This window comes from Thalassophryne amazonica, chromosome 14, assembly GCF_902500255.1.
Source record: "Thalassophryne amazonica chromosome 14, fThaAma1.1, whole genome shotgun sequence".
NCBI lineage: Eukaryota > Metazoa > Chordata > Actinopteri > Batrachoidiformes > Batrachoididae > Thalassophryne > Thalassophryne amazonica.
In genome coordinates, this window is record NC_047116.1 from 88,969,235 (window position 1) to 89,113,413 (window position 144,179).

General features: G+C 41.5%; 4 protein-coding genes across 6 annotated transcripts in view; 2 read left to right on the forward strand and 2 right to left on the reverse strand.

Annotated features, from left to right (window-relative positions):
• LOC117525231 (gap junction beta-2 protein-like) overlaps window positions 1-3,318 on the forward strand; it is a 7,618-nt gene extending 4,300 nt beyond the window's left edge. The window contains exon 2 of one of the 2 annotated variants that reach the window (XM_034187057.1): window positions 2,322-3,318. In XM_034187057.1, the coding sequence (XP_034042948.1) occupies window positions 2,355-3,164 (810 nt within the window). In that variant the 5' untranslated portion in view covers window positions 2,322-2,354 and the 3' untranslated portion in view covers window positions 3,165-3,318. The remainder of the gene's footprint in view (window positions 1-2,321) is intronic. The other variant, XM_034187059.1, reaches the window with a different exon arrangement.
• Window positions 3,319-10,550: 7,232 nt separating this feature from the next.
• Window positions 10,551-20,719, reverse strand: LOC117525262 (gap junction beta-2 protein-like). The gene is made up of 2 exons (XM_034187103.1): window positions 20,583-20,719; window positions 10,551-12,353 (listed from the first exon to the last, which is right to left on the reverse strand). The coding sequence occupies exon 2, from the start codon at window positions 12,318-12,320 to the stop codon at window positions 11,514-11,516; it is 807 nt and encodes a 268-aa protein (XP_034042994.1). The 5' UTR covers window positions 12,321-12,353; window positions 20,583-20,719; the 3' UTR covers window positions 10,551-11,513.
• A 3,060-nt stretch (window positions 20,720-23,779) lies between these two features.
• On the reverse strand, window positions 23,780-117,260 carry cryl1 (crystallin, lambda 1). Of its 2 annotated transcripts, none has more exons than XM_034186267.1 (9): window positions 117,122-117,260; window positions 101,170-101,277; window positions 99,028-99,154; window positions 94,402-94,563; window positions 90,482-90,573; window positions 86,426-86,528; window positions 69,634-69,742; window positions 48,279-48,385; window positions 23,780-24,202 (listed from the first exon to the last, which is right to left on the reverse strand). In XM_034186267.1, the coding sequence occupies exons 1-9, from the start codon at window positions 117,160-117,162 to the stop codon at window positions 24,098-24,100; spliced, it is 954 nt and encodes a 317-aa protein (XP_034042158.1). In that variant the 5' UTR covers window positions 117,163-117,260; the 3' UTR covers window positions 23,780-24,097. The 2 variants fall into 2 exon arrangements, with proteins under 2 accessions (XP_034042158.1, XP_034042157.1); XM_034186266.1 differs by having other exon boundaries at window positions 86,426-86,524; window positions 90,478-90,573.
• Window positions 117,261-142,879: 25,619 nt separating this feature from the next.
• The window catches only part of il17d (interleukin 17d), a 6,728-nt gene continuing 5,428 nt past the window's right edge, over window positions 142,880-144,179 (forward strand). The window contains exon 1 of the mRNA XM_034186450.1: window positions 142,880-143,242. Within this exon, the coding sequence (XP_034042341.1) occupies window positions 142,935-143,242 (308 nt within the window). The 5' untranslated portion in view covers window positions 142,880-142,934. The remainder of the gene's footprint in view (window positions 143,243-144,179) is intronic.

Here is a 144,179-nt window from a genome sequence, read left to right on the forward strand (position 1 = left end):
ACAGCATTAGTGAAGGTTACAAATGATCTTCTTATGGCCTCGGACAGTGGACTCATCTCTGTGCTTGTTCTGTTAGACCTCAGTGCTGCTTTTGATACTGTTGACCATAAAATTTTATTACAGAGATTAGAGCATGCCATAGGTATTAAAGGCACTGCGCTGCGGTGGTTTGAATCATATTTGTCTAATAGATTACAATTTGTTCATGTAAATGGGGAATCTTCTTCACAGACTAAAGTTAATTATGGAGTTCCACAAGGTTCTGTGCTAGGACCAATTTTATTTACTTTATACATGCTTCCCTTAGGCAGTATTATTAGACGGTATTGCTTAAATTTTCATTGTTACGCAGATGATACCCAGCTTTATCTATCCATGAAGCCAGAGGACACACACCAATTAGCTAAACTGCAGGATTGTCTTACAGACATAAAGACATGGATGACCTCTAATTTCCTGCTTTTAAACTCAGATAAAACTGAAGTTATTGTACTTGGCCCCACAAATCTTAGAAACATGGTGTCTAACCAGATCCTTACTCTGGATGGCATTACCCTGACCTCTAGTAATACTGTGAGAAATCTTGGAGTCATTTTTGATCAGGATATGTCATTCAAAGCGCATATTAAACAAATATGTAGGACTGCTTTTTTGCATTTACGCAATATCTCTAAAATCAGAAAGGTCTTGTCTCAGAGTGATGCTGAAAAACTAATTCATGCATTTATTTCCTCTAGGCTGGACTATTGTAATTCATTATTATCAGGTTGTCCTAAAAGTTCCCTAAAAAGCCTTCAGTTAATTCAAAATGCTGCAGCTAGAGTACTGACGGGGACTAGAAGGAGAGAGCATATCTCACCCATATTGGCCTCTCTTCATTGGCTTCCTGTTAATTCTAGAATAGAATTTAAAATTCTTCTTCTTACTTATAAGGTTTTGAATAATCAGGTCCCATCTTATCTTAGGGACCTCGTAGTACCATATCACCCCAATAGAGCGCTTCGCTCTCAGACTGCAGGCTTACTTGTGGTTCCTGGGGTTTGTAAGAGTAGAATGGGAGGCAGAGCCTTCAGCTTTCAGGCTCCTCTCCTGTGGAACCAGCTCCCAATTCAGATCAGGGAGACAGACACCCTCTCTACTTTTAAGATTAGGCTTAAAACTTTCCTTTTTGCTAAAGCTTATAGTTAGGGCTGGATCAGGTGACCCTGAACCATCCCTTAGTTATGCTGCTATAGACGTAGACTGCTGGGGGGTTCCCATGATGCACTGTTTCTTTCTCTTTTTGCTCTGTATGCACCACTCTGCATTTAATCATTAGTGATCGATCTCTGCTCCCCTCCACAGCATGTCTTTTTCTTGGTTCTCTCCCTCAGCCCCAACCAGTCCCAGCAGAAGACTGCCCCTCCCTGAGCCTGGTTCTGCTGGAGGTTTCTTCCTGTTAAAAGGGAGTTTTTCCTTCCCACTGTAGCCAAGTGCTTGCTCACAGGGGGTCGTTTTGACCGTTGGGGTTTTACATAATTATTGTATGGCCTTGCCTTACAATATAAAGCGCCTTGGGGCAACTGTTTGTTGTGATTTGGCGCTATATAAAAAAATTGATTGATTGATTGATTGATTGATTGATCTTATCTTAGGGACCTCATAGTACCATATTACCCCATTAGAGCGCTTCGCTCTCAGACTGCGGGCTTACTTGTAGTTCCTAGGGTTTGTAAGAGTAGAATGGGAGGCAGAGCCTTCAGCTTTCAGGCTCCTCTCCTGTGGAACCAGCTCCCAATTCAGATCAGGGAGACAGATACCCTCTCTACTTTTAAGATTAGGCTTAAAACTTTCCTTTTCGCTAAGGCTTATAGTTAGGGCTGGATCGGATGACCCTGGACCATCCCTTGGTTATGCTGCTTTAGACGTAGATTGTGGGGGGGTTCCCATGATGCACTGTTTCTTTCCCTTTTTGCTCCGTATGCATCACTCTGCATTTAATCATTAGTGATCGATCTCTGCCCCCCTTCACGGCATGTCTTTTTCCTGTTTTTTTCCCTCAGCCCCAACCAGTCTCAGCAGAAGACTGCCCCTCCCTGAGCCTGGTTCTGCTGGAGGTTTCTTCCTGTTAAAAGGGAGTTTTTCCTTCCCACTGTTGCCAAGTGCTTGCTCATAGGGGGTCGTTTTGACCGTTGGGTTTTTTATAATTATTGTATGGCCTTGCCTTACAATATGGAGCGCCTTGGGGCAACTGTTTGTTGTGATTTGGCGCTATATAAGAAAAAAGTTGATTGATTGATTGATTGATTGATTGAAACGCTGTTTTTCTTTTCTCTTTTAAGGCTGATTGATCATCAGATTTCAACGTTGCAACAATGAGTTGGGGGGAGCTGTATGCCCTGCTGGGGGGTGTCAACAGGCACTCTACCAGCCTCGGAAAGATTTGGCTTTCTGTTCTTTTCATCTTCCGCATAACTATCTTGGTTCTGGCTGCAGAAAGTGTCTGGGGGGATGAACAGTCGGACTTCACATGTAACACTCAGCAACCTGGATGCAAGAACGTCTGCTACGACCACTTCTTCCCCGTGTCGCACATCCGCCTGTGGTGCCTGCAGCTGATCTTCGTCTCCACACCGGCCCTGCTGGTGGCCATGCATGTTGCCTACAGGAACCGTGAGGACAAAAGGACCATGTTGGCTTCAAATGACACAGAGAAGGTAACTGATGTAGAGCTGCAGACACTGAAGAAGAGGCGACTGTCCATCATAGGTCTCCTGTGGTGGACCTACACCTGCAGCTTGTTCTTCAGGCTCATTTTTGAAGGTGGTTTCATGTACGCCCTCTATTTTGTCTACGATGGCTTCCAGATGCCCCGACTGGTGAAGTGTGAGCAGTGGCCTTGCCCCAACAAAGTGGATTGCTTCATCTCAAGACCCACAGAGAAAACAGTCTTCACCATCTTCATGGTGTCTTCCTCAGTCATTTGCATGATACTGAACATTGCAGAATTGGCCTATCTCATCACCAAGGCACTCATGAGGTGCTCATCCAGGGAAGAGACAAGGAAGCGCCTCTACTCAAACACAGACTGTCCAATGCAGGACATCACTGTCTTGCACAACAAAACAAATGAAGCGCTGCTGGCATCTGCTGCAGATTCAACCAGCAGAAAGTCTCTGTCCTGAAGGAAACTGTCAGGCCTGGAGTGAGTCTGAGGAGGAGAAAAGTATCGACTTTAAACCCCTTAAAGGTTACTGATGGAGTTTGTTACTTCGACTCAAGCTGTCCACCTACCACAGTCAGGATGCCCCTCCTCCATGATCTTTAAGCATTTATGGGATCATAGGGATAGTTTGTGTTGTGATTGAGCTTGTGGGGTTTACTGGGGGTTTTATTATTGTATTATTGTTCTGTTTTATTCTTGCTTGGATTTTGTGTTAGGGATTTTTTTTTTTTTTGGTGTTGGGTGTTTCCCTCCTGCTTGCCATACCCTGTTCCTTCCTCCACATCTGTCCTGCATTTCCTCCTTATCACTCCCTCTTTATTAGTTGCACCTGATTGCGCAATTGTTGTGCCTGTTTCGAGCGTGTATCATCTGAGTGTCTAGTCCTGTTTTTGCCAACTCGTGTGACCTACCTGCCTGTTTTTGGACCCTGTTCTCTGCCTAATGCTTTGGATACTTTGCTTGTCACGACCAACATTTTTTGTGTTCTGAACCATGCTGAAACGGTCATTAAACCTTGTCCAACCTGTGACTGAATCCTGCAGTTGTGTCCTACCATTTCACACCATTGAGCCTGACAGTTCGCAGAAGAACAGTGGCCATGCTCCATTTTCCTTTATAGGCTCATTTAGTACATTTAGAAAAGTCCTCACACATCATTTTAATTCAATATCAAACAAAACAAACAAACAACAACAACAAAAAAAAAAACAGGCATCTTTATGAAATATTTTTTTTTAAATTGATACAACTTAATTTGTTCTCTAAATATGAATAAATCATATTTACAGATGGATATCTTTAAAACTAACATAAGTGATGAAACAGAGTTCAGCTCTGAAGATGCACTAAAATATACTTTTGTTCACATGATCCAACTTGTGATGAGGCTGTAAAGCCTGGATGAGGAATTCAATGTGACAAATCAGTAAATGCACTTAGAAATATTTTTTCAGAATATGAATTTGTCAATTTGGCGGGGGGGTGGGGGTGTTCAAGATGTGCTTGTAGTGTAGATATTTAGCTTAAATTCAAGGGTTTAACCATTTAGCAATTGCAACCAATTTTATACACAATCCTCAGACAATAAATAATTACAAACTAACTATGAGGATTATTATTTGTACAAACTTTTACAGCCAGGTATGTTTGTTTGTTTATTTATTTATTTTTTTAACTTTTATTTTAAAGAAAGGTCTGTAGATGCATAAATTAACATTCAAGTCCTTGAATATATCTTGGCCTTTGTTTCTGTCAATCAATAAATGAAAACTGTCACCCTGAGGGTGATGGGTATGTTGCCAAATGGTGATGAAGAGAGACGACCACCATGAAGAAGGTCTGACAAGTTCTATAGATGATCACACTGTGTGTCAAGAGAAGATATTCACCAAGTGTCCACTGATGCATTTCAAAAACCATACCGTGAGATAATGTCGTGATTTGACCCAGTCTTTCCATCATAACGTCACTCAGTGACATCATACCTGAGCAGTCATGATATCTTTGGAAAGCACTCTGAAAGGAAATCTAACCTATGTGTATGTCACATCTGACCTTGTGACAAGCCCTGAAGGTCAAGGTTCTTCGCTTTTCGGAGGCAACGGCACTTTTGCAAGGCCAACCACTATAATTACCTGATATTTGGATGCGAAAATTCAATAAAATGCCTTCAGGAATGTTCATTTACTGAGTTTGGTATTTGACCATATTGTGACCTTAATTTTTGACCTTGACCTCAATTTTTTCACATGTCAAAACATGTTTTCTTCAAGTTTCTACATGTGCATTTTGAACATGATCCAAGATGATTTGCATGCTTTTTCCACACTTTTCAATGTCAACATTTTGCTCATTTTTCTCATCATAATGTCACCAAAACACACCATAATACAAAACTGATATTTTTTTGACCTCCAGGCAAACCCTGAAGGTCAAGGTAGATCTCGTGTCCCATGTCAGTCAGTATGTATGTTTGTTTTTTTTAATCATTGCATTTCTTCATATTTAGCTGACTTTGGAGCACACAGTTTACATTGCAGACTCTTGCAAGTTCACATATAGCAGTCTTATGGAGACACATTTCAGTACACAAAAGGGTCAAGGTAAAAGGCCAAGATCAGAGTAATGGCAAACACTAAAATCACCAAATAAGGGTTTCCTGGTTGCAACTTTTGAAATTTTGCCTCCAACTTTGCCACGGATACAGTATGTATATGTCGCAGATATGAATGAGTGAAGCTCTTCAGCATCTCACCATGTCACTGAGGTCCTTCAGACTGTTTTTTGAGCAAATGCTTCAGGGGAGCATTAGCATGGCTAAAACCTTAAAGCTTCAGGGGGAGCTCCACCCCACATAATTACAGCCTTCTTAACCCCCTGCCACTTTAAGCATTTTTTTTAAATGTAGATATAAATTAATATTTAAAGTTTTCAGCTAGTTGACAGTAGAGCACAATATGTACAATACAATACAATGTACAATATGGCCAAATTATTGTATCTCAATATTGTCATATCAGTATGAAATACGATATGACAATGATTTCACACAAAGTGCAGTAACAGTGAAAATTAAACATTCTTCAAACAGTAATAATACCACACTCATTTTGCACTCATCATATGGTTAGGATACTGTGCCCTCCAAAAGTATTGGAACACTTGTAATTTCACACATTTTAATTTGTTTATGCCATTTTAAATACAAAAAATATAAAGACTAAACATTTCTAAAATTATCTTCCTCAAACTCAAACTGAAAGCAAATCTCTAAAACTTGATAAAACCTGTAAATAATAATCAGTTTTATTACCAGTTTTCTTCAGACAAGTCAGGGGATGGAAACATGAACATTTCCAAGTCATGAATATGTCTTGGACACATCAATTATGAAGAAATACTAAACTTTCTTTCATCAAAACATCAAATCTAGGCTTTCATCTCAAATGTACGTTCTGTCAAATTGTAGCTGAACTTTCAGGTCTTCTTTTTAAGAAAATACTCCTTTACACGACTTCATCAGGAAGCTGGATTTTATATTTTTAATTCATTTATATCAAGTTGTAGAGATTTGATTTCAGTTTGAGTTTAAGGAAGATAACTTTAGATTTATTTATCTAAAGTTGTCACTGGTCTGTCACTCAGACAGCAAAATTAAGAGGTTATTTAATCAATAGCTGCTCATTTAAAAATCACTACAAAAACACGTACATTTAAGGCAACCCAAATTAAAGGACAAATGTTGCTTTTAACAACCTGGACCTCATTGCTGGCCTAAAATACGGTCGTCTACTCACCAGTATAAGTTTGGTGTCATTATTAGTGCATGGTTCAAACGACATGCTCACTTTAAATCTGAGGGGTGTGTGCTAATTAAGAACTCTGTAGGTCTGATGTGGAAATTCAGCAAACTTTCATTTGCTTTTCTTTCCTAAAATATCAAAGACAGATTTTTTTTTCAAATATTTACTGCCACCCCCCACCCTGAAAATCCACCTAATGAAAATACTTTTAATATCATCCCAATTCCAGTGAAGTTGGGGCGTTGTGTAAAATGTAAATAAAAACAGAATACAATGATTTGCAAATCCTCTTCAACCTATATTCATTTGAATACACTACTTTCATAAGCGATCGATCTTTACCTTCAGGGTGGATCACACATCTACAGTTCTTCATGAGTGGAAGATTCATTAATGCATGTGTGATTTGTAGATATATGCCATCTATAGCTACAATACATCATCAATGGACATGATATAAACTTTATGCAGATTTGAGGAGTTGTACAGTGATAAGTGTTACATTTTAATGTTTGTTTTCTTTTTTAATGACCTTTTGCTATCTATATGTCAAAGGTCATTTTGATGTTGTATGTGTCTAAGTGGCCTATTTTCTGATAATTGTAGTCTGATAATGTTCTTTCATAGACACTTTTAATCACAGAAAAAGGAAAATTAAGGAATTAATTTAAAAGAAAACTTCAGAAGGTTGAAATGAAAGAACCCCCCCCCCCCCCAATTCAGTACTAAAATTAAATTCATTGTCTTAAACATTTTTCAAAATTTTATAAGAAAGTTGTCTGGATTACTTTTTGATGTGCTCCATTTTATGCCAACAAAGACAGACAAACAAAGGGGTGATCACATGAGGTCCCCTTTAGCTAGAGCTGGGTAGAGATTTTACTTTACAAAAAAATGAGGTGGGGAGTCATGTCGTTGTTGCAAGAACTTGTCACACATTAACATTCAGTCATGACAATGGTTTTGTGTTGAAATGAGGCAGCAAGATAAGGAACTAGCAGCCCTATCTCACCATGCCACAGCCTTGTATGTACTCTAAATAAAGCTATGTAATGACTACAGGACTGGGCCATTTGTAGATATGGTTCTGTACGTCATTCTGAAAAGGTTCTGAGTACAGGAGCACAGCTGTGCCTTCACTAGCAACTCGTCACCTGGTTCAGGTTGAAGGAGCACTGTGGTGTGGTCATGTATGAGCAGATAGTTTGATAGAACTTATCCTCAGCAAAATGCAGAACGCTGAGTCTTTATGAACATAACTGTGTCCATTGATGCTCATAAACATTTTTTGTATTTGTATTCTGTTGAATGGAGACAAACAACAGCAATAAAACTTTGTTGTTCTGATGTAACTAACAGTGAGAATGTTTGATCATCTTCTCCCTCACAAAACATGTGAAGTCGGGATTAAAACCAGAAACCTGTCAAACAGGGGAGCAGGGATACGGCAAAGACTGGGTCAGGATGAAAAAATTACACAAAGTATTGACTTTGAAAAAAAAAATCCACTTATTTTGTTGTCAAATCAAAACCAGTCGCTGTCCTCCTCACCAACCGCTCACCTCTGTCCCAAACACACAAACAACAATATCAGAATTATTATTGTTTCTTTGGTTAAGTCATTAAAAGAAATAATTTCTTTGAATTGATAGAAGAACAGTGTCAATGGAGACAGATGAAATAATTATAAATTTATGAAACTTTAATTACACAGCTGCTCAGTTTCCTTTAAACCCATTTCTTTATTTTAAACCCCACAAAAATGGGCTTTTTTTCTTTCCATCTTTAGAAACTCTGAAAATAAAGAAGTTCTCAGTAACACAAATTAAAGCTTTTATTTTCTTTTATTTTCTCCTATTTTTCATAAAACAGATGAACTAACACAGCACAAACTATGAATCAAAATGTTCTTAAATGCTGAGCTCACTGCTCTGAAGGCAAACCAGCAATCTGAAGAAAACTCACCTGCTTTGAGTTTGTCCTGTAAATATTAACAATTTTCCATAAAATGGAAATAAAAGATTCCTTTCATCCTTGAATTTTGGTGTGAAAAGAGAGGAGTCTCTCCTACAAATTCTAGATAAAAAAAAAGGATCTTAAATCAGTTTGAAAGGTTTGACTGGTTCAGTTCCAGCTGAGAATGAAGATTACACCTGTGTCGTCCCTCCTGCAGTGGGCGTGGCTTTGGGTGGAGCCAAGTACTCAGAAGAAAGACTGGTTGTGATGCATAATTTATTAATAAAAAAACAGTGGTTTCTGAATTAACAAGATAAATTAAAATCCTGCAAGAAGCTCTCATTAGGTTACTCGGGTTTGGGAATATAATTGTATTTGCTTCTTGTATGGTCACTCAGTTTTTGAAAACTGCCGACTCCAGAAGGATTTTACAGTACTGTTTTTATTTAGTGATTGATAGGAACAAAGGCCAAGACATATTCAAGGACTTGAAAATGTTCATTTATCCATCTGTTATTTCTTTAAAAAAAAGTAAAAATAAAATTTGAAAAACCTGGCTGTAAAAGTTTGTACAAACAATAATCCTCATATTTAGTATATTTTAGTATATTTATTTAAATATCTACACTACAAACACATCTTGAGCACCCCCCCCCCCCCCCCCCCATTGGCAAATTCATATTCTGAAGAAATATTTCTAAGTCCATATATTGACTTGTCACATTGAATTCCTCATCCAGGCTTTACGGCCTCATTACAAGTTGGATCATCTTTTTTGCATTTACGCAATATCTCTAAAATCAGAAAGGTCTTGTCTCAGAGTGATGCTGAAAAACTAATTCATGTATTTATTTCCTCTAGGCTGGACTATTGTAATTCATTATTATCAGGTTGTCCTAAAAGTTCCCTAAAAAGCCTTCAGTTAATTCAAAATGCTGCAGCTAGAGTGCTGACGGGGACTAGAAGGAGAGAGCATATCTCACCCATATTGGCCTCTCTTCATTGTCTTCCTGTTAATTCTAGAATAGAATTTAAAATTCTTCTTCTTACTTATAAGGTTTTGAATAATCAGGTCCCATCTTATCTTAGGGACCTCGTAGTACCATATCACCCCAATAGAGCGCTTCGCTCTCAGACTGCAGGCTTACTTGTAGTTCCTAGGGTTTGTAAGAGTAGAATGGGAGGCAGAGCCTTCAGCTTTCAGGCTCCTCTCCTGTGGAACCAGCTCCCAATTCAGATCAGGGAGACAGACACCCTCTCTACTTTTAAGATTAGGCTTAAAACTTTCCTTTTTGCTAAAGCTTATAGTTAGGGCTGGATCAGGTGACCCTGAACCATCCCTTAGTTATGCTGCTATAGACGTAGACTGCTGGGGGGTTCCCATGATGCACTGTTTCTTTCTCTTTTTGCTCTGTATGCACCACTCTGCATTTAATCATTAGTGATCGATCTCTGCTCCCCTCCACAGCATGTCTTTTTCCTGGTTCTCTCCCTCAGCCCCAACCAGTCCCAGCAGAAGACTGCCCCTCCCTGAGCCTGGTTCTGCTGGAGGTTTCTTCCTGTTAAAAGGGAGTTTTTCCTTCCCACTGTAGCCAAGTGCTTGCTCACAGGGGGTCGTTTTGACCGTTGGGGTTTTACATCATTATTGTATGGCCTTGCCTTACAATATAAAGCGCCTTGGGGCAACTGTCTGTTGTGATTTGGCGCTATATAAAAAAAAATTGATTGATTGATGTGAACAAAAGTGTGTATTTTAGTGCATCTTCCCCAAACTGATCAGAGCTGAATTCTGTTTCATCACCTATGTAAGTCTTAAAGACGTCCATCTGTAAATATGATTTATTCATATTTAGAGAACATAATAATCCGTTCAATTTAAAATGAACTTGTATCAAATTAAAAAATGCATTAATTTTTCATGAAGGTGCCTGTTTTTTTTTGTAGGTTTTGTTTTATATCGAATTAAAAATGACATGTGAGGACTTTTTTGAATGTTCTGAATGAGCCTATAAAGGAAAATGGAGCACGGCTACTGGTCTCCTGCAAACTGTCAGACTCAGTGGTGTGAAGTGGTTGGACACAACTGCAGGATTCAGACACAGGTTGGACAAGGTTTAATGACAGTCTGAGCAGGGTTCAGAACACAAAAAGGCTGACTGTTACAAGCAAGTATCTGAAGCATTAGGCAGAGAACAGGATCCAAAAACAGGCAGGTAGGTCAAAAACACAGGTCAGCAAAACAGGACTAAACACTCAGATGATACACGCTCAAAAGAGACACAACAATCTCACAATCAGGTGCAACTAATAAATAGGGAGTGATAAGGAGGAAATGTAGGACAGGTTTGGAGGAAGGATCTGGAACAGGGCGTGGCAAGCAGGAGGGAAACACCCAACACCAAATATCAGACAAAAAAAATCCAAGCAAGAATAAAACAACAGAAAAATAATACAATAAACCCCCCAATAAAGTCCAATCATGGCACAAACTACTCCTATGATCCCGTAAACCAGAGGTCTCAAACTGATTCCAGAAAGGGCCGAGATGGTGCAGGTTTTCCTTACAACCATCCACTCCACCAGGTGATTTCACTGATTAACATTACTTTGGGCAGGTGGAATCAGTTAATCAGTTAAATCACCTGGTGGAGTGGATGGTTGCAAGGAAAACCTGCACCATCTCTGCCCTTTCTGGGATCAGTTTGAGACCTCTGCCGTAAACTCTTAAAGATCAGTGGAGGATGTGACAGGTGGACAGGTTTTGAGTCAAAGTAACAAACTCCATCAGTAACCTTTAGGCCAGTGGTGTCCAAAGTATTCCAGAAAGGGCCACCAGGGTGCAGGTTTTCTTTGCAGTCACTGACTCCGGCAGCTGATTTCACTGATTAACATCACTTTGAGCAGATGGGATGAGTTCATCAGTGAAATCTAGAAAAGAAAACCTGCACCCACCTGGCCCTTTCTGGAATACTTTGGACACCACTGCTTTAAGGGGTTTAAAGTTGACGCTTTTCTCCTCCTCAGACCCACTCCAGGCCTGACGGTTTCCTTCAGGACAGAGATTTTCTGCTGGTTGAATCTGCAGCAGATGCCAACAGCATCTCATTCTTGTTGTGCAGTAGAGTGCAATCCTGCATTGGACAGGTAGCGTTAGAGCAAGGCCGCTTCCTCATATTTGTTGAGGATGACCATCTAATGAGTGCCTTGGTGATGAGATAGCCCAATTCTGCAATGTTCAGTAACATGCAAATGGTCGAGGAAGACACCATGAAGATGGTGAAGACTGTTTTCTCTGTGGGTCTTGAGATGAAGCAATCCACTTTGTTGGGGCAAGGCCACTGCTCACACTTCACCAGTCGGGGCATCTGGAAGCCATCGTAGACAGCATAGAGGGCGTACATGAAACCACCTTCAAAAATGAGCCTGAAGAACAAGCTGCAGGTGTAGGTCCACCACAGGAGACCTGTGATGGACAGTCTCCTCTTCTTCAGTGTCTGCAGCTCTACATCAGTTACCTTCTCTGTGACATTGGAAGCCAACATGGTCCTTTCGTCCTCACGGTTCCTGTAGGCAACATGCATGGCCACCAGCAGGGCTGGTGTGGAGACGAAGATCAGCTGCAGGCACCACAGGCGGATGTGCGACACGGGGAAGAAGTGGTCGTAGCAGACGTTCTTGCATCCAGGTTGCTGAGTGTTACATGTGAAGCCCGACTGTTCATCCCCCCAGACGCTGTCTACAGCCAGAACCAGGATAGTTATGCGGAAAATGAAGAGAACAGAAAGCCAAATCTTTCCGAGGCTGGTAGAGTGCCTGTTGACACCCCCCAGCTGGGCATACAGTGCTCCCCAACTCATTGTTACAAAGATGAGATTGGATGTTCAAACAACCTTAAAGGAGAAAAGAAGACAAAAACAGGGTTTCAAGAAAGAAGACAAAAACAGGGTTTCAAGAGAGTTCAAATCTAGAAAACCCCAACTGACTAAAATTTCAAGGGTCAACATTAACACCAGTACATTTTCGCCTGGTTCGAGTCAATTCAAAAGAACCACAACTCATCAGCGGACCAGCAGATGAAGAGATGTTTTACAAAAAACTACAATGCAGAATTCCACCTGGTCCATTTGCCAAAGTCAGGTTCACCTGAATCCTGGTGAAAACACATAGGAAGACTACAGCAATACCAAATGTCCACCTGTGACTAGAGTGCCTTTATTAGAGAGAGTGGCAACATGACGAGTCGAAAAAAAAAAATCACTCATGTGACTCATGGTGCCATCTTGGGTTCAAAATAGTGTTCGCTGTTAATGTGTCTGCATATCCAGCTATTTTATTTATTTATTCGCTGAAAATGTCGGGTTGTTGTGCATTTGGATGCACAAATAGACACAACAAGGGCTTCAAGATGTATAGATTCCCTTCAAATCCAAACAAAAGAAAAATTTGGGAAAATAAAGTCAGCTGTGTGGGATTGAAGCCGACTTCATCGTCAAAGCTTTGAGATGGAAAATTTATTGTTCAGTCCCATGTACAGAAAAACTCACCTAAACCGTCGTCGTATAAACCAGATATTCGCAGTCACTGGACAAAAAAAGTCCCAAAGTTTTTCTATTGTTTTCCATGTAATAAACATCGTATATAATTGATTCTGTACATCGGATTTTTTGCTCACATCTGATAAAATGTCCTGTCTGATCGTAATGTATTTCCATTAAAACCCTCGCATGTGGGACCAGAGACATTTGAGTGATTAAAGTCTGACCATTTATTTTTTCACACAGTGCTCAGACTCGGACCTGCAGCCTGACATGCACCTGTTAACTCCTCAGACACAGCAAAAGGCTGTGATTTGACACTTTGCTGCTTTCAATTCTTCATCTCTCATCATTTTTTAATAGTTTTTACAGTGCACATGCAGATAACATTTTGATAATGGATCATATACTTTTGGCAAAAAAAAAAAAAAAAAAAAATTCAGAGGAAATTTTGACCCAGTCATTAAATGAGGCGAACGTCCTGATACAGGATTCCCGTAGATGTCCGGCGCCTCCGATCACAATGTATTTCCATTAAAAACTCAGAGCAGTCTGGATGTGCACAGTAACAGAGGTACAAATTAAAGTTCAGCTCTGACACTTGCCGATTTGTGGAAAGAGTCATTTCGATTTGTGGAGAGGAGTCATTTCTTTGATTAAAAGTCTGACAGTTTAGTTTTTCAAACTGCGTTCAGACTGGGACCTGAAGCCTGACGTGCACCTCTTAAATCAGACAAAAGGCTGTGATTTGACACTTTTCTGCTTTTAATCCTTCGTTTCCATATAGTGCACACACTGATAAATGGATCAGAAAAGTCCGCAAATTTACAGCACAAAGTCGGTAAAAGAGGAAAACGTACAGCTTACCTTTGATTTGGAGGTGTTGATTGTAGAAAGAAAAGCTTGTTGAGGGCCAAATTAGTCCAGAATAAAGCATAATCCAGAGATGGAGAACTTTAAACTGTCACACACGTCATTGACACGGAGTTACAGAGCAGCAGCTGCATGAATCAAGCTTTAAATTAATTAAATAAATCATCATAAATTGTAAATTTGATAGCTTTACTATTTTTATATTTATTTTGATAGTAATTGTACCTGGATGTGTTGCTGTATGTGGTTAAATGATTTAAAAATGATGTTGAAAAGGTCCATTCAGAAGTTCAGCGCAGTTGAACCCAAAATGGCGCAATGTTCTGAGTTGACGCCACTCTCTAATCAAGGCACTCTATCTGTGACGAGACCCCATTGCGTCACTGTGTGGCACACGGGGAAACGTTAACACCCCAACCATAGCCAAAACATAGATGAATATTCCCTGATGATGCAGAGGTAAAGCAGATAATTCCACGTGCTGTCAGAGACAAATAACACAGTTGTCACAAAAAACAAAAACATCTTGTTCACCCATCACTAAATGGCATAAGGTCCCTAACTCGTCATGACACAAAGGGGCACTGACCAAGTGTAAAAATGTGAGCAGCTGGGAGTGATTTGGCTCAACTTTCACTCCTGACACCCTTCTGTTTGTAATTCTACATTACATGGAGAAAGGACTGGGATGGTCTCAAAATGGGAACCTTGTGAACGGCTGAGCCTGTTGGGGATCCTTTTATACCCAGTCATGGCACTTGCCTGTTTCCAATTAACGTGTTCACCTGTGGAATGTTCCAAACAGGTGTTCTTTGAGAATTCATCAACTTTCCCAGTGTTTTGTTGCCCCTGTCCCAGGTTTTTTGAAACGTCTTGCAGGCATCCATTTCAAAATGAGCAAATATTTACACAAAAACAATAAAGTTGATCACTTTGAACATTAAATATCTTGTCTTTGTGTTGTATTCAATTGAATATAGGTTGAAGAGGATTTGCAAATCATTGTATTCTGTTTTTATTTACATTTTACACAACGTCCCAACTTCACTGGAATTGGGGTTGTAGATATGGTTCTTTTTAACAAAAATCTGCCCTATACTCGTAAACCAGCCCTCATGAGATATAAGAAAATATAGGGCTGATAAATAATATACTTGTCCTATCAGTTTTACTGCCCTGAAAACTGTGGCAATAAATTATGGCCATACAAATCTTAAAACAGGGCAATATAAAAAAGACATTGAAAATACCAGGCTTTGTATCGCCCTGCTTTTCATCCAATCAGGAGCCCCCATTTCTCACTTTGTCAGACCCGGCACCAGAAAAAAAAAAAAAAAAAAAAATATATATATATATATATATATATATATACGAGGGCTGTCAATAAAGTAGCGGTCCTTTTTATTTTTTTCAAAAACTATATGGATTTCATTCATATGTTTTTACGTCAGACATGCTTGAACCCTCGTGCGCATGCGTGAGTTTTTCCACACCTGTCGGTGATGTCATTCGCCTGTGAGCACTCCTTGTGGGAGGAGTCGTCCAGCCCCTCGTCGGAATTCCTTTGTCTGAGAAGTTGCTGAGAGACTGGCGCGTTGTTTGATCAAAATTTTTTCTAAACCTGTGAGACACATCGAAGTGGACACGGTTCGAAAAATTAAGCTGGTTTTCAGTGAAAATTTTAACAGCTGATGAGAGATTTTGAGGTGATTCTGTCGCTTTAAGGACTTCCCACGGTGCGAGACGTCGCTCAGCGCTCTCAGCCGCCGTCGTCAGCCTGTTCAAGCTGAAAACCTCCACATTTCAGGTTCTATTGATCCAGGACGTCGTGAGAGAACAGAGAAGTTTCAGAAGAAGTCGGTTTCAGCATTTTATCTGGATATTCCACTGTTAAAGGAGAGTTTTTTAATGAAAGACGTGCGGACGGGTCCGCGCGTCGGGACGCAGCCGACGCAGTGCGGCGGCACAGGAAAAACACCTCCGTGTTGATAACCATTTGTAAAATCCAGGCGGCTTTTGATGGCTTTCAGTGGAGTGAGTATATGAGAAATTGTTTAACAGGCAGGACATGTTCCAACTTGTCCTTAAGGCTTTCAACAGAGGTGTTTTTCCTGTGGCGGAGCGTCGCGGCGGCTGCGTCCCGACGCGCGGACCCGTCCGCACGTCTTTCATTAAAAAAAATCTCCTTTAACAGTGGAATATCCGGATAAAATGCTGAAACCGACTTCTTCTGAAACTTTTCTGTTCTCTCACGACGTCCTGGATCAATAGAACCTGAAATGTGGAGGTTTTCAGCTTGAACAGGCTGACGACGGCGCCTGAGAGCGCTGAGCGACGTCTCGCACCGTGGGAAGTCCTTAAAGCGACAGAATCACCTCAAAATCTCTCATCAGCCGTTAAAATTTTCACTGAAAACCAGCTTAATTTTTCGAACTGTGTCCACTTCGATGTGTCTCACAGGTTTAGAAAAAATTTTGATCAAACAACGCGCCAGTCTCTCAGCAACTTCTCAGACAAAGGAATTCCGATGAGGGGCTGGACGACTCCTCCCACAAGGAGTGCTCACAGGTGAATGACGTCACCAACAGGCGTGGAAAAACTCACGCATGCGCACGAGGGTTCAAGCATGTCTGACGTAAAAACATATGAATGAAATCCATATAGTTTTTGAAAAAAATAAAAAGGACCGTTACTTTATTGACAGCCCTCGTATATATATATATATATATCACAGGGGGCGGGGTCGCGCCCCCCCCCCAAAAAAAGTGCGCACCGGAGGAGACGTGCGCTCCTGGAAAGCTCGTGTATTTACGCTGCACCGTTGTAAGAGACTGACTAAGAGTGAAGAGTGATGACAGTATTTTTTTAAATTATTATTTGAACGTATAGATGCTCGGTCAAGTGATCTCCTGCATTCCACACAGAGCCGGTGTTCTGTCGAGATGAGATGCGCCAACTTTCGACACTCTGAGCTGTGACGTACCTTCGCACTGTCCAATAGGAACGACGCGTCGGGCCAAAACACGGAAGACCCGTGGCAGAAACCACTGATCTCTACAAAATGGATTGGACCAATCCGATTGGTGCAGAAACCACTGATCTGTACAAAACATTAATGTGTGACAGGACTGCTAATTTATAGAGCAGTTTTCTGAAGAAAAATAATTGAAATGTTTTTTTGTTGTTGTTACCTCAAAATTTCTGATTACTGTGAAAAAAAGTTTAGAACACTTGTAATTAAAACAGGTAAATAAATCAATAAATGGTTCTTTAGAAACCTTTCATCTGTATTAAAACCACCTGTTATTTCAGATTAGATCATTTCTTGTTTAACATAAGGAACCTCAGACATTTATTTTTAGACAAATAAAATAACATGGAAACTTGTATATTTTTTTGAAGTCTGGTAGATTATTTATATCTTATTTCAACCAGAAAAACAAACACTAAATAAATACAAATGTTTATTATAAATGCAAAAGGAAATAATTTAACAGTGACTGCAGTGTAATTGTAAAGTAGGATTTCTGTGACATAAACCTCATGATGTTTCTTTTATATATATATATATATATATATATATATATATATATATATATATATATATATATATATATATATATATATATATATATATATATATAGTCATTTAAACTTGTAATTTCGTCAAAATATGGAATTGCCTTTAATGTTATCAGGACGCCCCCTCATGGCGCCGGGTCCATGTTTTGTACTATGATCAAGGTGAAATGACAGTGAAAGTGTGTGTTTAGGTGTGTGTTCATGGTGTTTAGGTGTACAGTATTTGTTCATTGGGGGTTTGGTATGGACGGGTGGGTGTGCGTGTTTGGGGGTGGATTCGTCGGGCCAATAGTGGGCTGGTCCAGACGAAAAATGCCAGGGCCGAAATTTGTTCCCAGTGCGACCCTGACTACACGTCTGGTTGAAAAGAGCTGCAATTTGAAATCAGTGAGTCACATTGACTGCTAAGTTACTCCTGTCCAGTAATTGGTGCTGTGTACCACAAAAAGTTCTAATCCATCTTAGCAGAAGAAGAAAAATGTTTGCCTCAGATTTGAACTGAACATGTTGTTTGAACCATGGACTAATGACACCAAAGTTATATTGGTGAGTAAACAACCGTATTTTATGTCGGAAATGAGGTCCAGGTTGTTAAAAGCGGCGAGCAGGCAGCTGTTGATTAAATAACCTTTTAATTTTGTTGTCTGAAAGACTTAAATAACCTCTTAATTTTGTTCTGAGTGACACCAGGAAGATATTTCACTTAAAAATACACATGACATGGAGTGTTTCTCAAGTGAACTCAAAAGTATTGGAACACTTGGCATTTCACACATTTTAATTCATTTATGCCATTTCAAATACAAATAAATAAATAAATCTAAAGTTATCTTCCTTGAACTCAAACTGAAAGCAAATGTCTACAACTTGATATAAATTAATTAAAAATATAAAATAGAGCTTCCTGATGAATTTACAATTTACCAGAAAGTACATCTGAGATGCAAGCCTAGATTTGATGTTTTGGTGAAAGAAATTTTTGTATTTCTTCATAATTGATGTAAATAAAGTCCAAGACATATTCAGTGCCTTGGAAATGTTCATGTTTCCATCCCCTGACTTGTCTGAAGAAAACTGGCAGTAAAACTGATTATTATTTAAAGGTTTTATCAAGCTTTATGTTGTGTGGGCCGCCAGAAGAGGAGGTACTGCTGGCCCACCACCAGAGGGCGCCCTGCCTGAAGTGCGGGCTTCAGGCACGAGAGGGCGCTGCCGCCACGGACACAACCGGGAGTGACAGCTGTCACACATCAACTCATGACAGCTGTCACCCGTCATTTCATCACTCCATAAAAGCCGGATGTCATCTCCACCTCGCTGCCGAGATATCTGCTGTACTGAAAACTGTGTCATAGTCTGAACTCTTTTTGCAGCCGCTTTCCTGTGGGTGTTGCCTTATCTGCTGGATTGGCGTTTAGTGTGAACAGCGACGGCTTCACTTCACACCCAAACCAGATAAGTGGTTAACAGGAGCTGCACGAGTGTGTGATTAGAGGTGGTGACTTTCCACCTTCTGACTGTTTTTGTTACTGGGTGTGCACACACCCACATCTCACTGTTTGTGCTCCTCGCCAGCAGTACCAGATCCGACAGTCGGGGACGGTGATCACCTGGGAATTCGGTTCGGTGGCTGTGGAAATCGTGTGGTTCCGGCTCTTCTCAGGACAGACGTCTTCTATCCTCGAGCCTGCCCACACGTCACCTTTGTGTACTGACTGCTATCAGATTCTGAGATTGTCTGTATATTCGTTGTGCACATTCACAACATTAAATTACCTTTTTGGCTAATCTATTGACCGTTCATTTGCGCCCCCTGTTGTGGGTCCGTGTCACTACACTTTCCCCCAACATTTTAGAGATTTGCTTTCAGTTTGAGTGTGAGGAAGATAATTTTAGATTTTTTTTTCTTTATATTTTTTGTATTTCTTGTATTTGAAATGGCATAAACAAATTACAATGTGTGAAATACCAAGTGTTCCAATACTTTGGGGGGCACTGTATCCTAACCTTAATATGTATATGTCACGGACATGAACGAGCAAAGCTCTTCAGCATTTCACCATATCATTTATGACCTTAATTTTTTTTTTTTGAAATGCTTCAGGCGAGCATTAGGATGGCTAAAACCTTTCAGTTTATTCGGTGGGGGGGGGTTGCTTTCCACCTCGCCCCGCCTTTTCAAGCATTTTTCTTTGTCTCTCAAATGCCTGGAAGCTCATCACCATCTCACCATGTCATTTCAGATTTTTTTTGTTTTGAGTAAATGCTTCAGGGGAGCATATTTACCAAAAATAAAGTGTGATGGACCTCAATGAGATGGTGAGGACTCTTTTTCCAGGCATGTGAGAATGCAAATAAAGAAAATGCTTAAAGTGGCAGGGGGTTAAGCAGGCTGTAGTCTGGGGTGCTTCTCTAAAACCTGATAATACCTGTAAATAATAATCAGTTTTATTGCCAGTTTTCTTCACACAAGTCAGGGCATGGAAACATGAATATTTCCAAGTCACTGAATATGTCTTGGACTTCGTTCATTCATCTCCGTAACATATACATATTAGACAGATATAAGAACATTCCATAATTTACATATCTACATGATTTACCTGCTTTATTTGTTCTACATGGTTCATGTGTATGATTATTCTTAAACTATTTTGATGATTATATAGATCAGACCTCCTGTGTTATGCTTTTTATTAGCACAAATGTTGAATGAATGTTGTTGGTGTAGAGAGTTGTTAAATGGACTTGATGATATATGGTTCTTGTTCTTTATTTTGTTCTAATATGTAATAAATATCTTATTACATGTCTATGTATCACGCCGTATTGTGCCCCAATGTATCTGTGATAAGTGATCAGGTATATTATTTATAAATTTGTGAAACTTTAGTTACACAGCTGCTCAGTTTTCTTTAAACCCATTTATTTTAAACCTCACAAAAATTGCCTTTTCCATCTGTAGAAACTCTGAAAACAGACGTTCTCAATAACACAAACTAAAGCTTTTATTTGCCTCCTATTTTCATAAATCAGCTGAACTAACACATCACATACTATGAATCAAAATGTTCTTAAATGCTGAGCTCACTGCTCTGAAGCCAAACCAGCAATTTGAAGAAAACTCACCTGCTTTGAGTTTGTCCTGTAAATATTAACAATTTTCCATAAAATTAAAAGATTCCTTTCATTCTTGAATTTTGGTGTGAAAAGTGAGAAATCTCTCCGACAAATTCCAGAGGACCTTAAATCAGCTTGAAAGGTTTGACTGGTTCAGCTCCAGCTGAGAATGCAGATTACACCTGTGTCGTCCCTCCTGCAGTGGGCGTGGCTTTGGGTGGAGCCAAGTACTCGGAAGAAAGACTGGTTGTGTCTCACACAGCATTTATTCATTTAAAAAAAGGTTTCTGAATTAACAAGATAAATTAAAATCCTGCAAGAAGCTGGAAACTGATACACAGGTCAAGCATCACAACCTCTTCCAGCTCATAGGGGTGTCACCCATGGGCGGGGGAAAAATGCCTCGATAGCACCCCCTTGAAACTTTCAAAAACCCCTCCCCATAGGGGTTTTTTTGGAGTAGGGACATGAAAATTGGTACACGTGCGACTTGAAGAGACATACAAAATAGTCTCCTGCACCATTGGTCTACTCCAAACAGGAAGTCGGCCATTTTTAACTATCTTGTCAATTTGGCGTGATTTCCACATGTTGTATTTGAATGAACGCCTCCTTGAGATTTCGTCTGGATTTCTTTCAGATCATCCAAACACTATATGGATGAAAAGTTATCAATAGCGTTTTTCAATGTCGAAGGGTGTGGCCGCTATGGCGCCGCCATTTTGACCCTTCGCCATGGAATATTATAAACAGGTACTGAAGTCACAGTTAACCCCATCAACTTCATTTCACTTCTAAAACATGCAGAACAAGTTGGTGAATGTAGGCGAAGATCAGTGTGAAGCTACGTTCTTCCTTTTGATGGCTTTATTTTTGTCATATCATCATGAAAATTGATACACACACCAAGCTTGACCACCTCTTACAGGTGATAGGGGCATCTCCCATGAGTGGGGTAAAATGCCTCTATAGCGCCCCCTTGCAACTTTCAAAACCCCTCCTCATAGGGGTTTTTTTTTTTTGGAGTAGGGAGATGAAAATTGGTACACGTGTGACTTGCACAAACGTACAAAAAAGTCTCTTGCACCATTGGTCAACTCCAAACAGGAAGTTGGCCATTTTGAATTTTTATGTCATTTTAGTGTGATTTCCACACGTATTTAAACTAACTCCTCCTAGGGTTTTGTCCAATGCACTTCAGTTTTCTTTCAGATCATCCACAGACTATACTGATCAAACGTTATCAAAAGCTTTTTTCTGTGTCAAAGGGTGTGGCTCCTATGGCGCCGCCACTGTCACCCTTCGCCATGGAAAATCAAGCCATGATAACTCCTTCATGCTTTGTCTGATTGACTTCAAACTTCACATGTGTGATGAAGGTCAGCCCCTGAACAGAAATCACAGTGGCCCGGGGACGCAATGGCGTGGACACGAGGGCCCGTATATGACTGCTTGCAGTCCTAGTTGTATTTGTTCTTCTAAATTAATTTTTTTCTTAAGCTTTAAATTAATACGGTAACTTAATAAAGTTCTATCTAATCTGATCTCTAATCTAACTTGAAATCCCACAAGAAGTTTCTGTATTGTTCAGTAAATCAGAATGCTCTTTGCTTCTGAACAACTGCAAGGTACTGAAATGTCTGCACAAAGCTGACAAATAACAGTACATCAGTATTACTTAAAGACATGAGTCTCTTGGGGTCCTCAACAATGAGGCACCTATGCAAGCACAGGGAAACACACCACATGTCCAAAACGCCATAGCTGATGTTGCATCATAATGCATTTGATAACTGTCATCTTTGTCTCCCAAATGCCCCATTTACACCGGACTGAGACCTATATAAGACCTACAAGACCAAGATATTTTGTCAACTCTCAGAAGTCTTGGCTGTTCAGTGACCTCATGATTCCATTAGCTCTTCCCAGATCTCTCTCAATCTCAAAGGTTGAGGATCCAGAGACATGAATGTCACTGCTGAGATAAATGTCTCTGCTCAACACTTTCATTACATACACTTCTGATGGGTGAGTACAAGAAATCATTGAAAGCCTGGGTTTTAGTCATGATCCAAGACAAACCCAGACTGTGATTCTGCACTCAGCTTCTCAAGTGCAGCAATCACAGTGTCCACTGAGTCTGCAAAGGTCACAGACTCATCAGTGAAGTCCAGGTCAGCAAACCTTTCTTCACCAACAAAGGCACCGAAGTCACCAGTTTCCACAACCCAACCCCAGTCCATGCAAGGATTGAACAGTGTAGGAACCAGATCACATCCCTGATGAATGCCAATTTTCACTGGGGGGGGGAACACTTTCTCAAAACTCACATTATTCCCACTATTTTCGTGCAGATATGCTTGGTTCTTTTACTTGATCTCATTGTGCTGATGTTTAATAACACTTATCACAGTTACAGTCATTACGCATTGAGTGCATGTGCCAAGCCAGAGATACCCAACACAGAAGCTGGGCAGTTTCAGCACAATCACACAGCACAAAAGTTTCATAAGTATGTTTGTTTTGATATATAGACATTTATGGCACAGACATGCACTGAAAGATATTTGCGTGAAATAAATATTTTGACACATAACACCAAAAATGCAGAAACAGCTGAGATCGCTACTTAAGCTACGAGCTAATAGCATGGTGTTCCACCGTGGGAAGCTGATGATGATGAGGACAACAAATCTCAATAATGTACAGTTTCATGTGATGGGCAGGAGATTTTGTTTGGTCCGTTTAATTTTTAAAACCCTGAAATATCCAAGGTGGATCTGCATGTTGATTTGGCACAAGCTTTTACACCAGATGCCCTTCCTGACATGCCATATTACATGGAGAATGGGCAGAGGTGCGTTTGAACCTTCTGCACTGGAAACAGATGCACTTAACCACGAATCACACAATAATCAATCATCAATCCCAGATTTACTCTTAAATCATGTCATCAGTCTCATGATATATGTTGTCCATGTCCATGTCTAGCCAAATTATTTTTAGGGTGGGTATTCAGCACAGTTCCAGGCAGGACATTGGCAGATCCTTTTTTTTTTCCACACCGTTATGGTACATGATGTTCACAATCTGCCACAACTGATTCACTTCATGAATACAAACCCTTAAGTTTAAGAAAAATCACTTTGTATCCAAAGATCTATCTTAACAATACACAAATTATTGAGCTTGAAACCTTCAAAGTACCTCAAGTTACCACATGTGACTGAATTTTATTCGTGCTTTCATCTTCATATTTTGTTTTACACTTCATGAACAAGAAACAATGTAAGGCATCAATCTAATACTGGTAACAATTTCAGTGCATTTTGTAAGATAACAAGAAAATCTGGGTTGGATCATCAACTAAATCTAATCCAATCATGGGCCAAGTCTAAAATGTGTTATTCTTCAGGAATCATGGCTGAGGACTGGCCAGTGGAGGATCATGAAGAAGGTTTCATAACCAAATGATTTCTGATCATAATTTGAGTTGTTCCTGATGATGGCGCTGCACGATGACCTCACTGCTGCTGCTTCAGCTTGGCAACGGCCATGAGGAGCTGGTCTCTCCTGTCCCTCCTGGCCTTCAGATGCAGCTGGTCATTGGGAATCAGTGTGCACATCTCCTGTGGACAGCAATAAGTAAAGCAAGTAGACAAAAGAAGCAAACTGTCACAACACACCATGGAAGGGTTTGGAGTGACATGAATCATCTTCCAGTGATTTATCAGAGGTCTGCAGGCCATGGACAAGAACTGACTACTAGTAGAGCAAAACGCTTAGTGGATAATGAACTGGCCTGCCAAAATGTAGGCCTGGGTTCAAATTCCACTAATGCTGCCTCCCTGTGTTCTTGCAGAAGGCACTTCATCAGCAATGTCTCAGTTCACCCAGCTGTAAATGGGTACTGGCTTTGGGTGGGGAACTAACGTGCTTCGGCATCCTGTCCAGTGGGAGTCGTAGACTCTCATCTGCTTCACACTATGGAATCCGGAGATAAGCACAACAGGCCTCAGGGACTATAGAGGACTTATTATTCAAAATATTTTTGGTGGTTTTTCAGTCTTCTTTGGGCTATCACTAACACTAGCTAAGTATCTGCTAATAACTGTTCTGATTGAGAATAATTTACATAGATGTTAAACAATAGACAGAGATTAGACAATACACAACAATAGACAATTCAAATAAGTGGTGGAACAACTGACCAGCTCTTCACTCTCACAAGGATCTTGGAGGGGGCCTGGGTATGGCCATCCAGTCTACATGTGTTTTATGGACTTGCAGAAGGCGTATGATCGGGTACCCTGGGAGATACTCTGTGAGGTGCTGCGGCAATATGGAGTAAGGGAGTCAGTTCTCAGGGCCATTCAATCTCTGTACTCACAAAATGAGAGCTGTGTTTGGGTTTTCCGCAGTAATTCGGACTTGTTTCCGGCGGGGGTTGGCCTCCGCCAGGGCTGTGCCCTGTCACCAATCCTGTTTGTGATATTTATGGACATTATATAGAGGCATAGTCTGGGGGAGGAGGGTCCTCAGTTTGGTGGGCTCAGGGTCTCATTACTGCATTTTGCAGATTATGTCCTATTGACTTCATCAGCCTGTGACCTCCAACACTCACTGAGTCAGTTCGAGGGTGAAGCGGCTATCATGAGGATCAGCACCTCTAAATCTGAGGCCATGGTTCTCAGCAGGAAACCAATGGATTGCCTACTTCGAGTAGGGAGTGACATCTTGCCCCAAGTGAAGAGGTTCAAGTACCTCGGGGTCTTGTTCACAAGTGAGGGGGTCAATGGAGCGTGAGATTGGCCGTAGATTCAATGCAGCAAGGGCAGTATTGCATTTTCTCTCATGTATTGTTGTGATGGAAAGGGAGCTGAGCCAAAAGGTAAAGCTCTTGATTTACTGGCCAGTCTTCATTTCTACTCTCACCTATGGTCATGAGGGTTGGGTCATGGCCGAAAGAACAAGATCGTGGTTACAAGCAACCAAAATGGGTTTCATCACGAGGGTGGTTGGCGTCTCCCTTAAAGACAAGATGAAAAGCTTGGTCATTCGTGATGAGCTCAGAGCAGAGCCGCTGCTCCTTCACATTAAGAGGACCCAGCTGAGGTGGTTTGGGCATCTGGTAAGGATGCCCCCTGGGTGCCTCCTCAGGGAAGTGTTGCAGGCATGTCCATCTGTGAGGAGACCCCGGAAAAGATCCAGGACTAGGTGGAGAGATTATATCTCAACACTGGTCTGGGAACGCCTTGGGATCCCCCAATCAGAGGTGGTCAATGTGGCCTGGGAAAGGGAAGTTTGGGGTCCCCTGCTGGAGCTGATGCCCCCATGACCCGACCAAGGATAAGCAGTTGAAGATGTATGTATGTAAGTAAGTGGTAATCTGATTAATTTACAAACTGGAGGTGACAGACACTGAGCTCGTCAGGCCAGACCAAACTCAATATGTCACTCAACTCCAAATTCAGGCCATGTTATCTTGGATAATGTAACGGCTTTGTAACAGCCTCCCGGCTTGCACAGTGAAGCCCTTACAGATGATCCAGAATGCAGGCTGATCGACTGCCGCTTTGCTTCATCAAAATGTTTTCAGAAAGTGTGAGAGACAGCCAAGTGGAAACCATTTGGAAAATTCAGATGGCTTTCGGTGAAGATCTTATGGGGATCACACAGATTAAGGACAATTACAACTGGATTAAAGACGGCCCACAGTGGCGGATGGCGCGCTGCGCATCGAGCGGCGATCGACAGGCTCAAACGACCAGATCATTTCCAAAGTGAACGCGTGGGTTGAGCTGATTACTCTGCTGCCACCGTGGCCCACAGCCGGATAAGCGGAAGAAAATGAATGAATGAATGAAGTTATGGACACAACACCAACGGGAGTCAAACTGTCTGTCGACAAATACTTGTCATCTCACAACACCTAGAAACTGTTCATACAGACGATTTCAGTTTAAATGTAAATATTTGAATTCATTCACTGTTTCTTTAACCTTATCAAAGTGAGTTAAAACGGGTTGTATTCCACCAGTGTAGAATCATTCCCGCTGATGTTGTTAGACTGCGTTTCTGCATGGCTGAGAATCATTCATTTCTTCTCAAACCGCTCAATGTTAAGTCACATGCTACAATAGGCTATTAAAATGGTTTCCACAAAAGGTCACATCACAGAAGCTTGAGGTAGAGCAATAAATAGTTGAACGAGAACTAATTTAAAATAAGCTAGGACTGCAAGCAGTCATATACGGGCCCTCCTGTACGCGCAACTGCCTCCCTGGGCCAGCGCGTCCCCTTGTGACCAGATGTGGGCAGGTTCGTAGAGGCCGACCCTCATCACACAGTTAAAGTTTCAAGCAAATCAGACAATGCATGAAGGAGTTATGACATGTTCGTGGGTCATCCACTAGGGGGCACTCAGAGCATAAACAGGGTACGTGTGTACAAGCAGACACTCATCACACAGTTCAAGTTTCAGACAAATCAGACAGTGCATGAAGAGGTTATCACCAGTGATGCCGGTAACGCGTTACTCTAATCTAACCACTTTTTTTAGTAACGAGTAATCTAACGCGTTAATCTTTCCAAATCAGTAATCAGATTAAAGTTACTTCTCCAAGTCACTGTGCGTTACTATTATTTTTGCATTGTGGGTCGATAGCAGCATTAAACTTGGTCCGTGGGCAGGAGGTCGGGGTTCAACTGAACTACACACTTTAAGCGAGCTGTGAGCTCTTCATCTGCGGTTTTCTACAGCAGCTACGACTCTTCCTCACCTCTTAAAGCGCAGTGACAACAGCACACCTGCACTGTCTGAGCTTTACAAAGACATTTTTATGCTTTTTTTGCCTTTATTTAGAATTCTGAGCTGAGCCGCTCCGTCTGCTGCTAAAAACATCCTCCGCGACGTGTCGACAGCTAACACTATTTTCCACTCAAATGCACCTAAACTCTCTGAGGACCACATGATGTGAAAACGCAATATAACTTTCTTACCTGTAAATCTGGTCATGTTTTCTGCATAAATATGTTATCCATTCTTTGTGCTCAGACGCCAAAGCAGGGGCAAATCCAGATTGAATGGGGGCGTGGGGCAGGGATGTGCCCCCCCTACAACACCCCTAGATTAAAGGTCCAGTTTTGAAGCCTTTTTTGTTTACTACAACTACTAATACTACTTATAATAATAATTTGGACAAGTAAAATGTTTAGAGAGAATTTAAATGTTAGAAAAATGTTAGAAAGAATTCAATAATTACATTTATAAACAATGTAGGTTAGAAATGGCAAGTTTTACTGTTACAGTGCTGTCAACAGTTAAATATGAGGTCAAGAAAGACGTCTTTATTTTACTTTTTATAAAACAAGTATTTATTTTCATTGAAGTCAAGAAAGGGTGACTATAAAGTGAGTTTTGGCAAAACAGGTATCATTGTCATGTTGAGGTGGCAGAGGGTTGTTGTTGTCAGCTGGGGAAAGTAACTAAAAAAGTAACTAGTAATCTAACTTAGTTACTTTTCCAATTGAGTAATCAGTAAAGTAACTAAGTTACTTTTTCAAGGAGTAATCAGTAATTGGATTACTTTTTCAAAGTAACTGTGGCAACACTGGTTATCACAAATTGATGGTTCATCCACTATACAAAACTTAGTTCCTGTGAGAGACTTGGCATTTTTCTTATATTTTATCTGCCCTTTGACAACTTGCATTTACATTATATATTGCTGCATATTCTATATTTTTTTTTCTATTTTTGTACTTATCAAGGTTCACTTGGCTAAACAAAGCTGTTGTAGATCAACAGTTAGACACCTTAATGCTCATGTATAATTCTGTTCTGTGAAATTATCAATATTATTATTTTTGTCAGTGTACATGACAACGAAAAGAGTTTCCAGCTGCTGGAATATTATAGTAAAAATTGAATAACACACACACTTACAGGCACACAAAAAAGGTCAGATTCAAGTCACTTCATCTGGTAATGTGAACGCAGCTCCACGAGTGGGCAGTTTGTCCTCTCCGTTGAGATTCAAACCCGTTCTTACACCCTGTCTGTCCTCTTTCAAATGCCTTTTATTTCATAAACTAGCTGCCTGTTGTGGGCTGGGGTGTTTGGCTGGCTTGGTTTTTGTTTTCTGTTTCTCCCACCAGGTGGTATGCATTCAGGACTGAGTGGCTGAGCATTAGGACCTCACCCTGAACACCTGAGGCTTGTTATTACGTGCAGGTCATCAGGACTCACAGCTGTGGTGTATTTTGTCTTGATCAGAGATTGCTGCATTTAAACCTTGAATGCACTGTGTGTGATTGCCAGAGACTCGACCTTGTGAGCAGACGTGTGAGATCGACGTCAGGAGAACAATCTCACCATTACGGACGCAGAGACCACTCCAGGTTTGACGCCACAGTCAGTGAAGGAGGATTGGGTGAGGTCTCACGCTCTTCAGCACACTTCCTGAGGTAATTTGGTTTTGGTGACTTTTATGAAGTAATGACAGTGGATTTGGTGTCCCTCACACCTTGTGTTAGTGAGCTGTCACGTTATGCTAATTGTCTAATCAGCTTCTGCTGCAGTGGAGATTTGAACTGAGTTGTTCCGTGCCTGCAGGGTAAGAAGCTGATGTATAGATTTAAGCCAGGAAGTGTTTGCTGATTGCGTGCACCTTTGAGTTGTGTCTCTCTGTGTGGAGTTGGACTCACCTCATGTTTTCTTTCTTCACAGGCTTGGTTTGTCGCGGCCACCTGGGGGGTGTCGGCGGGGTCCCTGGGTCCAACCTGCTGTGGCTCCGGACCGTTTGCGCTGTTGAGAGCGAGCCGTGTTTCCACCTCACCAGACCGCGGACTTTTTGGTTGTTTAGCACTGCACATTGTTATGTTTATTAAATTCTGTTATCTTTTGAACCGTGCTCTGCTTATTTTATGCTGGGTCCTTTCAAACGCTGGGTCGGTTCTCCGACCGCGTCCGAAACATAACAGTAGTCTCTGGCCATTTAACAATGGACCAGCGGAAGCAGAGACGGTATTTTTGCCGGGAAGGCTGCAGTAGATGTTGGAGTTGATCCGGGATCAGTTGCGGGTGCTCTCCGCCCGGGTTGTGCGCGTTGGTGCGCGCATGGTGGAGTTTACAGCTTGGGTCATGTCACACCCCGCTGTTACGGCTGTAGCCCCGTCTCCTCCCATGCAGCTGGCTCCGACGCCTGTTGTAGCAGCCCCGGTGGTTTTTAGTTTGCACTTTAAGCTGTTTGTTATAACCTGCTGTCATTTACAGCAGTGTGAATTTTTTACTGTTACCACGGGGATTTTTTTATTTGGCACTTTGGCTCCCTCTGTTGGTGACAGAATCACATTACCGTCCAGGTTCAAAGGATGGAAAACACAATGTTTTTCCATTCTTTGCACTTGATGATGTAGGCCAATGTTAGTTTTTTTTTTTTTTATTGGTCTATTATCTGTTTCTTGTTTTAGTATGAGGTGTTTTTATCAGGGGTTAATTTGTTGTTTTTGTGGGTTTTAAAGCACTGTCTGTGGTCTGGTGGAGTTGAAAATGCAGGCTGTCTGGAGCATAGTTTGACCCAGGTGACTTTATGTTAGTCTTAGTCTTTCTTTTTTATTTCTTTTGGTTTCTCCTCCCAGGGTTTGATGGGACAGTCCTCTGGGGGGTGATGGGGGGGTAATTGGGTTGTTCCTTTTTTTTTTTTTTTTTTTTTTTTTTTTTTTTTTTTTTTTTTTTTTTTTTTTTTTTGTTCCCTCTCTTCTGCTCTGGCTCCAGCCGTGTGAGCCGTACGTTGTCGGCGTTGCTGGAGTGGTGCAGTTTGGTTATGCTGGGCGTTTCCCAGGTAACCTCTGCACACGGGGGGGGGGGGGGGGGGGGGATTTTTTTTTTTTTTTTTTTTTTTACTTCCCTGTCTTCTCCTTTGGCCCCAGCCGTGTGAGCCGTAGGTTGTCGGCGTTGCTGGGGTGGTGCAGTTTGGTTGTGCTGGGCGTTTCCCAGGTGACCTCTGCATCCGGGAGGGGGGGGGTTCGGGGTGTTTTTTTTGTTGATTCCCTGTTCCACCTCCGGTTTCAGCGCGCCTTTGAGCCGTATGCCATCGGCGTAGGTGAGGTTTGGGGCAGTGGAGTATACCCGCAGCTGGTGGCTGGTTTAAAAGTCGGAGGGGTGGCGCTGTCTTGTGCCGTACACCAGTACCGCTGTTCCACTCCTCCCGGTTGACTTTTGGGGTATAGTCGTGGTTGGTGACACTGGACGTACTTCCAGTTTCCACTGCGCTGAGGGGGTGGGGTTGTTTTGTTTGTATGTTTTTTTTTTTTCCGCCCTCAGGGTGAGACTGTGGTGTCCTCTGGGGGGGAAAGGGCGGTGGGTCCATCTAGTCGTAGACGGCCGGGGCTGGGTCTGTTAGTCATGAGGGGGGGCGTCTCCTGGGGTTTGATGGAACGGTCCTCTGGGAGGCGCTGGGAGTCCCCGTGGGTGACTTTGGATCCCAGAGGGACCTCGGCTGTGGTTATTACTCCTGGAGCTGGCGGGATGTCCTCTGGGGGGTGTTGGTCCCTACATGTCGTCCGGGGGGGGGGGGGGGGGGATGTTAGCGTTTTTTTTTGTTTGCAAGCTTAAGTTTGGGTTGTGTTTTTTTCTTTTCTCCTCTTCCCGGGGTTTGATGGGACGGTCCTCTGGGGAGGGGGGGTTGGTATGGTTGTTTGTGTTTGTCTTTTTTTTGTTTTATGACTAAGCAGACTTTAACACACAGTCGGAAGAAGGCTGAGTGCACAGGTTCAAGAACTCCTGGCCAAAACTATGCAAAGTGAACAACTAAAGCAAGAGTCGACAGGAATGAACGCAAAGGTGGAGACTAACAGGTTTGCTAAATGAAACAGAGGGCAAGACCATTAAAGTCAACAAGGGATGTCTCTGCACTGGAGTGTCAGCTGCGGAGCAGTCTGCTGCAGACAGGCTCAGGGTGGGAAAGGATGAGCTCCAGCATGAGTGATGGTCTCGGCACGGAGTTCCCTGTTGACAGAGAAGAGGCGGCTGGAAGCGTGCGTTATCCAGCTGAAGGAAGAGCTGGAGAAGCTCAACATTGAGATGATCAATGACTGCATGAAGAAATTAACATTGCAGGTGGAGCAGCTGATGATGGAGCTGTCGTCAGAGCACAGTAACGCACAGCTCGTGGAGACGGGCCTTTCCCAGCTGGATCATCAGCACAAGGAGCCGAAACTGAAGCTGCAGGAGGTGTTTTTTGTTCCCAGCCAACATTCCAGCCATGGTCCCTGGAGGGGGGCTTTGTTTTTTCTGGCCCAGGTCCGTGTGGTCGCCGGGAGGCTTCCCGTGAGGGTGGGGTACTGTTGTGGGCTGGGGTGTTTGGCTGGCTTGGTTTTTACTGTTATGTTTCGGACGCGGTCGGAGCACCGACCCAGCGTTTGAAAGGACCCAGCATAAAATAAACAGAGCACGGTTCAAAAGATAACAGAATTTAATAAACATAACAATGTGCAGTGCTAAACAACCAAAAAGTCAGCGGTCTGGTGAGGTGGAAACACGGCGCGCTCTCAACAGCGCAAATGGTCCGGAGCCACAGCAGTTCGGACCCAGGGACCCCGCCGACACCCCCCAGGTGGCCGCGACAAACCAAGTCTGTGAAGAAAGAAAACATGAGGTGAGTCCAACTCCACACAGAGAGACACAACTCAAAGGTGCACGCAATCAGCAAACACTTCCTGGCTTAAATCTATACATCAGCTTCTTACCCTGCAGGCACGGAACAACTCAGTTCAAATCTCCACTGCAGCAGAAGCTGATTAGACAATTAGCATAACATGACAGCTCACTAACACAAGGTGTGAGGGACACCAAATCCACTGTCATTACTTCATAAAAGTCACCAAAACCAAATTACCTCAGGAAGTGTGCTGAAGAGCGTGAGACCTCACCCAATCCTCCTTCACAGACTGTGGCATCAAACCTGGAGCGGTCTCTGCGTCCGTGATGGTGAGATTGTTCTCCTGACGTCGATCTCACACGTCTGCTCACAAGGTCGAGTCTCTGGCAATCACACACTGTGCATTCAAGGTTTAAATGCAGCAATCTCTGATCAAGACAAAATACACCACAGCTGTGAGTCCTGATGACCTGCACGTGATAACAAGCCTCAGGTGTTCAGGGTGAGGTCCTAATGCTGAGCCACTCAGTCCTGAATGCATACCACCTGGTGGGAGAAACAGAAAACAAAAACCAAGCCAGCCAAACACCCCAGCCCACAACAGGCAGCTAGTTTATGAAATAAAAGGCATTTGAAAGAGGACAGACAGGGTGTAAGAACGGGTTTGAATCTCAAAGGAGAGGACAAACTGCCCACTCGTGGAGCTGCGTTCACATTACCAGATGAAGTGACTTGAATGAATGAATGAAAACTGTTTATTTCGAACATTTGATACAACAACAATTACAAGATAGATCAGTAAAGACAACAACAAAAAAGTTCCTACTGTGTACCCAACATGTCCGAAAAGGGGTAGGGTGAAGCATCAGCTTATTTATCCCTACCCCTTCTTCCCCACAACCAGTAATACCCTTTGCCACATATACACATAGATTCCTACACACCTAAACCGATATCAATATATATATATATATACATACACACATCAACATATATACACATATACATATATACACAAACATAAATATACACCTACACATACCTACTTACATACAAAATACTATATATTACAAGCCGAAGCAAAAAACAAAAACACCCTAACCCTCATTACCCTTCCTCCTCCCTATACCTAGAAAAAACCATATTTTTGTACCGCTGTTTGAACTGGTTCATGCTTGGACATTGCTTGAGCCCCACTCCCAATCTGTTCCACATCCTCACCCCACAGACAGAAATACAGAAACCTTTTAATGTTGTTCGTGCCCACTGATGCTTTAAATTAAATTTCCCCCTCAGACTGTAATCCCCTGATCTGTTAAAAAACATATTTTTAATATTTGCTGGAAGTAAATTGTTTATTGCTTTATACACAATTTGTACTGTTTGAAAATGAACCAAGTCTGTGAATTTTAAGAATTTGGATTGTAAAAATAGTGGATTTGTATGATCTCTATAGCCAGTATTATGAGTAATTCTTATAGCTCTTTTCTGCATTACTGATAGTGATTGTGTTGTACCTTTATAAGTATTACCCCATACCTCCGCACAGTACTGTAAATATGGTAAAACCAGTGAGCAGTAAAGAATGCGGAGTGAGTTGTGGTCCAGAATATGTTTCGCTTTGTTTAGAACTGAAATGCTTCTTGACAGTTTACTTTGTATATGTTTTATGAGTCTTCCAGTTTATCTTATCATCTATTATCACCCCCAGAAACTTATTTTCATGTACCCTTTCAATATCTACCCCCTCGATTTGTAACTGAACCTGTATGTCTGTATTACAATAGCCAAATAACATGTATTTTGTTTTACTTAAGTTTAATGATAATTTGTTTCTGTCAAACCATATTTTCAATTTTCCCATTTCTATACTGATCCTCCTCAGTAACTCCTGCAAATCCCCCCCTGAACAAAAAATGCTTGTGTCATCTGCAAATAATACTAATTTTAATATTTTGGAAACATTGACAATATCATTTATATAAATTAGAAACAGTTTTGGACCCAATACTGACCCCTGTGGGACGCCACAAGCATTGTCCAAGCATGATGATGTATATTCCCCCAACTTCACAAACTGTTTTCTGTTACTTAAGTAGCTTCTCACCCAGTGCAACACCAACCCCCTAATCCCATACTGTTCAAGTTTATTGATTAATATGTCATGATTGATTGTATCAAAAGCCTTTTTAAGGTCTATAAATATTCCAACTGAATGTATTTTGTGGTCTATGGCGTTTGTAATCTCCTCAACTGATTCTATTAATGCAAGTGATGTTGAACTATGTGCTCTGAATCCATATTGACTATCAGTAAGTAATTTATGTTTATTTATGAATCTGTCTAATCTATTATTGAATAACTTTTCTAATAATTTGGAAAATTGTGGAAGCAAAGAAACAGGTCTATAATTTGTGAAGTGGTGTCTATCCCCAGTCTTATACAGCGGCACAACCTTAGCTATTTTCATTTGATTGGGAAATTTACCGGTTTGAAATGATAAGTTACAGATGTATGTTAATGGTTCTACAATCCATTCAATGACCTGTTTTACCACCACCATATCAATTTCATTTAAATCGGTAGATGTTTTATATTTACAATTATTCACAATGTCTATAATTTCATTTCCATCCACTGCTGTGAGGAACATTGAACAGGGATTTCTTTCTATGAGATTATTATCCCAATCCTCAGGTTGGGAATCGGGAATTTTTTCTGCCAAGCTTGGTCCAATATTTACAAAAAAATTATTAAAACCGTTGACTACCTCATCCTTATTTTCCTTCTTGACATTATTATCAATGAAATACTGAGGGTAACTCTGTTTTTATTACCATTTTTGATAATGCTATTTAATATATCCCATATTCCTTTAATATTGTTTTTATTATATAATATGTTACTATAATATTCCTTCCTACATACCCGTATAATATTAATCTATTTTTGTATTTCTTATATCTATTTTCTGCCTCTTTAGTTTTATGAATTCTCTATACAGTGTATTTTTCTTATTACATGCATTTCGTAACCCTTTCGTCATCCATGGTCGAGCTTGGATTTTTTGTTTTCTGTAGTCTTGTTTAATTGGACAATTTTTATCATATAATGATGTAAATATTTGTAAAAAAGTTTCATATGCACTATCAACATCACTTTCACTGTATACCTTTTCCCAGTTTTGCTCCTGTAAATCCTTCTTTAGTGTGTTCATGTTTTCCTCTGTCCGCACTCGCCTGTATTTTATTTTGTCCTCTGGCTGATTCCGCCGATGGTTTCTATTATAAACGATGAAAACTGGTAGATGATCACTAATGTCATTAACTTGAATCTGACCTTTTTTGTGTGCCTGTAAGAGTGTTATTCAATTTTTACTATAATATTCCAGCAGCTGGAAACTCTTTTTGTTGTCATGTACACTGACAAAAATAATAATATTGATAATTTCACAGAACAGAATTATACATGAGCATTAATGTGTCTGTTGATCTACAACTGCTTTGTTTAGCCAAGTGAACCTTCAATAAGTACAAAAATATATTAAAAAAAATATAGAATATGCAGCAATATATAATGTAAATGCAAGTTGTCAAAGGGCAGATAAAATATAAGAAAAATGCCAAGTCTCTCACAGGAACTAAGTTTTGTATAGTGGATGAACCATCAATTTGTGATAACCAGTGTTGCCACAGTTACTTTGAAAAAGTAATCCAATTACTGATTACTCCTTGAAAAAGTAACTTAGTTACTTTACTGATTACTCAATTGGAAAAGTAACTAAGTTAGATTACTAGTTACTTTTTTAGTTACTTTCCCCAGCTGACAACAACCCTCTGCCACCTCAACATGACAATACCTGTTTTGCCAAAACTCACTTTATAGTCACCCTTTCTTGACTTCAATGAAAATAAATACTTGTTTTATAAAAAGTAAAATAAAGACATCTTTCTTGACCTCATATTTAACTGTTGACAGCACTGTAACAGTAAAACTTGCCATTTCTAACCTACATTGTTTATAAATGTAACTATTGAATTCTTTCTAACATTTTTCTAACATTTAAATTCTCTCTAAACATTTTACTTGTCCAAATTATTATTATAAGTAGTATTAGTAGTTGTAGTAAACAAAAAAGGCTTCAAAACTGGACCTTTAATCTAGGGGTGTTGTGGGGGGGGGGCACATCCCTGCCCCACGCCCCCATTCAATCTGGATTTGCCCCTGCTTTGGCGTCTGAGCACAAAGAATGGATAACATATTTATGCAGAAAACATGACCAGATTTACAGGTAAGAAAGTTATATTGCGTTTTCACATCATGTGGTCCTCAGAGAGTTTAGGTGCATTTGAGTGGAAAATAGTGTTAGCTGTCGACACGTCGCGGAGGATGTTTTTAGCAGCAGACGGAGCGGCTCAGCTCAGAATTCTAAATAAAGGCAAAAAAAGCATAAAAATGTCTTTGTAAAGCTCAGACAGTGCAGGTGTGCTGTTGTCACTGCGCTATAAGAGGTGAGGACGAGTCGTAGCTGCTGTAGAAAACCACAGATGAAGAGCTCACAGCTCGCTTAAAGTGTGTAGTTCAGTTGAACCCCGACCTCCTGCCCACGGACCAAGTTTAATGCTGCTATCGACCCACAATGCAAAAATAATAGTAACGCACAGTGACTTGGAGAAGTAACTTTAATCTGATTACTGATTTGGAAAGATTAACGCGTTAGATTACTCGTTACTAAAAAAAGTGGTTAGATTAGAGTAAGGCGTTACCGGCATCACTGGTGATAACCTCTTCATGCACTGTCTGATTTGTCTGAAACTTGAACTGTGTGATGATGAGTGTCTGCTTGTACACACCTACCCCGTTTATGCTCTGAGTGCCCCCTAGTGGATGACCCACGAACATGTCATAACTCCATGCATTGTCTGATTTGCTTGAAACTTTAACTGTGTGATGAGGGTCGGCCTCTACGAACCTGCCCACATCTGGTCACAAGGGGACGCGCTGGCCCAGGGAGGCAGTTGCGCGTACAGGAGGGCCCGTATATGACTGCTTGCAGTCCTATCTTATTTTAAATTAGTTCTCGTTCAACTATTTATTGCTCTACCTCAAGCTTCTGTGATGTGACCTTTTGTGGAAACCATTTTAATAGCCTATTGTAGCATGTGACTTAACATTGAGCGGTTTGAGAAGAAATGAATGATTCTCAGCCATGCAGAAATGCAGTCTAACAACATCAGCGGGAATGATTCTACACTGGTGGAATACAACCCGTTTTAACTCACTTTGATAAGGTTAAAGAAACAGTGAATGAATTCAAATATTTACATTTAAACTGAAATCGTCTGTATGAACAGTTTCTAGGTGTTGTGAGATGACAAGTATTTGTCAACAGACAGTTTGACTCCCGTTGGTGTTGTGTCCATAACTTCATTCATTCATTCATTTTCTTCCACTTATCCAGCTGTGGGCCACGGTGGCAGCAGAGTAATCAGCTCAACCCACGCTTCCCTATCCTCAGCCAAGTCCTGCAACTCCTCTTAGGGGGTCACTTTTGGAACATGATCATTAAGTAGATAGTCTTGCAGAGAGGTTTAACCAGTGGTGTCCAATGACATTCCAGAAAGGGCTGAGAGGGTGCGGGTTTTCTCTGCAACCAGTGACACCAGCAGGTGATTTCACTGACAGACTCATTCCATCTGCACAAACTGATGTTAATCAGTGAAACCATCTGCTGGTGTCTTTGGACACAACTGGGTTAAACTCAGCACTCATGAGTATATTGGACATGATTGCCTCACCTACATTAAAACCATGCCCCCCCCATCCCAAAAAGCATATTTGCCTTGGTTCAATCATTTATGCTGCCTCAAGCACAAGTCTAGGTGCCTAGAATGAAAATGGTGTATTCAAAATTAGAATGATTCCACCTCGCATGTCATGATGCTATTCTGGACTACAAAAACACACTGTTGGCTACAAATGTGGGCCCACTACTCTGACAAAGACAAGCAAAATTCAAAGTTCCTCTTCGACACGGTGGGCACAGACAACCACCTGCAAGTCGCTCTCTATTTACGGCCCCAGATTTCTTAGATTACTTCGAAAAGAAAATAGACGATATTAGCTTAAATATATCCCAGCATGCCTTAGTCCCACCAGTGCAGCCTGTTATTGATGTGGGTGTGATTACTGAAACATCACCTAGATTTACTGAACTTGATATTATTTCAATGGGCGTGCTGACGAAACTTGTAACTTTTGCTAAATGCACAACCTTTCTTTTTGACCCTATACCAGGACTACTCAACTATATTTTTCCGGGTGCCAAATTTGTCAAAATGCTATGATCTGTGGGCCGGACATTCTCCTGACCTGTACTATTACTCTCGGATGGACAATTAAGACAAATGCCACTACATTTCTTTTTCCATTTTTATTTAACAGAACATCCAAAGTCACACTTTAAGTGCAGGTTTCAACCAACATTAGCAGCCTCTGGTATAATAACATCACAGTCACAACAGGAACAACTGTTTTTAATGCAAGTAAAAAGTAAACAAAACCTATCTTCTGGCTTAACAACAAAACAATAACTACTTCTGGCTGAATGTGAAAAAAAGAGAAGATACATAATCAACCTTTGGGTCAACAGCATGACAGTAACCCCAAATGCTGTTGTTAGTGAAAAAAGTAAATAAACAGTTTCTGATAAGGAAAAAACCAAAAACAACAACAAAAACAATAGCAGCTGCTGGCTGTTTTATGTGCAACAAAAATGAACCCTAACCAACTTCTGGTTTAAATAACTATACATGTCATTGCTGGCATTTACAAGAATCTGCTTTCTCAGTTCAAAACTAAAAACAAAAATGGCCATTTTTGTACTTGGTGCAAAAAAAAAAAAAGCTTTGTGTTGTTAGTGTGTGATAAAAGAGATAAAAGGACAAAGTAAGAGCGATGGGAAACAACCAGCCTTCTTACTCCTGTACGTGTCTTTTTTGCTATTAGTGAGCGAAATTGCATTTTATTTTGACTGAGCTCAGGCAGAAAAATTAGCCTTGTATGGAGTGAGGACGATCCGCAAACGATGCAGACGCTCAGTCAAAGAGGCACGACTGTCTGTTTTTATGGCATTCATGTGACAGAAACCGGATTTGCAGGTATATGTTGAACCAAACAATGTTAACACACACAAAGCCAACCTTTTCATTTTGGGGAATTTCTCTGCAACAACACACCTGGTCCAAAACTCTGCACAGCCCTGTTTCTTAAAAGCACCTTTCAGTTCACATGATGGCTGCATGTCAACAATCTCCAGCTGCATGGGCCCTTCATCAGTCTCATGTAGCCTGAGGACGTCTCCTGCTTGGGGTAAAGTGTGTGTTGTGTTGGTAAATGGGTCTCTCACTACATGCAGCAGCTCTTTTGGGATGCCAAAATCATTAAATCTCAGTGCAAAGTTGTGCCTCATCTTATCTAGAAAATCTGGCATAACGTTTGTGTCACTGGCATTGATTTAATGAAGTGTGGGAAAGTGCAGCAGCCTGTCATTAAGCTCACGTGAAAATGTCTAGTTTATTTATAAAAGCAGTCACCTTTTCAACCACATCAGCCACTGTTTTATCCCTGAAGATTCAGATTAAGACCATTCAAATGATACATGATATCACTTAAAAAGCACATTTCTGAGACAAATTTCTCATCCAGCATTTTTGTCAGAAATGTTTCAGCCTTCTTGTGCTTGCATTTCACGTAGAAAGGTAGTAATTTCCTCCCTTAGTTCACATACTCTGAAGTGCACTGCCCTGGCTTAACCACCTGACGTTGTGTAAAAGTAGGTCAGAGTGCTCAGCTGACATATCAGCAAGTCATCTGCGAGCCTGTGTTGAAGACTGGGTGTTGCTCTGATAAGGTTCACTGCAGCAATCACAGAGTCCATGGTACTTTTCAACTCACCACTCAGCTGTGAGCAGAGTACCTTCTGGTAAACGAGGCAGTGGACAGACTGCAAGTTTGGTGCAAACAGTCCTTTGATCCTTCTTGCCATTAAGGGAGCTCCATCAGTAACCAGCAGGTTAACACGCTCCAAGTCCAGTCCGTTGTCTTTAAAAAAATAAAGCAATAATATTTTGGAATTTTTTTTTGCCTGTTTGTCCTTCCAGTGGAATTAGGCCCAATAGATCCTCCTTGAAACAACTGAGAAAAGTCTAGAAAACATCTGTGGCTAAAACGTCCGCTCTTCTTGCAGCGGTTGTATCTGACAGAGGGATTGACTTGATTGAAGACATTACCTGCTGTTTCAGCTTATTGTCCGCTATCACCTCGTCAACGGCAGCTAGTATGCATTCTTTCACTGTTTCGGAGTCAGTGAATTGCATTTTCTCTTTAGCAAGAACCCACGCAACACACATGGATGCTGCCGTTGTCTTCTGTTGGAGCCACAGCAATGGGAGAAGATTGCTGTGCTTTGCTTGTAGTTTGGATTAGGTCCATTTTTTTTTTTTTTTTGACAAGCATCAAAACCCAGTGGATATGTATCGTCGAAACGGGAGTGAGTCATAATGAAGTGAATATTCCTTATTCATCGAGCAGCAGGCACATAGGATTGCCTTCGGCATTTTCTATTTGCACATATTCATCAGTCCAGTCATTATTAAATCTTCTGTTTTTGCTGTCAACTTTACATCTCTTCTCCTTTGAATACGCCATGTTCTCTTCTTCTTTGTTCGAGTTTATTGGTGGTTTGCAAACCAAGACAGTACATTACCGCCACCAACTGTTCAAGTGCTGGCAATGCCCTCACGTGACGAAGGGTCTGTTTTGGAAACAGTGCTGACGTGCCGTAAGGGACTCAACATGCCGCAAAGCGCCACACAGTGTCGTAAATTCACAAATGCACTTTGTAGCAGCTTCTGATCATGTTTTTATTATTATATATGGGTAGATGGGCTGCAGGCTGGTTCTGACCTGCGGGCCGCCAGTTGAATAGCCCAGCCCTATACCAACAAAACTGTTTAAGGACCTGTTGCCGACTCTTGGGCATACTGTGTTGGAAATTATTAACCTATCACTAACTTCAGGATCTGTTCTGAAATGTTTAAAATCTGCAGTGATTAAACCAATACCTAAGAAATCTAACCTAGACCCCAGTCTACTGAAAAATTATAGGCCAATAAACAAAATTATCATTTTGTTCTAAAATCTTTGAAAAGTGGTTCACAGGAGCTTATGGACCACTTGACTGAGAATAATCTCCTTGATCTGCTGCAGTCTGCATTTAGAGCACACATTCAATGGAAAGAGCTCTCACTAAATTGGTAAATGATCTTCTGCTTGCAATGGGTTTGGACACCACTATGGTTCTGTTACTATTAGCACTGCATTTCATATGGTGGATCATCGTATTTTACTTGATAGGTTGGAGAATCATTTTGGGATTGCTGGGAATGTCCTTGCATGATTGGCATCATACCTAACTAGTCACTCTCACTGTGTCCTATACAATAACATTACCTCTAACCTTCCATCCATCCATTTTCTTCCGCTTTATCCGGAGTCGGGTCACGGGGGCAGCAGCTCAAGCAAAGCCGCCCCAGACCTCCCGATCCACACACACCTCCCCCAGCTCCTCCGGGGGAACGCCTTGCTCCTCCGGGGGAACCCCAAGGCGTTCCCAAGCCAGCCGAGAGATGTAGTCCCTCCAGCGTGTCCTGGGTCTTCCCCGGGGCCTCCTTCCAATGGGACGTGCCCGGAACAGCTCTCCAGCAAGGCGTCCAGGGGGCATCTGGAAAAGATGCCCGAGCCACCTCAACTGACTCCTTTCGAAGTGGAGGAGCAGCGGCTTGACTCCGAGCTCCTCCTGAGCAACCTCTAACCTTGTTACCATGAAATACAGGGTTCCACAGGGATCCGTATTAGGCCCCCTGCTTTCCTCCATTTATATAGCACCCCTGGCCACAATTTGTGGCATTATGGGATTACTTTTCATTGCTATGCTGATGACACTCAGCTGTACATGCAGATGACTGCTGATAATCTCATACACATCAAGACTTTAGAGGATTGCCTTGCTTCTGTAAAAAGCTGGATATCAAGTAATTTCTTACTTTTAAAATTGGAGAAGACTGAATGATGGTCCCTTCATCCAATGAGACATCGATATTAGTTTGCAGCTAACACATAACCTAGGCTTGCGCATTATACATCACACTGACAAAGTGAGGAACCTCGGGATGAACTTTGGATCCCAAGCTGTCCTTTGACCTCCCCATCAGAGAAACCACCATGACTGCTTTCTTTCACCTTCGTAGTATAGCAAAGATTCATCCCATCCTGTCTATGGCTGATGCTGAGACCCTGATTCATGCCATTTGTCTCTTCTAGACTGGACTACTGCAATGCTCTATTCTCTGGTTTACTGCAGTCCAGCATCAAGGGCCCCCCACTGGTTCAAAATTGGAGAATAAAATTGCCAGAATATTGAGAAGAAGCACAAAGTTTGACCACATTATACCGATTTTGGCCTCTCTTCACTGACTTCCTTTCTCTGTTAGGTCTGATTTTTTTTTTTTTAAGGTTCTGTTATTAACCTATAAAATTATTCACAGACTACTACCTCCCTACCTAACTGACCCAATTACACCCTACATACGGGCCTGGGCTCTGTGTTCTCAGGGCGCAGGACTTAGGAACTTTGTATCCCTAAGGTTAATAAAAAGTCTGCGGGTCACAGAGCCTTCTCTTGTCATGCTCCTGCTTTGTGGAATGATCTCCCTGCAGAGATTAAACTGTTAGATTCTGTAGAGACATTCAAGTCCAGACTAAAGATGCATCTGTTCTCCCTCTCGTATGGTTAGCATCCTGGCACTGTATGAAACTATGTTCCCTATCCTTTTAATTCATCTTATTAGCAACAGAAGAGGTCTCAGCCTCCCTTCATTGAATTTCTGGGTCTGTTAATGAAGCTTGAGGCTAGCTGCCAGAATCACCTTACTATTGTTACTCTAGCGACACCAGCAACCATAGTCAATTGTCTTCCGGGGGCCAGAGCAGGCGACATTGAAGGAAATTTGAAACTGCTGGCTAAGGCTAAGCGTAAATTTGGTAAGATTGTAATTCACGTCGGCAGTAATGACACCCGGTTACGCCAATCGGAGGTCACTAAAATTAACATTAAATCGGTGTGTAACTTTGCAAAAACAATGTCGGACTCTGTAGTTTTCTCTGGGCCCCTCCCCAATCAGACCGGGAGTGACATGTTTAGCCGCATGTTCTCCTTGAATTGCTGGCTGTCTGAGTGGTGTCCAAAAAATGAGGTGGGCTTCATAGATAATTGGCAAAGCTTCTGGGGAAAACCTGGTCTTGTTAGGAGAGACGGCATCCATCCCACTTTGGATGGAGCAGCTCTCATTTCTAGAAATCTGGCCAATTTTCTTAAATCCTCCAAACCGTGACTATCCAGGGTTGGGACCAGGAAGCAGAGTTGTAGTCTTACACACCTCTCTGCAGCTTCTCTCCCCCTGCCATCCCCTCATTACCCCATCCCCGTAGAGACGGTGCCTGCTCCCAGACTACCAATAACCAGCAAAAATCTATTTAAGCATAAAAATTCAAAAAGAAAAAATAATATAGCACCTTCAACTGCACCACAGACTAAAACAGTTAAATGTGGTCTATTAAACATTAGGTCTCTCTCTTCTAAGTCCCTGTTGGTAAATGATATAATAATTGATCAACATATTGATTTATTCTGCCTAACAGAAACCTGGTTACAGCAGGATGAATATGTTAGTTTAAATGAGTCAACACCCCCGAGTCACACTAACTGTCAGAATGCTCGTAGCACGGGCCGGGGTGGAGGATTAGCAGCAATCTTCCATTCCAGCTTATTAATTAATCCAAAACCCAGACAGAGCTTTAATTCATTTGAAAGCTTGTCTCTTAGTCTTGTCCATCCAAATTGGAAGTCCCAAAAACCAGTTTTATTGTTATTATCTATCGTCCACCTGGTCGTTACTGTGAGTTTCTCTGTGAATTTTCAGACCTTTTGTCTGACTTAGTGCTTAGCTCAGATAAGATAATTATAGTGGGCGATTTTAACATCCACACAGATGCTGAGAATGACAGCAACACTGCATTTAATCTATTATTAGACTCTATTGGCTTTGCTCAAAAAGTAAATGAGTCCACCCACCACTTTAATCATATCTTAGATCTTGTTCTGACTTATGGTATGGAAATAGAAGACTTAACAGTATTCCCTGAAAACTCCCTTCTGTCTGATCATTTCTTAATAACATTTACATTTACTCTGATGGACTACCCAGCAGTGGGGAATAAGTTTCATTACACTAGAAGTCTTTCAGAAAGCGCTGTAACTAGGTTTAAGGATATGATTCCTTCTTTATGTTCTCTAATGCCATATACCAACACAGTGCAGAGTAGCTACCTAAACTCTGTAAGGGAGATAGAGTATCTCGTCAATAGTTTTACATCCTCATTGAAGACAACTTTGGATGCTGTAGCTCCTCTGAAAAAGAGAGCTTTAAATCAGAAGTGTCTGACTCCGTGGTATAACTCACAAACTCGTAGCTTAAAGCAGATAACCCGTAAGTTGGAGAGGAAATGGCGTCTCACTAATTTAGAAGATCTTCACTTAGCCTGGAAAAAGAGTCTGTTGCTCTATAAAAAAGCCCTCCATAAAGCTAGGACATCTTTCTACTCATCACTAATTGAAGAAAATAAGAACAACCCCAGGTTTCTTTTCAGCACTGTAGCCAGGCTGACAAAGAGTCAGAGCTCTATTGAGCTGAGTATTCCATTAACTTTAACTAGTAATGACTTCATGACTTTCTTTGCTAACAAAATTTTAACTATTAGAGAAAAAATTACTCATAACCATCCCAAAGACGTATCGTTATCTTTGGCTGCTTTCAGTGATGCCGGTATTTGGTTAGACTCTTTCTCTCCGATTGTTCTGTCTGAGTTATTCTCATTAGTTACTTCATCCAAACCATCAACATGTTTATTAGACCCCATTCCTACCAGGCTGCTCAAGGAAGCCCTACCATTATTTAATGCTTCGATCTTAAATATGATCAATCTATCTTTGTTAGTTGGCTATGTACCACAGGCTTTTAAGGTGGCAGTAATTAAACCATTACTTAAAAAGCCATCACTTGACCCAGCTATCTTAGCTAATTATAGGCCAATCTCCAACCTTCCTTTTCTCTCAAAAATTCTTGAAAGGGTAGTTGTAAAACAGCTAACTGATCATCTGCAGAGGAATGGTCTATTTGAAGAGTTTCAGTCAGGTTTTAGAATTCATCATAGTACAGAAACAGCATTAGTGAAGGTTACAAATGATCTTCTTATGGCCTCGGACAGTGGACTCATCTCTGTGCTTGTTCTGTTAGACCTCAGTGCTGCTTTTGATACTGTTGACCATAAAATTTTATTACAGAGATTAGAGCATGCCATAGGTATTAAAGGCACTGCGCTGCGGTGGTTTGAATCATATTTGTCTAATAGATTACAATTTGTTCATGTAAATGGGGAATCTTCTTCACAGACTAAAGTTAATTATGGAGTTCCACAAGGTTCTGTGCTAGGACCAATTTTATTTACTTTATACATGCTTCCCTTAGGCAGTATTATTAGACGGTATTGCTTAAATTTTCATTGTTACGCAGATGATACCCAGCTTTATCTATCCATGAAGCCAGAGGACACACACCAATTAGCTAAACTGCAGAATTGTCTTACAGACATAAAGACATGGATGACCTCTAATTTCCTGCTTTTAAACTCAGATAAAACTGAAGTTATTGTACTTGGCCCCACAAATCTTAGAAACATGGTGTCTAACCAGATCCTTACTCTGGATGGCATTACCCTGACCTCTAGTAATACTGTGAGAAATCTTGGAGTCATTTTTGATCAGGATATGTCATTCAAAGCGCATATTAAACAAATATGTAGGACTGCTTTTTTGCATTTACGCAATATCTCTAAAATCAGAAAGGTCTTGTCTCAGAGTGAGCTGAAAAACTAATTCATGCATTATTTCCTCTAGGCTGGACTCTTGTAATTCATTATTATCAGGTTGTCATAAAAGTTCCCGAAAAAGCCTTCAGTAATTCAAAATGCTGCAGCTAGAGTACTGACGGGGACTAGAAGGAGAGAGCATATCTCACCCATATTGGCCTCTCTTCATTGGCTTCCTGTTAATTCTAGAATAGAATTTAAAATTTCTCTTCTTAATTATAAGGTTTTGAATAATCAGGTCCCATCTTATCTTAGGGACCTCGTAGTACCATATCACCCCAATAGAGCGCTTCGCTCTCAGACTGCAGGCTTACTTGTGGTTCCTGGGGTTTGTAAGAGTAGAATGGGAGGCAGAGCCTTCAGCTTTCAGGCTCCTCTCCTGTGGAACCAGCTCCCAATTCAGATCAGGGAGACAGGACACCCTCTCTACTTTTAAGAATTAGGCTTAAAACTTTCCTTTTTGCTAAAGCTTATAGTTAGGGCTGGATCAGGTGACCCTGAAACCATCCCTTAGTTATGCTGCTATAGACGTAGACTGCTGGGGGGTTCCCATGATGCACTGTTTCTTTCTCTTTTTGCTCTGTATGCACCACTCTGCATTTAATCATTAGTGAATCGATCTCTGCTCCCCTCCACAGCATGTCTTTTTCTTGGTTCTCTCCCTCAGCCCCAACCAGTCCCAGCAGAAGACTGCCCCTCCCTGAGCCTGGTTCTGCTGGAGGTTTCTTCCTGTTAAAAGGAGTTTTTCCTTCCCACTGTAGCCAAGTGCTTGCTCACAGGGGGTCGTTTTGACCGTTGGGGTTTTACATAATTATTGTATGGCCTTGCCTTACAATATAAAGCGCCTTGGGGCAACTGTTTGTTGTGATTTGGCGCTATATAAAAAAATTGATTGATTGATTGATTGATTGATTGATTGTCTTTGCTTACCTGTCGATTTACTGTTTGTGAACTCATACTGGTCCTGCAACCCAGGGCGCCAGACTGATTTCAAGACACCCTGCCTGTGGTGCCAATGACAATAATGCACTTTGTTTTTGATGCTATTCTGTCATTGTCTGTTTCCTATTCCTTCAGCTTGGTAAAATTTTGTAAAAAACTTGTAATTGTTAGAATGGGGGGGGGGGTCACTTTGTGTGAAGTGTCTTAAGGCAGCATTGTTGTGATCTGGCATTGTATAAATAAAGTGAATTGATCCTGACGCGTTACCAAGCCTCAGGGAGCCCCTAAGCCAGCTGGGAAATACAATCCTTTCAGTGTGTCCTGGGCTTTCCTTGGGGCCTGCTCCCAGTTGGATTTGCCTGGAAGACCTCCCTAGGGAGATGACCCTGGGGGCATCCTCACTAGATGCCTAAATCACCTCAATTGGTTTCTTTGCAGTGTATCATCCACGCAGCAGAAAAGGTGATCGTTCGCAATCTGCCATCCTTACAGGACCTGTACACCTCCAGGGCCCTGAGGTGAGCAAGGAAGATAGAGGCCGATCACACTCACCCAGGACATAAACTTTTTATCACCCTACCCTCTGGCAGAGGACTGAGGTCCATCACGATCAAAACCTCAGGACACAAAAACAGCTTTTTCCGTCCACAGCTAAACTTATAAATAATGCCAGAGACCCCCATTTACCCTCCCACTCCCATAAAGTACAGATTGATCATCCCTGCACTGAAAGGTACTGTACGTCTGCATGCTTTTGCACAGCCCCATTCCACAAGGTTATATTTATTTGACAGTGAACATCATTTTGCCTGTTTGCTTATTTGTCTGACTCCTTTACTTCTTACAGAAGTATTTTTTCCATTTCTTTTTATTGTTGTTTATGCACCAATGACACTAGATCAAATTCCTTGTATGTGAGAACTTACTTTGCAATAAATTAGATTCTGACTGATGAGAAGAAGCAATGGCTGTACTCCGAGTTTCTTTCATAACTCCGCCCATAACTTGTGAAATGTTAAAGGATTTCTTCTTTTATTGTTTTTGTCATACTTACATCAATGATGCGCTTGGAAGCCTCGCCAGAAAAATCTGGAATCGGTCCAAAAGAGCTCAGGAGCCTCCTGTAGCTTTCTCCATACCTCTTCATGTAGTCTTCTAAACCTGTGGGACAACAGCTGATCAGATGGTGGCTGCTTGCATCAAATATACATTAAGTTACGAACCACAGTGCAAACTGGCTTTCTAAGTTTTTTTTATGGCACTTAAATGTGAAAAGGAAAAGTACAGGAGCAAACCGATCAGGATACGGCATTCAATTCTCAAAACGACACACATTTGGTTCGTATTGCACATGGGAGCAAAACATATCTGTCTTCCTTAACCAGTGGAGGATTCATCAATACAAATTCCCAACAGGTGGGTTTTGACAGACAAATATTCAGTTGAGTTACAAGAATGACGTTTAAGCTCTTTTCTGATTTTATTTACAACCAAATGCCACAGAAATAAGTTCTTGTGGTTTACATTAAATCTGAAATCATTGAAATACAGCCTCCTCATGAGTCATGGGGCGTTGTGGCAAAATGTAAATCCAACCTGTCAGTGTTATGGCATATGTAAGGGAGAGTAGAGACGATAAACGTTTCCAGCTTTTCCACATTGTGTGAATTTGTTTGCCAGGAGCAGTCATATTGATGTTGCATTAGATGGTATTTAGGGGAAACCGAGGCACAGTGGATCAGAAATGTTTTGTGGCAGCATAAACATATTATGCATAGGTTTAGGTCATTCTATTGTGGATTTAATACAGCAAGTTATTGCTTATAAGGCCATGTTATTTATGTCTCCCCAAGTGTCATTTACAGGTGTTTAAAATCGATTTTAAAATGTTTGATTCACTGTGCCCTGGACACTAATTCACGGGGCACAGTGAATCAACTTAGAATATAATGAAAAAACACGATTATAAAGATTTCTTCAAAATGATTAAATATATGCTAATGCATATAGAAACTATAATCCTGCAAACCAGGTATGTAATGTGTGAGTGTCTTATGTAGTGATATAAGTCCTTTAGAAACTATTATAAATACAACTGTCATAATTTCTGTTCAAATGTGAAAACAGTTGTTTATATACACAGTTTATAGAAATAATTCATGGAAAAATAAATGTATTAGCTTCAACAAGTAATATTTGTCATCCACTTGATAGTGGGGCTTAGTAAATCACTTTTTAGACTGATTCACTGTGCCCTGGGTGCATGTGACACACGAGTCATGTTATCAAATAGCTGATTGTCTGGAGAAGACATAACACATACTCATCAGTTGGACGGGGTAGTCTTCTAACTAAGAACAATTTTTGGGGCCATCTTTCCTCTGTTGTGAGAAATAAATACAAAGACACTGACATCCACAAAATGTACTTTTGATAGGAAAAAACTGACTTCACTTGCCACTTAGTTTTACCCTTAATGTATCCAAAAATGCTAATTTATTAGGGGGGGGGGGTCTTTTATGCATAACTGCTGCAAATATATATATATATGTAGTTTTGCAGATATAGCTACTAATTCACTGTGCCCCGTGATTCACTGTGCCCCGGTTTCCCCTACTATACTTTCTTGCCACAATGTTAGCTGCTCAGCTTGTTAGATACAGTGGTCTTTAGGATTTTCCTGTCATTATTTTTTTGTGGGGACACAAGATGTTGAGGGAATGCTATATATTTCAGTTCCTAACACACCCTCACTGCACCATTATAGATGACAATGTTGGAAGTACATGAATGGTCAAACAGATTTTTTTTTTTTTTTTTTGACTAATAATCATCTGCATGTACTTTTCTGTGGAGTCTTGCTTTCTGGTGCCAAAAGAGATTTTCTTAGTCCAAAGCTCCATTCTCATGTTGATGGTAGAAAAATACCAGACATACTGGTCATTATAATGGCATTGTCATCATATGCTGTTGTTCAGACATGGTAATTTTGCAGTGTTAATTAGTCTGAGAATAATTTACTTACTTAAAAGGCACCATAGGATTTTAGTATTTTGCACACTGGCTTTTCATGGAAAACTATGAATCATCAGGTTTATGCCTACAGCACACAATGTATGAATGCTGAAAAATAAGCAGAAACTAACTTCTAATTTAATTTGTAACCCGACTGCTTGTAATGATTTCTGGAAATAAAAATGTTCAAAGTCCCCCCCACACTCTCCTACTGTGGGTTTTGTGTGTACACAGACTATAGAGATGAATGGTAAATGGACTGCATTTATACAGCACTTTTCCATCTGCATCAGACACTCAAAGTGCTTTACAATGATGCCTTACATTCACAGGCCGATGTCAGGGTGCATGCAAGGTGCTCACTACACACCGGGAGCAACTCAGGGATTAAGGACCTTGCCCAAGGGTCCTTAGTGATTTTCCGGTCAGGCTAGGGTTTGAACCGAGGATCCTCTGGTCTGAAGCCCAACGCTTAACCACTAGACCAGGGGTGCACAAGTTCGGTCCTCGAGATCTACCTTCCTGACACTCTTAGTTGACTCCCTGCTCCAACATACCTGAATCCAATGAAAGGCTCATTAAAAGCCTGCTAAAGAATCTTTCATTGGATTCAGGTGTGTTTGAACAGGGAGACAAACTAAGAATGTCAGGAAGGTAGATATCGAGGACCAAACTTGGGCACCCCTGCACTAGACCATCACCTTCCCAAGATAAATAATGACGAGAGGTAACATGGAGCTCATTCCAACAATATTTCTGTCTGCCCTCTTGGGAAAAGGATTGTTATGTTTGCGACACACCGCTGGACTGATACCGACACCAACACCGACACCAACACCCACAACTCAAGTCAATAACTGTCAGACAAATTTCTTGCATAAAACCTACCATCTGTTGTCTGTGCAGTGTTGCCAGATATGAAATATGAAACTATCGTACCAAAACCTCAAAATTATCGTATTTTGGGAGAAATTATCGTACACAAACAACACGCATACAACGTAGCTATTTTAGCATTTTTTTAATTTCCAAAGAATTTTGTCACATTTTTAAATAGTAATTCACAATATCCCTATAGTAATGGGGAAACTATGGCACAAAAAGAATGCAAATGCACAAGCAAATGCACTACCATACTAGAAAGAATTTTTTTTTCTGTGAAGGGACACAAACATGTGTTAATTACCAGACTAGAAAGAGTCGAATTCAACCTCGAGGTCGCTGTCGTCATCCGATGCCATGGCCACTTGTGCAGGTTTTGTTCAACACAGATAAAATGTTGACACCCATAAGGAACTTGAACTTTTTTTTTCTTGTATATCTCTTTGCTCTTGTGTTTTGTTCGTTTGTTATTGCATTTGTTGAAATAAAGTTTCAAAAAAAAAAAAAGATGTTAGTTGGGGAATCTTCCTGTCACGGCAGAGAACTCATTATGGTTGATTATGATTACTTTGTATGGAGAGGAGGTGGGCTTTCAAATGACTTTGTCCCGGGCGGCCAAAGCTAGCAGCAGCCCTGTGTGTGGTGTGTCTTTGATGCCGCCTGAGTGCAACGCCTGCAAAATGATTCTTGGGTGTCAAAGAGAGATGCATGTTTGGGCAACCAACTGAAATTATCGTACATTTTGGATTTTTTCCCATTATTGATCGTACATCGTACAGAGGGCAAAACTATCGTACAAATACGATAATTATCGTACATCTGGTAACACTGTGTCTTTGGTAAATATGTATTACAAAAACCTGCTCCAGTTTGACAGTGATGGACATTCAGGCGTGTCTAACTCTGTTTTTTTTTTGTCATTTCTATTAGTAGATCAGTGACGGAACGTCATGAAGACTTCATTCGACCATTCCCTGAAACTACAAAGTGTCACATCTTGTATTATTCCCAGTTGTAAGTGATCTTTGTCTTACAGCCAATCATAGAGCCCAGAGAACATCACATGGGTCTGTGTCTGTCTGTCTTTGGCTCTCTGCCTGCCATTTCAACAGGCTCATTCAGAGTGTACCGTCACTCTGTTTAAAGGCGGAGTCTGATACTCCGCCTTTAAACACTCATAAAATGCTATCAGAAAAATGGTCCTGTAAGTCTGAGAACACTTTTTATTTAGTGCTACAGACAATGCATGTCATAAAAACAAAGAACACACACACACACACACACAGATGGGTTATTTTCTTTTACCAGGATCAACAAGCTCTGAATTGGGCTTTTTTTGGTGCAACTTTCCACTTTTCATTCAGTGATGGATATTTGTGGACATTTCTGCAGAGACTGAAGACAGAAAACATATCTCTGGAAATGGTGAATGATTTTATTTTGCATTTATTTTACACTGACATGCAACTTTCTTCAAATATTACACTATTTTTGTGAGCCAAGGACTTTGGTGAACCCATTTGTAGCACTAAAACTTCATCCACAAGAATAAAGGTGTATTTTCAATAAAGATGTGAAGAATTTTCTAAAAATGATTTTAATTGTTTTAGATTTCAAGCCAAACTTTAGCTGAGATTGTTGTGTGCTTTTGATATGCAACACATGGGCCTTATATTAAACACGAGTGCTCTGAGAGCACAATATCCACCTCTGGCAAATGTTGCTATGGTACAAGTGCTTGCTACATTCAGATAAAATTTCAAGGAATTCCAAGTTTCCCAAAATTCCTCCTAAAAATGTGAGAGGAGTTGCTTTCAGAATGGAGACACCAACTCATGAAACTGTAAGTGTCTGGGTCTATTAATCAACAGCCACAACTCTGCCAAAATCTGTCAATCTTGTACAATATTACAATATGCATATTATCAACCTATAACAACGATTTGTGCCAAATTAGATGAAATTCCCCCTAAAACTGTGAGAGGAGCTGATTTCCGAATGCTTATACCCTTTTTGGGATGGACGGACAGACAGACAGATGAAAATCGCCACAACATAATCCTTCTTTGGGCCTTCAGCCACCAGGGGATAAAAAGTACCTTAAAACTGGAATGACTTAAAGTATGGCCAAATCTAGAAAATACCCCTGGACCCGAGAAGGCTAAAGAACTTAAAACTTAATCAATTAAGGATCAAAAATATAACTGTATTAATAGCTGAGGTGTCTCCAGTCACAGACACACTGTGACTGACGGAACAGGTGCTAGGTTATCTTAGTGCCTAACTGATGTTCATCTACAATATGATTATTATTAATAATATTATTTGTGAACACAAAAATATCCACATAATAAACAGCAACAATAATTCCTCCCAAACATTTCTGCTGCTTTTGTCATGTAAACTGAGCTTGTTGCTTTGTTTACTTAGTATGATATTATTCAATCCCTCTTCCAAGGTGGCAGCCCGAGCTACCCTTACTGGCTGCTTCAGTGAATAATGATGTTCCCTCAAGTGTTTATTAAATTCATCTCTATGACAGACTTGTAGCGTTGCCTCTGCACAGTTTTGTGTGTCTGGCCAAGTGTCTTTAGTCAGGTCTTAGAACCTTTAAACATTTTTACACTGTAAAACATGTCTGGGTAGTTTAATCTGGAAATGAGCGTTTCACTTGCTACGTAGATAATACAGTACTTTCTAAACTTCAAGAACACATTTGTTTCAACTTTGTTTCAAATAGTCCTTTTTGTTGACCACATAGTAGTTGGAATTCTGATGTATATGACCTATCTGCAGTCCATTACAATTTATTAATTCTGTGATTCAATAATGGTTTAAAGAAACCGTTTCTCAAACTCTTGAGTCAAGGCAGTTATTTTTTTCTATGGCTGTCTTCCCCTTGTATCACATTTTTTCTTGTTTAACAATCGATAACTTATAAACCCAAGTACAATCAACAAGTACAAATCTCAAATGAATTCCTGTAAGTTTAATTTTCTAAAACTTATACTAGTGTTTCCCTTGTAGTACTATACCCCTGGGTTGATACGGTTAGACCTTACCTGTGGCAGCTTTGTTGTGATTTGGTGCTATATAATAAGTTGAATTGAAAAAAGGTGAATTGAACTATAAGCCCTGAGGGCCGCCAAGCTTATGAGTGCCCCCACCAGGCCAGAATTTTTTTTTAATAACACCAATAAAGAATAATGCAAATGAAGTAATGAAAAATGACACCAAATATCCATTAATTTTTGAATCAAAATAATTTAGGTGCATCTGTGGAGCTAACGGTGCGACTCTGCTCATAAACCTGAGTCCACCTCTGTGTCTTTGACGCAATCCGAGCCCTTTTAAATTTAATTTACAGGTGTTTAATTGAAATGGACACACATTAGCTAAAGTAAGCACAGTGCTACATAGAAATAATTTCTTTCAGTCACTCGCTTTTTGCTTGGGGTCATCACAGCAGATCCCCTATGGATGTGCATGTTAATTTGGCACAGGTTTTTAGGCAGGATCCCCTTCCGGACGCAAAACACTACTTAGAAAGTGAAAAGCTGTAATGTGCGAGATGGACAAGCGATTACTGAGACATTTTTTTCTCTGAAACTAAAATTATCCCATGCAGTTATTTCCGTCACTAAAACAGCTTGGTCACCTGAAGGCCTGCAAATGCATTACAATACATAAATAAATAAAAATAATAAAAATTGTGATGATGGCAATTTATTTTAAATAAGGATTAACTCAATTTTACACCCAGTTTTCTTGTGGTATCAATTCCCTCATTTAAGGCCTGCAACACAGAAATTGGTTATGGTACATTTGCCTTTTGCATCCTCTTTCACTGAACAGTTTCTCCAACCACAGAGTTGTCTGGTTGTCTTGGTGGCTTCCGTCACTTGTCCACTTTCAGCATGGCCATTCAAAACTTTGAGAACAGTCTACATGACATACGAGGGGAGGCTGAAAGGCTCACCATGAAGGAGTAATACCAGTTCAGTGAAACTTGCCATGCATCAAGTTAAACTCTTCTGATGACTAGCGGTGTTGTTTGTTTGCAGGTTATATACTACTTTATGGTTCACAGCTGAGTTTGAAAGTTTGTGGTAGTGGGTTGCAGCGAAAATGGACAAAATCCAGCATTGTGGTGTCATTAAGTACCTGCAGAAGAAGGGGTTAACGCCCAAGGACATTCATGCCGATATGGTTGCGACATTAGGGGATAATGCTCCCTCCATATCTAGAGTGCAGAAGTGGGCAGCTGAATTTAAGAGGGGTAGAGAGAGTCTTGAAGACAACCCAAGGTCTGGACAACCTGTAACAGCCACAACCTAGAAAAACATTGACCTTGTTCATGAAATGGTGATGGACAACAGGCAACTGACAATAAATCAGCTAGCAGATGCTGTGGGAATGAAAGAGTTGATCACATTCTGCATGAAGAACTTGGCATGTCAAAGGTTTCCGCACGGTGGGTGCCACGTCTTCTGGTGTGATCAAAAACACACCAGACTGGTAATGTCAAAGACGAACTTGGAACGTTTTGAAGAGGATCCAGCTGATTACATGGAACATTTTCTTACCCAGGATGAGTGTTGGGTTCACCACTTTGAACCAGAGACAAAAAGACAATCAATGCAGTGGAAACACCCAGGGTCACCACCTCCAAAGAAAGCCAAGGTTGTTTCATCTGCTGGTAAGGTCATGGCCTCAATTTTCTGGGATGCCAAGGGCACTGTGTTCGTGGACTACCTTAAAAAGGGACAAACCATCAACAGAGAGTACTATTCTAAGCTACTGAGACAGTTACGCCAGGCTATGAAAAAGAAACATCCAGGAAAGCTGAGGAAAGGAGTGTTGTTCCATCAAGACAATGCCCCAGCTCATAAGTCAGTGTTGGCCATGGCTACTTTGCACAAATGTGGCTTCGAACTGGTAGATGACCCACCATACTCCCCTGACTTGGCACCCTCGGACTTCCATCTGTTTCCAAACCTGAAAAAAAAACTTAGCGGGGAAGCAATATCAGAGTGATGATGAGGTGACAGCTGCCGCTGAGGACTATTTCAACTCTCAAGATGAAAGGTTCTACGTCAAGGGGATTGAAGCACTGCAGCACCGCTGGAAAAAGTGTGTGGAGCTAAAAAGGGATTATGTTGAAAAATAACTCTAAATTGGTTTAATTCCACAACTGCATCATAGTGAGCCTTAGAACTTTTCAGCCTTCCCTCATATATTTGCCATACTGTTTGTTTTTCTTAATGACTGATGTCCAATACAAATTCAGTGACTTGGAAATGTTCATCTATTCATTCCCTGACTAGTTTAAGGAAAACTGGCTGCAAAAGTGATTATTTAATCCTTATATTTAGAATAAATTACCCCTGTCACTTTTTTTTTTTTTGAGTGTGTTGCAAGACTGGATGAATGGATGTATATTAACAAATGAAATGACAATGACCACATGAAACATGAAAAATCTTGGGTTCATGCTGTCTGCTATGGAACAGATGACGAAGTAAATGAAAGGATCACTGTGAGGTTTTTGTTTTCTTGCATTTTCCATATCATCCCAACTTTTCCTGATTTGGGGCTCTACATGACTGACTGTACATTGCAGTTGCATCACTTACACTGACATTTTGGAGGGCAAAAGACATGCTGGATTCAAGTATATGTTTGCTCCCCTCTAAATATCTAGAACACATAGATGGCAACACTAATGAATTACCGCATATGAGGCAAAATATTCACATTTTATACTTAAGTTTCCACACTTTCTGGACAATCTGACACATTTTTTCCCCCACAAACTACACAATAGTCAAGCAAAACTGGTTCAACTTGCCATTAAGTATCATGACGACTGATGATTAATGACACAAAATAATGCGTTGAACTGATGCAAAATTAACTCGAAGAACTTGTATCTGATCCCACAGGAGCATATATTAATTTCTGAAAATATAAACCCTATCCAAAAGTAATCCAAGGTTAAAATCCAGTTAGTTTAGAGTGAACAGGACTATGTGCAGATGTGCGATAAACTGCTCATTATAGACCTCTCACACGTGTTATAGAAAGCAAAAATCTAAATCAAAGAGAAATCTATATTTACCATTAGCAGTAGCTGACACTATCGGTGCAGAAGCACAGACGCTGCCACAGAGGCCGAGAGCAAGTGGAATAACGACTTTTCTAATCATAATTTTCCACTGACCCTTCACACTTTTAACCGTGTGCCATGAAAGAAGATTTTTACAACTTAATCCGAGTTGCCTTACAAATAATAATAATAATAGTAATAATAATAAATGTTAGTCAATGTGTGAAATTTGATCTGGTTAGTACTTGGATGGGAGACCTCTTCGGAACACCAGCGGCTGTGTGTATTCTCCAGGTGACACTGGAGTTGCATCAGGAAGGGCATCCGGAGTAAAACTTGTGCCAAACACTGATGCGGATCCGGCTGTATCCGCTGTGGCGACCCCTGAATAAAACGGGAGCAGCCAAATGACAACAGAGTCAATGTGTGAAATTTCCAGCCAGTCTGCTCTGTGTAAGCCTGATCCTGTCAGATCTCAAAAGCTAAACAGTTGTGGGGCTGGTTAATACTTAGATGGGAGACCTCTATACAGAATACCAGGGGATGTGTGTGTTTCTCCAGGTAAAACTGGAGTTCCGTGAGGAAGGACATCTGGCGTGAAACTTGTGCCAAATACCAATGCAGATCTGGTTGTATACAGATACAGATATGGTGACCCTGAACAAAAAGAGGAACAGCAGAAAAGACAACTCAATGCGTTAAATTCAGTCACTTTAACATTTTAAGGAGAGCCTTTTGCTGTCATACTGGTAGCTGCATCATAAGAAAACAATCATTTGGAGCCCTGTGTTCAACATGATGCAAACCAGTAACACATGCCCAGTGCGTGTGTCATTGCTAGTTTCTACCTGACAGTTATTGTTACACCCTGCGCAGGCGTCCTTTAAATCACAATACTGCTTGTGCACATGTTGGTATAAAACTGAGGCATGGTAAGCTGTAGCAATAGTACATTCAGAATGTAGCTAGTACACTGAGCACTAGCTAATCTGGGAATAAGAGTGCAACAACACAGCACGCCTTATACACGGTGCATCCAGAAACTATTCACAGCGCTTCATTTTTTCCAATTTTTCTTATGTTTCAGCCTTATTTAAAATAGATGAAATTTGTTTTTTTCCATCAAAATTCTAAACACAATACCTCATAATGACAATGTGAAAAAGCTTTTGAGATTTTTGCAAATATATTAAATATTAAAAAACACAACAACAACAACAAAAAACTAAGAAATCACATGTACAGAAGTATCAACAGCCTTTGCTATGAAGCTCAAAATTGAGCTGAGGTGCATCCCATTTCCACTGATCATCCTTGAGATGTTTCTACAGCTTAGCTGGAGTCCACCTGGGGTAAATTCAGTTGATTGGACTTGATTTGGAAAGGCACACACCTGTCTACATATAAGGTCCCACAGTTAACAGTGAATGTTAACTGTGAAGAGCACAAACGAAGAAAGAAGTCAAAGGAATTGTCTGTAGACCTCCGAGACAGGATTGTCTCGAGGCACAAATGTGGGGAAGGGTACAGAAACATTTATGCTGCTTTGAAGGTCCCAATGAGCACAGTGGTCTCCATCATCTGTAAATGGAAGAAGTTCAGATCCACAAGGATTCTTCCTAGAGCTACAAGTGCAAGTTAAAACTCTACCATGCAGAGTGAAATCCATACATCAACAACATCCAGAAACGCCGCTGCCTTCTCTGGGCCCGAGCTCATTTGAAATGGACAGACACAAATTGGAAAAGTGTGCTGTGGGCTGATGAGTCCACATTTCAAACTGTTTTTGGAAATCATGGACGTTGTGTCCTCCGGACAAAAGAGGAAAAAGACTATCCAGATTGTTACCAGCGCAAAGTTCCAAAGCCAGCATCTGTGATGGTATGGGGGTGTGTTAGTGCTCATGGCATGGCCAACTTACACATCTGTGATGGCACCATCAATGCTGAAAGGTACATCCAGGTTTTGGAGCAACACATGCTGCCATCCAAGCAACGTCTTTTTCAGGGACATCCCTGCTGATTTCATCAAGACAATGCCAAGCCACATTCTGCATGTGTTACAACAGCGTGACTTCATAGTAAAAGAGTGCTGACCTGACTGCAGTCCAGACCTGTCGCCCAATGAAAATGTGTGGCGCATTATGAAGCGCAAAATACGACAACGGAGACCCCGGACTGTTGAACAACTGAAGCAGTACATCAAGCAAGAATGGGAAAGAATTCCACCTACAAAGCTTCAACAATTAGTGTCCTCAGTTCCCAAACACTTATTGAGTGTTGTTAGAAGGAAAGGTGATGTAACACAGTGGTAAACATACCACTGTCCCAGCTTTTTTGAAACATGTTGCAGGCATCCATTTCAAAATGAGCAAATATTTGCACAAAAACAATAAAGTTTAACAGTTTGAACATTAAATATCTTGTCTTTGTGGTGTATTCAATTGACTATAGGTTGAAGAGGATTTACAAATCGTTGCATTGTCTTTATTTACATTTTACACAACGTCCCAACTTCACTGGAATTGGTGTTGTACATGCAATTTCTTAGTTTTTACCTGAGGCCATGAAATATGGCCATTAGGCATTGCGAAGACTTTGCATCCATCCGTCCGTCTGTCTATCTATCTGTCTGTGTTCAGCATCAGTCCAATTCTTAAAACAACTTTTATTCATGTTGTCATTATGGGGTTTTGTGACTAGAATTTTGATAGGAAAAAAGAATTTCATCCATTTTGGAGTAAGGCTGTAACATAATAAAATGTGAAAAACTGAAGCATTGTGAATACTTTATGGATTCACTGTATACTGCTACAATATTAGAAGTTGTATATATTCATGATATCAGCCAGCTGTGAGTCACATTACAAGAATACATACAGAAAAGGGGAAAGAAAAAAATGACCAATAAAATGTGCAAAAACAACTGAACAGTTCTTAATGTCAATTAATGTCTTGGTTAAATTGCTGTTTTTGAAAATTATCTGTGACATATAACTGATATATCAGATTAACATCCAGGTATACATGCAGTACCACACTGTGATGTTCCTGTGTCTTTATGTCAGTGTGTTAGTGGAACTTTAGGAAGATGAAAATTATCAAAGGGGAGTGTGAAACAGAGAGTAACCCTGAAAGCGCGCGCGCACACACACACACACACACACACACATACACACACACACTCAAAAAGACACTTTTGTCGAACAAAGCAGTCCTTTGATGACTGTGGTGAATGCATTCCCTCACACCAGTAATCCAAAACTGCCCGAACTCAGATTATGGCGTTCAAACCTGCTGCCAACTCCAGATGTAGTTAGTGTTTTGTTTTCTTTAAAATTCAGGAAACAGCAGTGCGATTACATTCTCAAAATAACATTAAAACTGTTACTGTTATGTGACGTTCCATCCTTAAATGTTTCCAATCAGATACAGCAACACTCAGACTGTCGTCACTCTGCCCACAATGACTGCATGACTTTGCTTTCATCAACCTTGCACAGCACAGTGTGTCCTAAAAAGAAGATTCAAAACAAAATGGTTCCCAAAGTGGGGGTCAGGATGGGGGCGTGGAAAAGCAAATTAATTTGGTTTGTTGCAAACAGTTTATTGCTGTAGAATTTTCATGCATGCTTCAGCTGCATTGGTTTTTTATGATACAAGAAGCAACTGGGACCACTAAAATATTTATATTTCTGTCAGGGTGTGAGGTTGCTCTGTTTTGCCTAGTTTTGTTTTTTCTGTTCGATTGTTCTTTTATTTGTTTCTTCTTTTTTGTGGTCTTTTTCTGTGTCTCTCTTGGTAGGTGTGTCTCTGCCTTCTGGACCACGCCCTGTTCTGGGCTCCTCCCCGCGCACCTGCTGTCTATCTTCTGCTAATCACCTGGATGTATATATACTGCTCATTTTGCTCTGTTTCCTTGCCAGATTGATGCGCCCTGTGCCTTCTCTCCAGCCTTTGATTCCGTGTTCTGCCCGCCTCATAGTGTCCTCGACCTCCAGCCTGTTTATTCCGACCTCGTCTTAGCCTGATTTTTGGTTCTGTCGCTGTGTTTTTTGGACTGCCTTTTTGTGTACCGACCCTTGCTGTATCCTCCACTAAAGACTTCCAACCAGAGCTACCCGTGTGAGCCTTGCATTTGTGTCCAAGGCAATCATCCCAACAATTTCTGCCTTTGAACCGCTTTTGGGCTGGAAACCATCAGCTGTATCTGGCAACAGTGAGAGGCTTTATACAGAGACGTTTGTGAGAAATATATGGTTATATGACTGAATTTAAGAAATATCATGCATGTCACTCAATCATTCCACTGAAAAGGTGATTTATCACTTTTGTAGTGTTCAATAAGTTACACACACCTGTAATCGCTTATCCAAGATCGGATCATCGGGGGCTGGAGCCTGTCCTAGCAGTCATAGGGCGTGAGGCAGGGTTCACTCTGGACAGGATGCCATTATGGACGACATATTGTGCACCAATATAATAACACAATTTTCTGGCACAAACATAAAGTTTTAACAATAATAATACATTAATAAAGTAAATGTGCATGGTGCACAAATAAGCACAAGTAGTCCGAGGACTGGAATAACACAATGCCTAATTCAAGTTGGAAAGTTGTTCCCTACCTTAGTTGGACTTCTAGTACTGAGAGGCAGAAGCTAGTCTCTCATAGGCTGGACAGTAGAAACTGAGTACCAGCCATAAGCAGGCCGCAAGATGGTCATCAGTCATGGTGGATCTGTATTTTGATTTTCATATGCGAAAAGGCAGACTCACACAAATATGTTGATCCAAAAATTGCAGTCAAATTCTGTGCAGCTCGTCTGAGGTTGGGGTACTTCTCTTTCTGCATTATATTCCAGAATTGGACACTCATGCCGGGTGTTGTTCTGGATTTGAGCACGTCATTTCTCAGAGTGGATATCTCATTCTCAATAGCACAGCTATGCAGGTTGAAGAGTGTTGCCACTTTGTACGTTATACACTCAACAAAAATATAAACACAACACTTTTGGTTTTGCTCCCATTTTGTATGAGATGAACTCAAAGATCTAAAACTTTTCCACATACACAATATCACCATTTCCCTCAAATATTGTTCACAAACCAGTCTAAATCTGTGATAGTGAGCACTTCTCCTTTGCTGAGATAATCCATCCCACCTCACAGGTGTGCCATATCAAGATGCTGATTAGACACCATGATTAGTGCACAGGTGTGCCTTAGACTGTCCACAATAAAAGGGGCAGTTTTGTTTTATTTGGGGGGGGGGGGGGGGATACCAGTCAGTATCTGGTGTGACCACCATTTGCCTCATGCAGTGCAACACATCTCCTTCGCATAGAGTTGATCAGGTTGTCAATTGTGGCCTGTGGAATGTTGGTCCACTCCTCTTCAATGGCTGTGCGAAGTTGCTGGATATTGGCAGGAACTGGTACACGCTGTGGTATACGCCGGTCCAGAGCATTCCAAACATGCTCAATGGGTGACATGTCCGGTGAGTATGCCGGCCATGCAAGAACTGGGACATTTTCAGCTTCCAAGAATTGTGTACAGATCCTTGCAACATGGGGCCGTGCATTATCCTGCTGCAACATGAGGTGATGTTCTTGGATGTATGGCACAACAATGGGCCTCAGGATCTCATCACGGTATCTCTGTGCATTCAAAATGCCATCAATAAAATGCACCTGTGTTCTTTGTCCATAACAGACGCCCGCCCATACCATAACCCCACCGCCACCATGGGCTACTCGATCCACAACAATGACATCAGAAAACCGCTCACCCACACGACGCCACACACGCTGTCTGCCATCTGCCCTGGACAGTGTGAACCGGGATTCATCCGTGAAGAGAACACCTCTCCAACGTGCCAAACGCCAGCGAATGTGAGCATTTGCCCACTCAAGTCGGTTACGACGACGAACTGGAGTCAGGTCGAGACCCCGATGAAGACAACGAGCATGCAGATGAGCTTCCCTGAGACGGTTTCTGACAGTTTGTGCAGAAATTCTTTGGTTATGCAAACCGATTGTTTCAGCAGCTGTCCGAGTGGCTGGTCTCAGACGATCTTGGAGGTGAACATGCTGGATGTGGAGGTCCTGGGCTGGTGTGGTTACACGTGGTCTGCGGTTGTGAGGCTGGTTGGATGTACTGCCAAATTCTCTGAAACGCCTTTGGAGAAGGCTTATGGTAGAGAAATGAACATTAAATACATGAGCAACAGCTCTGGTTGACATTCCTGCTGTCAGCATGCCAATTGCAGGCTCCCTCAAATCTTGCGACATCTGTGGCATTGTGCTGTGTGATAAAACTGCACCTTTCAGAGTGGCCTTTTATTGTGGGCAGTCTAAGGCACACCTGTGCACTAATCATGGTGTCTAATCAGCATCTTGATATGGCACACCTGTGAGGTGGGATGGATTATCTCAGCAAAGGAGAAGTGCTCACTATCACAGATTTAGACTGGTTTGTGAACAATATTTGAGGGAAATGGTGATATTGTGTATGTGGAAAAAGTTTTAGATCTTTGAGTTCATCTCATACAAAATGGGAGCAAAACCAAAAGTGTTGCGTTTATATTTTTGTTGAGTGTACAATCCACATCTATATTGTTCCCACATGGAAAACAGAGAAAACTGACAACAGGCTCAATGGATGTAAAATCAGTAAAGCGCCTGTCAAATTCTGACAAGATGCTCTGCACTTGATCCTCATAATGTGCACTCTCAGTCTTTGCCCTGACATTTAAGTTCTGTGTCCATGTGTGAAAGGTTCCACAGGCCACACCAACCCCCAATCTCAATTCTCTTTTGTACCCCTTCCCTTCCCCTTGGCCCTACCCCTACCCCTTTAAAACAAGGGGTAAGGCGAAAGGGGTATGCCTCTAGCCCTATGAATTGAGACACCCCTCCGCTTTAGGAGAAAAAAAAAACTGCAGGTGTCAAACTGCCGTCTTCACTGTTTGTTAACATGGCAACCGAAATGCAACTTGCTGCAGTAGCCTGTTTGCTCTTTTTATTTTCTTGCCTTTCTGTGTAAATGCAATGAAATAGAAGAAATCGCATATTTCTTTGACGCATTGCAATCATATCATGTTAATTAATTTAATTAATTTGTAATTTATAATAATAATAATAATTAATAGTATTAACAATTAATTGATTAGTAATTTATTGTTAATGATACTAGTAATCAATAATAATTAATATTCTTTGATTAATCATGAATTGATTGATTAGTAATTAATGAATTAGTAATTAAAATAATTTATGATAATAATTTATTAATTTATATAGCGCCAAATCACGACTAATCGCCTCAAGGCGCTTCATAAACATAATTTAAAAGCAGAATAAAATTAAATATGATTAAAACACAATAAAAAAATGTAAAACATAAATAAGTAAAAGAAATAAAATAAAAATAATAACAGACACACAATCATATAAAATACTAATGATAAAACAGGAAAACAATTTATTTATTTAAAATAAATAAACACGAAATATATCAGTCTGTGTGCAATGAATGTATACATTATACAAGGTTCACTTTTTGAATGGAATTACTGAAATAAATCAACTTTTTCATGATATTCTAATTATATGATCAGCACCTGTATGTATGTTTTGGGCTGCATCTAGTTTGGTTAATATTTCTTTTTCAAATTCTCCCATTTTTGCATCCAGCTCTATTTCCTTTAGAAATTTCCTTGACATATAATATCAGTCTATTAGGACGTCAGGTTATGTGTTACACATGTACATGTGCGTCTGTATATATTTTCCAACTTATTTCCATTGATGAAACTTCTCATTTTCTGCCTGAAAGCTTATTAGGAGTCGAGTGTGTTCAGGGCTGCCTGTTTGTTTACTAAATACACACGTTACAGACCTTGAAATCCAACAGCAGGGGTTGATATTATGCAGATTTATGAACATACAAATTAACGTGCTTACACTTTATCATGATTTTCCTCCGTTGTGAGATATAAAAGTGTCTTATCGTAGCGTTCGTGTGCATTATAGATGGTTTTCAATCACGTGACCGATTTGCTGCAGGACAGGTGCCGTCGCCATTCTGGATTACAAGGAGACTGACGCGTGATAGAAAAACGAAGAGAATGTCCGGTTATTACGATGCTTTAAATCCTCGAGATAAAGCTATTTATCGTGCTAGATGTGTAGCAGTCGGTTCAGTGGATCCGTATCTTATACCAGATAGTGAGTTTAGTGTTAATGTAACGAACTGGCCGACAGTGTCACACTGCGATATTGTGAACTAGGAAGCTGCCGACCAGGTCAGCCTCGCCGGCCTCCTGCAGAGCATCACAGCGGAGCTCTGAAAGCGGAGGTCGTCTTGAGGTCCTGAGCGATTTCTCTCACCAGGCACTGGAAGGGCAGCTTGTGGATCAGCAGCTCGGTGCTCGAGGACCACAATGTAAATAAGCATCCGTATTGGAAGCGTTCTTGTGTTATCCTCTGCAGTATTTTTATGTATTGTTATATAATTTTATTGCCGAATAAAATAAAATAAAATTCTGGGAGGAGTGGATTTCTGTTAGCGGCGGATCTCTCACAGCGACACGGTGCAGTGAGGCTTCTTCACACCGACGTTGAAACTTCTGCAATTGTTCGCCAAATGCACGCAGCCTATCAGCGGCCAGCGCATTGTAATCCTGAACGGCCGTGGGACACAAAATGACGTGACCGATACGTCACATGAAAACCCTCTATAACGCAGCGCACGAGCGACGTTACGATATTCTTCAGAACGACAATATACGCAACATGCATCCAGCAGCATACAAGTTGCTGTCATAGACAACTGCCTGTAAAGTTTTTTGGCAAGTTATAACTTTCTAAACAGCGTAATTTGTAATGAAAGCCGCTTCATTTGTGCGACTCTTTCGGCGCCATGTTTGTTTTTTCGGAGAGAGCAGTAAGCTCCTCCTACCCCTCCAAACGGAGTGTGCATCCAGATTCACTCCAAACGGAGGGGTTTGTAGCCCACCGCCTCGCTCCAAAAAGAGAACTGAGACACCCCTCCGTCTCTCGTGCCCGCGCAAAACGGAGGGGAAGGGCCAAGGGGTAGAATTGAGACTCAGCCCAAATGTTGATATGCAGCAGCAGGATTGCGCTTTCTGCAAGAGCCTGGGCGTTTATTTTTTCAAACCATGGACCATGCGCCTAAACAAGACAGACTTCATTCAAGGCTGGCGATTTTTTAACAAAATGCTGCTTGCTGCCTGCACTGTAATATGGGGTTAAATTTCACACATATCCCTGGGTGTGGCAAAACAGAGACAGCCACTTTAGATCAGAGCCCTCTGGGTGGCTGCAAACCCTCCCGAGCATGACACGCCCCTTATAAATAACGGAGATCACAAAGGCAGTGACTGCTCACGTTTCTGGTTTCACTCCTTCCTCTCCCATTGTATTGTATTAATAGTTTTTGCAGTGTGCTCACCAATTACATTTCAATCATGGCTCAAATACATCTGGCAGTAAAGTCTGCAAATATGATCAACACAGAGTCGGAAAAAGACGCTCAAATGACCCGCAATTCATGGAGGAAAATTGCACGTATCTTACCGTTGGGTTGGAGGTTGATGATTGTATAAAGAAGTGGAGCTCATTGAGGGACAAATTAATCCAGAAAAAGCCACTGTTCCTGTGGTAAATTGAATTAAGACGCAACAGAGAACATTAAAATGGTCACGCGAAGGTACGCCTCCGCAGCAGACTTAGAAAAAGAGTGACTCGACCAAATGTAATCCTTCTAATGTACATAATGCCTGGTGCTTATTTAAGTCATGTATGTTTTTTTTTTTTCAGACGAACTTTTGACCCAGTCATTCAATGAGGCAGGCGCCTATTCAAGGTCAGGCGCTTAATCAAGGAAAAAGCTTCTCATGCCCTTTTGACCATGCGCATGCCCAGATAGAAAGAAGCACGAGATTTTAGTTTATATTATATGCGATCGACTGGAACTCACTCTGCAATCAACTGTTTGACTGCGAACAACTGGTTTGGCATGCCAGGGCTACACGCATGAGGTGACAAAGCTAAACATGTACTTACTGCAGGAATGCAGGTTCACGGGACCAATGAGAATCAAATGAGAAAGACAGAAAAGAAAGAAGTAGCAATGAAAAGGGACACAGTGCATTCTTAAATACACAGTACACTAAATGAACAAATATGTGACAGGTGCGGAATGTGACAGTAGAAGAAACTGGAACTAAAGATACACATGACACTACAAACACAAACTAACACACAAAAGGTGATACAAATCTTAAACAAAGTCTGAGTGTAAGGGGAACTACAAAACAACAAGATAATACAAAACAATCTCAAACCAAACAATCAAATAACAATCTAAGAAAACAAATGCAGAAAACTGACATGGAACTCACAAGTGAACACAGTGCCAAACAGGGAAACAAAACTGAACAAGGGATAAACCACTGATACTGACAGGGGACAGACCGCGAGGATGATGACAAACACCATTGACAGACGAGGCCGGGGGGGATGAACAAACGGATACAAACGAAAGGACACAGAAACTAATGACAAAAAGCACACAAATGGACAGATCACGCAAAAGGAACACAGACACTAACAAGGGACAGACCACAACACTTGTGTGAACAAATCAAGAATACTGTGTATTCTTAGAAAGAATGCTCTCACTGTTGAGTTCAACAATACTGGAAGGCCCAGAAAATTACAGTTAAGTGTATTACAGCATTGGTCACAAACAAAACCTCTTTACACTAATTTTATGGTGTTTATGGTTTTATTATTCACAGTGATGAAAATGGGCCATGGAAAAAAAAAACTGAAAATGTTTGGTAAATGCCAAAGGCCCAAAACCTCTGGCAGGGGGTCTGGGGAGAACCCCCAGACATGCCAGACCCCCAAAAGGTCCTTAATCACCTACTTGTTGCCGGTGTGTAGTGGGTGCCTTGCATGGGAGCTGCTTCAGATCAGGGTGAATGTGAGGCACTGATGTGTAAAGTGCTTTGAGCATCTGATGCAGCTGGGAAGGCGCTATATAAATGCAGTCCATTTACTTCCCCAGAAAAATTTGAGATCTCAGATGCATTCTGGTGCATTTTCAGGTATATTTACCCACCAAAAAAAAATCTCCAAAAAATGTAATTTTTTTTGTTAGGTCACGTCAACTTTTCCACCCCAGTCTTTTCACACAACTTGTATTGTGCTACCAGCCTTTAATCCAAAAAACATATACTGTGGTTCAGAAAAGTACACAGTAAATGAAATGACAATTCAAAGAACTCAAAAATAATAATTCTCAGTATCAATTCAAAGGGAACAATAGGAGTATTTATCACACAATGTATCAACTTGTTCAACCTTTACTCACTTCTGTGTTTTGGCAGGAGCTATGGATTATCTCTGTTTTCAAATTCTTGGCCATCTTAAAATCCTTACAAATATGTTTTTAATTCAACATTAATTTCTGATTACTGTACATTTTGAAGTTAAAAAAACTTTTCTTACATTAGAAAACTATTTTTACACCAATAAAATATCATGAATTCATTCAGCAAATTATGTTTCTGATGTGGTTCAAGAAATATATTTCTTAAAATATAAAGAAATATGCTATTTTCTTTGATTACTTGATGGTTAAAAAAAACTTTAAATAAAAAAAAAATCTAAGTTATTTAAAGTTGAGACTTTTCTTATAGTTACAGCAGTAACAATAAAAACTGTGTAGCTTTATTTGGTAAAAATAAATATCAGTCAAGCACTCAGTTCGACACATCCTGAAGCTAAAACCCAATTTAGCTGATAAACTTAAGCAGAGCACTAACGTCACGTATTATTTTCACTCACTCCCCTCAGACAAATTTTGGTCAAACTCATTAATCTTGTGGTTTTTGACTCAGACAGAGTTAAACTCTCATCAGAATGCTAACGGCGTTAGTATTTTAGCAGCTGAAGGCTTCACTCGTTAGCTCCACTTAATGTATAATTACTGGAGGAAAACGCAGCTCATGGCTTTCAATGTCCACAACAAATTAAACCGTTAGGAAAACAACCCAGTCCTCCAAAATATTACTTTTAAGCCCAAACATTTTTTAAGTCCAACGTGGAAATAAAATGAACTGAATGAACTGGACTATGACGTATGTTGCCAAAAATAACCCGGAAACGTTCACCATGTGGGTAAAAACCCTGATTTCCAGCCATTTCCAGAAAACTTCATCACTGTATTCAGAAAAAGGCTTTAATCCTTTGAAGTCTATGAGTATTTCCTTAGTTTTATGATCCCTTCAGTAATTTCCCCTTTTAAGGTACTTGGTTGCTTAATGTTCATTCACAGTCTTTGATTGTAGTCTGATGTGGGAATAATACCTTCAGGAGCATTGAGGTGCATAGTTTCCATCGGTCCTATGAAGGCATATCGCATTCCCAAACCCTCTGACATTACCAGGTCGATGTCCTTAACGGAGATGATACCATCCTGGTGGAGGAACAGTGAAACATAACTGAATTAATTTGGTTCATGTCACAAACTAGATTGAGATAATTATGTTCCTCTGTATGTCGAACCCTAGTGACAATCCAACAAATCTCACATAAGCAGCTCAGTGACAATCCAACAAATCTCACATAAGCAGTTCAAAGATAGTCGCGGGGGGGCCGGAGCCTATCCCAGCAGTCATAAGCCGTGAGGTGGAGTACAACTGAAGAGGATGCCAGTCTGTCGCAGGGCCACATATAGACAAAAAAACACATTCACACCTGCACGCACACCTACAGACAATTTAAAGTTACCAACCCACCTAACCTGCATGTCTTTGGATATGGGAGGAAGCCGGAGCACCCAGAGGAAACCCAAGCAAACACGGGGACAACATGCAAACTCCACATAAGTCCACAGCTGGGAATCGATGGCATGACCTTCTTGCTGTGAGGCAACAGTGCTAACCACGAATGCTGCCCATGCTGCCCAAATGGGTAGTCTATGTCTGAATGCAGGTATGGCCTTCATGCTAATACTGTTTTTTGTATTTGTGATTTTGTGGTCATACCTGTTAAAAAAAGTCACATTTGAGTTTCACCATGAAGATTCGACACTCAATGTCAAATTTAGTCGCTGATGACTCAAAGAGTTGATGACTAATGGTACCCGACTAGTCATCCCAACCCTACTAAATATCTGAAATCAAACTGCATCTTGTCACTGCTGAATAGGTGAAAATGTCATAAGAAGTGTCTGGTAATACTGAAAGGCTCTCTAGGGAGCCACGTCTGCATGTTTACCTCAGTATATGTAATGAGGCACTGTGACTCTTTCAACTTTAAAAATAGGTTCATTGTTGTCTTGTGGCACAAATTGCTGGAGTTCCTTGGTTCAGGCTGAGGAATGCACCGAGAGCATACAAAACACAGGGAGGTTCTTTTAAAACACTAAATTTCTTCAGCCATGACAAAGAACTAAAGTATTTTCAGATGTCATTTTCCACAATCAGGACCCTTTATGTGGATACGTCTTCCTCAGGCTGTGATGATGAATCAGACAGAAATGAACAGGTAAAATTAAGACTTTATATTTACTTTGTGTGTGAATGGTTTTAACAGTCTGAACTGCAGCTTTCAGTTTTGCAGCCAATCAATGGATGTATTTCAACTTGATTAACTTGAAATGTGTGTTAACTTACCTACTACTTAGGCCCGTGTCTGCAGGCATACGCCGGCATACGCTGAATATATTGTGCATGCCCAAAATTGTTCGAGGCACTTGCTGTATTACGACATATATCAGCGTGCTTCAACGTGCTCTTAACTCATACAAAACTTACCTAAAACTTATTAGACATACGCTAGTGTATGCCAGCATTTTTAATACACGGCATACATTGGCTAAATCGTCAAGGTGTGAGAGGGGTTTTACTCTTCTTCCTGCTTGGTGACTTTGCTCTCCACTAAGTCCATACAAGTTGATTGTTGATGAGGGGCTCGTTTACCAGTGAAGCAGAAGAACGAGCACCTCATCGACAGTCAACTTGTATGGATTGTTTAGCACTTGACAGTGGCGGCATCCTAACTCAGTACTCGACCAACTGTCATCATTTTTGTCGAACTCAAACACATGTAGAAACAGGCACCAAGCTGAAAAGTCTCAGGGTTCCCATTTTACAGGGGGCATATTTAATGAGGTAAGGCTGTACTTTGTGGTTGTTTTGTTAAGAATGTTAAATGTCTCAATGCAGACCGCAGTTCTCTATATGAAAGACACACAGTGGCTAATTTCTGCAGGTGTAACGTCGCGGTTGATTACTGTTGTCATAAATCTTCATTATTAAGATAAATTAATTTTCAAATGAAGACAGAAATTACGTGTCACGCAAAATGCTACAAAGGTGAGTGAGTGTTTAATGTGAATTGTGTTGTGTTTTTTTGTGTGTGTGTGGTGTTATGGTGATGGATGGCTGCACAGAAACAGAAAAAGTCCAACCTTGACATTAGTTAACTAAATTGCGGGATGACGTTTGTCTGTCACACATGTGAGTGTGCACACACACACACACAAACAAACACAGACACACACACGCACACATACACATTTGAAATCTGACATAATATTAAGTTTGGCTTGGTGATTGGCAAGCACGTCCTGTGTCCAAAATGTCAACAACATTGACACGGCTCACTTCTAAATAGCATATGTGCTATGTGACGTCTAGTCTGTTTCATGTGTCAGAGTGGAGAACTGGAATCCATCTTAAACAGATTATGCTTAAGAAAAATTTGTAGTAAAACACAAAAATTAATGCTCAAAAACTGTTACATATTATCCCATGAAGTTATCGGCCTGCAGGCAGTGATGACACCACCATGAACAACATGGTGGTTTTTCTGTCTGGAAAAAAGCTGAATTTCTTCTTCTAGTTATTGTCAATGTCATTCTAACACTATTCCTATCCTTAACCCGAATCCAAAGGCAGGATTCTCAATGTTAAATACGCAACACCCTTTGCACATGTACATGAAGATTCATAGGAATATGCATGAAATGTCACATTTAACCTCTTTGTATGACATCATACGAAATGCATCATACAACACGCCGTCTTAGAAATCAACTCAGAATCAACGTTGGGGACTTGGACTCAGGAGCATGGAGTGAATTTCAAGATGTTCAAAATTTAGCTCCAACAGCATGGGGCAGTTTGTATACGAGTTACTACGATGACTAACGAGGATTATAGAGGCATGTGGTGCAGACAAGGCCATTATCCGAGCGCCTGGCGGCTACGCGGGTCCTGAGAGGCTATTTTTGGAGCAGCCCAGCCCTCTTGTGCACACAATTCCACCTGCTTTGCATGCTGGACGCTGTATATAAAATAATTATTTTGTAGTGGATTAATCATTTTCTGTCAAACCTTGGATGTTGAAAATATCTCTAATTGCTTCTGGAATCACAGAAGACTCTTCACCTGGATGCGTTTTTCCACTCTCTCCTGCTCAGTGAAGAATGTATTTTTGAACTACTTAAAGGTAACTATTTTTAATGTTTTTATAGTTTGGTAAAACAATTGCATGTTCATTTCTAGCTGTAAAAGTAAGTATGTCTATGATAGATTTAATATCGTGTTAACTGATCAGATGAGCTACGCTGTGTGTGCGTGCACTGATACAATGACTCGTGCGCAAAACGAGCAAGCAAAGAGTGATTTTGCAGTTAATAATGGACAAACACAAAGTTAAAAGTTGGATCACAGTGTCAAAGTGGCTGTGTGTGGCCGCGAAAGAAATAACGCCAGTGAAGCCGCGAGAAGGAGTGCAGAGCTGTCCAGGAACACAGAACAAAAGCGTGCAAAAGAGCGATTTTGCAGACATAACACAAAGTTAAAAATTGGATCACGGTGACTGTCAGCTGTGAAAGAAATAAAGAAATACTTATTTTTTTGGAAGTGATCCACAGTTGTGGCAGTGGATGGGACTTAAATGACAGGTCAGTCATGGCTCACTAGTAGGCACCAGGCATCTTAGTAGTGGATACGTGACGGCTTAAAACGTGGATCATTCTTCAAATAATCACTGACACACCCATGCGTGGCTCATTATTCATGGCTTATTATCTGGTGGGACCAAGGCTTTATTGCATTATCTGTGTATCATTGACATTATGATTACATTCAGACCCATATTACTGTCACGCGTTGTGTTCATCTTCACCTGATTATCCTAATTTGTAAGTGTTACCCCCCGCTGTGGGTTTGAAAGTGTTGTTTTTTTGTTTTGTTTTTTTGTTATCTCATCGTTTTTTTCTTTTTTCACCAAGTCTATTGAAGTATGTTCGGAATGTTGTCAAGTGGAATTGCCTAGTCACTTTTGTCATTGACAGTCACTGTGGAATATGAAACACCTTGGTTGTTGCCCTCAACTCCATGTTCTGGCTGCTTGCATTTGGGGTCTGATCTTGACTCAGTTTAGCATTAAACACAACATATTTTTAGATCTCTCCAAAGATTTTAAATTGAATTCAGGTCTGGGCTCTGGCTGGGCCACTCAAAGACATTCAAGGGTGATTCTTTAACTACGGGCACTATTGGCCTTGTAAAGGCGCTATATACATGTGCTCTGATGTCACTGTTTATCTCCATAGAAACTACCCCAACAATCTTTCATACAAACTGTTTAGGGACATTACAGTGTTGTGGTGGAAATTATGGCAATAGTGTGGGACAACTACATTTTGTTTAAAAAAAATCACAACAGTTGTATGACATTGAATACCCCAATTATGTTTTGATTATTTTACTGATATTTTATTCAGAGATATTTTAAAACATTAGAAAAAATGTTTCTTTACCATTAATTTTTATCATTGAAGATCAAAAGTCTTGGTGTGGGACAAGCACAAAATGGCAATATTTGCATATAATGATGCTGAAAAAAGGTGAAAAAGTCATCATAGACTACTAGAACAAATTTCTTAACACACTTTCATTGTAAAGATAACTATAAAAGTGTGAAATTTCCCCTTTTTTCTGTTTTTCATACAATATGATCAAAGGACATAATAAGTGCCCGTAGTCTAAGAATCACCCTCAAAGAGTTGTCCTGAAGCCACAAGTTTCATGTTTTGGCTGTGTGTTTAGGGTCATTGTCCTGCTGAAAGATGAACAGTCACCCCAGTCTGAGGTCAAGAGCAGTCTGGAGCAGGTTTTCATCCAGGATGTCTCTGGACATTGCTGCATTGATCTTTTCCAGGGGAGGTGATGGTCTGGGGGAGGTGATTGTCTATTGGTTGAGCGTTGGGGTTCAGACCAGAGGATCGTCTGTTCAAAACCCAGCCAGACTGGAAAATCACTAAGGGCTCTTGGGCAAGGTCCTTAATCCCCAAGTTGCTCCTGGTATGTAGTGAGCGCCTTGCATGGTAGCACCCTGACATCGGTGTGCGAATGTGTTTGTGTGAATGGGTGAATGAGAAGATTCATTGTAAAGCGCTTTGAGCATCTGATGCAGATGGAAAAGTGCTACACAAATGCAAACCATTTAAAAGCACTATAAAAATGCAGTCCATTTACCATTTCCCTCAATCCTGACTCATCTCCCATTTCCTGACACTGAAAAACATCCCCACAGCATGATGCTGCCACCACCATGCTTTACTGTAGAGATGGTGCCTGGTTTCTTCCAAACATGGCGCCTGGCATTCACGCCAAAGAGTTCAATCTTTGTCTCATCAGACCAGACAATTTTTTTCTCATGATCTGAGAGTCCTTCAGGTGCCTTTTGGCAAACTCCAGGTAGGCTGCCATGTGTCTTTTACTAAGGAGTGGCTTCTGTCTGGCCACTCTACCATACAGGCCTGATTGGTGGATTTCTGCTGAGATGGTCACCCTTCTGGAAGGTTCTCCTCTCTCCACAGAGGAATGCTGGAGCTCTGACAGAGTGACCATCAGGTTCTTAGTCACCTCCCTAAGGCCCTTCTCCCCCAATCACTCAGTTTAGAAGGGCGGTCAGCTCTAGAAAGAGTCCTGGTGGATGGGAACATCTTCCATTTACAGATTGAGGCCACTGTGCTCATTGGGACCTTCAAAGCAGTGGAAATGTTTATGTACCCTTCCCCAGATTTGTGCCTGGAAACAATCCTGTCTCAGAGGTCTACAGACAATTCCTTTGACTTAATGCTTGTTTGTGCTCTGACATGCACAGTCAACTGTGGGACCTTATACACTCAACAAAAATATAAACGCAACACTTTTGGTTTTGCTCCCATTTCGTATGAGATGAACTCAAAGATCTAAAACTTTTTCCACATACACAATATCACCATTTTCCTCAAATATTGTTCACAAACCAGTCTAAATCTGTGATAGTGAGCACTTCTCCTTTGCTGAAATAATCCATCCCACCTCACAGGTGTGCCATATCAAGATGCTAATTAGACACCATGATTAGTGCACAGGTGTGCCTTAGACTGCCCACAATAAAAGGCCACTCTGAAAGGTGCAGTTTTATCACACAGCACAATGCCACAGATGTCACAAGATTTGAGGGAGCGTGCAATTGGCATGCTGACAGCAGGAATGTCAACCAGAGCTGTTGCTCATGTATTGAATGTTCATTTCTCTACCATAAGCCGTCTCCAAAGGCGTTTCAGAGAATTTGGCAGTACATCCAACCAGCCTCACAACCGCAGACCACGTGTAACCACACCAGCCCAGGACCTCCACATCCAGCATGTTCACCTCCAAGATCGTCTGAGACCAGCCACTCGGACAGCTGCTGAAACAATCGGTTTGCATAACCAAAGAATTTCTGCACAAACTGTCAGAAACCGTCTCAGGGAAGCTCATCTGCATGCTCGTCATCCTCATCGGGGTCTCGACCTGACTCCAGTTCCTCGTCGTAACCGACTTGAGTGGGCAAATGCTCACATTCGCTGGCGTTTGGCACGTTGGAGAGGTGTTCTCTTCACGGATGAATCCCGGTTCACACTGTTCAGGGCAGATGGCAGACAGCGTGTGTGGCGTCGTGTGGGTGAGCGGTTTTCTGATATCAATGTTGTGGATTGAGTGGCCCATGGTGGCGGTGGGGTTATGGTATGGGCAGGCGTCTGTTATGGACAAAGAACACATGGCATTTTGAATGATACCGTGACAAGATCCTGAGGCCCATTGTTGTGCCATACATCCAAGAACATCACCTCATGTTGCAGCAGGATAATACACGGCCCCATGTTGCAAGGATCTGTACACAATTCTTGGAAGCTGAAAATGTCCCAGTTCCTGCATGGCCGGCATACTCACCGGACATGTCACCCATTGAGCATGTTTGGGATGCTCTGGACCTGCGTATACGACAGCGTGTACCAGTTCCTGCCAATATCCAGCAACTTCGCACAGCCATTGAAGAGGAGTGGACCAACATTCCACAGGCCACAATTGACAACCTGATCAACTCTATGCGAAGGAGATGTGTTGCACTGCATGAGGCAGTCAGGATACTGACTGGTATCCCCCCCCAATAAAACAAAACTGCACCTTTCAGAGTGGCCTTTTATTGTGGACAGTCTAAGGCACACCTGTGCACTAATCATGGTATCTAATCAGCATCTTGATATGGCACACCTGTGAGGTGGGATGGATTATCTCAGCAAAGGAGAAGTGCTCACTATCACAGATTTAGACTGGTTTGTGAACAATATTTGAGGGAAATGGTGATATTGTGTATGTGGAAAAAGTTTTAGATCTTTGAGTTCATCTCATACAAAATGGGAGCAAAACCAAAAGTGTTGTGTTTATATTTTTGTTGAGTGTATGTAAACAGATGTGCGCCTTTCCACATCATGTCCAATCAACTGAATTTACTCCAGGTGGACTCCAACAGGGCAACACAGTCTCATTTAAACTCCTGCGTGATACTGCGGGATTTGACCACTTCCGGGGTCAGCCTGCACTAACACGGGAGAGAATGATCCTCGGGCAGAGTGTGGGAATTTCAGAACAAACTATTCGGCCCAGCTCGGTAAACTTAAATGAATACTCGCTGCCACCTATCGGACATGCCAAACATATGGTTTAAGACTTGCCGGCTTAAAATGTTTTCAGCTGAAACCCCCATCATCCGAATGGTTTGTGCTGACGCTCCCACACCCGGGGATAAGTCTCTCCCCACAAACAGCATCACTTCTAATGGAAACATGGTATACTGTTTGGTTTTTGGCTGCAAACGCCGCAGCAGTCAAGAAAAGTGCAGTTTTTGTCTGTTCCCAGTGGAGAAGGGAAGACAAGGCAAATAGGAGAGGTTGTGTGGATATGTTTTAGCCTACACACCAAGCCAGAGTAACTGTGTTCTCTCACCTGCACAATTGCCTCAACATGTTTGAGCTCTGGATCATAAACAAACCGCAACAGGTCCACTTTACACCGCATCATCACTTTTTCTTTGCATTTTCACTTTGTTTGCCGTGTAATTTGCCCAAAAACTCATAGAACGTGTCATGTTTGCTGGGAACAGACAAGAGCTGTCCCCGGATGTAGAAAAATACCCCTTTATCGCCCACCTTCAAACAAGACTGCGGTGCCCAATTAAGCTGCAGAAACATCTCAAGGTTGATCAGTGGAAACAGGATGCACCTGAGTTCAAATGTGAGCTTCATGGCAAAGGCTGTGAATACTTATGTAACTGTGATTTCTTAGTTTATTGTTATTATTTTTTATTAATTTGCAAAAATCTTAAAAAAAAAAACTATTTCACATAGTCATTATGGGGTACTGTATGTAGAATAAAAAATGTGGAAAAAGTGCAGCACTGTGTATACATTCCAGATGCACTGTAGTTTATGGCCGTGTGGGGAGGAAATCAAAGCTCGGACACAGATAGGGAGGGGAAGGTGAGCAGGAGGAGAGGGACAGAGTCACCATTGTGTCCGATGCCCAACAACAGGTCTGTTATCTGAGCAGTGGGCAGGGTTTCTCCTCACTGTAATCACTGGGGGCTACCAGCCACTGTGTTTTCCCAAGCCGTCACAATCTCAAGGATGAGTTTCTGTGTGTATCTGAGTGTGTGCCTGCGTCTGGAGGGGTAGACCATTTCTGTTATATAAGACAAGGCTACCGGAACTGACGCTTGAAAACTTGAAAGCTGCTTTTTAAAATTACTGTTGGTATTTGTTCTAGGACAAGGGCGGAACAAGACACATGCAACATAACACCTCTTATCATTTGAGATTTGAAATTTGAGAACAGGCTTTAATCTTCACATTAAGGAGGAGACTAGAGGCTGCAGACTGGACCAGTAGCACATTATTTGCCATTCAGCAAGTGTCTTGTGAATTCCTGTGTCACACTGCTGCCTCAGTGTAATAAATGATGACTGTGTGTTCAGTGGGAATCACATGCTGAACTGGATACATCCGTCTTTAACTAGGAGGTGGAAAACTATTTGCATTGGCCAGATTAGTGCACACATTGCCCTTAATGTGTGGACAGGTCTCATCAGACGACATACTCACATATACAGTATGACTTATGTGCTTCTCATGTATCTTACTTCTCTTGCACATTTAGTCAACACACATACCACATGTTTGTAGCTGATTTATTTTGTTGTTCATAAATATAAACCTTAACTATCATGACAAAATATAATAGCCTCTACTCACTCACTGATCTTCAACTGCTTATCTGGGAAATGTACTCAAATATGTAAAATCTTACAAAATTTAATTTGTAACATTGTGTTATTGTCAGTGGTGGGGAACCCCGGCTTCAATGAGCAAAAATAACACCTTGTGTTGTTCCTACCTGTGCACCTAAAACAGGTGATTCCACTGATTATCTCATTTACCTGACTGAAGAGTTTAACAAATTAAAATCAGCTGGTTTAATGGGGGGATGGAACAAATATATGGTAGAACCTTATACTCAGTGAAGCCAGGATTACCAACCTCTGGATTTTTTTTTTCTCTGTCTGAGGTACTGATGACACCTCAGAAGGTTGACAGCTGCAGACCACAGCGTGCTGGCCTGACTCCGAGATGCCATAGCTAAAGCTGACACAGCACACTGCAATCTGCTTTTGGAATATGCTCTGCCAGGAGGACGGGTCCGCTGATGGTGTGAGGGCTAGAGGCTGGCCCTGCATCCCAGGGTGCTGGATGACCCCCTGCTTGTGGCATAATTGCTTGTGTGGTCATCTCAATAATGGGCTGTGTTTTTGATGTAACTCTGTTTTTTTTTTTTTCATGTTTCTTCAGCTTTTTAAAACTTTGTAAAAACCTTGTAACTGTTAGAATGGCCAAAGCAGTGGGTCACCCCTCTGAGTCTGGTCTGCTTAAAGTTTCTTCCTCAACATCATCTGAGGGAGTTTTTCCTTACCACTGTTGTCTGTGTGCTTGCTCTAGGGGTTGGTAAGACTAGATCTTATTCGTGTAAAGCAGCTTGAGGCAGCTTTGTTGTGATTTGTTGCTATATAAATGAAATAACTTAAAACTGATTGTAAAAATAAATTAAATTTGAGCTCAAACACAGCCTGTTTCTACTCTCACTGAACCACTCACATTTAGTGTGGTCTCTACAACACTGACACACCCAGTACTGCATATAAATCCCCAACATTTGCCATGTTCCCATGACACTATGGACATATAGTGAATTTTTTCACTAATTGTCATGTTTAACCTTGAGGTCCAAGGTCAAATGCAGTCAGGTCAAGGGAGACAGGATGCCAGATTTATTAAAGGTGTTCAATCCAAATGTAAGCTGTAGAAGTGATATTTGGAGAAATAAAGTGACAGTCTGGGGTCAGGCGCTGGGTGTCTTTGTTGGACTTTATCTTGGATGAACTTGAAAATCTGGCCAAAGGTCACATGCTTGAATGTCGTAATTGTGTCTGTGTACAATATACCATGGATGTGTACTATGTATGCAAAGAGAAAGAGGGAGATCTTTAGCCCCCAAAACATGACAGACGTATGGACAGAGTTCATTTCAAATGTGCCCCTTATTTCATGGAGGGGGACAGTTAAACAAGCCACTGGTAAAGTGAGCTATCTAACAAACATTTTTCAGATACGGTAATGTTTTATACACACACACACACACACAAAATTATTATTATTATTGTTATAATGGTCAACAAGCAGCTCGTGTACCACCTAGAGACTCACAACATCCTGAGTCCAGTTCAATCTGGCTTTAGAGCGGGACATAGCTGCATCTCGGCTACTCTGAAAGTTGTTAATGACATTATCTGTGCCACTGCAGCAAAGAATATTGTGCTGCTACTTTTGTTGATCTGGCTAAGGCCTTTGACTCTGTGGACCATCATATACTGTTGAATAGACTCAAAGACATAGGCCTCTCTGAAAGCTGTTTGTCATGGTTTAGTAATTACTGCTCTGGTCGGTCTCAGTCTGTGAGGGTAGAGGGTCTTTTGTCTTCCCCTCTATCAAGCCAAATGGACAAGCCAAATGCCTTCTGGATAAAAGTTTTACGGACATACGAGACAAAGATTGAACTATTTGATCACAATGACAAGAGGTGTGTTTGGAACTTTGGAGTAGTAAAAGTCAGGCTTTCAAAGCAAAGAAGAGTGTACCAACTGTCGAGCATGATGGTAGTAGTATCATGCTGTGGCTGGCATCATGAAGAAGGAGGGCTACCTCCAAATCTTTCAACATCACCTCAAGTCAACAGCTAGGCGGTTGAAACCTGGCCACAACTGGGTGTTTGAACAAGACAATGATCCCAAACACATATAAAAACTGGTTGTGGGTTGGCAGGCTAACATTAAGCTTCTGGAATGGCCTTCCCAAAGCCCCAACCACAACCCTATTGAACATTTGTAGACTACACTTAAAAGCCAGGTCTGTGGAGGGAAAACCAACTTATTTAAATGAACTCTACCAATTCTGGCAAGAAGAGTGGTCAAATATCCAGACAGAATTATGTCAGAAGCTTGTTGTCTACCAAAAGCATCTGGTTGAGGTGCAGCTTGCCAAAGCTGCCAAGACCTATATTTGGTTAAATATACATGGGAGTGTATGTATATATTTGAGCCTGTATGTATAATTTTGAACCTGTGTGCATTAGAGAAGATCCAAAATAAATTCAAAGTTCTGCACCTGATTCTTGTTCTTTAAAGTCATTCATGATGTATGCGGTGCAAACACTCCACCTTGGAAAAAGGATGTTATTAAAAGCGCAAAGTACCATGACATGCATGCCTATGATGAGTGTATGTAAAGTTTCAACCAACAATTGTAGCTGATGCATCACAGCTGTGGCACAGTGACAAATATGTTTGTCAGAACAGCTGGCAAGAGATCAGTCAAATTCTTAAGTTTATTGTTTCCAGCATGCAAATATGTAAGTTCTATATAGCCTGAATACCTTGGTCTGTCCTCTGATGGAATTCTCCAGTAAGTGTGTGCAAATACGTTCACAATGCAGCCAGTTTTCTATGCAAACACGTTAAAAAGGCAAGTATATTGCTGCCCATCTCATAAATATTTAAATGTAAATAATTAATACAATATGTTTGTGAAACCTGTTGAATGAAAGATAACAGCCAATACCAAAGGCACAGACTGGTTTACTGCAACTCCACTGTTGTGGTGCACAGATGCAAAGTAAAAAAAAAAAAAAACAATTGCCACCATCAAATATTTATGGATCTGATGGTAAGAGCTGAAGAAAAAATGAGATGGACACAATTAAAGAGAGTTTTATATATATATATATATATATATATATATATATATATATATATATATATACTTAAAAACCAAATGTGATTGTCTGAGGAATATCCAATCTAAAGCTAAAACTTCATTGCCATTACAAACCCCATGTTCCATTTGGTTTCAGTATTTCTCAATTTTTTTGTTGTTGTTCAAGAAAATAGTAAACAGCAGAAAGATTAGATGCAGACCCCGTATCCACCAAAATGCAGGGTTTTCTGCAATGCCATCACCTACATATACTAAACCAGGGGTGGCCAAGTTCGGTCCTCGAGAGCCACCTTCCTGACACTCTTAGTTGTCTCCCTGCTCCAACACACCTGAATCCAATGAAAGACTCGTTAGCAGACTTTTAATGAGCCTTTCAATGGATTCAGGTGTGTTGGAGCAGGGAGACAACTAAGAGTGTCAGGAAGGTGGCTCTCGAGGACCGAACTTGGCCACCCCTGTACTAGACCACAGCAGAGTTAGTACAAGACATAGGCCGCAGACTGAGCTGAGAATTCTCAATTCCTGCAGTAATATCAGTAGAACTATAAAATTTCACTCAAAATATTAATATGACGATAAATAACAAAAGTTCACACGCCTAGTACCCCCACTTTTTTCCATGCTCAAAAATACAGGTACTACACAGGGGCGTTGCAGGGTGGCACACTGAAATTACAAATTTTTTTAATGCCCTGCAGGCTTAAGACTAAAATGAATGGTAGGCTAAGATATCAATAACAGAACTTTTTATTTACCCAAATAATACACATGAAATAGTGTATTACCATTTGAATAAATTACAACATCAAAGAACTAGTCTGCCTGTGCATGTACCTGTAAAGTATTATTACGACCGTCAGAAGTTCCACCGCAACAAGGATGGTCACTCCCCAGCAAAATCCCTCGGCAACAGATAAATATGCAACACTCAGGGCTCACCTCTTAGAGACTTTCAAATTTTCCAACGCTGAGAGGGCCAGCAGGCATTTTTCTCTGCATGGGTTAGGGGACAGCAAAGTCTTTGAGCTGATGGACAAAATGTTACACCTCCTGGGGCAACACAGGCCGGATTTCCTCTTCATCCACCTCTTTCAGCGGCAACTCCTTCCCCAGGTGCGGGCAGCTTTGGCCAACACCACCATCACCGACTGCTGTGCGCTGGCAGAGGAAGCGAATAAGTTCTTCATGTCCGGCCAACACCACATCATGGATGCTGCTGCACTCTCCTCAGCCGCCACTATCCACACACCGGCACCACCCCCGGAGGAGGCAGCAGTCATGGCGACAACATCTATCTCGCCCCGGCAGTCTTCTCAACCCGGCCTCTGCTTCTACCATGCTAGATTTAAGCACAAGGTAAACATCTGGGCCGGCGCTCAGTAGTGGCCATGAGTGTCAACCGCACCGACAGGCTGCTATTCATCCAAGATACCATCTCCAGGTGGCAGTGTCTGTGTGACACCGGCACACAGAGGAGCATCCTGCCTGCTGCCAGACTGGGCATCCTGGCGGATGGGTTTGCCCACCCCAACAGCCACCAATTGAAGGTTCATATGCATGTATTGCACTCGACACATCGACTTGTGTTTCAGTGGAAAGAGCGCTAGCTGGAACTTCATCACAGCTAAGGTCCCTGTCCCCCTCCTGAGTGCAGACTTTCTGTGCATGTATGGACTGCTGGTGAATATGACTGACTGGCGTTTGATCGTCATCACTACTTTTTGCTCATATGGCTACACCCTCAGCAGCATGGACTCCATCAGGCTGTCTAGCATGATGTCGCAGGCCGACGTGGTTCACCGCTGCTCAGGGAATTCCCCGCACTCACGGAACCAATCTTTTCAGCCTCCACTCTCAAGCACAGAGTGGAGCACCATATGGCCACCACGGATTGCCGGTGTACGCCTGGGCGAGATGGCTCAACCCAGCCAAGCTCAGCATTGCCAAAGCGGAGTTTGACAGCATGTGATGCCTCAGCACTATCTGCCACTCCAACAGCCTAGGGGCGTCACCCCTTCACATGGGGCCCAAGCCTGGCAGTAGATAGTGCCCTTGCGGTGATTACCACTGACTTAATGACGCCACAAAGCCGGACCACTACCCAGTACCCAACCTCCAGGACTTTTCAACGCACCTAGCAGGCACCACCAACTTCTCAAAGGTGGACCTCGATCGTGGATACCACCGAGTGCCTGTCCACTCATGGGACATCCCCAAAACAGCAGTAATCACCCGTTTTGGACTGTTTGAGTTCCTGAGAATGCCGTTTGGCCTTAAAAATGCTGCCCAGTCCTTCCAGTGCCTCATGGACTCTGTGGTACATGACCTGCATTTCCTGTTCTTCTACCTGGACGACATCCTCATGGCCAGCTTCTCCCAAATAGAACACTTGTCCCACCTGCGGATACTGTTTAAACACCTCAGCCTGCATGGACTGATCATCAACTCCAATAAGTGCCAGTTTGGGTTGACCACCGACTTTCTGGAACACAGAATCACAAAGGATGGGGCTGTGCCACTCCTGACTAAGGTGGAAGCAACTCTAACTCACCCATGACTGACCACAGTGAGAGCCCTGCAGGAGTTCTTGGGAATGGTAAACTTTTACCACCACTTCATTCCCAAAGCTGCTGCGGTCATGTGCCCCCTGTATGAGGCCCTTAAGGAGAAAGTGCCCAAGCATACGGCAGACTGGTCAGCGGAGAGAGACTTGCTTTCTTCAGTCGGCAGTTACGCCCCAGTGAATGCAAGTACTGCACATTTGACCGGTAGCTGCTGTTCTTCACCTCGCCATCCGACACTTCCACACACTGCTGGAGGGATGGCAGTTTACATCTTTTGTCACCCACAAACTGCTGACTTTTGTCATGGCCATAGTGTCGGAACCCCGGTCCGCCCGCCAGCAATGACAGCTTGCTTACGTCTCAGAGTTCACCACAGACATACAGCACACTAGTGGCGAGACTAACTTTATCACGGACTACCTCTCCCAAGCCTTCACAGCCACCGTCTGCCTTGGCCTGGACTAAACTCTCATGGCAGCCAATTAGACCGCTGACCCAGAGGTGCAATCACTCGGTTCTGCGGCCAGGGGATTGCAGTTGACAGACATCACCTTTGGTGATGGCAGCACCAGGCTGCTCTGCGACATCTCCACACGACAACCATGGCCCGTTGTCCCGGCCACACGGAAGAGGAGTGTCTTTGATGCTATGCACGGCCTTTCCCACCTGAGGAGGAAACCATCACAAAGGCTGATGGTAGCCAAGTTTGTCTGGCATGGGCTCAATAAGGATATTAGAGACTGGGTGGACTCTTGTTTTAGAAGGGGGACTGGAGGGTGTGTTTCTTTCTCATGGTCTGAGAGTCCTTCAGGTGCCTTTTGGCAAACTCCAAGCAGCTGCCATGTGCCTTTTACTAAGGAGTGGCTTCCATGTGGCCACTCTACCACACAGCCCTGAATAGGATTGCTGCAGAGATGGTTGTCCTGCTGGGAGGTTCTTCTCTCCCCACGGAGGAATGGTGGAGCTCTGACAGAGTAACCGAGTTCTTGGTCACCTCCCTGACTAAGGCCTTCTCCCCCGATTGCTCCGTTTAGACAGGCAGCCAGCTCTAGGAAGAGTCCTGGTGGATCGAAACTTCTTCCATTTACAGATGAAGGAGGCCACTGTGCTCATTGGGACCTTTAAAGCAGCAGAAATGTTTCTGTACCCTTCCCCAGATTTGTGCCTCGAGACAATCCCGTCTCAGAGGTCTACAGACAATTCCTTTGACTTCATGCTTGGATTGTATTCTGACATTCACTGTCAACTGTGGAACCTTATATGTAGGCAGGTGTGTGTTTTTCCAAATCATGTCCAATCAACTGAATTTACCCCAGGTGGTGCCTTTTTGAAAATTTCGAAATTTTCTTTGCGCACTGGCACGCAGCTGCGTACATTTCACGCACCGTTTATGATGAGTTTACTCATTACCATGCCAGATTCCGTGCAAGTGCAGGGATCAAATTTGTGCATGTGTTAAGGTGCCTGAGATAACGGCCATTGTGTATGAGCTGCGTATGTGTTACTGCTGGTAACAGTAATAAACAACCTCTACAGAATGTTTATCCAATACTTGCATTTGGTGCATAAAGGAGGTGCATGAAGTTTTTAAATCCTATTCAGTAGCCCCATATTAGAGGTGTATTTAAACTGTGCTCACATGCATTTAACTTGCGTTTGCTCTACAACACTGTCCTTAGTTCAAGTGAGTCAGACATGAGAACTTGTATGTACTAACACCCTTAGATGTCCCCCGTACAAATGGGCTGTTTCATCACAACCCACGTGCTTGATTAATAAGGTTACACAGTCCATGTGCAAGCTCCGTTTACCTGTCGTGTCGTATGCCATCTTCTTCAGAATTAATCAAAATCTTTTTTTAGCTGATGGAAACCAGTTGCAATACCTGGACCAGCCTCCAAGACTCTGCAATAATTGCTGCCTGTACTCTGTTGATGGCAAAGCCGTCAATCTCTTTCTTCAGGCAGATGGGTACCTGGCCAACCTGGACCCAAAAGAATTTGTCATGTCAACTACAGCAATACTTAAAAAATACACTTTTTGCATTTTGTTAGAGATACAGTATTCTATTACTACAATGATTAAATAGTAAACTGGCAAAGATAACTGAAATCATGCCTCCATCGTTCCGACAGTACCCGTCAAACATTTGGACACACTTTCCCATTCAATTGAGATTGTTACGTTTACCTAAGTGTGATTTCATGTCATGATGAATTGTTTTTAAAGTGATAACAGCATTAATTTCAATGCAGATCACAGTATGAGTGAAGGTTAATGCAGCTGGGCATTGCACGTTGTGCCGTTGTAAAGGCAGCCTCATGCTCCGTTTGCTGCAAGCTCAGCACACTTCTGGATTAAAAAACTTACAACCTCTCAAATAATAAAGGAGTTGAAAACAAAGTGTCCGTCATCTCTTCCCAGTATAGTAGTGATCTCAGTGGACTGAGCGTCGCGCTTGAAATGCATGCATAGCCAAGCTTGTCGAAGGTCCACAGCTGTGGAAAGTGATGAGTATTCCTGGCTTTTTTTTTTTTTGGCTGATCAGAAATGATCCGATCCATGGCTTAATCGTATCTGATCCAAACCATGGGTTGTGCGATCTGTGACATGCCTACTACAGTAAAACTCACATATGGTAGATTCAGGTGGAAAAGTGAATTTTGTCCGTTATATTTGAAATCCATTATACGAGTAAAGAATAAGCGTAAAGAGCCTTTTTTGTCATTGTACATACATATATACAACAAAATTTGTGCTCTGCATTTAATCCATCCTAATTACAGTTAGACACAATCCAACCAGTAGGAGCAGTGGGCAGCCACAGTCGAGATGTAGAGATTCTGCCTTAGTCAGGGACAGAGAAAGAAGCAGACCCTCAATAAACCATGTTTTTTTTGACTGTGGGAGGACACCCGAGGAAACCCACACAGACCCGGGGAGAACATGCAAACTCCACACAGAAAGGGCAGGAAGGGACCCCATGAACTTCTTGCTGTGACGCATCAATGCTAACCACTAATCCACCATGCCGCCATGTATAACATGGACAAAATCTGTTATATGTATGTAACAGAGTGCACACATATTAGTTACAGCAAGGAGGCGTCGAACGATCTCCGGGGAATTCCCAGCACCAATTAGGCCTATGTATTTCCTTGATTAAACATCGGACCTTGAATCGAGACTTCCTTCATTTAATGACCGGTTTCGCAGAGTAAACGGTCCCCCATAAAAATGAGTCCCCCTACCATCACGGTCCATGCGTCTATTCGGGGCGTCAGCAGCGATTCACTGATTATCACCTTGTTTCTGCTTAAAACTGCACTCCAGTCATCATTTATCTCAGCAACAGATATCTGAACCTTTTGTACAACAATCATTTCCACATAAATTCAACATTATTATAAAATAATAATAAAATACGGGGGATTGATCAGAGTGCAACACCAACGCGTCTGAGTTTCACTATCTGAGTCTGACTCGCTACACTCAAACTGATCAAAGGGAATAATGTGATTATTAACCATCAGATGACAGTTAACTTCTCAAATCATTCTAAAGTCAGTTTTCAACATAAACAAGGTGATAATCATTGAATCGCTGCTGACGCTCCTAAATGACACATGCGCAGTGAAGGCAGGGGGGCCGATTTTGTAGGGGTGGGGCATTTAGTCTGCAACACTGGGCAAAAACTCATCTGAAAAAATAAAAACCTGCTTTAAATAAGAGCGAGGCCTTATGTGCATTAAAAAGATTACATTTGTTCGAGTCACTCTTGTTTTTTCTAAGTTTGCTGCGAAGCGGAACTTGAAAATCTTAAATTCTGATTTATGTTTCTCCAGCTCCGTAACTCTGTGGCCACGTAATGACACTGATGCGTATTTTACCTTTTTAAAGTTCTCCATCACATCTTTATGCAACTTACCACAGGAACAGCGGCTTTTTCGAGATTAATTTGTCTGTCAACGAGCTCCACTTCTTTATACAATCATCAACCTCAAAACTAACGGTACGTGTAATTTTCCTCCATGAATTGTGGGTCATTTGAGTGTCTTTTTCTGACTCTGTTGTGAAGTTGGTCATATTTGAGGACTTTTCTGCCAAACATATTTGATCCATAATGGAAATGTAATTGGCGTGCATGCTGCAAAAAACCTTTAAAATAGGACTGGAGCAGATGAAATGAAAGCAGGGAAGTGACAAAACAGCCTTTTGTGGTCTCTGTCGTTTTAGCAGGTGTGCAGGTTTGCAGTCAAGCAGAAGGCTGTGATCTAAAGCAGTTTGGTTCGTCACACCCAGGAGTATGTGTGAAACTTAATACCATATTACAGTACAAGATGTCCTGCTGTGGCGCTCTGAATGCTCCCGTCTTTTGTTATGAATTAATGCTGAATTTATGTGGAAATGATTGTTGTACAAAAGCTTCAGATATCTGTCACAGACAGATGATGACTGGAGTGCAATTTTAAGCAGAAACAGAGTGATAATCTGTAAATTGCTGCTGACGCTCAGAAATAACGCATGCGCAGTGAATGCACAGTGAAGGCAAAGGGACCGTTTCGTCAACACTGGTATTTTAATCAAGAATCGGCGAGTGTCAGTGCTGAACTTCATTTCGTACCTCTGTCACCGGGCACGTCCAGACTGCTCTGTCCGGTATATATGAGGGGTTTTTAATGGAAATGCATTGCGATCAGACGAGACGTTTTGTCCGATGTTGGCAAAAATCTGGTATACAAAATCCGGCATATACAGTGTTTATTACATGGAAACCCATGCAAAAGCATTGGGACTTATGTTTTTGTCCAGTGAGTGCTAATATCCGGTGCCGCAGACCGAACGGCCCCCCCCCTAAAAACTGGTCCGCCCTGCCTCCACTGCGTGTGCATCATTTCGTAACTCAGCAGCTCATCTGAGACAGACTCTCTTCACCCAAAGTGACCAAAGGGAATAATGTGATTATTAACCATCAGATGACAAAGTGTTGTTGTCAGGTCAGCTGCTCCTAATACTGTTCTGGGTCGCCACAGTGGATATAGTCAGGTCCGGTATTTGGCACAAGTTTTAAGCCGGATGCCCTTCCTGACGCAACTCCAGTTTTACCTGGAAAAACACACACGGCCGCTGGTGTTCCGAAACAGTCTCCCATCTAAGTACTAACCACACGCTGCACTGCTTAGCTTCTGAGATCTGACAGGATCAGTGTCATTAAATGACAAAGTAAAACCTCTCAGTTTTAAGCAGAAATGAGGCCGTTTTAAGCAGAAACGAGGTGATAGTCAGCGACGCTTTGAAATGACAGAGGTGCAGTGAAGGCATCAGGAGCAGCTGGTCATGGCTGCTGCGCTCTGATCACTTCCTCCATCCTTCATTATGAAATAATGCTGAATTTATGTGTAAATGATTGTTGTACAAAAGCTTTAGATATCTGTCGCTGAGACAGATGATGACTGGAGTGCAGTTTGAGGCAGAAACGAGGCGATAATTGGTGAAATACTGCCAACACTCCGAAATGACGCATGTGCAGTGAAGGCAGGGCGGACCAACTTTCAGGGGGGACCATTCGGTCTGCGACACCGCATTATACGATGATGGTTTAGGCGAGTTTTACTGTTCTAACAATAATGCACAAGGTGTACTGTTTTTCTACGTTTTTCTTGACAGTGAAGTTCATGAGAAAATCACCACAGTCTGTGTGAAACAGAGGGATGCTGCCAAATATTATTAGCATGTTAAGTTTTCCAAAATGTACTTCAAATCCAACATCTATTATATATATCTATATCTACAAGTTGTATCCAAAGTATAATGTGGTTTCAAAAAAGTCTATCATGACTTGACATAAATTGTTTGTCTTCCGTCTTCCTGGAACTCTTGTATGAGGAAATCAATCATTAAAAACTTGGCCAAGATTAGATTGTCTGGAATGTCTACCTGAGTCATCAGGGCACGAGTGGAATCCACAACAAGGGTTGATGTCTCTGGGTGAGGTACAAGCTCTACCAGTTTGACGTAGTAGGGAGGGTTCACCTAAGAGATGTCAGGAAAATCAGCAGTCATTTACTGAGAACTTCTTACCCATACAATGTACACAAAATGCTTTGGACATTTGTGTGTTAAGCCATCAGCTCACGTGACAAAGAATACATTCAGGGTAATAGTTTCATATTTGCATTACTCTGCTGTATGCAGGTATTGTGATGCAACATATAAGGATGAGGGACACCATTAAGGTTAATTCATAAACATTTGGTGTTTTAGCCTTATGGGTTTGCCCTTGTTCAGACACTCATCACAGGCCAAATCTTGTTCTCCTCAGATACTTCTAAAGGATTTTTTTGTTGAAATTTGTTACTGGAAATTCTGTCACAACCTTCTACTTCTTTACGTGTAATAAATCCATGGACATCACACATGCTGGAAGCATAACATCTATCATGTTATAACATAAAAGCAATTAAAATTATTAGAAGAACTGACAGGAGTTGAAGATTTCACTCACAAACTTGATGTAGATGCTCTGTTAGACTGGTTTGCCTTATAGTTCTTTGCCCCTGTGATATTAGGAGGTATATTTTTCTTATTGTTCAACTAGTTCAGAGGTGTCTGGATCAGCCCTCTTCCAAGATCAGGATTGTTTGTCAAATACCCACATGCCAAAGTGTAATCGGAAGCTAAATAATAGAATAACTGTCCACAGCACTTGGGTGATCCGACACACACTACAATTAAAAGGGACTGCATTTATATAGCGCTTTCCATCTGCATCAGACGCTCAAAGCGCTTTACAATTATGCCTCACATTCACCTTGATGTCAGGGTGCTGCCATATAAGGCGCTTACTACACACCAGGAGCAATAGGGGATTAAAGGCCTTGCCCAAGGGCCCTTAGTGTTTTTCCAGTCAGGCAGGGACTGAGCGTGGGGAAACTAGCTCTTTATCAACACAGATCAGTAGGCAATACAGTACACAACACTACAGTACACCTTTCTCCCTATACGTACCACTTAACAGTGTGTTACTAAACTACAAAATCAGTTCCTGGAATGAACGCATTGTCCACCAAGTCCAGTGTGTCCATTTGTTGTAGTTTCATTCATATTTGGTAATTGTCCTCGCTATCAAAGACACTTATTAACTTCTTTTTAATGACTTCTCAAGGCCCACCTGCAGTACCTTCATACCCACCAGGGTGCTGTGGTCCACTCTTCGAGAATCATTGTGCTAAACATTTCCAACAGAGTAAAAAATCTTTGATTCATGAAGTTTGTCATTCAGATTGTAACTTTTAGGGAGTACATTTGAAAATACAAACAGAATCAGATTTATTTGGCCAAGTATGAATGCACATACATATACTTTATCTCTGGACTCTCTTTGCTCACACTGCACAATAAACACAGGTGGACACCAACAAAAAACAAAAACACAAGTCAGAAAACGTACAAAATCACAAATAACAATAAACAATATAGGAATAAAGACAGCCTAAGTATACACAGTTTTAAAGATACTATTAACATTTTATTTACATAGTATGTATTTGTGCAAGGTTTGACCAGTACGTTTGACTGTTGAATATGTTTGTTCATCATACTGACAGCTTGGGAAAATAAACTCTTTTTAGCCTGGTGGTTATGGTATACAGTGGAATGTTCTTGGATGAGAAAATGCATCTGGAAATGACTGACCAGGCCTGATCTTGACACACTGTTTCTGACAGACACTGCATGCACGGACGCAATTTGGTGGAGGATGGGGGGACATGTCCCCCCCACCTTTTCAACCAGGGGGGACAGAATATGGTATGTCCCCCCACCTTCTGACATATATGTGTGTACTTGAAACATGCTATGCCAGTCTTTTTTTAGCAGCAATGACTTGTTTACAACACCTGTTTATTTGTCACATTCTGAATTTTCTGGGACATTTGCCCAGATTTGAAACCAAAAATAGTTGCCTCTAGGGACTAGTGTCTACACATAAGTATCAATGGACCATATGCTAATTTACTAAATTCTGAGTTAGAAAAGGAAATCAGAAAAGCTATCTGGGACCTCAGAAAGCCCATCTGCAATTATTGCTTGATCTCCAAAATCAGTCTATGCAAGCGAAATTATGTTCAGTATGAGTGTTGTCATTAGTGCCACTTCGAAAATTAAATTCATGATAAGTAATTTATCCTAAACTTATGATCTGTAGTTTTTTCAAACTTATGCAAAAACAAATCCTGAGGGAAAAAAATACAGTATGCGATAGTTAATAATTGTTTTTAATATAATTGCAGTTGTTTTTTTAATGAAAACTCAACCTATCATTATTTTTGAGTTCTACACATGTGGTGATACCTTATTTACACCAGGATGTTAATAAAATCAATGCTGGCTATTCTCAAAATAAAGTACTTATATCCACAGTTTCAAATTGCATAAGTCAAATGGTGTCTACTTTACGGTCTTCTCAAAACATTAAAATTACTGTTCTGGATGCTCAGAATGCATCTGAGCTTATCTAGAAACCGTTGGCTTCTGGGGGCGTAAAGTGGCCCCCAGACACCCCCCCCCCATGGGCTTCGGCCATGCGGGCCTCGCACTTCGTCCCCCACAATTTCTAGTTCTAAACTGCGCCCTTGCGCTGATCTGTATCTTCTTAAGGTTAATGTGAAGGCCAAGCCTGCTGTAGGCTTAATCAAAGGTTTTAACAATTTTCTGAAGACCTTTTTCCGTAACGGTTGGCACGTTGCTGTTGTAGGCATACTCAAAGGCCTTGAGCGAAGTGGTGCTGATTTTCTTCTCGTCTTGCAGTTGGTTGAGGTGAAAAGCTTTTCATCCGTTCTGTACACAATGTCAATTAATAGTGGGGCCTTGTCTTTGATCAGATGTGGCCACAAAGATGATGAACCACATAAGGGCGATGATACAGCCCAGTTTTACTCCTGACGAAACAAGGCTTGAGTTTTTGTGTCATTCACCAGAACTGTAGTGGACATGTCATCGTGGATCAACCAATTTCTCTGTACAGCCCATTTTGCTCAGGATTTTCCACAGAAGTGGGACACGCTGTCAAAAGCCTCTGTCAGGTCAATAAAGGTGAGGTGTAAAATTGATTAACTGATTGCTGTGAAAGTGCATGATGATACATATATGAATATCTGCTAAAAGACTGTGGTGAAATTAACCAATTTTACAAAACAAATAGTACGTAAACAATTACGAGGCCCAGATGAGATAAATTAACTTTCAAATGATTTTCCTTCCTTCCTGTATGTTTCTCAATACATGCACTGTGGACATGATTTTTTTTTAAAGGATATTTATAAAGTAAACCTGAGGTGACGGGTAGTTGTGAGAGTTAAAAATGGGCTAAAATATTGTTGTTACATCATGTTATGACCAGTCCAAAAAAAGAAACAAAAAAAAAAAACCTTCATGTAATGCCAAAATCTTTATTAAAGACCCCCCCCCCCACCCCCCCAAAAAAAACAACACAGAAAAACCTGCATATAAATATAAAACAAAATAAGATGGAATAAGATGAGCAAAGTTAGCAAATAGATGTGCCTTATTTCATTGAATGAAAAAAAAAAAACATTTTTATAAAGGTGAAATATTAAACACAGATTTCCAAGTAGAATTTGAGAAATGTACCCATGTTGACCTCCAGATGACCGTGAGAAGTTGCACCATATTATTTCACAGCTCACAACAGCAAAGACCGCAGTAGTAATGCAGAAAAGACATACAAATCATTTATGTATTATTAAAGTAAAACTGGACCTTTGTAGATATAGATTTAATCAAGATGCTCCCTTGTAATTTACATGAACGTGTTGGTACGAAGATTACAGTAGTACTGACCGGATGAGAGATGAGACAGCGGCTCTGGTTCTGGACCAGAGAGAAGACGCTACTCGGCACTAGGCAGGAGGCAGAGCTGCTCAGGATGACATCTTTTCCAACAAGACTCTCCACGTCCTTAAAGATGCTCTGCTTAAGTTCAAGCATCTCAAACACACACTCCTAGAAAACACATATACACATGCAGATGAAAAGTGAACACACACAGAACCACATGTACAGAAGAGGGCAAAATTATCAGCCGGCTAGAAAATTTTATGTTTTCTTCCAAATTTTCCAAAGTGGTTTTTGTTTTCTTCCAAATTTTCCAAGGTGGTTTTTAACAGAGCAAAGAATTTTAAACACAGCATTTCTAAACATCCCAATTTTTTTTTACCCTAGTATTTTTTTTTAAATCATTTTGTGTCTGTGTGCAAAGTAAAATAATATAAGCATTCAAAATAAAACTAGGATGTTTAGAAATACTGTGTTGAAAATGGCTTGTTCTGTTAAAAAAAGAGCACAAAATGTAAAATTTCATAGGGGGCAGATAATGTGCTCATCTGTATAACAAGAAGGCAAAAAAATCTTTTAAGAAATGCAAGAAGTGGAAACCATCACATTTTTGTAACACAGTAAGTAAATGCTATACATAGTGTATTCCTGTTAAGACTTTTTGTATCTAAATTCTGCAAATAACAGAGTATTGAAGCCAGTGCTCTGACATTGATGATCAGTACTGTCACTGCATACCAGATTGTCGATTATTATGGTGACTGAATGTGAACTTGGAGCACTGCAGTAATTGGACAGTGCAGTCTTGTTTGGGGGCAGGACCTAAAGGGTTAAAATATGATGCATATGACACAATAATCCTACAGCCCTCATCTGTCCCCATCACAAACATGTCACTCTGTCTGAGTTTTTGGCCAAATTACACGGGAAACAAAGTGAAAATGCAAAGAAAAAGTGACGATGTGGTGGAAAGTGGACATGTGTTGCGGTCTGTTTATGACCTGGCGCTAAAACATGTCGAGGCAGTTGTGCAGCGATGCAGCAACTCTGGCTAGGTGTGTAGGCTAACACGACCTCTCTTCCATTTGCCTCGGCTTTCCTTCTCCACTGGGAACCAAAAAAAAAACCCCCTGCACTTTCTGCAACTGCTTCAGTGATTGCAGCCAAAACAAAACAGTACACGATTTTTCCATGCGAAGTGATGCTGTGTTTATGTTGCTCAATGGCAGGCCGTTACTGGAAGAGGTCAAATACTACAATATCATGCAGGGGTTCAAACAAGACTGTACTGCCCTATTAAAGGCGCAAGACACTTCGTCTGCACTGTCCCAGTCCACTCAGCTGTAAAAGGGCACCTGCCTTGACTGAGGATGCAACCTGTGATGGACTGGTGTTTCCTTTAGGGAGCGTTATCATCCGCTTCATGCTACAAAATCTGGGAATAAACACAGGCACCAATGGTCTCAAGACCTGTATAGGACTTACTTATATCATCACAGTTGTAAAGAAAACAAATCCCATTGTAGCTTTCCACCCCATAATTCTGCTGAAACAGAACCTACAATCAAATATAACTGATGCTCTAACCCTAACCCATCTACTGCCAGTAGATGGCAGTATGGAACATTTGTGAAAATACTGAGATTTTAGTAGAGAATAAAGACAGAAAACAGTACATTAAACCTCAAAGTATGGATTTCACTGGTGCCATTTAAAAAGTGTGCAATTTTTATGTTATATACAGTTGAAAAGTGAAATGATGTTTCTAGTATTTACAGAAAGTGTGCAATAATTATTTTAACAAAATTAGGCAATTGCATAAATTTGGGCACCCTTGTCATTTTATTGATTTGAATACATTTAACATTCATTATTGGAACACAAAATTGGTTTGGTAAGCTCATTTATCCTTGACCTCCTTACACAGGTGACTCCAATCATGAGAAAGGGTATTTAAGGTGGCCACTGGCAAATGTTTCCCCTCTTTACATCTCTTCTAATGAGTGGCAACATGGGAGCCTCTAAACAACTCTCAAATGACCTGACAAAGATTGTTCAACGTCACGCTTTAGGGGCACGGTTTACAAAAAGCTATCTCAGAGATTTCAGTTGCCTGTTTCCACTGTGAGGAACATAGTGAGGAAATGGAAGACCACAGGCACAGTAGTAGTTAAGGCCAGAAGTGGCAGGCCAAGAAAAATCTCAAGATAAGCTGAAGCGAAGGATGGTGAGAACAGTCATAGTCAACCCACAGACTTGCTCTAAAGAGCTACAACATGATCTTGCTGCAAATAGTGTCTCTGCATCATTCAACTATACAGCGCACTTTGCACAAAGAGATGCTGTATGATGCTGTAATACAGAGGAAGCCTTTTCTGCATACACACCACAAACAGAGTTACTTGAGGTATGCTAAAGCACATTTGGACAAGCCAGCTTCATTTTAGAATAAGGTGCTGTGGACCGATGAAACTAAAATTGAGTTATTTGGACATAACAAGGGGCGGTATGCATGGCTGAAAAAGAACACAACATTCCAAGAAAAACGCTTGCTACATACAGTAAAATTTGGAGGTGGTTCCATCATGCTGTGGGGCTGTGTGGCCAGTGTAGGTACTAAGAATCTTGTTAAAGCTGATGGTCACATGGATTCTAGTCAATATCAGCAGATTCTTGAGAACAATGTTCATGAATCAGTGACAAAGTTGAAGTTACGCCGGGGCTGGATCTTTCAACAAGACAACGACCCTAAACACTGCTCAAAATCAACTAAGGCATTCATGCAGAGGAACAAGTACAATGTTCTGGAATGGCCATCACAGTCCCCAGATCTGAAGATTATTGAAAATCTGTGGTGTGATTTTAAGCAGGTTGTCCTTGCTCGGAAACCAACAAACCTGACATGTTTTGTAAAGAAGAATGGTCCAAAATACCTTCAACCAGAATCCAGACTCTCACTGGAAGCTATAGGAAGTGTTTAGAGGCTGTTATTTCTGGAAAAGAAGGATCTACTAAATATAGATGTATTTTTTCTGTTGGGGTGCCCAAATTTATGCATCTGCCTAATTTAGTTTAAAGAATTATTGCACACTTTCTGTACATCAGATAAACTTCATTTTACTTCTCAAATATCACTGTGTTTGTCTGCTATATGATATATTAACTGAAATTGCTGATCCAAACAACCAATGATTTATAAAGGAAAATCATGGAAATCATCAGGGGTGCCCAAACTTTTACATACAACTGTATCAAATAATAATACCATAGACTCTCTATACCTGGGGTGGCCAAGTTCGGTCCTCGAGAGCCACATTCCTGACACTCTTAGTTGTCTCCCTGCTCCAACACACCTGAATCCAATGAAAGGCTCATTAAACGTCCACTAATGAGTCTTTCATTGGCCTCTCTTCATTGGCTTCCTGTTAATTCTAGAATAGAATTTAAAATTCTTCTTCTTACTTATAAGGTTTTGAATAATCAGGTCCCATCTTATCTTAGGGACCTCATAGTACCATATCACCCCAATAGAGCGCTTCGCTCTCAGACTGTAGGCTTACTTGTAGTTCCTAGGGTTTGTAAGAGTAGAATGGGAGGCAGAGCCTTCAGCTTTCAGGCTCCTCTCCTGTGGAACCAGCAAACAATTCGGATCAGGGAGACAGACACCCTCTCTACTTTTAAGATTAGGCTTAAAACTTTCCTTTTTGCTAAAGCTTATATTTAGGGCTGGATCAGGTGACCCTGAACCATCCCTTAGTTATGCTGCTATAGACTTAGACTGCTGGTGGGTTCCCATGATGCACTGAGTGTTTCTTTCTATTTTTGCTCTGTATGCACCACTCTGCATTTAATCATTAGTGATTGATCTCTGCTCCCCTCCACAGCATGTCTTTTTCCTGGTTCTCTCCCTCAGCCCCAACCAGTCCCAGCAGAAGACTGCCCCTCCCTGAGCCTGGTTCTGCTGGAGGTTTCTTCCTGTTAAAAGGGAGTTTTTCCTTCCCACTGTCGCCAAGTGCTTGCTCACAGGGGGTCGTTTTGACCGTTGGGGTTTTTACGTAATTATTGTATGGCCTTGCCTTACAATATAAAGCGCCTTGGGGCAACTGTTTGTTGTGATTTGGCGCTATGTAAATAAAATTGATTGGAATTGATTGATTATACTAATCCATATAAAATTAAATAAAATAAAAAAAACATATGAAAGTAGATCAATAAAACATTTGTGTTGTTGTCTTTTCACAGATAAATGTCATTTGGCAACTGGTGGAAAACAATGAATATGGAGATTTTTTTGAAAAAAAAAATGTGTTAATATATCGCTGTTACAAATTTATTTCCTTTTTTCATCACAATGTACAATCAAAAGGAAAAAAATGTATTTAACATTCTGTATTAGTGATACAAGAAAAAAGAAAACACAGGTAACACTTTTTTATGTGTGGGTGTGTACGCACATGTGCACTTTTTTTTTTTAAATGGTTCATGTAGTTGATCAGGCCGTCACCTGACAGCACACCTCATGTTGAACATTTTACAACAAACTTAAATTCTCACTACTGTAATTCCCTTTCTTTATAGAAAGAACCAGCCTGAACAGCCTAAGCCGATGCAGAGGAGAGTCAGAAATGCTACCTGGACAAAGAAGGCTCCCTCTAGTGCCTGAGCGAGATCATCGTAACTGCTGAGCAAAGCGAGCTGCTGCGTGGCCTTCAGCTGCCCTCTGAGCATGTGAGCTTCCTCCAGCTGCTCCAGCTGGTTCCTGTGGAAACAGCACTCATCAGCACACCCTGTAATAACTTTTTCCGAAATCTTTGTCTTGTGCTGCACTTTCAACAATGTGAGTTTCTTAGTTTCTAAATTTTATTTGCTAAGAGGGACAACGTACATTAATTCATATTTTCTTTTTTTTTTATATATATATAAAAACATAAATGTACACAATTGCAGCCATAGGCTGATTTCCATTGTTAGTCCCCCTACCAGATGGTACAGGCAAATTCCTAAAATAGTAAAACAAAAAAAACACGTAAAAAAAAAAAAAAAAGAGTTATCACTTAATAATAAATTACTGCAGAAGGGTAAATGAAGCAGTTTTGGGTGGTTAATAATGTACTCACTGAAAATAGGCACTGAGCCAACAGCCTCCAGGGTACATTTCTGCACTAACTCAAAGTTTGAACAGAGTATGAGTACAAGTCATTGAACTTCTAAAAACAATCATACAAACAAACAAAAAAAAAACAAGCTGGCAGGAATCTGCAGTGTTCTGTTGCTTTTCAAGGCATCTTCAACAGCTGAAATACAGAAGATGAATGCAGAGAAGGATGCTGATGGAATCAGATGCTTTTGTTTCAGCTGCAATCAGTGCCACTATTGTCCAGGTAACCTGGATTTGGGAAACACAGTTAACACTGCAGTCTGTGTTATCCGAAGGAGTTAAGCACTTACAGAGTTGTGGTACCGCTCACATAACTGTTGTATGTGGACTGGAAATGCTTTTACATTTACACTGGTGTCCCAGTTTATCTTCCCCCCTGGATATCTTTGCCCCAGGGGAAGCTGTCCTAGGGATTTGTTACCCCCTACCCTGGATATCTTCCCCCCCCACCCTTGCATAGCAAGTCTGCTGCAGTATTATCACCTGCCCCGGACTAATTGTAGGCCATTTGATAGAAAACCTATTCCCATATTGAACCCTTAACTACTTGTGGACACACAAATTTTGGCTATAGAAGCAAGATGACCTTCATTCTGAAGTGACTGACTCCTCTTTTGTGTAAATTCTGTCAGTTCACATCTATAATTTCTTCCCTGCTCATGTATTATTTGACCTCCCCACTTATGATTGGGTAGGGGGTAAGATATCCAGGTCAGGCTTTCTTCCCCCCACCCCTGAAAAGCAAGTCTGCTGTGGCATTATCACCCATTTCATCCTACCCAGACTTATTTATCCAGGGGGACTGCACTAGTTATTATTATTAGTAGTAGCAGTAGTAGTAGTAATATTAACAGGTGGAGGCTTTTTGCAAAGAAGAATGGGCAGCTTTACCATCAGAGAAAATAAAGAGCCTTGTCCAGAAATACCACAAAATACTCCAAGCTATCATTGATATTAAAGGGGGCCAATACACAGCATTAAGAAGTGGGGTATGGAAACTTTTGATCAGGGTCATTTGGTTAGGTTCTGTTGTCATTATTGATTTAAAAAGAGTAAACATAGTTGTTTGACAATAAATGGTCTCACACAACCACTAACAATGGGTGAAAAAAAAGTTTGTGTTATCATTCATATGGTCAGGAAGGGCATCCGGCATAAAACCTGTGCCAATTCAACATGCAGATGCACCTTGGATTTGCTGTGGTGACCCCGAGTGCAAACAAAAAAAAAAAAAAAAATCTAAAATTCTGCCGGGGTATGTAAACTTTTGAGCACAACTATACATAGGAAGACTTACAAAAATTAAGTTTGGAGTAGGTACAGGACCAGAATATCTGGAATTCCAACAAACACATTGACCCCACACAGATATCATTACATAACTTCAATGATTCACACTTTTAAGTAATGTCTTTATAGAGTTTTATTGTGTGCTTATGTGTGTGTGTGTGTATATATATATATATATATATATATATATATGTATGTCCTTTATTAAATCCCATCACTACCCAAGGTATCCAGATACACTACAATCATGCTGAGAGGTGTGAACTGTGGAAAGTGGATGGAACTGCAGATGGTTCACAAAGACCTTATTGTGCAGGAGGACCCACCTAATCTCTGTGATGGCCTTGGCTGCCTGTCCTGGTTGGTTATCATAGAGTTTCACATTGAAACCCCCACTGACAAACACCATAGCCCAGGAGCAGCCTATCAGCCCACTGAAACACACAAGCAGAAATGCATTAACACCTTTAATCAAACAAAAATCAATTTCAATGAGCTAGAAGGCTTTCTGTACCATTCACAATGCAACATTTGTGAATCACAACAAGAAACAGGAAAGATATTCATGGTGTCACAGGAATGAGTTAATTCCCAGTATTAAAGAGTAAGATTTTTGAAGTCAAGTCTCAATATACTATTCTATTTACTGAAAATACACAAAATGAGTGGCGTTCAGTGGCAGAGACAAAATCAACGTCAAAACAAGGCTGCGTCAGAATATGGGCAGGCAGCAGAACAAGGCAAAACGGTACTGTGGAAAAGGCTGGAACGCGAATGTAAATTCAACAAACTGGCGAAGAGGTGGGGAATGCAAAGGGCTTAAATAGGACAGGTGGTGATTAGGAAAACAAGACACAGGTGTGAGAACAATCAGGAAGAGGGCGTGGCAAACAGAAGAGACAAGACACACCCATACTCAACCCTGAACACCAGACAAGAGCGTGCAGTTAGACAAATGCAAAGTGAACAGGACCCAACTAAAAGATAACCTAAAACCACAGCGATCCAAATAAAATACCAAAATAAAAGATGAACAAACCCAAGGCCTAATAAATAAGAAATAAAATAAAGAAGACCCAACACAAAGGAACAAGGAATTAAAACAGGAAACAAATATAAGAACTGAAAAGGGATCAACAAGAAAATAAAGGTTAAGATAAACTAGAACAGAACTCACATGTGGCAAAAGAATAATGATTACACAATGGTGAAAAACAAAGGCTGGATAGAAACTAAATCAAATCAATTTTATTTATATAGCGCCAAATCACAACAAACAGTTGCCCCAAGGCGCTTTCTATTGTAAGGCAAAAGCCATACAATAATTACAGAAAAACCCCAACGGTCAAAACGACCCCCTATGAGCAAGCACTTGGCGACAGTGGGAAGGAAAACCTCCCTTTTAACAGGAAGAAACCTCCAGCAGAACCAGGCTCAGGGAGGGGCAGTCTTCTGCTGGGACTGGTTGGGGCTGAGGGGAGAGAATCAGGAAAAAGACATGCTGTGGAAGAGAGCAGAGATCAATCACCAATGATTAAAAGCAGAGTGGTGCATACAGAGCAAAAAGAGGTGAATAAAAAGAAACACTGGGTGCATCATGGGAAACCCCCCAGCACTCTAAGTCTATAGCAGCATAACTAAGGGGTGGTTCAGGGTCACCTGATCCAGCCCTAACTATAAGCTTTTTCAAAAAGGAAAGTTTTTTTTTAAACTAACTAGAATGGAACTAAACACATGACTAAAGATGGATGAACAGAAAATGATGAACAGAAAACAAAACCAGTGACTACAAGAAAACAAACAGAAAATCAAAGACAGAGGATCAAAGAGGGATGGCATAGATACAGACATGAGACAAAACCATAACAAAAGCCCAGAACTGGCAAAACCATGACACCAATATCTGAATATTAAACCAAAATATAACTGAATCTGAAACCTTTTATTTTAAATGATAAGATTGTAGATTATATTCCAAATTTAAAAACGTCTGAGTTATTAATTCCACATCATGTAGCATTCCAATGATTCTATGAGAAACAGCCTACCAAAAGAGATTTGTTATCTCCTACTCTGCTAGTAAGAAGAAGCACAGCTGGCATCAATTTAAAAAGAGTATATTTACAAGCCTTCTGCAGCCAAGCTATGGACATCAGAACTGTATGCTGTACACTAAACTCTATTCACACAGGAAGCTAAAAGATAACTGACATTTGCTAAACAAGGGATGTTTGAACAGAGTGAAACCCAGGTCAGTATTTAGCTTAGTTGGGAATCATTGCTTCAGTTAGATCATTGTTTCAATTAAGGATGAGACAGAAGCTCCGATTAGTAAAATGATTAACACTACATTCAAGAACTTGTATTTTAAATTGCCTCAGTCTAAGCAATGTATTGATGGACAGTCTAACTTTTTTTCTTTTCTTCTTCTTCTTCAGGAAGCTAGATCACCCAGGTATCTCTCTCGTGAATAGGTGTCCTGCCTCAAAGTGCCGTTATCTATGCATACACAAGACAGGGAGCGCTATAAGGCATTTTTAAAATGGAAAAGCTAACGGTACTAATGGACTCCGTAGTGAATTCTACAAAGATTTTACAGCATTGGAGCCTATAGTAAACATGTTCAAACAGTCTTAATTATGGTCTCCTCCTTCCATCACAATAGGTATTGATTTAATTCTTAAAACAGAAAAGAGCCCTGAAAATTAAAAATCTTATAAAACTATGATTAAAAACTGTGTTACCACTTTAACAAAAGAGGATTAAATGAGTTTTGTGAGAAACTATAGATTATCTAACAACGTCTGTCTATATGTGACCCATTGTTGCACCATTCCAGGTTTATCCAATCACATCCATCTTTGTATTTAGAATAAACTGGCCCCGTCCCAACTTTTCTGGAATGTGTTGCAGCCTTTAAATGCAGGAATGGATGTATAACAAATGAAATGATGTTGAGCACATTAAAACATTAAATATCTTGGGTTCATGCCATCTTCAATAAAATAGAAGTCAAAGCAAGGATCTCCACTAGGGATTATTTTTTCTGATTTGGGGTTGAAGTTATCCAAATCTCAATGTAGTTAGCATGGTTAGCTCAGGAACATAGCTGATCTTTTAAAAGTCCATTTTAAGGGCCCCTTCACACATAACACGACGTTGGGAAAAAAAAGCAGGAACCGGGCAAAAATAAATAAATAAAAATGCAACAAAAAATGAATTGGACAGGCGTGAACAATACTGCGGCGAAGGTTTCCTGCATGTGCGTGCGTGCGCACAAACACAGAGTGAGCTCGTTAAAGCTGTGATACCACACTGCAGCGGAGCAATTAGATGCTGGACATATGTACGTAAATCAACAAATATATGGAAGCCCACAATAATGCGAAGCACAGATTCAGAACATTATAGGAATAATGAATGTATTTAATCATGTTACTGGTCATGCATCTGTTGTCGCTGTAAAAAAACAAACAAAAAAACAGCAGTTTCTAATAATTAATTCCTGTTATGAAGAGCGGACAATACAAGTATCATCCTCCTGTTCCTCTGTACATGACCCATGGTCAAGCACGTAAACAAGCTGATGGACTGACACATGGATGGACACATCAGCTGGCGCTGCGTGTCCAGTGAGTGGTGCACCAAAGGACAGTGTGAAATGGCCCATAACTCACATGTTCACGTGATCACATGGGACAGCCTGCCGAGGTGCGCTCTGACGTGGTCGCCGCTGCCTGTTACAGAGGTGAAATGTGTTTTTATGTATTTCCACATGAGGACAGCATGCTCATACACATGCTCACAATGGAGTGTTGTAAGGTCATATCCTGCATAACGCAATGTGTTCTCCAGCTTGTGACTTGCGCCTGCAGCTTGCGATCATCTCACAAAACAAAGTGCCACTCTGTTCCTTTGTTCTGTGATTTATTTTATGTGTTTGTTATGTAATTATGTATGTAGTTATTGTAGTATTTATATATAATTGTCCTGCCTGTGATCTCTGTTTTTAATTTAACATGCCATGTGCACTGAGTCACCGTCATTCCAAAGTGACAGTGACTCGCTGGCTGGTGATCAGCTGCGAAGCGCCGTGTTTCCACAGCGCTGTGTTTAAAATGATCACACATGAATGAGTTCACGCCTTTCTCCATGTTTTATATATTTTCCACTCTTCCTGTCTGTCAGGTGGACTCCAATTTACGTGGTGGAAGGTTCATTAGCTTGGCTGGCCGGCTGATACCAAAGTTCACACCATGCTGTGCGCGCTCATACGTAGCTGGCCGGTCCCCATGTGAGCTTGTCTGTACATAATTATCAGCATGTCATGACAGCATGAGACCCCTCCCACACATGCACTGTGTGAAGTGTTGTTCCTGTTGTTCATGGCACAACATATGCTCTCCAGCTGAGGTGCGCAAATGTGCGCTGCACTGGACAGTGATTGCACTCCAGCGACCTCAGGCACACCTGACAATGTTGGTTTATGGTGGGGGAGGGGAGCAACACACTGGCACACCACGTGTTTGGGGGGAGCACACGTGCATGACATATGTGTTGCTTGATAACGGCGCACTCGTGGGGCACTTAGACATTGTGGGGCCATTCGCCGGCTACGCGAACAGACCCGCCTTTTCTTAGTGCCCCGCAAGTGCTGTTGGATGTTCGTGGCCAACACAGGGTCGACTCCCAGGACACTCGCCCTCTTTCGGTCGCTGGTGTGAATGCTGCCTTGATAGAGCCATTTGGCCACGGGGCGACATGGGCGTTGATTTCGTGCAGCATATTGTGCTGTGGCACGATATGTCTGGCCTGCATACTACATGCCGTGTGAATGCTGCAAACACAATCAGCTGACAATGTGACCTCATCTTGCCTGCCGTTCGAATGGGTTACTGGCGCGAGCAGCATATGAATGTAGAGTGCATGTGCTGTGCATGAATGGTTGTGGCAACAGCTGCACGAGGCGTTCGAGGCAGCTCCGTTTTTTCACGACTGGCATGCGATTCCTCCTTCATGCGCCAGTCGGCTTCTTGTGAAGGCAAGATACTTGCTTTAGTGAATATCTATTAATCTACTGTCAAAGTGATCAAGCTAAGAATGACATGGTAGTCTTCCTGTTTTAACCAGAAATGGCTTCTTACAGAGGTGACATAAAATTACTGCCAAGACACTCAACTTTTGGTACTAAATGAATGAAAGTCATAAGTTGCCTAGTAATTCATGGACTTGAAAGTGACTGTCTCACCTCCAGTTACTTCTCTATGTCGTGAGGTCTGGCAACATCTGGGATCACCTCAGGGCAAATTTTTGCTACGTGTGGAGAAATCATGAGCAAGGTACAAACAAACAAGTTAACATGTAAGCCTATTTCAATACTGACTGTCTAAAGAATGAGATACATGCAGTAGGTTAAGTTTAAGGACCACCTAACATTCTGAACTGTAACAACTCAGGAACTGGAAGACAATTTACACTTCAACTGGGTTAAACTTATTATTACCAGCCAAACATCAACAATCTCCACATCAGCCACATCAATGTAACAGATCTGTCAGTGACAGTATCAACAAAATAATATCAGTTACAGGGATTAAAGCAAAAATAAATAAATAAAATAAAAATCGGATTGAAATTTTTTTCACGCCCAAATCATAAGCCGTTCACCATCTACCTTTTTATATAAACCCTTTTGTGATCGCGTCCTAGGATTTACGGTAAAACAAGGTGGAGACAGCAAGAAAACAGCAAATTGTTCTCCTGCTGAACAAGATTATATTTCACTCACTAACCACTGCTACTCTTTTCTAATGCAGCACCATGTTATAGAAAGACTTTAACCTACACATTATTTAAATTCATAAGTTTTATTCAGCACGCACATGAACAAAATACCAACATAAGAATCTCTTACTAACAAAACAAAAAACAAAAGAAAATACAACAATAATTCAAAAGATTTCCCAATTGGGTGCGTCCAAAAGGGCGTGGGCTGAAGCAAAAGCTTATAAACGCCCACTCCCTACACCAGTTACTATACACATTTAAATACACTCAGAACAAGGTAACAATCAGAAAAATAACGTAACTGAACAGAACAAAATAATCAGTAAAATGATGTGCAAATAAACAAAAAAGAACCACAAAAACAGTTAGCCTAATAAAACATACTACAGTAAGAAATGACATTGTTTTTAGAAAGTCTTTTGACACCTACCAATGTACCAGATGATTTAATACTATCAAAACAATTATTCCAGATTCTAACACATTTTACAGAAATACAATGACTTAACAGTAGTTCAAATCTTTCTTCTCTCAAATATCAATGTTCCTCGCAAATGATAACTGGACTCCTTAATTTTAAACAACTCCTGAACGTGTAGAGGCAAAAGTTTATTTTTAACTTTGTACATGATCTGTATCATAAAATAATCCACCAAATCTTGAAATTTCAAAATACACAGACAAGCAAACATTTGGTTCATAATGTTTTTTTTACTTCTAACTCTTATAGCTTTCTTTTGTAACAGAAAAACTGGAGTTGTTTTTGTTTTATATGTGTTCCCAAAACCTCAATACAATAGGTCATATATGGGACAAGTAATGAATGATACAACATGACCACTGAATGTTGGTGTTATACAAAATAAATAATAATAATTAAATACTTTTAAAATTTTAGATTTAACAATTTATGTGAGTTTTCCAACTTAATTTATAATCAATAAAAATGCCAAGCAATTTAGTTTCAGATACAATTTCAATTTCAACATCATTCAATGATAAGTTTCTATTTAAATTCCTGGTCTTATTTCCAAATATAATACACTTTGTCTTACCAAAATGAAGTGACAATTTATAAGACTCAAACCAATATTTAAAATTTAGCAATTCCCTCTCCATCATTTCCAAAAGTTGTCCCAAATTGTCCCCACTACCGAACACAGTCGTGTCATCAGCAAACAAAATACAAGACACAGACTTTGACACCAAACTTATATCATTAACATACAACAAAAACAACAATGGCCAAGGACTGACCCTTGGGGCACCCCACATGTAATCCTCAATTATTCTGAATTTGTCCCTCCAAAATGGACATAGATACCTATTACATAAATAACTTGCTCACGAATCCAGGGCTAATCCTCTAATGCTGTACTTCTGTAATTTGTCAATAACAAAGTATGATCTATGGTATCAAATGATTTCTCTAAATCAAAGAAACCCCCTACAGTGTATTGCTTCATCTCTACTGCATTTGTAACTTGTACAACAAAATCAAGTGGTGCAGTTTTTTCTAAAACCATACTGCTGTTCACTAAGTAAATGATGTTTGGATATGAAATCAAATCAAATCAATTTTATTTATATAGTGCCAAATCACAACAAACAGTTGCCCCAAAGCGCTTTATATTGTAAGGCAAAGCCATACAATAATTACGGAAAAACCCCAACGGTCAAAACGACCCCCTGTGAGCAAGCACTTGGCGACAGTGGGAAGGAAAAACTCCCTTTTAACAGGAAGAAACCTCCAGCAGAACCAGGCTCAGGGAGGGGCAGTCTTCTGCTGGGACTGGTTGGGGCTGAGGGAGAGAATCAGGAAAAAGACATGCTGTGGAGGGGAGCAGAGATCGATCACTAATGATTAAATGCAGAGTGGTGCATACAGAGCAAAAAGAGAAAGAAACACACAGTGCATCATGGGAACCCCCCAGCAGTCTAAGTCTATAGCAGCATAACTAAGGGATGGTTCAGGGTCACCTGATCCAGCCCTAACTATAAGCTTTAGCAAAAAGGAAAGTTTTAAGCCTAATCTTAAAAGTAGAGAGGGTGTCTGTCTCCCTGATCCGAATTGGGAGCTGGTTCCAGAGGAGAGGAGCCTGAAAGCTGAAGGCTCTGCCTCCCATTCTACTCTTAAAAACCCTAGGAACTACAAGTAAGCCTGCAGTCTGAGAGCGAAGCACTCTATTGGGGTGATATGGTACTATGAGGTCCCTAAGATAAGATGGGACCTGATTATTCAAAACCTTATAAGTAAGAAGAAGAATTTTAAATTCTATTCTAGAATTAACAGGAAGCCAATGAAGAGAAGCCAATATGGGTGAAATATGCTCTCTCCTTCTAGTCCCTGTCAGTACTCTAGCTGCAGCATTTTGAATTAACTGAAGGCTTTTCAGGGAACTTTTAGGACAACCTGATAATAATGAATTACAATAGTCCAGCCTAGAGGAAATAAATGCATGAATTAGTTTTTCAGCATCACTCTGAGACAAGACCTTTCTAATTTTAGAGATATTGCGTAAATGCAAAAAAGCAGTCCTACATATTTGTTTAATATGCGCATTGAATGACATATCCTGATCAAAAATGACTCCAAGATTTCTCACAGTATTACTAGAGGTCAGGGTAATGCCATCCAGAGTAAGGACCTGGTTAGACACCATGTTTCTAAGATTTGTGGGGCCAAGTACAATAACTTCAGTTTTATCTGAGTTTAAAAGCAGGAAATTAGAGGTCATCCATGTCTTTATGTCTGTAAGACAATCCTGCAGTTTAGCTAATTGGTGTGTGTCCTCTGGCTTCATGGATAGATAAAGCTGGGTATCATCTGCGTAACAATGAAATTTTATGCAATGCTGTCTAATAATACTGCCTAAGGGAAGCATGTATAAAGTGAATAAAATTGGTCCTAGCACAGAACCTTGTGGAACTCCATAATTAACCTTAGTCTGTGAAGAAGATTCCCCATTTACATGAACAAATTGTAATCTATTAGATAAATATGATTCAAACCACTGCAGCGCAGTGCCTTTAATACCTATAGCATGCTCTAATCTCTGTAATAAACTTTTATGGTCAACAGTATCAAAAGCAGCACTGAGGTCTAACAGAACAAGCACAGAGATGAGTCCACTGTCCGAGGCCATAAGAAGATCATTTGTAACCTTCACTAATGCTGTTTCTGTACTATGATGAATTCTAAACCCTGACTGAAACTCTTCAAATAGACCATTCCTCTGCAGATGATCAGTTAGCTGTTTTACAACTACCCTTTCAAGAATTTTTGAGAGAAAAGGAAGGTTGGAGATTGGCCTATAATTAGCTAAGATAGCTGGGTCAAGTGATGGCTTTTTAAGTAATGGTTTAATTACTGCCACCTTAAAAGCCTGTGGTACATAGCCAACTAATAAAGATAGACTGATCATATTTAAGGCCGAAGCATTAATTAATGGTAGGGCTTCCTTGAGCAGTCTGGTAGGAATGGGGTCTAATAGACATGTTGATGGTTTGGAGGAAGTAACTAATGAAAATAACTCAGAACAATCGGAGAGAAAGAGTCTAACCAAATACCGGCATCACTGAAAGCAGCCAAAGAGAACGATATGTCTTTGGGATGGTTATGAGTAATTTTTTCTCTAATAGTTAAAATTTTATTAGCAAAGAAAGTCATGAAGTCATTACTAGTTAAAGTTAAAGGAATACTCGGCTCAATAGAGCTCTGACTCTTTGTCAGCCTGGCTACAGTGCTGAAAAGAAACCTGGGGTTGTTCTTATTTTCTTCAATTAGTGATGAGTAGTAAGATGTCCTAGCTTTACGGAGGGCTTTTTTTTATAAATCAACAGACTCTTTTTCCAGGCTAAGTGAAGATCTTCTAAATTAGTGAGACGCCATTTCCTCTCCAACTTACGGGTTATCTGCTTTAAGCTGCGAGTTTGTGAGTTATACCACGGAGTCAGGCACTTCTGATTTAAGGCTCTCTTTTTCAGAGGAGCTACAGCATCCAAAGTTGTCCTCAAAGAGGATATAAAACTATTGACGAGATAATCTCTCTCACTCACAGAGTTTAGGTAGCTACTCTGCCCTGTGTTGGTATATGGCATTGGAGAACATAAAGAAGGAATCATATCCTTAAACCTAGTTACAGCGCTTTCTGAAAGACTTCTACTGTAATGAAACTTATTCCCCATTGCTGAGTAGTCCATCAGAGTAAATGTAAATGTTATTAAGAAATGATCAGACAGAAGGGGGTTTTCACGGAATACTGTTAAGTCTTCAATTTCCATACCGTAAGTCAGAACAAGATCTAAGGTATGATTAAAGTGGTGGGTGGACTCATTTACATTTTGAGCAAAGCCAATCGAGTCTAACAATAGATTAAATGCAGTGTTGAGGCTGTCATTCTCAGCATCTGTGTGGATGTTAAAATCGCCCACTATAATTATCTTATCTGAGCTAAGCACTAAGTCAGACAAAAAGTCCGAACATTAACAGAGAAACTCACAGTAACGACCAGGTGGACGATAGATAACAAATAAAACTGGTTTTTGGGACTTCCAATTTGGATGGACAAGACTAAGAGTCAAGCTTTCAAATGAATTAAAGCTCTGTTTGGGTTTTTGATTAATTAATAAGCTGGAGTGGAAGATTGCTGCTAATCCTCCGCCTCGGCCCGTGCTACGAGTGTTCTGACAGTTAGTGTGACTCGGGGGTGTTGACTCATTTAAACTAACATATTCATCCTGCTCTAACCAGGTTTCCGTAAGGCAGAATAAATCAATATGTTGATCAATTATTATATCATTTACTAACAGGGACTTAGAAGAGAGAGATCTAATGTTTAATAGACCACATTTAACTGTTTTAGTCTGTGGTGGAGTTGAAGGTGCTATATTATTTTTTCTTTTTGAATTTTTATGTTTAAATAGATTTTTGCTGGTTATTGGTGGTCTGGGAGCAGGCACCGTCTCTACAGGGATGGGGTAATGAGGGGATGGCAGGGGGAGAGAAGCTGCAGAGAGGTGTGTAAGACTACAACTCTGCTTCCTGGTCCCAACCCTGGATAGTCACGGTTTGGAGGATTTAAGAAAATTGGCCAGATTTCTAGAAATAAGAGCTGCTCCATCCAAAGTGGGATGGATGCCGTCTCGCCTAACAAGACCAGGTTTTCCCCAGAAGCTTTGCCAATTATCTATGAAGCCCACCTCATTTTTTGGACACCACTCAGACAGCCAGCAATTCAGGGAGAACATGCAGCTAAACATGTCACTCCCGGTCCGATTGGGGAGGGGCCCAGAGAAAACTACAGAGTCCGACATTGCTTTTGCAAAGTTACACACCGATTCAATGTTAATTTTAGTGACCTCCGACTGGCGTAACCGGGTGTCATTACTGCCGACGTGAATCTTACCAAATTTACGCTTAGCCTTAGCCAGCAGTTTCAAATTTCCTTCAATGTCACCTGCTCTGGCCCCCGGAAGACAATTGACTATGGTTGCTGGTGTCGCTAACTTCACATTTCTCAAAACAGAGTCGCCAATAACCAGAGTTTGTTCCTCGGCGGGTGTGTCGCAGAGTGGGGAAAAACGGTTAGAAATGTGAACGGGTTGGCGGTGTACATGGGGCTTCTGTTTAGAACTACGCTTCCTCCTCACAGTCACCCAGTCGGCCTGCTTTCCCGGCTGCTCGGGATCTGCCGGAGGGGAACTAACGGCGGCTAAGCTACCTTGGTCCGCACCGACTACAGGGGCCTGGCTAGCTGTAAGATTTTTCAAGGTGCGGAGCCGAGTCTACAATTCGCCCAGCCTGGCCTCCAAAGCTACGAATAAGCTACACTTATTACAAGTACCATTACTGCTAAAGGAGGCCGAGGAATAACTAAACATTTCACACCCAGAGCAGAAAAGTGCGGGAGAGACAGGAGAAGCCGCCATGCTAAACCAGCTAAGAGCTAATATGAAATCATTATACAACCCCTGGCAAAAATTATGGAATCACCGGCCTCGGAGGATGTTCATTCAGTTGTTTAATTTTGTAGAAAAAAGCAGATCACAGACATGACACAAAACTAAAGTCATTTCCAATGGCAACTTTTTGGCTTTAAGAAACACTATAAGAAATCAGGAAAAAAAATTGTGGCAGTCAGTAACGGTTACTTTTTTAGACCAACCAGAGGGAAAAAAATATGGAATCACTCAATTCTGAGGAAAAAATTATGGAATCACCCTGTAAATTTTCATCCCCAAACCTAACACCTGCATTAAATCAGATCTGCTCGTTAGTCTGCATCTAAAAAGGAGTGATCACACCTTGGAGAGCTGTTGCACCAAGTGGACTAACATGAATCATGGCTCCAACACGAGAGATGTCAATTGAAACAAAGGAGAGGATTATCAAACTCTTAAAAGAGGATAAATCATCACGCAATGTTGCAAAAGATGTTGGTTGTTCACAGTCAGCTGTGTCTAAACTCTGGACCAAATACAAACAACATGGGAAGGCTGTTAAAGGCAAACATACTGGTAGACCAAGGAAGAAATCAAAGCGCCAAGACAGAAAACTTAAAGCAATATGTCTCAAAAATCGAAAATGCACAACAAAACAAATGAGGAACGAATGGGAGGAAACTGGAGTCAACGTCTGTGACCGAACTGTAAGAAACTGCCTAAAGGAAATGGGATTTACATACAGAAAAGCTAAACGAAAGCCATCATTAACACCTAAACAGAAAAAACAAGGTTACAATGGGCTAAGGAAAAGCAATCGTGGACTGTGGATGACTGGATGAAAGTCATATTCAGTGATGAATCGCGAATCTGCATTGGGCAAGGTGATGATGCTGGAACTTTTGTTTGGTGCCGTTCCAATGAGATTTATAAAGATGACTGCCTGAAGAGAACATGTAAATTTCCACAGTCAATGATGATATGGGGCTGCATGTCAGGTAAAGGCACTGGGGAGATGGCTGTCATTACATCATCAATAAACGCACAAGTTTACATTGATATTTTGGACACTTTTCTTATCCCATAAATTGAAAGGATGTTTGGGGATGATGAAATAATTTTTGAAGATGATAATGCATCTTGCCATAGAGCAAATAGTCCGGATCTTAATCCAATTGAAAATCTTTGGTGGAAGTTGAAGAAAATGGTCCATGACAAGGCTCCAACCTGCAAAGCTGATCTGGCAACAGCAATCAGAGAAAGTTGGAGCCAGCTTGATGAAGAGTACTGTTTGTCACTCATTAAGTCCATGCCTCAGAGACTGCAAGCTGTTATAAAAGCCAGAGGTGGTGCAACAAAATACTAGTGATGTGTTGGAACGTTCTTTTGTCTTTCATGATTCCATCATTTTTTCCTCAGAATTGAGTGATTAAATATTTTTTTCCCTCTGCTTGGTCTGAAAAAGTAACCATTACTGACTGCCACATTTTTTTTTCCTGATTTCTTATAGTGTTTCTTAAAGCCAGAAAGTTGCCATTTGAAATGACTTTAGTTTTGTGTCATGTCTGTGATCTGCTTTTTTTTTCTACAAAATTAAACAACTGAATGAACATCCTCCAAGGCCAGTGATTCCATAATTTTTGCCAGGGGTTCTAAATGGGTTGCCACGGAGCCACGTCACTTCCAGCAAAGTGGTCAATCCGAAGGTGAGAATTTGTACCTCCGTGACTGGCCGCCCAATGAAAACAAGCTCGGGCTGCATTGATTGTCTATTGAAATCAGCTGGTTTTGTTTTGTCTCTAGCTTGCTTCAGTTAGCTAACAGCTATCACTGCCTGGAACTACGAGATTTATGCACCAAGCTGACCTGAAATGAACCATTTTACATTAAATTAAACTTTATTGACGAGTCTGACCCCTTTGAAAAGCAACCAAATTACATGTGTTTGCACTGAGCTCTGCAATGTTTTCATCGGCCAAAAATGGGGCGCTCAGTGTGAAATCTGCGGCAACCCATATATATAAATATATTTATACCTCAGCCGGATGTGGATCCAGACCCCCATATCAGGTGCTTTGGATCCACACTGTGCCGAATTTCTTTCCTTCGGCCATCTTTGTTGACGGAGGTACAATAGTTCCACACAAACAAAATGGATCCTCAATCATGTTAAACGTATTAGTTTCATAAAAATACAGTCCCGGCTGAGGTATAAAAACAAAACACACACTCATCTGGGGAGTAATATGAGTGGAGGATCCCCAAATCTCTGGATCGCTCACACTGCTCCCCAGACTCCGGTGTTTTGTCATTATACAACCCCTGGCAAAAATTATGGAATCACCGGCCTCGGAGGATGTTCATTCAGTTGTTTCATTTTGCAGAAAAAAAGCACATCACAGACATGACACAAAACTAAAGTCATTTCAAATGGCAACTTTCTGGCTTTAAGAAACACTATAAGAAATCAGGAAAAAAAATTGTGGCAGTCAGTAACGGTTACTTTTTTAGACCAAGCAGAGGGAAAAGATATGGAATCACTCAATGCTGAGGAAAAAATTATGGAATCATGAAAAACAAAAGAACGCTCCAACACATCACTAGTATTTTGTTGCACCACCTCTGGCTTTTATAACAGCTTGCAGTCTCTGAGGCATAGACTTAATGAGTGACAAACAGTACTCTTCATCAATCTGGCTCCAACTTTCTCTGATTGCTGTTGCCAGATCAGCTTTGCAGATGGGGGGACGCTTTGATGTCTTCCTTGGTCTACCAGTATGTTTGCCTTTAACAACCTTCTCATGTTGTTTGTATTTGGTCCAGAGTTTAGACATAGCTGACTGTGAACAACCAACATCTTTTGCAACATTGCGTGATGATTTATCCTCTTAAGAGTTTTATAATCCTCTCCTTTGTTTCAATTGACATCTCTCATGTTGGAGCCATGATTCATGTCAGTCCACTTGGTGCAACAGCTCTCCAAGGTGTGATCACTCCTTTTTAGATGCAGACTAACGAGCAGATCTGATTTGATGCAGGTCTTAGTTTTGTATACGACAGCCTCCCGTGCTTCCCAAAATGCACTGCAGCTCCAGCAGAGTTCCAGCGTCTCCCAGTCCAAGTAAACAATGGGCCATACTAAAATCTGAAATGGAGCAAAATGGAGACTGATAATCACGAAATGGGGGTAAAATGTAATGAAATGGACCAGAGTGAACCAGACTGACTCCAAATAACTACTTTTATTTAATGTTTGGCTTTTGTTTTTTTTTGTTTTTTTGCACTCAGTACATGTAGTGGGGCAGGTGCGCCATCTGGCGTTCAAGAGATGAAACTTCAGTCAATGGGTCAGTCTGCTACATTTCATAACATTTTACCCCCATTTTGTTATCAGTCCCCATTTTGCAAAAATAAATAAATAAATAAATAAAAGTACTTAATTGAATCATATTTGGAGTCAGTCTGCTCCATTTCGCTACATTTTACCCCAGTTTCACTATTATCAGTCCCCATTTCGCTTAAAGATAATTAAATAAAAGTACTTAATTGAATCGTATTTAATCATATTTGGAGTCAGTCTGAGTCAGTCGGCTACAATTCGTTACATTTTACCCCCATTTCGTATTTTAGCATAGCCAGTAAACAGTGACTAGTGAGTATGTGGATGCCGTCGATTCAGCGAGTTCACGGGCGATTATGATGACGACACATTCTCCCAAGTTGAGAGGGTTATCTAGAGGAGGTGTACCGCCTGTGATGGACTTCTGCCGTGCCCCGATGTTGTCTTGTTGTCCATACATCACGAGGTTTGTTTACATTGTGCCCTGAACCAGAACTATGACCTCTCGCATGAGTCACGGACTGCGAGATTCACAACTGCGAAACAGCGAATGTAATATGGAGTTGCATTTTGAAATGGCATCCGATGTAAAACCTGTGCCAATTTAACATGCAAATCCACCATGGTATTGCTGTGGCGACCCCAAGTGCAAAACATTTTTGGCCACCAGAGGGCGCCAGCTGAGAACTTGAAAACATCGCCGAGGTCAATACATGTAACTTGGTCACTTTTCAAAGGGGTCAGACTCCTCAATAAAGTCAATTTAATGTACAATGATTCATTTCAGGTCAGCTTGGTGTATAAATCTCGTCGTTCCAGGCAGTGAGAGCTGTTAGAAGCAAGCTAGAGACAAAACAAAACCAGCTGAGTTCAACAGACAATCAATGGAGCCCGAACTTGTTTTCATCGGGCGGAGAGTCGCGGAGGTACGAATTCTCACCTTCGGATTGACACTTCCCCGGAAGTGACATGGCTCTGCGGCAACCCAAATACATACATATATATGTATGTGTGTATGGTCAGTACACAATCCACATTTAATAACGTTTCTCTGCAAAGCAACCCCCTCCTCCGCCCGGGGTTTAGTCTCTCCCCTGTGGAACGGTATCACTGTTAACATTCTAAAAAGCCGATTCACGGCACCGGTGTTTTCCACAGCTGACATACAGAGTGTAACTTAACATTATAAAATGTCTTGTCATACTCACCTGCCGATTATAGTGATTATTTTAGTGTCGGAAGAGCTCATTTTAACTTGAAAACCTTCTTGTGTCCGCCAGCGTCCACCTACGGCAAACAGGAGAGGTCAATCTACCTTACTCTCACGAGCGCCACTAGCTAGCTTATGGCAAGCTAAAAGTGGACGCTCTCGTTATGGCCGAACAACTGTCCAGTTTCTGGGTATTCTGTGTTAGTACGCGCCCGCGACCGACGTGTTTGAGGAATTCCTGCGCAAAAAGTAGTTCCCAGATAATTGTGATATATTCCTGTGAGATAATGAATATATCTCATCTAAATCAATTCTAAACTTTACCAGTAATAAAATTATAAAGTTTACTGAAGTTTTAAGAGTAGCCATAATAAATATTTAAGAAACTTAAAGTTTATGAGCAACTTCACCTGTTATTGCTCAAGCACATTGTAAACATTGACACAATGGAGTTTGATGCGGAAGAGTTAAGAAAGATACGATTGGAATGTTTTGATTACCATTTACAGTTGGCGATGAAAGACTTGGGTATTAACTTTGTGTTAAAGTCAGAACAAGAAGATGCACTGAAAGAGATCTATCTGGGAAGAGACACATTCTGTATTTGTATTTGTTTTAGGAGAATGGCAGCGTTTGTACTCTGCTGACCTTTAGTGGCTGTGAATCAAAATAAATCTTTTACGCTTGCAGACTCCACTTGTATCCTGGCAACAGCTGAAAATAATTTTGACCAATCCATGAAGACAGACAGCCGGGAGATTGGTCATGTGACCTGCATAGTAGAGGTGAGCGATACTGGGAATTTTGGTATTGATCCGATACCAAGTAAATACAGGCCCAGTATCGCCGATATCGATACCGATACTGATACTTTTTCATATTTATGCTTCATAGATCCAAAGGATCCAAAAGACCTAGGATAGAATTTTGCCAAACATTGTACGTGACAACAAAATACTTTATTATCACAATCAACTTTTTTTAAAAAAAATGTATATCACTCAACACAAAACAAAATCTCCTGAGGTAGAGGGCTAACAAACCACAATACAAGGGTGCGCTGTTGAAGGAGGTTATGTTTTCGCCCAGTTTGTTTGTTTGTGAACAGGCATTTTTTTCCAATATTCCAGGATTTTTTCCTGACTTTGACCTTTGACCTTGAAAATTTAATCAGTTCTTGCCTATCAGGATATGAATCTTCAGTAAAAATTTCATACCGACATACAAAAAATTGTGGGTTCCAGACTGCTCACAAACCAACAAACAAACAAACGGGCGAAAACAGAACCTCCTCTAACTTCATTGGTGGAGGTAAAAATGAGAGAGATTGAGGCATTTTTGATTGAGATATAATGCAAAATGTACACCAGATGGGCTTTTCAATATTAAATTCAAATGTCCACAAATTCCACAATCCGGATCAGATCTGGTGTTGCCAGCCGAACGGTCCCCTCTAAAAATCGTTCCCCCTGCCTTCATGCATCATGTCGCACTGTCAGCAGCAATTCACCAATTATCGCCTCATTTCTGCTTCAAACTGCACTCCAGTCATCATCTGTCTCAGTGACAGATATCTGAAGCTTTTGTACACCAATCATTTACACAAAAAGCATTGTTTCATAATAAGCATTGTTTCATAATAAAAGACGGGAGAGCGATCAGAGCGCCACAGCAGTGAAACGAGGCGATAATCAGTGAACTGCTGCTCATGCACCGAAATGACGCATGCGCGGTGAAGGGCAGGGCGGATCGATTTTTTTTTTTGTGTTCAGTTGGCAACACCGGATCAAACTTTGTCAGGCAATAGTGAGTACCAGTCCGCATCTCACTTTCAAATAGAGTGATTGGGGAATGTTTGATTAAGATATAATGTAAAATATATATATTAAATGGGGTTTTCAATGTTAAATTTAAATGGCCACAAAATGTGTAATCTGGATCAAATCTGGATCAAACTTTGTCAGGCAATAGTGAGTACCAGTCCGCATCTCACTTTCAAATAGAGTGATTGGGGAATGTTTAAGATGTAATGTAAAATATATATATTAAATGGGGTTTTCAATGTTACATTTAAATGGCCACAAAATGTGTAATCTGGATCAAATCTGGATCAAACTTTGTCAGTTAATAAAGGATATGATTTTTTTTTTTGGCAGTTATGAATTTTTTAATGTTAAAGATAGGGATTTTTCCAATTTTCCAAGATTTTTCCCGACTTTGCCCTTTGATCAATGACCTTGGAAATTGAATCAGTTCTTGCCTATCAGGACATGAATCTTCAGTATAAAGTTGAATGAATGAATGAATGAATGAAAACTGTTTATTTCGAACATTTGATACAACAACAATTACAAGATAGATCAGTAAAGACAAAACAAAAAAGTTCCTACTGTGTACCCAACATGTCCGAAAAGGGGTAGGGTGAAGCATCAGCTTATTTATCCCTACCCCTTCTTCCCCACAACCAGTAATACCCTTTGCCACATATACACATAGATTCCTACACACCTAAACCGATATCAATATATATATATATACATATATATACACAAACATAAATATACACCTACACATACCTACTTACATACAAAATACTATATATTTACAAGCCGAAGCAAAAAACAAAAACACCCTAACCCTCATTACCCTTCCTCCTCCCTATACCTAGAAAAAAACATATTTTTGTACCGCTGTTTGAACTGGTTCATGCTTGGACATTGCTTGAGCCCCACTCCCAATCTGTTCCACATCCTCACCCCACAGACAGAAATACAGAAACCTTTTAATGTTGTTCGTGCCCACTGATGCTTTAAATTAAATTTACCCCTCAGACTATAATCCCTTGATCTGTTAAAAAACATATTTTTAATATTTGCTGGAAGTAAATTGTTTATTGCTTTATACACAATTTGTACTGTTTGAAAATGAACCAAGTCTGTGAATTTTAAGAATTTGGATTGTAAAAATAGTGGATTTGTATGATCTCTATAGCCAGTATTATGAATAATTCTTATAGCTCTTTTCTGCATTACTGATAGTGATTGTGTTGTACCTTTATAAGTATTACCCCATACCTCTGCACAGTACTGTAAATATGGTAAAACCAGTGAGCAGTAAAGAATGCGGAGTGAGTTGTGGTCCAGAATATGTTTCGCTTTGTTTAGAACTGAAATGCTTCTTGACAGTTTACTTTGTATATGTTTTATATGAGTCTTCCAGTTTATCTTATCATCTATTATCACCCCCAGAAACTTATTTTCATGTACCCTTTCAATATCTACCCCCTCGACTTGTAACTGAACCTGTATGTCTGTATTACAATAGCCAAATAACATGTATTTTGTTTTACTTAAGTTTAATGATAATTTGTTTCTGTCAAACCATATTTTCAATTTTCCCATTTCTATACTGATCCTCCTCAGTAACTCCTGCAAATCCCCCCCTGAACAAAAAATGCTTGTGTCATCTGCAAATAATACTAATTTTAATATTTTGGAAACATTGACAATATCATTTATATAAATTAGAAACAGTTTTGGACCCAATACTGACCCCTGTGGGACGCCACAAGCATTGTCCAAGCATGATGATGTATATTCCCCCAACTTCACAAACTGTTTTCTGTTACTTAAGTAGCTTCTCACCCAGTGCAACACCAACCCCCTAATCCCATACTGTTCAAGTTTATTGATTAATATGTCATGATTGATTGTATCAAAAGCCTTTTTAAGGTCTATAAATATTCCAACTGAATGTAATTTGTGGTCTATGGCGTTTGTAATCTCCTCAACTGATTCTATTAATGCAAGTGATGTTGAACTATGTGCTCTGAATCCATATTGACTATCAGTAAGTAATTTATGTTTATTTATTAATTTGTCTAATCTATTATTGAATAACTTTTCTAATAATTTGGAAAATTGTGGAAGCAAAGAAACAGGTGTATAATTTGTGAAGTGGTGTCTATCCCCAGTCTTATACAGCGGCACAACCTTAGCTATTTTCATTTGATTGGGAAATTTACCGGTTTGAAATGATAAGTTACAGATGTATGTTAATGGTTCTACAATCCATTCAATGACCTGTTTTACCACCACCATATCAATTTCATTTAAATCGGTAGATGTTTTATATTTACAATTATTCACAATGTCTATAATTTCTTTTCCATCCACTGCTGTGAGGAACACTGAACAGGGATTTCTTTCTATGAGATTATTATCCCAATCCTCAGGTTGGGAATCGGGAATTTTTTCTGCCAAGCTTGGTCCAATATTTACAAAAAAATTATTAAAACCGTTGACTACCTCATCTTTATTTTCCTTCTTGACATTATTATCAATGAAATACTGAGGGTAACTCTGTTTTTTATTACCATTTTTGATAATGCTATTTAATATATCGCATATTCCTTTAATATTGTTTTTGTTATTATATAATATGTTACTATAATATTCCTTCCTACATACCCGTATAATATTAGTTAATCTATTTTTGTATTTCTTATATCTATTTTCTGCCTCTTTAGTCTTTAGTTTTATGAATTCTCTATACAGTGTATTTTTCTTATTACATGCATTTCGTAACCCTTTCATCATCCATGGTCGAGCTTGGATTTTTTGTTTTCTGTAGTCTTGTTTAATTGGACAATTTTTATCATATAATGATGTAAATATTTGTAAAAAAGTTTCATATGCACTATCAACATCACTTTCACTGTATACCTTTTCCCAGTTTTGCTCCTGTAAATCCTTCTTTAGTGTGTTCATGTTTTCCTCTGTCCGCACTCGCCTGTATTTTATTTTCTCCTCTGGCTGATTCCGCCGATGGTTTCTATTATAAACGATGAAAACTGGTAGATGATCACTAATGTCATTGATTAATAATCCACTCACAGTGTTATTCTCAATATCATTGCTGAATATATTATCAATTAAGGTAGCACTATGGGATGTAATTCTGCTTGGCCTGGTGATTTTTGGATATAAACTCATACTGTACATTATACTGATAAATTCATCTGTTATTTTATGCTTATTTGGATTGAGCAGATCAATATTTAAGTCACCACAAATGAACACAGTTTTTTGATTAGTTTTTGAGAACATTTTTCCCATACAGTCAGTGAATGTTTCAATACTAGATCCTGGTGCTCTATATATACAGATGACTAATACATTTTTGCTTTTTTCTTCACATATTTCAATAGTTATACATTCTAATAAGTTATCAATCACAGTTGTCATATTGTCTACTATTTTATAATCCATGTTCTTATCCACATACACAGCCACTCCTCCTCCACTCTTATTCTTTCTGTTTACACAATTAAATTCATATCCATCCAGTTCAAAATCCATTCCTTTATCTTCATTGATCCATGTTTCTGATATAGCAATTATGTTAAATATTTTTTTAAACTGACTTAAATATTCTTTAATGTTGTTAAAGTTTGCATATAGACTTCTGCTGTTGAAATGGATTATTGATAATTTGTTATCCGTTCTAATGATCCGATTAAACTGTTCATCTGTATAACAGCAACAACTGTCATTGATATTTGAGAAGAAATTATTGTCCGGGTCTATATCGTGCTCCAAGTCCAGTACATTGTGGTCTGTGTATTTAAATGTTCTCAGTTCTACTTTTCCATGATCAGCAATCCTGTGAGTTATATCCTTCTTGTCTCCAGATGTAGATGATGTAGTAGATGAATAGGTTCCTCTGGTCTGTGTCATGGTGTTGTGATGTGTTTGTGTCCTCATACCTTATTGGTCATATTTGTCCAGATCCTCGATGTTCCTGATTACCATAACCTTCGCTTGTTCTGGTGTTCCATTCAATTTGATAAATGTTTTGCAGGTGGATGTCCATGTCTGTTGAATTTTTCCTTGCTTTTTTAAGAAACGAGCTTTCCTGGCGATGTCTGCGTTTCTTTTGGTCAGATGTTCATTGATGAATACGTTTGTTCCTTTAAGTTTCCGTCCCTGTTTTAACAATGCCATTTTATGTTTTCTGTTGACAAACCTCATTGTAACTGCTCGCTTGTCTCCATCCTCTCTCCTGGGCAGGGGGTGGCACGCTTCAGTGTTATTACAGTCCATTTGAATACCTTTAGATTGCAGGAAGTCAGCCACTTGTTGTTCCACTGAGCTGACCTCCTGCTCACTGGCCTCCCCTCCGCTGTCTTCTGACACCGCCCGTGTGTAGGATCGAGGTTTAATATGAATTCCTGTAATAATAACATCGTTCATCCTTGTGTACTGTTCCAACTCCGCAACACGGTTCTCCAGGTGCACCAGACGCCGGTCTTTCTCGGCATTCTGGATCCGGAGAGCCTTCACTTCTTCCACCAGCTCCATAATGGATTTCTGCTGCATTTTAACCACAGAGATTTCCTCAGACAAAAAGTCCAGGGACTTCTTGATATCGTCTCCCTCCTCCGCCAACAGTGCCTTCTTCGGACCCATGGTCAGATAACTCCGCGCTGGCGCCTCGGGCCTCAGTAAAGCCGCGCTGGTGGATGTGCGCTGACACCTCGGGAGACAGTCCAGGGTCCGGTACACAGAAAGGCAGGCCGCGTAGTAAAGGTACAGATGAGGGCAAGGCAAAATACGTGGTCAGGAACAGGCTTTATCCTTTAAAGGTAAAATTCAAATTGTAAAGACTTAATGACTCTGTACTCCCACAGGAGAGAAGGAATTTTTTAAATGTGCAAACAGTGGAGACGGCACTGCAGGGAGGCGGTTAAATAAAGAGACAGGGCTTCGCTGTTACATCACAAATCTCAGAGCAAACTCATCAGATGTCGAGGTCCCCCAAGGAACTAACAATATACGGAAAATTGTGGGCTCCAGGCAGTTAGCAAACAAACAAACAGGGGTGAAAACATAACCTCCTCCAGTTTCTTTAGCAGAGGTAACTAGAGCACTGTACTTGTATAATAAATCTAATATATAAAGCTGATCGTGTGTATGTGTTCACTATGCATAGCCACAGTAATTAAGCAATCGACACCATACTTGCTATGGTCACTGGGGCCCTTAAGTTGAAAGCGCACTTGCACGAACACCCATACATACACACACGGTCAACCTTATATATTAAATCAATGGAGCCCTTATTTTCACAGTTCATGTGGTACTCAGGTGACCCGACTCCGGATAAAGCGGAAGAAAATGGATGGATGGATGGATTAAAATGTACCTGCTTTGTTCGACATGCCAGAGCATTGCAGTGATATGACATGCTATCACCTTTTTATCATCATTCACTTGAGTCTCATGAATGTCACAAATTGCTCTATGAAAATTAATGTCAACATACACATAATGCAATGCAACTTACTACATACACCTTAACTAAGCTCCAGCTTTGTGTCTGGCAAAGCCCCTGATCTCCACCTCTCACATGCTTAAGGACAAGCTGCATAATTTAATATTTGGTTGTGGGAATGGCACTTTTCCACAGCTATGTGTCTCCTGCCATCTTTACACGGACACTTTCATTCTTCACATTACAATATGTAAGCGCTGCATGCACATAATCATAATGTCCAGGAAATGAATTTCATTTGCACACGAGCACAGCTGGACAGAGATTCAAAGAGTTTTCTGTTGCTTAAAAAAGCTGCAAATGCTTCACTGTTCTGACAAGCAGCTGTGATGTGAACCAGCTGAGAACTTGCAACACTTTATACTGCACGCAAGACGGAGTGTGTATGTTTGCTGACAAATCCAAAGCTCTGTCAAGACTTTACTGTGAGCGTGTTAAAGTCACATTGATAGAGATGGAAAATGATGCACGTCCAGCATGTGCTGCATTTCATTTATTGGCCTATAAATATCAACCAGCACTGACCTGGTAGCATCCAACACGGCTGCTCAGACATCGTGGAAATCTGCAGTATGTCTGACCTTTGTGACTATAATATGTTATGAATAACTGTACTTTTGCAACCATATTGTTTATATTATACATGTACAGGTGTTTGTCTTAATCCTATTGTGTATTTCTTGAGATGACAGTAATTCTGGCAGCTGTAATCAACAGTCGGGTTTAATGTTCTGTGTTTTTATTACTTCACTTTGTCCTATGTGACGCAACTTTACACAAGTCCAAATGCAAGACATTAACTGTGAGACACATTTGTGCATTTTACGATCATCATGATCATCACCCATGGAAACCATCACAGCAAACAGAACCATATTTTAAGGAGAACTCACTTTCCAGCAGAGTGAAAATAAGTGAGAGAAACTACAGCATCGACTTCACGATGTGCAATGTGGCATCATTAAATTTTAAAATCAATGTTTGCATTGCCAAGTGATGAGCGTAAAAATTCACTTTTGTTTTTCATAAACTAATAAGATGTTGAAGATGTTGAATTTACTTGAAGAAAGAATCCTGGTAATGCGAGTGTGTGACACCTTCTCCCTCGGTGCTCTGCACACATCAATCATATTCTCAACTGAAGGGGAAAAAAGCAGGCAGCTCCAGACAGTGATGAAAATGTCCTGGTTTTCTTTTCTTTTTTTTTCACCTTTGAGCACCTTTGAGCATCTTATTGCTGGGCTGGTTTTCAGTCATCAAAATATGGTCAACCTAGCTGCCATGTGCCTTAAGTAGCTTCCATCTGGCCACTCTACCATACAGGCCTGATTGGTGGATTGCTGCAGAGATGGTTGTCCTTCTGGAAGGTTCTTCTCTCTCCACAGAGGAATGCTGGAGCTCTGACAGAGTGACCTTGGTCACCTCCCTGCCTAAGGCCCTTTTCCCTCGATCGCTCAGTTTAGATGGACAGCCAGCTCTACGAAGAGTCTTGGTGGATCTGAACTACTTTCATTTACAGATGATGGAGGCCACTGTGCTCATTGGAACCTTCAAAGCAGCAGAAATGTTTCTGTCCCCTTCCCCAGATTTGTGCCTCGAGACAATCCTGACTCTGAGGTCTACAGACAATTCCTTTGACGTCATGCTTGGTTTGTGCTCTGACTGTCAACTGTGGGACCTTATATATAGACAGGTGTGTGCCTTTCCAAATCATGCCCAATCAACGGAATTTACCCCAGATGGACTCCAATTAATCTGTAGAAATATCTCAAGGATGGTCAGTGGAAGCAGGATGCACCTGAGCTCAATAGTGAGTTTCATGGCAAAGGCTGTGAATACTGATGTACGTGTGATTTCTTGTTTATTATTATTATTATTATTATTATTATTATTTTAAAAAACTGCAAAATATCAAAAAAATCCATATTGTCATTATGGGGTACTGTGTGTAGAATTCTGAGGACAAAAATGACATTATCCATTTTGGAATAAGATTGTGACATAACAAAATGACGAGTTCTTGTTTTTTAGAGTCATGAATGATATATGCTGTTCAATCATTCCACCCTGACAAAAGAACAGTTCAAAGACATCATTAAAAGCCCAAAGTTACAATGACATTCATGCCCATGTAAACATCTGAACGCAGCTGTAAATCAGTATGTACATTTGGTTGCGGGTGATAAGAAGTTACACGCGTTTTTACACGTGCAAACCTTTAATTCCGGCCCGAACTGCTATTTATTGTAAGACTTAAATTTGGCGGTTTAATCCAACAGACGCTATGCTCTAACACACACACACACACACACACACACACACACACACACACACACACACACACACACACACACACACACACACAATACTAAAAAATAAAATTTATTCAAAGATTTTTTAGAAACCTGATTATTGCACTTTTATTGTGGAAACTATTGAACACAATTAAGCGACCAGTCTTGTCCTCCATCTTTTCTTTTCCTTCAAGTCGTGTGTTATATAAAACAGACTTTCCAATAAGACGAGCCAGGAAAAAAATGTTGTATACATTGGAAGAAGTGTAGAGTCTGTGTTTTCCAGAACATATCTCAGTTTGCCAGCAGCTTTTGAAATCTTATGAGAGATGATTGGAACTGTGAGGGATGGTGGAATATTACGTTGCCTTCTACTTCCTGTTTTTCAGCTCTGTGCTGCTGCTGCTGTCCACAATTTCCAAGAATTCCTGGCAGCCAGATGTGGACTGATGCCTGTGGCCGTCTCTCTTTACTTACTCAGTTACATGAGCCGGGCCAGGAACTTACAAACTGTCTCCAGTATATTCAGGACTTCTTGGGCCTTTCGCTACTGCTGTAGCAGGAATTAACCTGTCCAGCTGCTGCTGCCTTCTCTCACAGACACTTCAAAGCATACAGGGGGCGCTGTTCTCTGTCTACATGTCATATCTTAGCCAAAGTCAATGCAAAGTCAACATTTATGTCATGGAAGACGAGTTGACATTGACTAACACACACACACACACACATATATATATATATATATATATATATATATATATATATATATATATATATATATATATATATATACCAGGCATGCACATAGCTGGTACTCATGGTGCTTGTACATGCTAAAAATAAAACGTGCAGCAGAAAACACAAGGGAAGTGCTCCATAGGACGAAAGCAATGACAGATTGTGGGAAAAGTGTTTCCCTCTGTGTGCTGTCTGCTGTGCATCAATGATTTTTTAGCATGAGCATGATGAGTACCAGATATATATATATATATATGTATGTGTGTGTGTGTGTGCATGTGTACACACACAGTGGTGGGCACGGCTAACCAAATAGTTAGCTTCAATAACCGCAAATCCGTTAAATGAAAAGTTAACTTTTACAACCCCTGGCAAAAATTATGGAATCACCGGCCTCAGAGGATGTTCATTTAGTTGTTTAATTTTGTAGAAAAAAAGCAGATTACAGACATGACACAAAACTAAAGTCATTTCAAATGGCAACTTTCTGGCTTTAAGAAACACTATAAGAAATCAAGAAAAAAAGATTGTGGCAGTCAGTAACGGTTACTTTTTTAGACCAAGCAGATGAAAAAAATATGGAATCACTCTGTAAATTTTCATCCCCCAAATTAACACCTGCATCAAATCAGATCTGCTCATTGACATTGACCCTATGCCATGACATTGACCCTATGTGTCATTTTGCAAGGAATGTTTTTGCAGTTTTTGCTCTATGGCAAGATGCATTATCATCTTGAAAAATGATTTCATCATCCCCAAACATCCTCTCAATTGTCCAAAATATCAACATAAACTTGTGCATTTATTGATGATGTAATGACAGCCATCTCCCCAGTGCCTTTACCTGACATGCAGCCCCATATCATCAATGACTGTGGAAATTTACATGTTCTCTTCAGGCAGTCATCTTTATAAATCTCATTGGAAAGGCACCAAACAAAAGTTCCAGCATCATCACTTTGCCCAATGCAGATTCGAGATTCATCACTGAATATGACTTTCATCCAGTCATCCACAGTCCACAATTGCTTTTCCTTAGCCCATTGTAACCTTGTTTTTTCTGTTTAGGTGTTAATGATGCCTTTCGTTTAGCTTTTCTGTATTTAAATCCCATTTCCTTTAGGCGGTTTCTTACAGTTCGGTCACAGACGTTGACTCCAGTTTCCTCCCATTCGTTCCTCATTTGTTTTGTTGTAAATTTTTCGATTTTTGAGACATATTGCTTTAAGTTTTCTGTCTTGACGCTTTGATGTCTTCCTTGGTCTACCAGTATGTTTGCCTTTAACAACCTTCCCATGTTGTTTGTATTTGGTCCAGAGTTTAGACACAGCTGACTGTGAACAACCAACATCTTTTGCAACATTGCGTGATGATTTACTCTCTTAAGAGTTTGATAATCCTCTCCTTTGTTTCAATTGACATCTCTCGTGTTGGAGCCATGATTCATGTCAGTCCACTTGGTGCAACAGCTCTCCAAGGTGTGATCACTCCTTTTTAGATGCAGACTAACGAGCAGATCTGATATGATGCAGGTGTTAGTTTTGGGGACGAAAATTTACAGGGTGATTCCATAATTTTTTCCTCAGAATTGAGTGATTCCATATTTTTTCCTCTGCTTGGTCTAAAAAAGTAACCGTTACTGACTGCCACAATCTTTTTTTCTCGATTTCTTATAGTGTTTCTTAAAGCCAGAAAGTTGCCATTTGAAATGACTTTAGTTTTGTGTCATGTCTGTGATCTGCTTTTTTTCTACAAAATTAAACAACTGAATGAACATCCTCTGAGGCCGGTGATTCCATAGTTTTTGCCAGGGGTTGTATAACGCTAAACCGATAAACCTCTAAATTTTTTAGAGGAAGTTACTGCTAACTTTTACTACTGACTCTGTCGGCTACTGATAAGCAGTTTTGAATTTAAGTGCCGCAGGGGACTGCTGGTGAAGTCCACAAGCTATTGAACTCCAAAATCCACAATCCAGATCTGATCCGGATTCTGAATTTTGTGGACATTTGAATTTACTATTGAAAAGCCCATTTGCTGTACATTTTGCATTATATCTTCATCAAAAGTGCCTCAATCACTCTTCTTTGTGACAATGAAGTGCAAACTGGCACTCTCAGTAGAGGTGGGCGGATCGATCCTAATATCGATACCAACGCTGGAATTGATATTGAACAATCCCCGTGTAAAAAGATTGATACTCAAGCTTTTTTCTCTCCCACATGCACTGACTGCTGCGCACGCAGATTCATCAAAGTCTACTCTCTGTCTGTAAGAGCAGTGCAGCGCTGTGTCACACAACACGGAGCAGCGTACCCTTGTGTTATGGTTTGTTAGCCCTCTACCTCAGATTTTAAGTTGTGTTGAGTGATATTTTTTTAAACAAAAACATTGATTGTGATAATAAAGTATTTTGTTGTCACGTACAATGTTTGGCGAAATTCTATCCTAGGTCTTTTGGATCCTTTGGATCTATGAAGTTTAAATATGAAAAAGTATCGGTATTGGTATTGATATCGGCGGTACTGGGCCTGTATTTACTTGGTATCGGATCAATACCAAAATTCCCGGTATCGCCCACCTCTAACTCTCAGTGAATAGACTAAGTTTGATCTGCATCTGATCCATATTGTGGATTTAGCGTATATTTGATTTTAACATCGAAAAGCGCTTTTGATCAACATTTTGTATTATATGCTAGCTTATGAAAAGCCACTTCTAACAGGACTTTGACCCTGAAAAACTTTTCCAAGGTAAACATTTGTGGAATTGGAAACTAGTATTGGTGGAAGTTTGCGCTCTACGCATGCAGCGCTTTAGTTTATTCAGAAAATTTGAGGTGAAAAATGTCCTACCTTTCCATATGGTGAGCTTGTTCCCAGATTTATTGTCCACATCCTGGGTAAAAATTCATAATGTTAGAGTTATACAGTACCAGATTGAGAAGATGTATCATCAGTTGAATTTGAAATGGTATTAAAAGTACTCAGTTTTTAACATTTGGTGGCCTTACCAGGTCTATAGATTTCCCTTTTCACACCATTAACATTTCCAGTTCTCTGGATTTACAAACGATTTATGAGTCTGGCTCATTGTACTAAAAAAAAGGTATGAGAAATTTACAAAAATGCTTTTGTTTTTACTGGGGCTCAGTCTTGGTTTGGCTTTTGTTGTGAGTTCATGCAGGTGTTGCGTCCTTACTTTCTGGCTGTTCCTAGCTTGCCACTTATTTCCTGGCTTGTTTAATTGCATTCAGAACAACCAGATGGTCTCACCCCACTTATTTCCCTTTGCTGCCTGGGTAATTAGTTGATGCGTCGCCTGTCACATTTTTCCCCCTCTTTCTCTCCTCGTCTCAGTACTCCAGGGTCGCCTGGCTCCTTGAAGGACCAGGGGTTTCCAGCTGCAATTAGCTCCAGCCGGGGCAAATTAAGAGCACATCCTCATAAGGTGCAGAGTCTCCAGTGTTCTATGCCAGAGAGTTGCAACTCATCCCATCTTCTAGTACTTTCCAGTGAGTATTTTCATCTTTTTTCTCTGTCAGAACCATTCTGACCTCGAGCCTTTTTGACTCTGATTCTGTCTCACCTTTTGGATATCATCACTCTGTGTCTTTTGGATTTACTGGTTTTGACCTCAGCTTTTTGCCTTTGACCATCCCTTCTGCCTAATCCTCATAAGACTGTTTTCTGATTTTTCACTGGACTGTTTTTGTGGATTTTCTCCTTGCTGTGAATTGTGTGTGTGCTCTCTTTAAGACTGTTGTCAGTCAACTTGGATCTTCCAAAATTAACGATCTGTTGGATACAACCACATGATCCACAGGTGTCCCCTTGATCTTTTCCAGTAACTGCACTCGTGTTGGATCGTGCACATAGAAGTGTGCTGCACCGACCTTTTGTCGACCTTTATTTTTTTCACTAGATCTCACAGTTCACTGCTTTAAGACAGGAGGAGATAAATTAATGTCTCATATCAGCCCATTGCAAACAAACACACATGTTGCATTTCTCCAAGAGCACGAACAGCTGCATGCACTAGACTAGAGGAAGAACAGCTTCATAATAAACACTAATTCACAGCCACAATGCTCACAAATTTTTTTCCTAAAGATGTGAGTTTTTTAAACATTTACTTGACAGCATGTTATAGCCTTCCTAAACAACTGATGGTTCAAATGAAGACAGCAACATGCAGGGAAATGTCAATTTTCCAAACCAGTGGCGGCACCAGGAAATTTTTGTTGGGGGTGCTGAGGGGGAGCTGGCGTAAAAGTTGGAGGAGCTCCATAAAATGTCGTCGAAATGAACAATATATAGTAAATTGCTTTATAAATACCAAGGTATATGTTTTAGTCACTCATGCTCCTCTAAAATGTGGTATCAATGCACACACACATCACTTAAAATGATTGCATTCATCACTTTGCTCAGTTATGCAATATTGAGACATTCTCAGCACAAAACTTCACTTGAGATCCACAAATTTGTCAATCACTATTCACACTATTGGCAGAATTATTGGGGGGGGGGGGGGGGGCTTGGGGGGGCTTAAGCCCCCCCTTGGCGCCACCACTGTTCCAAACCCAGGATTTGTTAATAGTTGAAATACCAAAGTGACAAGTACAACAAGGTAAATAGAAGAGGGCTGCAGGTTCCAGCCAATTAAAAACAAAATGCAAAAGTCATCAAGCAACTACACAGTGGGTATTCATATTCAGTGCCTTCCCTCTTACCTGCCTAAAGAAAGAGACATCTAACCTAAACCCAAACAAAAGGACAAAAGCAGCACAAAGTGTGGACATGCCCCTGATCATATATTAAATTGGTGTTTGGTTTCATAGTAGAGGTGCTAATGCAGTCTGGAGATTATTTCTATCGTGAAAGACTGGTACTCCAAAGAAGGTATGTGGTGCATTGACCCCTATTTTCTAAAGGAGCCTTCCCCAGAACACCATCAAGGAATAATCTCAGTCAAATGAGATGTTTTTATTTGCTGTGGTAAATGAAAATCAAGATGGTGTCCATAACAGACACAGGCCATTTTTGGAAGAAAACTTCCCCTTGCCTCCCCCAACACACCACCAAGAAATGGTTTCAGTCAGACAAAGCATTCTTTAGTTGTGTGGAAACGATAAGTTTACAGATGTCCTCCAGCATTAAGTGGGGCATAATAACTGGTCTTAGAGGAGTGACGGCAGTGAAGAACAATTTCAGCATGTTTCATTTGGAAACCTCTATTCTCCTTGTGCATAGATGCTTTTTATGTGGCTCCACATGTGCAGCAGATGGAGAAACCAAAGACAGGGTCCACAAGACACGCAGAGGTTGACTTTGCAGCTTGAAGACAACATGGTACCAGAACAGCTGAAGGAGACATCGATTTCTATTTACTTTCTAGAGGGAGGACTTGGGGGGATCCACTCATTCGCTGGCTGTTGCCAGAGTGCTGCCATCTTGGTTAGTGTCTGACAACCAGACATAACTAGAAATCAATGTTTCCAAGAGGGTTTCCAGATAAATCTGCATTTTCTGTGCTATTACGTTTATTCTAACTCAGTCCCACATTTGTACAGGCAATATTTGTCAAAACAAATGCCATTAATGCCATTATGAAGTTAAAGATGGCAAATAATCAGGGGTGAAGAGCTTCGCACACTCGCATCATATTACAGATATTAAAATTAAACACTGCTCTTAATTCACCGTCGGCGCCGATTTTCAAATATAGATAAAATGAAACAGCCACAGCAGCCAGGGTGAAAGTAAGATTATTCAATAACTTCTGGACCAAGTTGAAAGAAATCTGAAAACACTACACTGGAATATTCAGTATATCATAGAGAAAGCAATCTCATTGTGTATATTCTTATATTAGTAGAATATACAATGTCATGTGACCCACCAAATTGAGAGCAAAAAGTGTTTCCAATCTATGAATTTTCTCTTACAGAATATCTCAGGATGGAAAGCCTGATGTGAAGAAAAAAAAAGAGAGGCTAATTAAAAGGGATAAATTGAGAAAGTGAGACTTCTAATTGAATGAGTAAAGGAATGGTGAGATATTTATCACAACAAAGCTCACTCTACAATTATTCTTTATTTTTTATTTTTTATGTATTTAACTGTTGGGAAAGTGTAAGTACACGGACCCACAACAGGGGGCGCAAATGAACGGACAATGGAATAGGTCAAATAACAACACTTTACTGTTGCGAACGTGCACAACAAATACAACAAATTACAACAATGGACAAAATTCAATTCACAATGGTGTCGTGTGGGCAGGCTCGAAGATAGGAGACGCCTCTCCAAAGTAGAATCGGAACCATACGGTTTCCTCCGCCACAGGACCCCGGGAATACTGGAGCCGCCAAGTTCCGAACGCCCAGGTGGCCACTGCCTCCGCGTGTCGGACCTGGTACTGCTGGCGAGGAACAAGAACACAATTAAACGTGGGCGCGTCTGCACCCAGCAACCTGCACGGCAGGGAAGTTACCTCCACCTCTCGGAGAAAAAAGTCTGCAATCACTCACAAAAATCACAAAGGTTACTGTCAAGCAGTCAGCTGAGATTATTACCTTCCAGGTAGAACGATATCTCGGCAAAGAGGTGGAGACGTCGTCCTGCTGGTAACAGCTGTTGCCGGTGATGTGTGACAGCTGTCACCCTGGCTGCTCCTGTGAGGCAGCTGCGCCCTCTGGTGGCCCACACAACAGGACCCCCCCCTCAACGGGCGCCTCCTGGCGCCCGACCAGGCTTGTCCGGGTGGCGGCGGTAGAAATCGGCCAGGAGGGCCGGGTCCAGGATGAAGCTCTTCTTCACCCAGGAGCGTTCCTTAGGTCCGTACCCCTCCCAGTCCACCAAATACTGGAAGCCCCGGCCCATCCTACGGACATCCAAAAGCCGGCGTACAGTCCAAGCCGGCTCGCCATCGATGATCCGGGCAGGAGGCGGTGCCGGGCCCGGAGTACAGAGGGGTGAGGTGTGATGTGGTTTAATCCGGGACACGTGAAATACAGGATGGATCCGCAGTGAGGCTTCAGCTGCCGGCCTCACTGCGGCTGGACTGATGACCTTCTGGATCTTGAAAGGGCCGATGTAACGGTCCTGTAACTTGGGGGAGTCCACTTTGAGGGGGATATCTCTGGTGGATAACCACACCACCTGCCCTGGCCGATACGCAGGGCCGGGGTCCGCCGACGGTCTGCATGGGCCTTTGACCTCATCCGGGCCCTCAGCAAGGCAGAACGGGCGGCACGCCACACCCGACGGCACTTCCGTAGGTGGGCCTGGACCGAGGGCACACCGACCTCTCCCTCAACCACTGGAAACAAAGGAGGTTGGTACCCCAGACATACCTCGAAAGGGGAGAGGCCGGTGGCTGACGACACCTGGCTGTTATGGGCATACTCGATCCAGGCCAGATGGGTACTCCAGGCCGCCGGGTGCGCGGCTGTCACGCAACGCAGGGCCTGCTCCATCTCTTGGTTGGCCCGTTCTGCTTGCCCGTTGGTCTGGGGATGGTACCCGGATGAGAGACTCACCGTGGCCCCCAGTTCCCGGCAGAAGCTCCTCCAGACGTGCGAGGAGAACTGGGGACCACGATCGGAGACGATGTGTGTTGGGATCCCATGCAGCCGGACGACGTGGTGAACCAGGAGGTTCGCCGTCTCCTGGGCCGTCGGGAGCTTCGGGCGGGCCACGAAGTGGGCCGCCTTGGAGAATCGGTCCACTATCGTGAGGATGGTGGTGTTGCCCTGGGACGGCGGGAGGCCCGTGACAAAATCCAGGCCGATGTGGGACCAGGGGCGATGGGGCACGGGCAGCAGCTGGAGCAGACCCGAAGCCCTGCGATGGTCAGCCTTGCCCCTGGCGCAGGTGGTGCAGGCCTGGATATAATCCCGGACGTCGGCCTCTAGGGACGCCCACCAGAAGCGCTGCCGGACAACTGCCACGGTTCTTCACACCCCTGGATGACAGGAGAGCTTAGAGCCGTGACAGAAGTCCAGGACTGCAGCCCTAGCTTCTGGTGGGACGTATAGTCTGTTCTTCGGCCCAGTTCCAGGGTCCGGGCTTCGTGCCAGGGCCTCCCGGATGGTTCTCTCTACGTCCCAGGTGAGGGTGGCCACGATAGTGGACTCCGGGATGATGGGTTCCGGTGGATCCGACAACTCCGTTTTGACTTCATCTTCATGTACCCGGGACAAGGCATCCGATCTCTGGTTCTTAGTCCCGGGACGGTAGGTGATCCGGAAGTCAAAACGGCCGAAGAACAGTGACCAGCGGGCTTGCCTGGGATTCAGCCGCTTGGCGGTCCTGATGTACTCCAGGTTCCGGTGGTCAGTGAAAACCGTGAATGGCATGGACGTTCCCTCCAACAGATGTCTCCACTCTTCAAGAGCCTCTTTCACCGCAAGGAGTTCTCGATTGCCGACGTCATAGTTCCGTTCGGCCGGGGTCAACCTGCGGGAAAAATAGGCACACGGGTGAAGGACCTTATCGGTCTTCCCGCTCTGGGAAAGCACAGCTCCTATCCCTGAGTCCAAGGCGTCCACTTCAACCACTAACTGGCGACTAGGATCGGGCTGCACCAGAACGGGTGCAGACGAGAAGCGTCGTTTCAACTCCTTGAACGCGGCATCGCAACGATCCGACCAGGTGAAGGGGACTTTTGGTGAGGTCAGGGCTGTCAGGGGGCTAAGTACCTGACTGTAGCCCTTAATGAACCTCCTGTAGAAATTAGCAAAGCCGAGGAACTGTTGCAGCTTCCTACGGCTAGTGGGTTGGGGCCAGTCTCTCACCACCGCAACCTTGGCCGGATCAGGAGCGACGGAGTTGGGGGAGATGATAAACCCCAGGAAGGACAAAGATGTGCGGTGGAACTCACACTTCTCGCCCTTCACAAACAGCCGGTTCTCCAACAACCGCTGCAGGACCTGACGTACATGCCGGACATGAGTCTCAGAATCCGGAGAAAAGATGAGGATATCGTCTAGATATACGAAGACGAATCGGTGCAGGAAATCCCGCAAGACATCATTAACCAATGCTTGGAACGTCGCGGGGGCGTTTGTGAGGCCGAACGGCATGACCAGGTACTCAAAGTGACCTAACGGGGTGTTAAATGCTGTCTTCCATTCGTCTCCCTTCCGGATCCGAACCAGGTGATACGCATTTCTAAGATCCAGCTTAGTAAAGATTTTGGCTCCATGCAGGGGGGTGAACACGGAATCTAATAATGGCAATGGGTATCGGTTGCGAACCGTAATCTCATTCAGCCCCCTGTAATCAATACATGGACGAAGTCCGCCATCTTTCTTGCCCACAAAAAAGAAACCTGCCCCCATCGGGGAGGTGGAGTTCCGGATCAGCCCGGCAGCTAATGAGTCCCGGATGTAGGTCTCCATTGATTCGCGCTCAGGTCGTGAGAGGTTGTACAGCATGCTGGACGGGAACTCAGCGCCTGGAACCAAATCAATGGCACAATCGTACGGACGGTGCGGGGGAAGGGTGAGTGCCAGATCCTTGCTGAAGACGTCAGCAAGATCGTGGTACTCAACCGGCACTGCCGTCAAATTGGGAGGGACTTTGACCTCCTCCTTAGCCTGGGAACCGGGAGGAACCGAGGATCCTAAACACACCCGATGGCAGGTTTCGCTCCACTGAACCACCACCCCAGACGGCCAATCGATCCGGGGATTGTGCTTTAACATCCATGGGATGCCCAAAATCACGCGGGAGGTAGAAGGAGTTACAAAAAACTCAATCTCCTCCCGGTGGTTTCCAGACACCACCAGAGTTACTGGTGGTGTCTTGTGTGTGAGTAAAGGGAGGAGGGTGCCATCTAGTGCCCGCACCTGCAATGGCGTAGGAAGCACCACCAGAGGGAGCCCTACCTCCTTTGCCCATCTGCTGTCTAGCAGATTCCCTTCTGACCCCGTGTCCACCAGTGCTCGGGCTTGAAGGGTTAAATCCCCGCTCAGGATTGTGACTGGGAGTCGTGTGGCAATTTGTGTGTGTCTCACTTGAATGTCTTGACCCCCCCTTAGCCCAGTCTCTAAGGGCGAGTGTTGACGTTTTGGCCGTTTGGGGCAGTCTCTGTGTGTGCTCTGTTGAGCTGCAGAGAAAACACTCTCCATGGATCAGCCTCCACATTTTGGCCCTGTGCGTTTCCCTAACAACGTCAACAGGGGGAGCTGTTGCCCCACAAAGCGCTGCGGCTGTGGAGCGTGGGGAGGGCGGCCCCTTTTCGAACCCGGAAGGGAGAGGGGCGGCGCGTATCCGGTCACGTCCTTCGCCTCGCTCCCGACGGCGTTCCTCTAACCGATTGTCTAATCGTATAACGAGATCAATAAGCCCGTCTAAATCCCGCGGTTCGTCCTTGGCCACCAGGAGCTCCTTCAGGACCAACGACAGTCCATTTACGAAGGCGGCGCGGAGGGCAGTGTTATTCCAGCCGGACCTCGCAGCCGCGATGCGGAAGTCGACTGCATAAGCAGCTGCGCTCCGGCGCCCCTGTCTCATTGACAGCAGCACGGCTGAAGCGGTCTCTCCTCTATTTGGGTGATCGAACACTGTTCTGAACTCCCTCACAAACCCATCATATGTCAGAAGGAGCCGTGAATTTTGCTCCCAAAGCGCTGTAGCCCAAGTGCGTGCCTTGCCGCGAAGCAGATTAATTACATAAGATATCTTACTAGCATCAGTCACGTACATGACGGGACGTTGTGCGAAGACGAGCGAACACTGCATAAGAAAGTCCGCGCATGTCTCCACACAACCCCCGTATGGCTCTGGAGGGCTTATGTATGCTTCAGGGGAAGGTGGGAGGGGTCGTTGAACGACCTGTGGAACGTCACTGTTACGCACAGGGTCGACAGGAGAGAGAGCCGCAGCAGCGCCCTGAGGGCGCACTTCCACCTGCGCGGCGAGAGCCTCCACCCTGCGGTTAAGGAGGATGTTCTGCTCGGTTATTAAATCCAACCGAGCCGTGAAAGCGGTGAGGATCCGCTGCAACTCACCGACCATTCCTCCTGCGGACGCCTGTGCGCCCTGTTCTTCCATTGGCCGTTCAACAGCCGGTTGACGCCCCTCGGGATCCATGACGTTGGCCGAGATATCCTGTTGGGAAAGTGTAAGTACACGGACCCACAACAGGGGGCGCAAATGAACGGACAATGGAATAGGTCAAATAACAACACTTTACTGTTGCGAACGTGCACAACAAATACAACAAATTACAACAATGGACAAAATTCAATTCACAATGGTGTCGTGTGGGCAGGCTCGAAGATAGGAGACGCCTCTCCAAAGTAGAACCGGAACCATACGGTTTCCTCCGCCACAGGACCCCGGGAATACTGGAGCCGGCAAGTTCCGAACGCCCAGGTGGCCACTGCCTCCGCGTGTCGGACCTGGTACTGCTGGCGAGGAACAAGAACACAATTAAACGTGGGCGCGTCTGCACCCAGCAACCTGCACGGCAGGGAAGCTACCTCCACCTCTCGTTGGAGAAAAAAGTCTGCAATCACTCACAAAAATCACAAAGGTTACTGTCAAGCAGTCAGCTGAGATTATTACCTTCCAGGTAGAACGATATCTCGGCAAAGAGGTGGAGACGTCGTCCTGCTGATATACCCCTGCCGATCAGATGATTGGTAACAGCTGTTGCCGGTGATGTGTGACAGCTGTCACCCTGGCTGCTCCTGTGAGGCGGCTGCGCCCTCTGGTGCCTGGAGCCCGCACTCCAGACAGGGCGCCCTCTGGTGGTGGGCCAGCAGTACCTCCTCTTCTGGCGGCCCACACAACATTTAACCAGCTGATACTCCTTTGTCAGCTTGTCGCAGCACCTGAACGCTGCACAAAACAGCATTTTCAGATCACTTTAACCCAAGTTTAAGTCAATGCATCATACACTCAACAAAAATATAAACGCAACACTTTTAGTTTTGCTCCTATTTTGTATGAGATGAACTTGAAGATCTAAAACTTTTTCCACATACACAATATCACCATTTCCCTCAAATATTGTTCACAAACCAGTCTAAATCTGTGATAGTGAGCACTTCTCCTTTACTGAGATAATCCATCCCACCTCACAGGTGTGCCATAATCAAGATGCTGATTAGACACCATGATTAGTGCACAGGTGTGCCTTAGACTGCCCACAATAAAAGGCCACTCTGAAAGGTGCAGTTTTGTTTTATTGGGGGGGGATACCAGTCAGTATCTGGTGTGACCACCATTTGCCTCATGCAGTGCAACACATCTCCTTTGCATAGAGTTGATCAGATTGTCAATTGTGGCCTGTGGAATGTTGGTCCACTCCTCTTCAATGGCTGTGCGAAGTTGCTGGATATTGGCAGGAACTGGTACACGTTGTCGTATACGCCGGTCCAGAGCATCCCAAACATGCTCAATGGGTGACATGTCCGGTGAGTATGCCGGCCATGCAAGAACTGGGACATTTTCAGCTTCCAAAAATTGTGTACAGATCCTTGCAACATGGGGCCGTGCATTATCCTGCTGCAACATGAGGTGATGTTCTTGGATGTATGGCACAACAATGGGCCTCAGGATCTCGTCACGGTATCTCTGTGCATTCAAAATGCCATCAATAAAATGCACCTGTGTTCTTTGTCCATAACAGACGCCTGCCCATACCATAACCCCACCGCCACCATGGGCCACTCAATCCACAACATTGACATCAGAAAACCGCTCACCCACACAACGCCACACACGCTGTCTGCCATCTGCCCTGGACAATGTGAACCGGGATTCATCCGTGAAGAGAACACCTCTCCAACGTGCCAAACGCCAGCGAATGTGAGCATTTGCCCACTCAAGTCGGTTACGACGACGAACTGGAGTCAGGTCGAGACCCCGATGAGGACGACGAGCATGCAGATGAGCTTCCCTGAGATGGTTTCTGACAGTTTGTGCAGAAATTCTTTGGTTATGCAAACCAATTGTTCCAGCAGCTGTCCGAGTGGCTGGTCTCAGACGATCTTGGAGGTGAACATGCTGGATGTGGAGGTCCTGGGCTGGTGTGGTTACACGTGGTCTGCGGTTGTGAGGCTGGTTGGATGTACTGCCAAATTCTCTGAAACGCCTTTGAAGACGGCTTATGGTAGAGAAATGAACATTCAATACACAAGCAACAGCTCTGGTTGACATTCCTGCTGTCAGCATGCCAATTGCACGCTCCCTCAAATCTTGCGACATCTGTGGCATTGTGCTGTGTGATAAAACTGCACCTTTCACAGTGGCCTTTTATTGTGGACAGTCTAAGGCACACCTGTGCACTAATCATGGTGTCTAATCAGCATCTTGATATGGCACACCTGTGAGGTGGGATGGATTATCTCAGCAAAGGAGAAGTGCTCACTATCACAGATTTAGACTGGTTTGTGAACAATATTTGAGGGAAATGGTGATATTGTGTATGTGGAAAAAGTTTTAGATCTTTGAGTTCATCTCATACAAAATGGGAGCAAAACCAAAAGTGTTGCGTTTATATTTTTGTTGAGTGTAGAATTCTATTTAATCTAATGTCTGACACGGATCAACGCAAAGCAATAGGTATGGCGCCTGCTGGCAACAGCTCACAGGCTGTATCCGCCAACTAGTTCATTAAATAGAAATTGATGGAAGGAGTGCAGAAAGCCTGATGCACTGCTCACTTTGCCACTATCAGACCTGCAATAAGTACACCACAAATACAACTGATGGAAAAAACTAGTCTACAACTAGTTCATGTCCAGGAGTAAGATCTTCACCAGAACTGCACTGACTTCAGTATGTCCGCCTCTGTCATTTGGTCTTTGGCAGGTCTTACTGGGTGTTTTTGACTTCATGCATTCCAAGGGGCAATTGAGAAGTTTTGAGCCTGACCCAGAAAAAGTATGGTCTGGTTCTCCAACTTTTGCATTCTGAGCAACTAACATTTCTCAACATTGCACCCACTGAGTCAAAACATCACACGTTCTGGAGAAATGTTGATTTCTTGAGACTGCTTTAAAGCTGTACACTCACACTGGTGCCACACTCACAAAGCCACCAGAAAAACAAACGCAATAGATTTAAAATGGATGTTTGGCATGCTTAGAGCCCTGCAATTCCTAGAAATGATTTTTAAGCTAAGCTATCAGTCACAAGGTTGGTTAAAAAAGAAATTGTAAGAATTGCATGGTTTTACACTCAATTGCCACTTTATTAGGTACACCCGGTCAATTGCTTTTTAACACAAATAGCAAGTCAACCAATTACACGGCAGAAACTCAATGCCTTTAGGCCTCTAGATGTGAAGACAACTTGCTGAAGTTGAAACTGAGCATCAGAATGAGGAAGAAAGGGAATTAAAAGTGGCTGAACGTGACATGGTTGTTGGTACCAGATGGGCTGGTCTGAGTATTTCAGAAACTGTAGATCTACTGGGATTTTCACACACAACCATCCATAGGATTTCCAGAGAATGGTCCAGAGAAGAGAAGACATCCAGTGAGCGGCAGCTATGTAGACGAAAATGCCTTGAGGTCAGAGGAGAATGGGCAGACTGGTTGAATTGGCTACTGTGTGACGTTATGTCATTGTGGACCAACATCTCTGGTGAATGTTTCCAACACCTTGGTGAATCTATGCCATGAAGGATTAAGGCAGTTCTGAAGGCAAAAGGCAGTCAGACCCGGTCCTAGCAAGGTGTACCTAAAGTGGCCGATGAGTGTAAGCATACCAAAAAAAAAAAAAAACCCTTAAAAAAAATAGATTTCTCAGAATGAAAAAGATGGAGAACGACACCCTACTTTTTCTGGATCAGGCTCAGAACTTCTCAGTCACCCCTCGTACATTATATTTACTGTGTGTGAAGGTCTTAGTCTGAAGCCAGCACGTCTGCATCACCAGCTCAATGTAGCTTTAAGTTATTACTGGTGGATTTTGTATTATTGCATTTTCTAAGGTCTAAAAAAGTAAATATCTACATTCTGAACGTCTACATTGTGAGGTGGAAAATGAGAATGGAAAGAATGTTGGAGTTTTACACTGACAGCGTGTCAGTGTGTGTGTGTGTGTGTTTTCCCTCAGACGTCACGTTGCTTTAGTTTCATGATGACTTGAATCAGGATCTTCCCATCAGGATCGGGGTTCCTGGATTTCAGGTTGATTTTCTTGTGCGTAAAAACACTTTGGGTTGGTTTTACGCACGTGGCTCCGCGGCGCGTGTGAACTTCTGAACGGGCTGGACTTGGTGGTTTTTGCTGCTGCTGAGGAGTTTGAAAGCTGGACGGGTTTTTGTGGAGGAGCGCTTCAGGTTTCAGTCCTCGGACTGGAAAAAAATAACATCTTCCGTGCAGACACAGTGTGGCGTTAAAGGACAGCGGAGCTTCTAAGGCTTCCACGTGCGCTTGTGAGCACAACACCGCGTCATAAAGCGGGCAGCATGTCTGTGTGGATCCGCGTCCTGCTGATGGTCCACCTGGGCGCGCTGCAGCCAGGCGGACCGTCCGGGACAGGCCAAATCCGGAAGAACCTCCCAAGGCGGCGGCCGTGCCTGGAGCCGCCGGAGGAGGTTCTGGAGCAGATGTTCGGGCGGCTGTCGGTCGGTGTCTTCAGCGCTTTCCATCACGCGCTCCAGCTGGAACCGCACGACAAACTCAACCTGAGCTGCCCGACCACAACCCGACTTACGAGCGACTGTAAGAAGCGCCTTCCGCTCAACCTGCTCAGTGTCGCCCCCTGGGCTTACAGGTGAGAGCTACTGCACACGCCTTTGCTGGCTGTCAGTCTGTGCTCGTCTGTCTGTGCTTCCTTCTGTCTGCCTGTCCTTCTGTCAAAGGGACACCTGTGTTTTACCAGTTGTCTGCGTGGTTGTCATCCAGGACCCAAGGTTGTTCTGTGGTTTTGTTCATGCAGTGAAACACAGCGTTAATGGGTGATTCTTAGACTACGGGCACTTATGTCCTTTGATCATATTGTATGAAAAACAGAAAAAGGGGAGATTTCACACTTTTATAGTTATCTTTACAATGAAAGTGTGTTAAGAAATTTGTTCTAGTAGTCTATGATGACTTTTTCACTTTTTTTCAGCATCATTATATGCAAATATTGCCGTTTTGTGCTTGTCCCACACCCAGACTTTTGATCTTCAATGATAAAAATGAATGGTAAAGAAACATTTTTTCTAATGTTTTCAAATATCTCTGAATAAAATATCAGTAAAATAATCAAAACATAATTGGGGTATTCAATGTCATACAACTGTTGTGATTTTTTTAAACAAAATGTAGTTGTCCCACACTATAGCAGTAATTTCCACCACAACACTGTAATGTCCCTTTAAACAGTTTGATTGAAAGATTGTTTGGGTAGTTTCTATAGAGATAAACAGTGACATCAGAGCACATGTATATAGCGCCAAATCACAACAAACAGTTGCCCCAAGGCGCTTTATGGGTGATTCTTTAACCTTTGCCTTACAATATTTATATTGTAAGGCAATGGTGTGGTGGAAATTACATTTACAAGGCCAATAGTGCCCGAAGTAAAGAATCACCCTAATGTTCCCAGACTTGACTTGACCACCAAAATGATCGAGCCAATATGATGCCAACTGAGCCCCTTTTAACAAATGCACATAACCTTTTTTTTTTCTCTTCTTAAAGTTGGCATAACTGTGTAGCTATAA

Excerpts from the sequence above, each read along its gene's own strand:
- LOC117525262 (XM_034187103.1), bottom strand. The coding sequence starts at position 12,320 with ATGAGTTGGGGAGCACTGTATGCCCAGCTGGGGGGTGTCAACAGGCAC.
- cryl1 (XM_034186267.1), bottom strand. The coding sequence starts at position 117,162 with ATGAGCTCTTCCGACACTAAAATAATCACTATAATCGGCAG. Across the intron at positions 69,743-86,425 it reads AGTCTTGGAGGCTGGTCCAG|GATGGTATCATCTCCGTTAA; the intron begins GTATTGCAACTG and ends TTCCTCCACCAG. Across the intron at positions 48,386-69,633 it reads GCACCTCAATGCTCCTGAAG|GTTTAGAAGACTACATGAAG; the intron begins GTATTATTCCCA and ends GTTGTCCCACAG.